General features: G+C 41.5%; 1 protein-coding gene across 3 annotated transcripts; it reads right to left on the reverse strand.

Annotated features, from left to right (window-relative positions):
* Positions 1-40,975: 40,975 nt before the first annotated feature.
* On the reverse strand, positions 40,976-89,001 carry CDH11 (cadherin 11). Of its 3 annotated transcripts, none has more exons than XM_047079231.1 (11): positions 88,749-89,001; positions 83,614-83,908; positions 80,614-80,733; positions 78,237-78,404; positions 73,288-73,475; positions 67,089-67,342; positions 60,765-60,901; positions 60,217-60,350; positions 59,866-59,983; positions 44,238-44,489; positions 40,976-41,734 (listed from the first exon to the last, which is right to left on the reverse strand). In XM_047079231.1, exons 1-11 carry the CDS (start codon positions 88,974-88,976, stop codon positions 41,238-41,240), a joined length of 2,391 nt encoding a protein of 796 aa, XP_046935187.1. In that variant the 5' UTR covers positions 88,977-89,001; the 3' UTR covers positions 40,976-41,237. The 3 variants fall into 3 exon arrangements, with proteins under 3 accessions (XP_046935187.1, XP_046935186.1, XP_046935189.1); XM_047079230.1 differs by having other exon boundaries at positions 60,217-60,385; positions 60,761-60,901; XM_047079233.1 differs by lacking the exons at positions 80,614-80,733; positions 88,749-89,001.
* Positions 89,002-144,179: the final 55,178 nt, after the last annotated feature.

The following is a 144,179-nucleotide window of genomic DNA, read 5'->3' on the forward strand; positions in this document are numbered from 1 at the left end:
ATGGCAAGTTGGCACAAAGAATATGATTCTTTGTCCCTGATTTAATAATGTGGGGGCAACTTTAGAGGCATATTTCCAAAGAGCCGTTTTAATTTGTTCTAATGCATTCGTCAGACCTGGGGAGGCAGTGGACACAATTATCACACTTTTGGGAGATGATATATAGTTCGATGGCTGACACTTCAAAATCAAGGTGGCCCTTTTGAGTAAATTATGATTTCTTAATTTTGTGCTGTTGCATTTTAAGTCACCTTTGAAATTTTATAATAACCTATAATTGATCGGTTTAGTGAACTGCATCTTAATTGAAAAATATGTCTAAAAGCTATTTTAATTAGCCATTATACCAGCATTTAGCAGCCAGGCTGCAGCAGTCGCAGTGAAAATAAATAAATACATGAATACATAAGTACACAAATGATTTGTGTGCACAGCTCTGTCTGATGGCAGCGGTCTGTTTCAGAGCCCAGAGCTGTGAACCAGGGCTCAAGGAGCAATTGTAGAAAGACTAAAATCGGCACCTCTGATCAGACTTGGATCTCGGTCCAGGGAAATGGCTGATTGTGCATCCGAGTTATTACACCCCATCGCATTTCTTCCATCCGTCTGCCCAGCTGCTATTCCAAAACCAGGGTCTTCTGGACAAGGCTTATTTTAGGTTTGGAATCACGGGTTACTTACAAAGAATTAAAGGAGCATGTTTTTCTATAGCATTTGTGGTGAGGAAGTCTGAAAACCTATATAAATAATGCTTCAAAGTCTACTTTTTAAAAATCGGATTTCTCTTAATCTGGATAGCAATTACAGTGGCATATACATGCACCAGAAGTCACTACATTCAACATAAAATGTGTTTTCTCTGTGTAATTTATATCTCAACTAAGAATACACAAGTATTGGGGGGAAAAACTCCAGAAATCCAGTTTACCTACATTCCTGATCTGCTGGGCTATTTTAACGTGGTGTCTACTAAAGAGAGCCACTGATTGCTGGTGAGGAAACCAAAAACCAAAGAGTTTGTTTATTTATTGCCCTTTCGTGTTTAAAAAGCTCATTATCATATAGTACTTCTACAATCACAACATGCATTTTAAAAAGAACCATACAAAAATGTCCCAAATTTGGGGAAAAAAATTGAAAAACGTTTCCAAAAGGGTTTCCCAAAGGAAACCTTTGCAATGACAAAGGACATGAATTGTACAATTTTAAGATAGGGGAACAAGAAAGAAGTAAGAAAAGGAGGAAGGAAGGAAGGAAGGAAGGAAGGAAGGAAGGAAGGAAGGAAGGAAGGAAGGAAAAGAAGGAAGGAAGGAAGGAAGGAAGGAAGGAAGGAAGGAAGGAAGGAAGGAAGGAAAAGAAGGAAGGAAGGGAGGGAGGGAGGAAGGAAAGGAAGAGAGAAAGAAGAGAAAGAAAGAGAAAGGAAGGAAGGAGAGAGATGGAGAGAGAGAGGAAGGAAGCAAAGGAGGGAGGAAGGAAGAGAGAAAGGACAGAGGGAGGGGGAAGGAAGGAAGGAAAAAAAAGAGAAGGGTGGGAGGATTTAAAGCTGAACCTGTTTATAATGTATTTAACCAGCCAATTACACTGTTAGCCCACAATGACAAATTCTCTCCGAATACAGCTAAGCTCTTCCTTGTTCGTGGTACTAATTTTCTTCCAATTTACCACTATTTCATAAAGTTTTGTCAATCATAAGCATTTTTATAGAAGACTGAAATGGCGAGTTAATGGTTTACTCTAAAAGAGACAAACACCGGGGTAAAACAGCTGCAGCATTTAAACATCGATGGAGAATGTCAGTGTAATGAAGGAGCAAGCCGGCAATTAAAGGGAAGGAAATGCTCACGGAATGAAATTCTAGTGTGGGGAGTTCGCTAATTTGTAAATCTATTGAGGATTGTTTAAACATGTTCCTTTTGATCAATAAAAATTCTGGTGGCCGTTTGCATTCCTTCTGAATGTCCCCAAACTGGCATCTGCAAACTTAGCAAAGTCAAGCACAAAGGAAGTCGAGGCGAACCCAGAATGCCTGTATGAGCACTGTTCCTGCAAAACTGGGAACTTAAGAACAGAATTCATGTGGGTCTTAAAGACAGTGAATTGAAAGGATAAAAGAAAGTAAAAACTATCCTAGAAGAATTCTAGTCCAGAATTTACCTGCCCCACACTGTCTTTTTCCCCCCTTTGAATTCTGGAGAAGGATGAAGTAGAATATGAAAGCTGAACACCAATACACCAATAAGGAAGTCTCTGCATTAGGAAGCTTGACATATCCAAAGTAGATTTGGGGACAAGGGTGTGTCTGTCACAAAGCATTTGCAAAAAAAAAGACTTTGCCTGCTTTGAACTCTTTTTGTTTATTCTGAATCCCTTAAGTTATCAAATCTGTTCCTGTCAGCATCTGATAAAAGACCCCCTGTGATGCAAGCTGCACATTTTTTTATTAAACAATTTCTCTTGGCTTAACCCACACAGTATTTCCAAACCTTTCTCATTCTTCCCATCATTTGATGGTGTGTGTGTGTGTGTGTGTGTGTGTGTGTGTGATCTGACTAACAATTTTCTTCTTCATTTTGCTATTTTCTGTTGTGATCTCTTGCTACACTTCTGCACTAAGATTCAAATTCCACTCAGTCCCTCTGCCTTTAGTGCCCCTGTTTGTGCTCATCTACTTGAAGGCACTTTTTTGCTTTGTGAATCAGAGAACAAAACTGCACACAAGGACTAGTGAAAATAAAGTCCCGTCAAATCCTCTTTGGAAGTGAAAGGGAGATGGGTCACAATGAGTGGGTAGGGAAGACGGGCTTAGCAGACAGCTCGGAAAAGATGGAGTTGTGCAGGACAGCAGTGAGCACTGAGAGCTGATGACTGGGGGGGGGGGGGGGGGCGGGGCATGGGGAGGGGCCACAGGAAGCCTCTCATCACCATGGGAAGCAAAGGGAGAATGCCACACTCCTTGCTCCAGAGGGCTGGGACAGCCAAAGCTGGCTTGTGTGTTGCAGTAGTAACCATAAGGCTTATTCTCTGCCTTAGGGGGTAGATGGGATCTCAATACTGTGGTAATTTCTGTAGTTTATCCTTTTTTTTTTTAAGTTTGTTTCTTTTATTTTTGAGAGAGACAGACATTGTGAGTGGGGGAGGTGCAGAGAGCGAGGGAGACAGAGAATCCCAAGCAGGCTCTGCACTGCCAGCACAGAGCCCACTGCAGGGCTTGAACCCACAAAACCGTAAGATCATGACCTGAACTGAAACCAAGAGTCAGAGGCTTAACTGACTGAGCCACCCAGATGCCCTTGTAGTTTATTCTTTTTAAAAAGGAACTTCAAAAGGAAAAGATTATGAAGTGAGCAGAAGTTTGCCACAGACTGCAGACTAGTGAATGAAAAACTCTTTACCTGGCCCTTTACAACTAAAAAAACTGAGGACAGATGAGTGTAAATGACAAGGCTTCTCTTACACATTGCATTATATATGCCCACATCCATTATTAACACAAACATGAGTTCTTTTTCTCTCTCTCTCTTTTGAGGATACAGTCTACACCAGACCTGTGCTGGGTGCTGGGTAAAGTGAGAGAGACATGGCCCCTCACCCTCATGACTTTGTAGGTTACTAGCAGAGACAGTCATTAGAAACTAATATATGAGGGGTTTTCTTTGGTTTGGGCCAGTGTGGAGAAAGGAGTTTATTTTGATTTTCAAATTTAAGTAGTGTAGTTATGTTTTCTGATTATGGAGACAATATGTGGTCCTTCAAAACATGGCATCATACCACACATGATGCTCTCTAAACTGCTCACGTAATTCATCAACAGGCAGAACACAGTTTCCAATGTCAAAATAGGCTTTGTCATTCTTTTTTCAGTGGTTACATGGTAATTCACTGCATGAATGAACCATGTCCCCTGGTTTTTAGCTCTTTATCTCTTTCAATCATAATACCCCTGTTTTTAAATACAGTGCTTTATGATTTTACTCTATGATTTGGAAGCACATTAAACAAAATGTTTGAGAGCAGTTTGTAAGCTATGAACATGTGCAAACTCAATACAAAAAGTACTATTTTTCTTTCTTTCCTATTTCAAAAATAGACTGGCACTTTTACTTCCCATAAACCAGGATCAAATCCTGGCTCTTCTAAAAAGATTTATGTGTTTGTTCTTACTTCTCTGATACATTATCTCCTCACTTTCAGAATAGGGATACCTGAAGCTCAGGGTCCTCCCAAGGTCTATAGGTGTCAATTTAGGTAAAATGCTTAGACATGTACTTGACACAATAAACTGCCAGTACACATAAGGTATTTTCTTGGCTGCTTCTGATGCAGTCTGGGATCTCGTTATCTCTATTGTAATTCACTCCTACCTGGACTCTCCTTGTTGTCCAGTCAGGCTCTCCTCACCATAGATAGGCTTGAAATGTTCATGAGCACTTTGTGTGCATGCATTCAAATGGTCTTCCAACAGCCCTTAAGCAGGTATCATGCTCATCCTACAGGTAAGGAGGCTCAGAGAAGTTAGGCAAATTGTCTAAGATCATTCTGTGTATAGATGCCTGTCTTCTGTGGTGTACAGACTAGGAGAAGGGAAAGTTATAGTTGAGACTAGAGAGGTAGGCAATGGCCATTTAACATAAAGCCATATAACATTTTGCATTGCAGTATGACTTTAAAGAGTTCAGTTCCGGTATAAGAGCAGATAATGGGATCCAAGTAGAGGTAATCTAAGAGGGGCTAGTATGTAAGTCAGATGGAGCATGAAATGGCTGAGACTCATGGCCATACCCCCAAGCCTCAAACTGACCTGACCACAGTGATAATATCTCTTATTATTTACTGAACATATTATATACTGTCACTGTTAGATTTGAAATTAGAGTCAAGATCAAACACCAGGATTGATCAAGATTGCAAAGCTCACTATCTTTCTGAATTATCCCTACACGAATGGGACCACATTTGTGATTCTGAAACAGAAATGTCCAGTGTGGTCTCTTTGATTAGAAATTCCAACAAGAGAAGAGAAACCAAACTCCTGGTCACTCCTGTTAGCCACCTCTAACTTCATAGAGTTGTTCAAAAAACAGGAAAAATATCTTCAAATGTATCATTTGTTTTAGAACTCTGTAAGGGAGGTGAACACTTCTACAACACAGTCACGCTGAGCAGCTTGACGTATAGTAAGGGAAGGACTATATGCTATGACAGATAGCAACATGCGGAGGAAAATTCCTTTGCCACATGATAACTTCTGCTTTGATAATACATTAAAACCCAATGAGAAATCTCTACGGAATGCGGTTTGATGGGTTAGGGTAGAGGAAAGCCCAGAATAATAGCCATTTGTAAATGAGATCATACACCAAAGAGTTGTTTTCACTAAGACTGAAATGACCAACCAGCAGCCCATCAGAGAACAGGATAGAGTAGATCCTCCATAATGCATGTGCGTGAGTAGGTGTGTCTCAAGGGGACCCCCATGATAACTCTCTTGATGTAGTTTCCGAGAAGGGTGATACTACATTATCCTAGAGAGAGCCTGAGTTACAGAAATCCAGTTTCTCCACGTCATCCACACTAATTATCGTCAAGAAATGCCTTCACATTTGATTGTGTTTAAAATGACCAGTTAGAGCTGAGGTAAAACTTTTATAAATTATTCTGATTTTTTTTACGATGTACACCAGTTGGCAGAAGAGCATTCCATTAATCTGAAATTTCTTCCTTGAAAGAAGATCCTAAAACCAAAAATCAAAAGGATCACCTTACCCTGGTATGGAATGATGAACTTTGCAATCCTGTCATTCTTCACCCAGTATGGTCTATGCCTGACACTGAAGCTAATTGTTGCCTAGAAGATCTGAATAGAAAAGTTAAAATTCATTTATAAATCCATTCATTCAGCAATTTGAAGATACCCTTTTGCAAGAACTGTGCTAAGATCGAGGAGTCCGAGGATGCTTAAGACTTTGCTTGTGCTCTCAATAAGTGAAAAGACCCGAAAATCACCAGTTATGATGCAATGTGATTAGTTCTATAGTGTGTGTGTGTGTGTGTGTGTGTGTGTGTGTGTGTACACGTGCATATGCACACATCTGATAAGAATGGCAAAGTTGATCTTAAAAGGCAAAGGATAAAATGAGATAAGATCACAGACTGATGGAATCACTGAGGTTTTGGCTAGAATGAACCAAACTTCAGTACATCAAGACAAGGATGCCCAATGTAAATATTTTTAGAACAGGTAAAAGGAATGCATATGTTTTCTTCCTAGCTAGCAATGTTTAAGAAGATCCTTTGCTCAGGGCACCTGGGTGGCTGAGTCAGATGAGCATCTGACTTCAGCTCAGGTCATGATCTTATGGCTCATGAGTTTGAACCCCACATTGAGCTCACTGCTGTCAGTGCACAGCCTGCTTTGGATCTTCTGTCCCCCTCTCCCTCTACCCCTTCCCCTCTGGTTCTCTCTCTCTCGAAAAAAAATAAATCTTTGAAAAAAAAAGATTCTTTGCTCTAAAATGTGATGCTTCCTGAAAATAGAAAAAGATTCATAAGAATTGCACCTACTTCTTGATTTGGTGTGAAGATAGAAGGAATCATGTGTAAGACCCAAGTCTAATGGATAGCACACAAGCAGTAAGCTTACTTCTCTTTTTCACCCAGAATCCCTCACTGTATCCCAGTATTTGACACACAATGAAACTAAGCCTATGCAGTGGGGTTTTATGCAAAGAGAGCTAAGCTCTGTAGTGTCTTCTAACCCTCCTGTCATTTTAAATACATAAGAATTAAATTATATCAACAATAAATCCCTTTCAACCTTTGTAGCCTAAGCCGAACTACATCACCAGCTGACCATATCCACTGCGGAGAATTACCAACCTCCAAAAACTACTCTTCCTAAAAATGTGATCCCTTTCAACTTCTTCATTATACATCAGCTTCATAAGGTCAGTTCCTACAAAATAGCTCACCTCTCTATCAAATTTGTAAAATCGACATATCCTTTAGTTGGAAAAATATCATGTACACTTGATCTGTTTAACAACATTATTAGAAAGTTCTTGCTTCTATTGAGATGAATTTTTGCCTCTCCCTCACCTAGAATGAGTGTGACCCCTCTTGATCACGACACAAATTCAAAGGAGGCACCCCAGACTATTATATGAAGCGAGGTGGCTGATTCTCAACTGTTTCTGGGAGAAGAGATTCCTGGAGGAGTCTAGGCGAGAGAAGGGGTCAGGAACCACACTGGAGAAGATTTTCCTAGAACAAATCTTAAAGGAAGAGAAAAAGATTACGGGGTTTTTTCAATTGTTTGGATGTAGAAATAACTCAAATACCTAATAGGATTTGTCAACCCCAGAGGGATGTTACATGAAGGTGATTTTCCTTACAGGCATATAGTAATGAGAGGAAAGGACGTTGTTCAGGCAAACCAAGAGTTGACATGGATGATGTTCTTCCAGCAGGGGCATGCACTTAAATCTCTTTCTTCCTGTGCCTTCCTGGTCTTCCACACATAAATGTTTAATTCTCCATTTTGCCATCAATCAGCTCGCTGCTCTGGGACGGGTCTGTGGATAAAAGCAGCACAGTGCGGTCTGCCTAGACCTCCACATGCACTCAAGGCACCCGGAGAGCTTCTAACGAGCTGATGTCAGGATGGGGCCCTTGATTAATGATTCCCTGGGACATTCTGACACCCTCACATGGACGGGAGAGATAAAAGCCTGGCCAAGGCTGTCAGAAAGCCCTGCTTTAGAGGAGTGGGGCCAAGGTCAAAAACATCAGGGAAGTCCTGTGTGAAACACAAGGTTCAGAGTTTCCTCTGGGGCAGCGTGTTGGCCTGATAAGGTCAGGAAGAGAGCAGAAGATCATTCTGTCTACTCAAAGACAAACAAGAGACAAGATAGATGGTGTTAAAGGGGAGACCAGAGACAGGAGGAAGAATCTACAGATAATTGAGGCAGAAGGTGCCTGGGGATTTGTTCTGGAATGCATGATTTCATTTATCAGAGGAAGGACTGTTTTGTGTCACCCAACTTTGGATCTGCTTACTTCGGAGAAGGGTAATCTGCTCAATGCAGAAGGACCTCAAATTACAGAACTTTTTGATAAATTGCAGCTTCAAGTTTTCAAGAGCTGGAAACAATATCCTCCATGGAATGTGTCCTCACCAATGAAGGCCCTTCTGGTCTCTCACTAAAGAGTACACTTCAAGCTGGGGGCAGTGCTGACAAACCTGAGGCACAATCAACTCCCCGAAGTGGGAGCACAAGAATGTTGTCCCCTTGATTTCACCTCTGGAATGCCCTTCCTCCCCACCCCACATCAGAACCCTTCTGGCCATGCTGCTTTAGCCTAGGGCTTTGTCACATGCAGCCTTGAGGACCTTAGTGGGCCTCTGGGTGGTCTCCATGACACCCATCCTAGTATTCTGTCTCTCTAGTGCACCATGTGACTTAGGATGCTTCTTACCATTGTTATTAGACATCTATAAAAAGAAAGGTCCGTATCATAGGATTTCTTAAAGGTCCCTTCTAACTACATCTCAGACCTTTTGTCTGTTTGAGATTCCATATTAGTCAGAGGGAGAAAATGTTCACCTTTACTTTTATTGTCAGAGGACTGGAACTATAAGAAATATCTCTTCATTTATTCATCCATTCATTCATCATTTAATAATTATTTATTTACAGATTAGGTACTGTGTAAGATGGTCGAATTATAATTATTGACACAATTTAGTGTCTGTCTGAGAGACTTGCAGTTTACTGGAAGAGACAGGCAAGTGGATGGACAGATTTCAATACAATGGGGTAATTTTTATAGCAGAGAGGTATGCAAGATATTTACCCACCAAAAAACAAAACAAAACAAAACATATTCTCTTGTATATACCAAATGGGATATTGGAAAGCAGAGAGTGATTTTAGAAGTGGTTTTGCTCAAAGAAAATAGGCACTTAAAAAAAATAAATTGCAACAGCAGCAGATAGTTTAAACCAAACAACTAAGTGTCTCTTGATCTTACTTTTGAATAAAGGAAGAAGAGGAAGCCACTAATGAACTCCTGATGGGGCCCCTAATCTGCTAAGGTTTAGAGACACAGAACAGTCAAAAGCCAGAGGAAATCAGATTCAAGGTAAGAAGAGACGACTGTAACCCCAGTCAGTTTCATGATCTGTAAATGGTGACCGTGATACACACCTCTTGCCACCAGGTGCCAAGGTGAAACGATGACATATATTAAGCCCACCATCACATAGTGCTAAGAATAGAAGTTTCATAACTGGTAGCCCAGCCTTCCTTCTGTGAGGATGATGTCTTACCCTCTCTGTCTGGAATAGTCTTGATGATATATTTTAAATTGGATTGCTTCATTTTTTATTATTGAGTTGTAGGAGTTCTTTATATATTTTGGACATTAACTCCTTAACAGATAGATGGTTTGCCATCACAAAACTATCTTAATATTAATTCTTTAGTTAAGTCCTTCAAAACGCTCGAATATTTTTACAACTCTTGATGTTTTGTGTGTAACAATTCACCAGTTGACCATAAATTCAACAAACCAAATTACTCTATTTTTCTGGGTGTTTTTGGTTGCACAGCAGATGAAAACATTCCATCTTTGTTTATAATTCCATCTTCTTATAATTTGTTCTTCCTCTCTTGAGAGTTTTTCTTTACTAACCTATCTATTATAACCAGGATCATTTTATTAATATCTATCTATCTATTTCTATATCTATAGATATAGATATCTACATATCTATATAGATATATATCTAGATATATCTAGACATCTAGATATATCTATAGATATACATATATAGATATACATATACATATCTATGTAGATATATATCTAGATGTATCTAGACATCTAGATATATATCTAGATATATCTAGACATCTAGATATATCTATAGATATCTATAGATAGATAGATATAGATAGATATGTAGATATCTATATATATATATCTATATATATATATATATATAAATTTTACAAGTATTTTAGATATCATCACTTTCACCAATGATTTTAAGCAGTTTTCTGAATCCGACTTTTCAGTTTTTTGTTTTATATTACTGAAGAGAAAATTTTCATTTTATGGGAGATAAGCTGTTGGATTTTTCCTTTAAGACTTGTCACTTCAAAATTTACAAGTATTTTCTCCTAGAAAGACCTCATAAAGTGTTTATTTTACTTTACTTTTCTATGCTTAGATTATTTTATATAGAATCCTTTTATCCATCAGGAATTTATAATCACATGTCAATGCAAAGGATTTATTGAAATTTATACCTGCTCAAAGATTTGCTAGTTTTACAAACATCATTTATAAAATGGTCCCTTACCTCCAATTACACAATGATAAGCTGAAGTCATATGGGTAAGTTCTCATACACGTTTTCCCTTCTGTCTCATTGATGCATTTGTATGATTTTGTACAAGCACCACGCTGTGTTAATTTTTGCTAGTGTGTAATATATCTTTACATCCGAAAGAGCTAACAGCTCCTAATTCTTTAAACCGTTATTTGACATGTATATGTCCAAATATATTTTATAATAATTTCACATTGTTGCAGGCCATCTCCTTTTGGCGTTTTATTTATGATTATAGGAAATACATGCATTAGCTTGTAAAGATATGTTAAGCAAATGGTTTTGGCTCTTTATAGTGAAATTTAGTAATACTTACAGTGCCCCTTAGGAATCAAAGGAAAAGGTGATTACTTTGTATCTGTATTCAGGACTTAATTTTGATAGTGCTCCCTGAGGACTCAGATTCTTGCCTACCAGAGGTCTATATGTGTTATATGATTTTTATTTCTACTTTCTGACTGTAACATTGAACAAACAGCAATAGCAAATCAATGACTGGCAAGGACTTAGATTTCATGGGCAAACAAAATTGGCAGTGAGATGCTGAGCTTGGGTACATAATCTTGCCTTGAGAACAGGAAAAGGGTGGGATGATGATGCAGGCCAGTCTCACGTTGGGGTGCCAGCCAACTTCTATGCTCAGTTCCAATATTACTGCTTTTTAAATGTCAGCATATCACCACTGTGAGCCTGGGTCCCTATTAGAACTTTTCTTTCCTGAGACATTTCACTTTTTTTTCAATATATGAAATTTATTGTCAAATTGGTTTCCATACAACACCCAGTGCTCATCCCAAAAGGTGCCCTCCTCAATGCCCATCACCCACCCTCCCCTCCCTCCCACCCCCCATCAACCCTCAGTTCTCAGTTTTTAAGAGTCTCCTGAGACATTTCAGATGGACACCTTGAAGCACGTTATATGTTTAAAATTTTAGTCACAACTCCAGGAACAGGGAAGCTTTGGTGAGATCTGGATTGTTTCTCAGAAGAGACCTATCTTTAATTAAGGTATTGCCATAGGCATGACCATGTGTTAGGCACTGTACATACAGGACCACTTTCAATTCTCATGAACTCTGTGAGGAGGGGTCTTTCTAAATCCCCATTTTATGGCTGATGATGTCAAGTTTCAGAGCTGGGAGACTGAAGTGTCCATAACAGACATCCAAGCCACTGTTTCGCCCATTCTTGCTTACTGCCATATCTCAATAACACTGCAAAGAAGTCTTTCTGAACACACATGTCTGAATACTTCTGAGGACAAGGAGCTCTTCCTCTAAATATGGCTCAATCCATTCTGTGTCAACTCTGATCTGACCATTTAAAAAGAATAAAACAAAATGACACTCTTTATATTAAACTAGATCCAGGGGCACCTGGGTGGCTCAGTTGGCTAAGTGTCTGACTTTTGATTTTGGCTCAGGTCATGATCTCATGGTTCATGAGTTCAAGCCCCACGTCTGGCTCTCTGCTGACAGTGCGGCTCCTGCTTGGGATTTTCTCTCTCTCCTTCTCTCTCTGTTCCTCCCCCACTTGGGCTCTCTGTCTCTAAAAATAAATAAACTTAAAAAAATAAAAAATAAAATAAATGATTTCCAGATTCCTTCCCATTTCTGACCTTAGGCTTTGTTTGAGTATTCTGAAGTCAGAACTCAGATACAGCTCAAAGGGATTGGAGGGGCAATCATTCTCACTGAGTGACAAAATCAGCATTTCATGAGACAGAGAAACTGGTACCAGATCTGGTGTGTTCAGTTAGGAGATTTTTCAAAGGACCGCATGCTTCATACTGGAGCTCTCAAAGAAATCGGTTTTCTCCCAGCTGTCAGGGTTTTCACTGAAAAATCCCCAGACCTCCTCCTGATCCCACGGTAAGCTGTGTCCTCAACATCCATTTCTAAGATCTGTGTGTTCAAGAACATCTCATCTTTCCTTTTCCAGAAGTGGAAAGAGCCAGAATTTTAAATCATTGTTCTTTGATCTCCTTTCCAACCTTTTAGGTGATAGCTTTTCAATGTCTTGTTTGATCTATCTTTCAGTCCCTTGGAAAATGGATGGGTGACCTGTCCCTTAGCGTGTCTTCCTGACATCTCATTTCTCTCGGCTCTGCTTCAGAGGAGAGCTAGAGTCCAGGCCATTCAAGGTTATGCCCTCTAATGAGGGTCTGGAGTAACAGGTTCCGGGTATGGAATTTGATGTCAAGAATGATCAGCATCCAAACCGTATGAAATTATTTTCTGACTCCAGCTGACCGTGCACTTTTCTTTGCAGCAACAACTTCATTAAGTGGGGGAGTGAGTTTCCAACAAGAAAAGGTCAACATTTCCATTCAGGCATTCAAACATCTCCAAGATGGGTTTGAGGCTTTAGAGTTCTATTGATTCCACCATCCCCATGCTGAGCACAGAACGTTGCCCAAAATAGATGGGCTAGGTCAATCAAAGCTCACCAGTGGGGCTATTTATTTTCCGTTTGATTCACAAAGCTATCAAATATTGAAGATGAAGGGGACCAAAATAATTCTACTTTAGAATAAATTTATACACGAGACTTTACTTTCACAACTGATACATGACTGAAACTAAAATTCATGAAGAACATTTTGAAACAACAAAGTTTTCTCTGGCATGCATTTGGTTTATGTTTACCAAATACCCACAAAACATAAAAGTTGGGATTTCCAGAGGTGACCCAGAATCCGTCTAAAAGAAATTATCAAGTGGCTTAGAAATATAAGGCACTGTTGGGGGCCCTGGGTGGCTCAGTCATGAGCCAGGTCATGATCTCACAGTTCGTGAGTTCGAGCCACGCATCAGGCTCTGTGCTGACAGTTCAGAGCCTGGCGCCTGCTTCGTATTCTGTGTGCATGTGTGCATGTCACTCTCTCTGCTCCTTCCCTGCTCACATGCTGTCCCTCTCTCAAAAATAAATAAAGATTTAAAAAACTTAAAAAAAAAATAAATATAAGGCAGTGGTGATCAGGGAAGAAGGGTCTTGGTTCTGAACATAACAGATATTTATGGCATTTGCACATGCAAAGATGAAGAATATGCTCCCGAAAGAAGGGATGTCGATCTGGGAACAGCTTACCTAAATTACATTAATAATGATAGCAACTTCTCAAATTAACTGTATACTTTTTGTATACTTGTATGGCAATTAACTGCATCCTGATAATGGTTTTATTTTAAAAATGTATCATATATCACATACATAAGCTTTCTTTTCTCTCAACAGCATAAGCTATACAATAATCATCAATTTTTCATTGAGCCCCATATTTTTGAAGCTTTATTGTTCCTTCCTCTGAGTGGATCTCATCCATACGTCCTCCCCCACACCTAAGAGATATATTGAAAAGCTTTTTTGACATCTTGAAAAGTCTTCGTTTTCCAAGTTGGCCTTTGTCTTTCCATTCCAAGATCACTTGCTTGAATTGTAGACATTTGCAGTGAATATCAAATCAATATTATATAAAATGGCCCAGTCACCTATCATATTACCCTGACCCAAAGGGTATTTACAAAACTTTTAATAAAATCCCTTCATTTTATTTTGCAAATGTCTACAGATCTCCAGAACCTCCATATATCTTGGTATTAATTCAGTTCATAGGTTTTATATTCTCATTTTTTTTTGTTTGTTAAAGAGAGGTCAATTGCTCCAACTGTAAGCTTTCTTGGTCTTCATCTCTTTGAAGTTTTCATTATAGGTGGCCAGATTCTGACTTTCCTGACCCAGAATTTAATACCTATGTTTAATATAAATTGTATGTAAGTCATCTATTTACATGAAAAATATATGAATATCCAGTAGATCCATAAGGTAATTGTGAGAAATTACTAAAACCTACACAGGTGGAAGTCCTGACGGAGGGGGAGGAGAGGAGCCTGAGCAGAGTAGCTCTTCCTGTCCCTGTTGTATTGCTATGTGACATGAGTTAAAGTCGTCACAGCTCCTTCCACCCTTTATGTTTGGAGACTGGTTATGCCCGTGCAGTCATGAATTATTTTTGATAGGTCCCCAAGGTGTTGTTTCAGGTCTGCTCAAGAGCAGGTCCTATGGCCTTTTCTGCACCTGCTTATTTAGCTGACCTCAGCTCTCTCTAGAAGTGGCCCTGACGAAGTCACCATTTGCCTGGGTAATGCTGTGTGTTGATGGTGACTGTATGCATGTCCCCTGTTTGTACTCTACAAGCTTCCTTTCTTCTGGTCCTGGAATAAGCCCCTATTTTGAGATCTGCATAGGGCTTCCCAGACCTGGCTAGCAATGTATGTGAAGGTTGTGCTAAAGGCTTTTTTCTAGGGGAACCAAGTACAGCCTACGTTTTTCCTGCTCAGGACACAGGCCACACTAATTGCCTCTAAAGAAATGAAATTTTCTCATTCTGATTCTTTCCTACTCAAGATGTATGACTTCTTTCCAGAGCCATAGACAACTGGAGAAACCATTCCCTTTGAGAAACACTGTCCCACCCCCATCCCCACCTACAGGAGTGTGGCCTGGCTATGACTGCCATGAGACCCTAACATAATGCACAGACATCAGCACCTTTCTCAAGGTACAAGTTACTCAGTCTTATGTCTCCATACATGAGATGACCTGAGCCCACACTAGTTCCCTTAGTCTTTCCTCCCTAATGGCTTCAGAAAATCTTGATGCCAGTAGTCTCTTCATCATGAACAAATAAAAAGCTAACTTTGCATAATAAATCAAATCACTAACTTCATCCTGTCCCCACATACTTATTGCCAGCTCATCTTTCTTCCTGCTTCCTTTCTGTTCATAGTCCCATGGCCTTTGAACATACAAATTAAATTCAGCAAACACTGTATGCATACCTGTGATGAGCCTTGACTTGAGTAGGTGCTGTGGGTAGAGCTAATGTCAATTAAAGGGGTCAGAAAAAAAATACTGAAGGAATATCCATGAAGAAAAGAGTAACCATTTAGACTGAAGTAATGTGGGGATGTGTCATGGAGGTATCCTAGAAGTTGGTCCTTGAATAAAGGTGGTTATCTGAGAACAAGCATCCTTTATTACTGAAGTGCATTCCAGGAATATTCTCCATTTGTACATCATTGATGTGATTTTATTCCTTTTCATCTCTTGGGTGATACCCAGCAGCTCATTGCATTAATTCTTACCTAGAGACTCTGGCATACTCTCTCTGTGTCTTAATATTTATCTTTCTAAGAACTCCCATACACTGCATGGAAATGTAAATTGATGCGGAAGTCTTGCAAACCAATTTGGCATTAATGGATCAAGAGTCTTAAAAATGTTCATACAGGGTTATTATGAGCCAGCAATTCTACTTCTAGAAATCCATCCAAATGAAATAACCTAAGACATAGGGGAAAATAAATATGCATAAATATATTTGCAGAAATATGTTTATCATACCATAGTTTCCCATCCTGTTGATACAATAATAAAAAAACTAAATAGATAATGAAAAAAATTATTAAATGATAACACATTCATATGATGGACTGTTACGCAGCGATTAAAATGCTGCTTATGGAAAATAGGTAACATAAAAAATACATATGATGTATTGTTAACAGAAAGATGCAAGGTGGAGAAGTGTGCACAGAATATGATCATGACCATGTAAAGCTTGCATATGAAATAGTCTAAAAGCAGAAAGAAGTAGGGTGGGGGAAAGGAAAAGGTGCAGAAATGTTGACAGCCAGATTCTGTGTGGATTGTTTTCACTCGTTTGTTTCACTTTCCTGAAATTCGAAGTGCTTTGAGTGGACAAGCATTATTTTTTTAATGTATAATATTTGCAGTAAATTTGTAAAAGTACCTTTTCATCAAAAAGTTTATCTTCCTCTTTGTCAGGGCTATGTTTTGTGCATAGACACACACAGCCCAGATGTCTCCATTTACTCTCCTTTGTTATCAGAGCAGGTCCCCATAAATTTTACATATGCTTGAGTCTTTTCAGCCCACACACACATGCAACATCAGACGCCAAAGCTAACTCCCTCCCTTCCTGGTCAGGGTCATTTCCATCCAGGCCACCCACAGAGAGTCTGGCTATTTTAATATATAATAAACATACCTATTTCTGTAACATGTCTGGTGATTCTGATTGTAGCATTGTACTAAAGAGATAACCCCAAGTTTTTCAATGCAAACTTTGTCCTGATCCAGCTGTTACTCCTAATTTGCCCCTCTTTCTTGGAACACCCCATGGATTGGTTTCCCACAAGTGCAAACACCAGCTCTTTTTGAAAGGTCTTTGCCGGGCTGCCTGGGTGGCTCCATCGGTTAAGTGTCTAACTCATGGACTCTTGGTTACAGCTCAGGTCATGATCTTACATGTTCCTGAGATCAAGCCCCATGTCAGACTCCATGCTGACAGTGCAGAGCCTGCTTGGGATTCTCTCTCTCCCTCTCTCTCTGTGCCCCTCCCCTGCTCGATCCCTCTCTCTCAAAATAAATAAATAAACTTAAAAAAAATGAAATGTCTTTGCACATTATACTGCAAGCATTTCTGCTACCACAGAAAGTTTTGCAGCAAGATTTCCATAAACTCCTACAATCTGTGTTTAACAATGCCAATGCAATATTCCCACATTTTATGACTATATACTTATTGTTATTAGTCTTCCCGCCTCCACCTCTCATGTACCTCTGATCCTCAAGCATGGAATTTAGTTCAATTAACTAAGTGAGATTGCCCAGTAGCTGCCTCCACAGTTGGATCTTCTTCTAAAACATACATAATCTCATTCTGTCCCCTTTCTTGCCACTTTCTCTCTTCTCCCTCTCTGGAAGAACTCCAGCATGGACACCTTCACTTTGTATAATTTATCAATAAGTAGACATGTATTGAGTGCCTGACACTTGAAAAGTATAGTGACACGTCCATGGGAAATCCAGAGAAAGAAAAATGGGTGCCCTTACCCTCAGAGATCAAATAGTCTAGCAAGAGAGATAAGACAAGTTTGGTTAGCACCTAAATCTAAAGTATAGAAGATAAGAGATGCAGAAGAAGGAGAGAAGGAAGGAAGCAAGGGAGGGAAGAAGGAAGGAAACTAACATTTACCAAACCCCTTACATATGCTAAGCACATAAAAATCTGCTACAGAGAGGGGCACCTGGGTAGCTCAGTTGATTGAACATCCCATTCTTGATCTCAGCTCAAGTCTTGATCTCAGGGTCATGAGTTTAAGCCTCACATTGGGCTCTGTGCTGGGTGTGGAGTCTACTTTAACAAAAATCTGCTACAGAGAAGTAAAGCCAAGGATTTGAAAGAACTCAATAAACACTCTCAACTATATTTTCATGGAAAGAACAAAGATAAATGAAAAGTGAGTGTGTTGGGAGAGGGTTGAATTTGGAATCCAAGCTTAAGACATAGAAGTTTATATAGATGAAATCAAAGTGATAAGGTAAGCAAGTGGAGATCATCCATGTACAAAATGGACAAAAGCATTCACTTATTCCCCAGTTAGGTGTATTACACACTTGTTACGGAAAGAACCTAATTCCAGGACTTCTAAAATGGTGGAGTATTTCAGTGGATTCACTCTCTAGCAAAAGAACAAATTAATTGGTGGAAATTATTTTTTTAAAAAAAGAAAAACAATCATTTAAAGTGTCTAAAAATTGTTCTAAGGACATACTCAAATGAAGAAATATGTATTCAAGAAAATGGACTAAATTTCAACACAAAAAGCAAGTCTGTGGTATTTGAGCCAGGACCTGCTTCCTTTCCTCCTAGCCCCATTTTATAGAAACTCTATCCTGGGTGCTCTACTCTGGACAGATGCCCCAGGATGATAGTCTTTTCCCCAGTTCACAGTGTAGCATTACCAGGCCACCTGGGAGGGGGAGGCTGCTTGTGGTTTTAATCCCCAGCCCCATGTTACAAAGGCTCTGTGCTCTGCTCCAGTTAATAGTGGCTGAGAGGCAGAAAGCCCTTTCCTCTACCTATCCCTTACACCTTGGAGGAAGCTTTATTTCAGGTGGGATGGGTCAAGAATGCTTCCTGTCCACTCCACCCTCCATCAACTACTCCCCATCACCTCTACCCCAGTGCAGTCCTAGAGAGGGAGTTCCATGATGGGAGAGGCAAGTTAAGAATACCATGGGATTTCATTTCCCTGCAGTGCTCACAATTGTAGCATTGGTATCACTCTGGGAAAAGTGGTTCCCATCCCTACTTCCTGTGCAGTGCCCTAAGGGATGGCAGATAATAAGGACAAGAGCCCCACACTCTGCTTCCTTGCCTATGGGTGCTATGGCCTGAATGTTTGTATCTCCCCCAAATTCATATGCTGAAATCCTAGCCCCTAAATGTGATGTCATTAGTTCATGGGAACTTTGTGTGTGTGTGTGGCGAGGCAGGGGGAAGGGGGAGGTGTTACTTAAGTCATAAGGGTGGAGCCCTCTGGAATGTGATTACAGAGATCCAGAGAGATATCTAGCCCCTTCCACCTTGTGAAGACACAGTGAGAGAGTACTGGCTGTGAACTAGGAAGAGGGTCCTTACTCAACCATGCTGGCACCCAGAATCAGACTTCTAGCCTCCAGAACTGTGAGAAATAAATATTTATTGTTTATAGGCTATCTAGTCTGTTGTATTTTGTTATAGCAACCCAAAAGGACTAAGACAATAAGTGTTGTGGAAAACAAAAGAGATGTTGGTGGAAAACAATTTGAAGATGGCTGGTAGCTCCATGATAGAAGCAAAATGGCAGAGCTGTCAGAAGTTTAATAGAGAGAACCAAGGAAACCTACAGAACGGAAGCTCATCGTCAATTCTGGAAGACTCTGCACATGTACTAGGCTAAACCTGATCAGGAGCAAGCAGGAATGAACTTTAAAGAATTTTTCAACCCATGCACTGATGCCTTAACACAAAGCAGAAGCCTCTCTGGCACATGAGGCTTAAACATAACCTCTGACCAAATGCTGGCTACTTTGATGCAGTGGCAACTCCAAGGTGACCAGGCTTACAAATGAAATCATTCTCATCCTTGTTAGTCTGGAAGACTGTGAATGCCCAGGAATGTACCTTCTCAGGAGAGATCAGAGAGGGAATCTCCCATCTACCAGTCCCTGGTTGAATATGGGGCAAAATGGCATAAACACCATAAACTCTGATAGCTGCCCCCAAGCCATACGCACATACAGTGGTAAAGAGTAAAAATATAACTGGCCCAGGAGACTTATCCACAACGTTTGATCAATATATCGTTCATGCTGACCCAGGGGCAAGCACTAGCAACTAGTCTAAAGACTAAAAAAAAAGGCGGGGTAGGGGATCATCTGAGCAGGATATTGGAAGCAACACACTACTGGGGAAAAAGACTTTATGGAAGTATTCAGCCAAGTCACAAAACAAATTCATGACCGAGCAAGTGAACAACCACAAAAACTCCCTGGGGAAGTATAAGTGATACAGCATATTATTTAAACTGTCTAATTTTCAACCAAAAATTACAAGACATACAAGACACAATATATTGCTACAATACATTTTCTAATGGAAAAAATATGAGACATGTAAGAGATAGTCACATAAGACCATATATTGTATGAGTTAACTTATAAGAAATGTTCAGGATAGGACAATCCATGGAGGCAGGAAGTTGATTCGTAGCAAGAGCTGGGGTAGGGCTGTGGGCAATGGATTGTGACTTCTAATGAATACAATGTTGCTTTCAAGGGGGCTGAAAATGTCCTAAATTTAGATTATTCTTCTCATCACATAACCCTGTCAATATATTAAAAATAATTGAGTTGTACACTTTAAATGTGTATCTTATGATATGTAAATTATATTTTAATACACTTGTCTAAAAACGTAGGTTATAATTTGCACTGGTGTCATTCCAAGGTGGCTATATAATTCACTGGGGTGGGGATAAGGACCTATTGTTTTTGGAAAGAGTTGATAAAAAAAAACTCAAGCAGATCTTTTAAATGGCCTTGTCTTATCACTAAGATGTTATTCTGAATCAGGGATTTGAGACAAAGAGAAGCTTATGTATTCATATGATAATGCTCATTTTAGGAGATATTTTTCTAATATTAACTTAGGTCAATGTCCTCTTATATTTATGTCATGGAAGAGAGGGTGGTCAGAAACTTAGAATGCCAAACAAGTACGAAGAGGAGATTCCAGAAAAGAGATGATGCTTTGAAGTGTGAAGGAAAGAGGAGCAAAACTCAGAGGATTAGGTGGACAGAGAAAACATTCCAAGCAAAGGGATCTGCATGCCCAAAGACAGTGAGTTGCAATAAATGGAGCCTGGTCTGATTTGAGGACTTTTGGTAGATCAGCGTTTCTTGCCGCCTGGTGGGAGATGAGGATAGAAGAACTTGGGTTGAAATCACAGCAAATCTCAAATACCTTGCCAGATATCTCAATACCTTGCCAAATCTATCTCATTCCATAAGCTATGTAGACTTTTAAGCAATGGGCAATCATAATCAGATTTGCACTCTAGAAAGATTTTTTTTTTTGTGCCCTCTTGTGGGGAAAGGATTAATGAGGACAGACTAGAGACAGAGAGATGGTTGAGGAGCCTGTTTCAAACGTTTCTTCACATAAAACAATGATGGCAATTGTATGGAGAAGAAGCAAGAAACATTTCTAAGGTACAATCAATATCGCAATGACGAATTATGTTAAGAGTGAGAAATGGGTCTAAGGCACCAGGTCTAAGGCAAAAAGTCCATCATAGTTGCGACCAAAGCTCAGAGAACTGTTAAAATTGAGAGCAGAACAAGAAAAAGAATTGAAAGCAACAAAAGTTGAGTAACCCAAACTAATTGCAAACCAACTCAGATTTTTTTTCCTGCTGTATCTTGAATGTCAATCACAGATTGGAAGCTTAAAGTACTACTTTCTCTTCTGTCCATTTTCTTTACACAGTGTAACTACTCCATCACCTCTCTTCCTCTCCCTGAACAATGTTTCCCCTGGTCCCATCCCAAGAGCCTCATTTGTATTCTGTCTCCCACTCTCCTCCTTACTTTGGACCTCAAAAGCCCTAACAACCAGCTCGACCATGCAGGCTCTGCCTTGGAGGGTGGATGAAGTAAAGAAACAGAGAAGCAAAGAAGACAGAATCAGTGTAGCCAGGATAAGCAGCCTGATAATTTGTTTCATCACACAGCCTTCTGGACTTGAGAGTTGATTGCATCCTTTCCCCCTAGAATTGTTCAGTATTTGTAAGGTTCTAAAAGTTTTGCTTTGGTCACAAAGCAAAGTCCCCAGCCCTACTAAAACAATGTTTTTGTTTGTTTCTTTGTTGTGTTGTTGTTTTTAAGAAAAATAGCAACTGAGATATGAGAGCACAGCTATCAGTTGGAAAACACCCCTTTCTTTTCTTAAAAATTTATTTACTGTTTATTTTTGAGAGGGAGAAGGAGAGAAAAAGTAGGGGAAGGGCAAAGAGAGGAGTCACAGAATCCAAAGCAGGCTCCAGGCTTTGAGCGGTCAGCATAGAGCCCAAGCAGGGCTCAAACCCACAAACTGTGAGAATATGACCTGAACCAGAGTCAGACACTTAACCGAATGAACCACATAGGCGCCCTGAAAACACCCCTTTTCTGTCCACAACAGGAACTGTCCTTCAACAAAGACTGCTTGGGACAAGCCTGTTAGTCTGGAGAGGAACTGCCCAAAGGGACAACGGAAATAGACTTTTATCAGTCATATTAACGTATGCACTTACCTTTCTGCAACACCCCCCCCCCAACACACACACAAATGCCAGATGGGCCTGAGTGACAGATGGATTTATCAGGAAAACGTTCCATCTCACGCTTGGCCTGAAGGGGACCTCCCTGGCTCACGAAAGGTTTGGTACCCGCCTCTTCAATCGCCCATGTCCCCAGTTTGAGCATTTAAGCGAATTCCTCTCTGGGAAGTGTTGGGCTGTCTGTGGCTTAGTCTAAGAAGCAGATGGAGTGCACTTTATAGTTCAATCAGGAATCCAAATTAAAGTCATCGGCTTGTTCTTAATGGGATTAATGGGAGTTGAGGAATCCGTGCTGGCAGCTTGAGAAGCTGCCTGACATTGACAGGAGGCCTGCCCTATGTTAAGTACACATAGGTATGTCAAGTGGCTGGGTCTCCAACTTCCGGGGTACCGGATCTGGACCAGGAGGGTGGCACAGGGTAGAAATGCTCTTGTTTACTAAGGCCAACAAGTTTTGTAACCTGATACTCTTCCCCCCCCCCATTTATCTTTGAGGTGTAAGATATACAGTAAAATTCACACTTTTAAGTGCACAGTTCTGCGAGGCTTGATAACTACAGACAGTCATGTGACCACCACCATAATTAAGACATAGAAGAAAATCCCCCTCCCGCTTTGTAGTTATGTTCTCCCCCAGCCTCCAACCGCTGGCAAACACTGGTCTGCTGACTGTCCCCATAGTTTTGCCTTTGCAAAAATGTTATATAAATGGAAATGTTCAGAATGTAGCCTTTTGAGGCTGGTTTCTTTCACTGAGCACAAATGCTTTGGAAATTCATCCACGTTGTTAAGTGTATCAGTAGTTCGTTCTCATTCCATTGGATGTACCGCAGTTTATTTATTGATTCCCCAGTTTATGGACATTTTAAGCTCTTCCCAGTTTTTAGTGATTATGAATAAAGCCACTGTAGAGATTTGCACACAGGGTTTCCTGTGAACATACGTTTTGTTTCACTTGTTTAAATGCCTCTGGGTGGGGATGTCTAACAATGAGAAAGTGCCTGAAGTTTTTACAAATCAGTTGTACTATTTTGCACATAACCAGCAATGTAGGAGAATTCCGGTTGGCCCATATTCTCACCAACACTTGGTATTTTGCTGTTTTTGTGTGTTTGTTTATGTCAGCTGTTCTTATAGATGTTCAGTAGTGGTTTTCATTGTGGTTTCCATTTGTGTTTCTCTAATGACTAATTCTATTAAGCATCTTGGGTGTGTTTCTTTTTCACCTACACACCTTCTTTAGTGAAGTATCTGTTCAGATCTTTTATTCATTGTAAAAATCTGATTGTTTTACAGTAATTGAATTTTAAGAGATGTTTAAGGGGTGGCTGGGTGGCTCAGTCAGTTAAGTGTCTGACTTTGGCTCAGTCATGGTTTCGCAGTCTGTGGGTTCAAGCCCCGCATCCGGCTCTGTGCTGACAGCTCAGAGCCTCGAGCTTGCTTCAGATTCTGTCTCCCTGTCTCTCTGCCCCTCCCCTGTTTGTGCACGCACTCTCTCTCTTTCTCTCAAAAATAAACATCAAAAAAAAAGATTTTGAAAAAAGAGAGAGATTTAAGTTTTCTAAACACAAGTCCTTTAACAAAATATGTGAATGTGAGTATGTTTTTACCAGTCTGTGACTTGTCCTTTCCTTGAGAGCAGAAGTTCTTAATTTTGCTGAAGTAAAACTTACCCAGTTTTTACTTTATGGATCGGGCTAAACGATCTTTGTCTAACCCAAGGTCTCAAGTATTTTTTCCTCTAGTTTCTTCTTGACACTTTGTCCTTTTGCATTTTAACATTGAGGTCTGTTAACCATTTTGAGTTAATTTCTGTACAAGGTGTGAAGGACAGGCTAAGGGTCTTTTTTCTGCATATGGATGTTTTTGTTACAATTGAGATCCTGGTCATTATTGTTGCTTATATTTTTAATTTGCATATTTGAAAATATTTATCATTTAATTCATTATTTAATTAACATTTAACTTTATTGTTTTTCTTCCCATATTTTTCTTCTTCATTGTCTTTTTCTCCTCTTCCTCCCCCACCTCTTCCTCCTAATTATTTTTATATTGTAATTTCCAATATTTGGCTATTTTGACCTATAAAAGCAGAAACTTTTAAGCTGGTAGGTCCTTTCTTACCAAATTGTTGCTTAACATTTTTTTATATGCTTCTGCAGATAGATTTTTGTTTCTGGTGTCTTGAATTTCTTATTTGCCTCAGAAGTTCTCGTTGTAAACGAGTAATATGATTTTAGCATTTAACAAATGTCAAGACTTAAAGGTACACATTTTTAAAGAATATGTGAGAATTAAGTCCATGAGAAGCCATCATTTAGTTGGACAACACCATCGACTCACTTCTGCCCATAAATCAAGGGGAGATGAAGTCATCGAACAGCTATGGGTCCAGGCCTTATGGAAAAACAATTTGAAATTGCCTTTCAAATGTCTCTTTTTTTGGCAATTTGTCAAAATGAACAATGCCTTCTGAAAATGCAAGTTTGGATATTCAAATATCTTCTGCAAGAAAAACAAAAAAGCAAAGCATTAAATACTTTGATATTAAGGTTCCACAGGGCTCTTTTTTTGCAGAGGAAGAAAAAAGCTGGATTTTCTGAAAATGGGGCTGTGTAGAAATACTCATCTTTACATTGAGGAATGCAGGCATTTAGGCGTTATAATACCCCTGTACTACTCCTGTAATATCCCCACCCAACCCTAACATTCCTGGGTTTGGTAAGAATATTTAGAACTGGAAAAAAAATACAGGACCCTTAGGTTCTGTCCTAATTCTGACAATATGTGTAAGCAAGACTCCTCACCAGTATTCTGCATCATCCCTTTAAATACTCCCAGTAATGAGGAGCTTGTTGTTTTCCAAAGACATAAATTCCATAGTCTTCAGTCAGACGTACTTCACAGAGAATAATTTTATTACTTTACTCCCATCCATTAACCTACCTAGAGGAAGCCCTACCCACCCAATAATCTTTGGGATTACTGTCAGTCCCAAACACATCAAGACATGTCTGTTTTCTAATCTAACAAGACTCTGACCTTTTGCCCTTACCCTTTTGAAATGGTTTTAAAATCTTTTACCACTTAGATAGATGTCAATTTATTAGTGTTTTGTTTTGTTTTCTTTTTGATAACTGGGGTTTTCATACCTAGAAACAATTCTGCAGTGGTAGTATGACCAAGGGCAGACAGAAATTTATTATCACCCCCTTTATTCTTTTGAACAAGTAAAAGTTTGTACTTGGAAAATAAGTGATTATAAAGAGAAGATATTAATGCCATAATGAAAACTCTGTGCAGGTTGGCTAGGATATCTGCAGTAAACTGGAGTCAGAAGTCCTGTCTCCTCAACATGACTACCTTGTCTTCCTACTTCTGGTATCATTTTTCTCCAAAAAATACATTTCATATATAGAGCTGCCTCTTCTGCCCACAGTGATCTGGGCTTCTCCAATCACAGTACCCAGACCTCTCCCCACTGGGATTGGTTCAGGGATTGGTAACTTCTCTAAGCCAGCCTAGCCTTCTCTTGGATTTTGCTGGAACCATCAAGGAAGAGGTGTTTGTTTTTGTTTTCTAGCATTATGGACTTAAAGAATTATGTGTACCTGAAGCTATTGCAGACTGTGATGGTTAATTTTATGTGTCAACTGGGCTAGGTCACCGTGCCCAGATATTTAATCAAACATTATTCTAGACATTTCTGTGAAGATATTTTCAGATGATATTCACATTTAAATCAGTAGACTTTGAGCAAAGCATATTACCCTCCATTATGTGGTGGGCCTAGTCCAATCAGTTGAGGAGCTTAATAGCCAAGTAGTTGAGGGGCTTAATAGAAAAAGACAGATGTTTCTAGAAGAAGAGGGAATTCTACAAGCAGACTGCCTTTGGGTTCAAACTGAGACTCTTCCCTGGATTTCTAGCCTGCCAGCCTGCCCTGCAGATTTTAGACTTGCCAAGCCTCCAGTCATGCAAGCCAATACATCTCTCTCTCCTCTCTCTCTGTGTGTATGTGTGTACGTATGTATGTATCTGTCTATCTACATAGTTTTTCTAAACAACTCTGACTTGTAGAGAAGCCATAATTTCTTTCACACGGAGGAATAATAAAACACATATAAACACAGGAACATGCACACACATGAAAATAGTTTCTTAACTATTTCTTAAACTACAGTCAAGATACACATATGACGCTATATACGGACTCCACTCACCCCCATTTAACATGTTCGCAACCATCTGTCATGTCACCATGTTACTACATCACTTTGAACCATCAGTTTTGATAGTTACATATTACTACATTGAGAGAACATGCCACAGTTACCAATCACATATCATGCTGCTGAACATTTAATTTGCTCTGATAACACTAATCATTCTTGTGAATATACCCATGCATGTATTTTTCCAATATTTGGGTGACACTCTTGGATAGATTTTCTGAGGTAGAATGTCTGCTCGTGACAATTTGGCTCAGGGAGACATTTGCCAAATTAATTTTCCAAGGAAATATACCAATTTACACTTCTGTTGTCAAAACATTAAGGCATTTATTTCTCTGAATTCTTGCCAGCATCACTATTATAATGTTAACATTTTTTGTTTTCATTGAAATAGAGCAGTTTAAATGCTACCTTAGTTTAGTCTGTATTTATTTGATTACTAATTGGTGGGAATATATACATGATTTTTCTATGTTTTGTGGCTTAAAATTACTCTTTTGCGGTTTGTTCCTAATCTTTACTCATGTATCTGTCAGCATCTTACTGATTTATGGGAGCTGTTTGGACGTTAAACATGTGATCCCTTTACTTGCTGCATTTCATATAAATATTCTCCCTTCTCTATTTTTTGCCTTTCTGGGTCAGTTGTCTTTGCTCTTGCTGTTCCCACTGCTTGAAATACTCTTACACCACATGTCTGCGTGATTAGCTGCTCAGACTTTTCAGGGTTTCACTCACATAGCACCTCACTGAGGCCTTTGGCAGCCAGACTGTATAAAATTGGAGGACCTTCTTTTCCACCTGAAAATTTCTTTCCACTTTCCCTAGTTTATGTTTTTCTCTTTACCACTTATCACCATAATAACGCTATGTAATTTTAACTCTCTGTCTCTCTGTCTCTGTCTCTCTCTCTCTGTCTCTCTCTCTCTCTCTCTCTCTCTCTCTATATATATATATATATATATATATTCATATGTATATACACACACATACATATACTGACTTATCATGTTTATTTTCTGCCCCCTCACACCACCAGAATGATAGAATACTTTCGCTAAATATTAACCGGACTTGATTCTCCTTATATTTTCTGTTCCACTCTATTCTATTTTAAAGAGGCTGCCAGCAAAAAATAAAATAAAAAAGGCTGCCAGAATGTTCTGTGCTTCTGGCCTCAAGGATATTTGCCCTAGAGAAGCAGAACATAGCCGGAAGTCGAATAGTGTTTCAAACTCTTGTATAAAAGTTTAAACCCAATGCAGAAATAATAACAGCCAGTGGGGAAACATTCAATGTCTTAACTCCACTCTCAACGAAGATAAGAAGGTGTGATGTGCATCTGACTAAGCTGACCACAAGTTACCTCTTTGCTATGACTCCAAGGAGTCGGACATAAGTCAGAGGAGATGGGGTATACGGTGACTAAGGAAGTGAGACCCTAGACATTAGATACTTTCTGTGCTCTAGAGAGTCGGGACTCTAATTCTTCAGACCAGTGCGGCTTGCACAGGCAAGATGTTTGTTGAGACTCCATGGAGATAGAGATGACAGTTAATTTCTGGATTCCAGTGCAACCCTGAATAGGAAATTTAGGGGCAAATGTGACTGGGGATCAGTTCCTCCCATTCGGTAGAATGAGCACACCGCATGGAGATTAAATACATTTAAAAGGAAAAAGAAGAAGAATACAGTTTGCAGGACTAAGCTTGTGATCTGAGATACTAATCTACACACTTTCCCAATCCAAGTTGGTGGTTGCAGCTCAACGCGCCTTGGGCTGAATAAATCCCACCAAGCAACTGAGTTTGGTTGGATCTTATTCCAGTTGGGATTTTCTGCCTGCTGATAGCTGACCCAAGAGGAGCTTTTTCATCCTGGAGTGGCAGGCTTGTCTGGGGACCTGAAGGAAATATATTAATGGGATATAAAGTAAGGCAGGCAGCCAATGGTATTTCCAAGCAACTGCATTTGGGTCACCTTCTGGCAGGAATGATATCATACCCTGATCAATAGTAATGGCCACAGAAGTGTTGGACAATTAATTGCTGCTTTTCACATCTCAATTTACTTAATGGGGGGAGTCCTGTGGATTATGGAATGATTCACCTCAGATGATTCCTTTGTCCACTTTACCTTTACTTTATGTGGAAGGGGATTGCCTTCAGTGGGGTAGCATTCACTTTGGTTCTGTGTACATGTGACGAATGTTTTATCTTACATCTTTCAGAATAGCTTAGGACCCTGTTACTCCGATGCTGTCTAAAGACCAAAAGCAAAAGCATCACATAGAAGCTTGTTACAAACATATAATCTCAGGGCCCACTCCTGCCCCACTGAGTCAGTTTACAGCAAAATCCCCAATTGATTCACATGAACATTGAAATTTGAGATGTGCTAGCCTAGACCAGTCAGTGGAACAGGTCCGTCAGTCTTTACCATGAGTGCATTAGAATCTCAGCGGGGAGGAGTTGCCTCTGAGGCACTGGCCTGGGGTACAAAATTTAAGGGAGCAACAAAAATGCAATTATCAAGATAAAGAGAAGTTAATGCAATTTTTTTTCAGAAAATCAAAACAAATGCAAAAAAATACATGATGAAGAAAATATCAACTTTTAAAATAAAGGTAGTAGAGATATTAATATTTTTTCCCATTTACTTCTGGCTCCAAAAGAGTTTGGTAAGGCACTGCTTAAAAAATACAGATGTGTAAATACCATCCTTCTCTGAATCAATTGGTCTGGGATAAGGACAAGACATCAACAAGAACGGCAACAATGGTAAAGCCAGTGAACATTTATTAGTTGGAGAAAGCAATCATTTGTCCTACTGAGTTTCCTGTGAAGCTATATGCCTGTGTCAGGACTTAGTTACCACTTGATCATCCCAAGTAGAACTTAATCCATTTGAAGGCAAGGACTTGGTCTATTTTGTTATTGTTGTTTTCCCTGGGCGCTGATAAGTGTCCAGTTATAAGTCATTTAATAAATATTATAATTTAATGAACAAGTAAGTGGTCATTCATCTATACAATGTAATACTGTGCAGCTATTTAAGTGTTTTTTTAAACTCTTTTGCTGATATTGAATATTCCTCCTATAATAAGTGAAACAAGGAACATAAAATGTATAAACAGTATGAAACCAATATTCTTTTTTTTTTTCAGTATTTTTATATCCTAGGAAACAGAGTTAAGTTTATTTTTTTTAAATCAGCCTTAAAATTTAAACCTGCAAAGAGGAGAAGCTGATATGTTAGAGTGTTTCTCTACGATAAATAAGATCACGATTTATGTTCCTTTTCTTTCCTTCCCAGAGTCGCTAATCACCTTTCTGCATTTGTGGGAAAAGTCTCTCTGAGCCATTGAAAACCTATCACACTGTCTACACACTGGGACAAAATTATTGGTAGGGTCACCATAAAGATTATTACCCATAAAGGGTCGTTTTGAAGAAGGAAAGGGAGCACTATTAAAAATTACTGCAGGCGTGCCTGGGTGGCTCATTAGGTTAAGCGTCCAACTTCAGCTCAGGTCATGATCTCACAGTTTGTGAGTTCGAGCCCCATGTCAGGCTCTGTGCTGACAGTTCAGAGCCTGGAGCCTGCTTCACATTCTGTGTCTCCCTCTCTCTCTCTGCCCCTCCCCTGTTCGCACTCTATCTCTCTCTCTTAAAAATAAATAAACATTAAAAAAAATTTTTTTAATTACTGTACAACTACAAATAGTAGGACTGGCTTGGGGAGAACCAGGACATGCGGTCACGAGGGTTATTGATAATACTCCAAATAAGTGCCTGCTTCTACTTGTTTCTAATAAACAAACAAACAAAAGAATAGCTAGGAGACATTTGGATCTTCAGGACTTCAGTTATCTTGCTGGAAATTAAAAAAAAAAAAACCAATAGTCAGTAGTATCTAAGTATATTCTTTTTTTTTTAATTTTTTTTAATGTTTTTTATTTATTTTTGAGACAGAGAGAGACAGAGCATGAACGGGGGAGGGGCAGAGAGAGAGGGAGACACAGAATCGGAAGCAGGCTCCAGGCTCTGAGCCATCAGCCCAGAGCCCGACGCGGGGCTCGAACTCACGGACCGTGAGATCGTGACCTGAGCCAAAGTCGGACTCTTAACCGACTGAGCCACCCAGGCGCCCCTAAGTATATTCTTTATTTGGAGTTTTATCCATAATGTTGAACAACTGAAAGGGAATCACTCTGAATATTAAATGGGTCCATTTCTAGAACATAGTAGGCTGCCAATCTATTGTCCATTTGATCTCTGAGCATGAGAATCATGTGCACATTGCACACCATTACAGGTGAGAGCAGATGTTAAGTGTTTAGCAGAATAACTAGCAACTATTTTAGTTCCCTTTCTGCCAACTAGTCTGGGGTTAATAATCCATCATAGTTAAAACAAAAACCTATCTCGTTAACTAGAAACTCACGTCATGGCAAAGCTCTCCACATCCTTGAGGGTCCCTTGAATGGGATTTTGACGCTTTCTTTCATTTGAACATTGGCGCCCTGAGCAAAAACAGCCAGAAGATCTCTTTGTGCAACTCACATACGGCTGAATTTCCTTCATTTAGAGTCTTTTTCTTAGCACAAAGATGCCCAGCTTTTGGTGCAGGAGCTTTTCAGATGCTGGAAAAGCTAGAGGGAAACCTCCATAAGGGTTTAATGATAGCTGATCAACTACTACCTAGGAGTATCTGAAATCCCTATATTAGAGCAACACATTTATAACCTTTCTGATCCTCATTTGGTTGACATGGTTGCTATTAACAAATAGGACTGAAAGAGGAAGCTGATCTCACTCAAACTTCGAGTTAAAAAGCCTAGTGTTGATAATGTTTATCATTATTTATTGGTTTGTTCCTCAGTTATTTATTGGGCCCCCGTATATGCCAGGCAATATTCTGGATTCTGGGGGTACAGAGGTGAAGAGCACAGAGCCAGTGTCCTCATGGGACTGTCACTATGGTGGGGCAGGGGACACAAACACTAAATGCATACCATAGGCATTCATTATCATATCACATAGTGGTAAATGCAGAGAAAGAAAACAAATGAGGTGAGTAGCTAGAAGGGGACTCAGTAACAAGGACTCGGTGTCCTTTTTTATGTAAGGTGATCAATGAAGAACTTTCTGAGGAGGTGAAATGTAAGAAGAGCAATGGTGTGTGTGCAGGAAGGTTGTTCCTGTACCTGGACACTCAGAAAACCACCCTGAATAAAAAATTACATGGTAGTTGGTAACTCTTTGGAACTGAGTTTTCCTGGAACTCAGAGTTAGATCACCAGCAGGAGAAGTATATTTTCTTTCCAGGTTCTCTTCTCTATCCTCTGATTCTTGAAACAAGTTAACTTATCTTGTAGAACCTCAGTTCTCTCAGCCATTAAATGAGCTGGCTGCACACCATCAGTGCTGTCCAAACCCCCAGGGTACCACTGAATTCAGTATCACCCTTCACCACCCATCCTCTGCCTAGTCAATATACCTGAGTAACAGATGTACTGTTTATGTAATCTGTATTTATGTTAAGTGGTTCGTCTTTTATCTAAATGGATGTATTTTGAAATGTTTCTGCACCCAATTCTAATGTGGGGGACAGAGAGATTACCCCACCAACAATCTGCAGACACCAGCTGGGTGTCCTACTCAATTCTGACACTGTTCTGACTTGGAAATAGTGTTAGATTCCCCAGGTTAAGGGCTCAGTCCAGCAAGACTGTCCCTACCCCACCATGCCAACTTGAGATGCCAGTCACAAATCCAGGTTGTCACATGTGCTTCTGATTGACTATAGATCAGAAGCTCTGGCAACCCTCCTCTTTGTCTTCAATTAATATGCTAGAGGGGCTCACAGAAAGCAGAACAACATTTTATTTACTACAATCCTGATTTATCATAAAAGGATATAACTCAGGAACAGCCAGATGGAAGAGATACACAAGGCAAGGTATGGGGAAAAGGCTCGAGAGTTCCATGCCCTCTCTGAGTGGCCACTCCACCCAAATCTCCATGTGTTCACCGATCCAGAAGCTTTCTGAACACTGTCCTTTTGGTTTTTATGGAGACTTCATTATACAGGCACGACTGATTATGTCATTGGCTATTGGTGACTGATTTCATTTCCAGCCCCTCTTCCCTCCCTGGAGGTCTGGGCAGGGAGCCGTAAAGTTCCCACCCTTTAATCAAGCAGTTGGTTCCCTTGGCAGCTATCCTTCATCCTTAAGTGGGGTCCGAAAGTCATCTCATTAACTGAACAAGGCACCTTAGTTGTTCTCATCACTTAAGAAATTCAAAGGGTTTAGGAGTGCTGCCAGAAAGGGGAAGAAAATTAAACATAACTTTCCTCGTTATAAATCCCAATATCACAATTTTAAAAGGAAACGTTGTGTTATTGCCATGAGTGGAAACCCCCCCATAGTACAGAAGGTAACTGCACATACATACGTGGAAAGAAAACCATTTTGTTAAATTCTAGCTATTAGATTTGCTGCTGAAGACTTTAATCTACTGGTTTTATTTCCCTTTTCAGAAAGGAAATCTACATCAGTTAAACCTACAACTTCAAACTAGCCCTTATTCCATTAGAGCAAGCAATAAAAATTTAGCCAACACCCCCAAGAAGGCAGAAATTGTTTATTTAATTTCTACAACGTAGCATGCTCTGTTCTAGGCTCTGGGGTACACAGTGAAAAAGACAGTCTTTGCTCCCCATGGGGCTTACAGTCTAGAGAGTAAACAGATTTACTTTAAGTAAACAATGCATTGAAAAGATAAAAATATCAGAAAGTGCTATGTGCTCTTGTTAAAGAAAAAATTATTCATGACACTTGTTAAAGATGGCAAGGCACACTTTATTCATGAAGAGCTACTGCAGTGGGGTTTTCTACCAGGGGAGACGACATGGACTCAAGTTCAACTTAAACAAGGACAGCTGGGGATTTACATCCAAGAAGCAGATGGGGGTCCGTGGATGGAAAATTACTAAGAGGAAGTATCAAGGTAGAGGGGCTCTTGCTAGGCTGAATCAACAGGATTCTTGCTGAAGATAGGCTAGGGTGATTAAGGTTGAGAGTAGCCAGAAAGTAAGGGTAGGGAATTTTCACTACACTGACTTCTTCAGGATTCTTGCTGAAATGAGATTCTACAAAGAGAGAAGAAGGGCCAAGTTCAGGCCTAGTGGGACAGAGAACTCAGAAGAGCTTGATTAAAGTTTGGTCAGAGTAGACAATCTTTGTCACTCTGGAGAGAATGACAGAAGGACAATATGGCAGACAGGAATAAAGAGGCTGCTTTAGATTGGGTGGTCATGGAATGAGCCACCCTAAGGGGTAATGGATTCCATACACAGGGAGAATTGTGTGCAGATTATCTACTTAGTAATTTGAAAGGGAACATCTTTCTCCCGTTAAAACGTATTGTTATTCAATGTCATCTTAAAAACCGTTCCTTGTAACCACCAGAAATGCAGAAATGCACATTCCAAACTTGGAAAACAGTGAGCCACTGGGATCAAGATTCCTCATAGCCTGCGTTTAGGAGTCACTATTTCCCTGCTGGGGAGGGGGCTGCTGGACTGGGAGAAGCCCTAGGGCTGCAGTCCCTGCACAACAAGATTCAGTCCCCATTTTAAGGCCTACCCTGGGGCCACTGGGTTAAGTCTTCCCAGGAGAATCCCAAGAGCCCCTTAAATTTGCTTCTGGATCTAAGGTTAACTACTGAATCACTTGTAGATGCTGGAAAGATTCAATTTACCGTAGAAAAAAGCCCAAATAACACCAAGCACAGCAACAATAAAATCATTCATCTGTGCAACAATTTATTTATATATGTAGGTAATTTCCTGTTCTAGGTCATCCATTCCTGGAATTCTTGGATCCATGCCAGACAGAGATTACATATCCCTGTCATATAAGGAAAACGAGACCCGCAGAAATTAAGCAAATTTTTTCAGGACTAGCAAGACAGACACATCATCTGAAGGCCCTTCCATCTGTTCAGTGCATCGGGTCCAATTTGATCTGAGTGTGCGTTGGGTGACTGTCCTGGGAGGAATATCTAGTCACGGAAAATCTCAATTGAAGGGGTGCCTGTGTGGCTCAGTCAGTTAAGTGTCTGACTTCAGCTCCAGTACTGATCTTGCCGTTTGTGGATTTAAGCACCGTGTGGGGCTCTGTCTGTGCAGACGGATCAGAGCCTGCTTCGGATTCTATTCTCCCTCTCTCTCTCTGCCCCGTCCATGCTAATGCGTGCGCACTCTCTCTCTCTCTCTCTCTCTCAAAAATAAGTAAATAAACATTTAAAATAATCTAAATTCAAAGCATTATAATGATGCTATCAAAACATGGGTGTGGGAGCAAAGAAGGTACCCAGATGAATTCTCTTGTCCATTTCTAGGAGTTTAGAATTCTGAAAAACCTAGAATATAAGAATTTATTTCCCTTTACCCATCCATTCCTACAGTCCTACCCTGAGAATTTACTCAGTGCCTTCTCTGTGCTGGAAATCCAAAAGGTAACAAAGGAAAGGTGGGTGCCCCACACGAGGGCTTATCTAGTTTGCTAGGTCAGCATCATCAAACTGACCACCTCTTTACCTACTCATAACAGAATGTTATTTGAAAATTGTACTTCTAAGCACTACTATTTCTTTCACATCCCAGTTAGATGTTTGAAAAAAAATTTAAGGTGAAATTTACTACAGCATCAAATAATTTCCAATTTTTCTGAGTGCTAAGTGAGGTAAAAATTGTGGTTAAATTAAAGTCAGCAGAGTTGTTATGAAAGAAAAATATTCTAATGAAATTATATGTCTGCAAATCTAAACATTTTCAGAGAATTATGTCTACGAAAAAAGGAGCACCGTTGTTTCAGCAAATGAGCAAAAATACATCAAATATGAAATTCCTTATATTAGAAATGTCAGTTTTTGCAGTTCTTGACAAGCTCATCCAAGTTTCAAATACCATATGATACATAGTTTCTATCCAATTAAATACAATTCATAATCATGTAAATTTACTTATTGTCTTCTAATAAGATATTTAAAAGCTGTTTTACATGTTGCTTTGCCAGTTTTATGCTATATATTGTAATCAAACAGAAGTGAATGCACCAATCAGATAATTAGTCTAATTAAAACAAAAAATTCTTTCTGTTGGTAGGAAACTTTTTCTTGTTCTCTGCCTGAACTAAACTACCGCATGCTAAGCTATGTTCTATTGTTGGCTCAGGAGACAGAGGGAGAAAAGGGAAGCATGCGGTGGTAAATTGTTCCCTAACCTTGTCCTGAAACCTGGGACAAGGAAAAGGATATGGACACTAACCATATCATTGCTCCCTTCTATGGAGTGTTTCCCCTCTCCTGGGAACTGGCAGTGGCTCTAGAAATAGGAGCTTATTGATTCTTTACCACCACTGAAACTGTGGAAATTCTTAGTTGCATTGCATGTTTGTGGAAAATGAAGTTCAGAGAGCTCAAGACACCTGTCCAGAGTCACACAGCTAGTGAGTGTTGGAGCCATGTTTTTTACACAGAGGCATGTATCGAATGCCACACCTAAGAAGCAGTTTGTTGCTTTCACTCTTGAGCTGATGATTTGGGCTCTGAGTAGTATGAGGGGCATGTTGCTTTGATAAGCCTGTGAGAGATAGCCAAGTAGTGGCAGTTAGTAGATTAAAGTGACAGAGAACTATAACATCATGTGTAAAATGTATAAAGACGCATGGAATGAAAAAGGCCCTTTTGAGAAAATCATTAAAAATGATTAGTTGAGTTAGTCTGCAAAATAAAAATTCACTTCTCGCTCTGAGGCCATTGGGACCTAACAATCTCCTGACATGGACTTTTTTTTTTTTTTAACACAATTTTAATCATATCAAGAGAATAAACTACCAAACTTCTGTGTGAATCATAATACAAACAGCTATAAAGTGCCTAATTAGTTGTTTTTTTATAGTTGATTTTCAACATCTACATTGTAGAGACATGCAAACTCCAGGAGAAACAATGCACGGTTTTGTCCCATCTATTGGTGTGGACGTGGAAGGCAGGCTAGGCAATCAGAGGTATGACTGGATCCTGTCGTCCCACTCTGTGGTGAATGGCTGTTCAAAATAATAAGCTGAACCCAAGGAGGTGGGGAGTGTCCATCCCTTCTTAACTGCCACTGTCTCAGCTGAATCACTGATGATGAAGAATATCGTTGTTGTCGGCTCTTTTACCTAAAGGATAAGCCCCTGGACCAAGGTGGAAGAAATGGGACCCATTCCCATCCAGCTTTGACAACCACTTCCTGCCGATGCTTGGGAGAGTCGTGTAACCTCTCATTCACCATCTCTGACAGTGTAACCTGGGCAGGGTATCCCATACTTTGCCTTCTCACAGGAACAACATCAATTTTTCACATCTAATACATACTTTCCCACAAAGTGTGAGCTCAAAAAAGCCTCACTAATCGAAGAAAAGAATTAGTGAATTAATTAATATGCTCTTCTAATTTTTCAAAGCATTTGACATACATGGATAAGGTTTATGCTTACTAATTACCCTTATTAATAAAACTAAAGTCAGAATTACTTGTAGTCACCAGAGGGACTTATTTACTTCACCATCAAAATAGTCCTTTAAGTTGGCAGAGAACAGTGAAACCCGGTTAGAAATACAGTCACTCAGTCGACCTAAACTGCCCTCAATGACTTCTACTCTACATGCCCAGCTCCCTCTTCTGTAGCCAGCAAATCCCTACTGCTGATGACCTACTTGGCAGTTCCATCTGACACAAACGTCTCCAGCTTACAAGTCCAATCCAAACTTAATTCAACGATTCAACGCTTTTCCCCATAAACCCACTTCTCCTTTTGGATTCATGACCACAGATATCAAGATCACAGTTCACTCAATTTCTCAGCTGAGGAAGCATAAAATCAGACCGGCATTCTTTACTCAGCCACCAAATCTGGATATTATCTGCTTTATTGATATGCCATCATTCATTCAAGTAATATTGCTTGTGTACCTATTAGGTTTCAGGCACAATGAAAAGAGCTAGGCATACAATAAGAAAACACGATCCTTTCCACCTTGGAGCTTACACTCTGCTGTGTCAGTCAGACCCACACACACAGTAAAGGCCAGTAAGTAAAGTAAGTTCAAAGAATTACAATGGATACAAAGGAAACTGGCAAAGTGTGGTCCACTTTGGATGGAAAAGGGTCCCATTTGGTCTGTGCAAGGAACTGATGGATGGCCAACATGGTTGGAATGTAGTGCCTGGAAGGAAAATGGGGTAAGAGGAAGTTGATAGGTTTGCAGGGTTCTGGTCATGTAAAGCAACAAAATAATGGAATTGGAATGTATTTGAGGACTTTGGGAAGCCAATGAAGAGGTTTGGTTATGGGGTCATGTGATCTGAGTTGTGTGTTAATATCTTTCTGGTTTCTTTGTGGAGAAGAGGTTGGAAGTCAGAGAGAATGGCTGTGGGTTTGCCTCGGTGTTCCAGGTCACAGGTGAGGATGGTCTAGACCCGGCTGATGGCAGCACAGAAGTAGAGTAGCCTTGCCTCTTTCCCATTCCCTATCTACTGACTTATTTGAGGCCCTCATTTTATCTTATTTTGACTTTCATAAATACCCTGTCGTTTATTTAGATGTTCTTAATCTGTCCTCCACACTGCCTGCCAGATACACTTGTGCTCAGAGATCCCAACTCACTTCTGACCTTCCACCCACCATCACTGTCCTGAAGAGGCTCTCAAAAATAAGTGAAGGATACACAACAAAGTAATGGAATTGGAACGACTAAAAATAATGACTTGGTCCCACCTGATGTACAAAGCAATACTCTCTAGGCACCGTGCATGTGTATTTTCAGCAAGTTTCTCCAAGCATTGCAGATCATCTTCTCTCTTATCCTCCCCACCATCCCTGGGAACATTGGCTTCTTAAGATACAATTTAGCTAAACACAAGATCTGTCCAGAACTGCTGCAATTGGCCTACCCTCCTCCATTCACGGTCGACATCTCACCATCTCCTGTGTGTCTTTTATATATGTTGTCCCCTCAAACCTGAAGGAGAGAAAGTATCCTGTTGCACTGTCTGGGGAGGTGGGTAGGCACAGAAATCAACAGGTGGTTACAAGACAACAGGATAGATATGTTGGAACAGGGCTGGGAGGACCAAAAGATGTCAAGGATGATAGCAAGATTCATTGTGCATCCTGATGTCACCAGCAGGGTCTACCAAATAAGATTTTGATGAATGAATGAATGAATGAATGAATGATGATTGTAAACAATGCCCACTATTCAAGTACAAGGAGAACAGAACAGTGTTCCTTCTTTAGCTGAATCGATGTCATAAAGCACTGATTACTTTATATCGAAATAAGGAAGAACCACTTAAACTAAGATTGCTTTTAAGGCAATATGTTCCAAATGAAAGAGGACTCCACTAGTCAGGAAAGACATTTTATTTCCAAGCTTCTAAGAGGGTTCTACAAACAACAGAGGCTTAAAGTAAAAAAGAGAAGATAAAAAGAAAAAAAGAAAAACAAAAACAAGTATTTTAACTATTGAAAATTAGACAGCCTTTTTTTTAAACTTAAACATAAAAATCTAAAAATGTAGTTGTCAAATCTAATCTAAATACATTCCTAGACAAAAAGGATCATCCATGGTGATGGGGTTACTTATAGCTATATTCTTGTTTAAGTGCTATTCATCCTTTTGCATTATTTCTTTATTTCAAATTCAATTGGAGATCTGTGCAAATCTAGCAAAATATTCTTTGGATTACAAAAACTATATAAAAAATGAACAGAACCTGCAATTTATGGAAGTATTGAGAATGTGCAATCCTTCATTGAAATGAAAGATTCCAAAGTGACATTGTCCACAGAATTTATTCCACAATGCAAAGTAAAATGAAAGTGAGCACTTCATATAAACATTTCTCTTTTTATGCATGTTGACTGAGTCATAAAAATAGTATGTAGCAGGATATCAAGAAATGCTTGAAACAAAGTTTCACAATAAAGTAAAAAAAGAAAGATAATCTAAAAATTGTCTGCAACCCAAGAGAAAGCATGTGCCCTGTTTCTAAGGGGAAAGAGGGAGAACACTTGTAGCATGACTTTGTGTGGTCTTTCCCCCGAGTATTGCTACATTTTGACCTTTGGCCCAGCTGAACAGGTGTAATGTCCTCCACGGAAGTCCCAATCCCCAGGCAGCCAGATGGGACTTCCAGAGACAGCAGGCATACTGGCACTGACCCTCAGAATCCACCAGGGTCCCTGCCCTCATTCTGAGCTTGTTGCCAAAGCATATTTTAAGGTTTGGAAATGAATTGCTCTTTCTTTCATCAAAATTTAAAATGCCACATTATTTTAAGAGGACTGAAATTCATAGGAGGGAAATATAAGCAGTTTCAACTGTCAGAGTCATTATGAGAGCCTGGCAAGATCAAAGTAGGGAAAAATAGAATAACATCGGATGTCTGATAACTACATGTAGCATATTTCTATTTTTGACCCTTCCCTCGCCCAACCCCCAAATGCTCAGTATCGGGCATAAAATCTACATCTTGGAACTTTAGAGGTCTGATCATTTCATTTCCTCATGGATTCATCTCTCATAACCATTGAATTACTGATATACAAGATAAATGCCTATTATATAACAAGTATTGCAAAATCAGAGACTGACCTAGATCTTTTGCATCCTTCTTTTTCAGAAGATGTGTGCAAAGAGAAGCCAGGAAGCTAACATTGAAAATGTACAAGAAAGCTTTAAACGATGTTACAGAATCTTGTCTGAAAAAAAAAAAAAAACATTTGCAAAACATACTTGATTTTAAATAAACAATAAAAGCAGCAGACTACAACATCTCATAAATAGGGTTATTAAAAGATCACAATTATCTTAAATTAGAAATATAAATGGGTCATTAGAAATACTTAAACGTTTCAATGTTAAGAATGAAACCCAGAATTAAAAAAGAATCTGTTTTTTATTTCAAAGTTGCTTCTTATATTGAAGCTCATATTAAAGCAACAGTACAATGTTCATAAAATATAAGTGTGATGCCGTAACATTTCTTACATGTCAGAATACTGATATTTGTATGTATACTAAAATAAGAACTTTAAAATTGTACAAATAGATACATTAAAAATGACATAGAAATAGGGCGCCTCTCACTGAAACAAGACAGTTATATCTGGCACGTATTAGTTTAAGATGAAAGTAGAAGGAAAAAGATTTACAAGAATCAGCAGTAACAAGATTGATGCTCAAGAGACATAATTGTACATTGTATTGTACATACATTGTATGGGTTTAAGCTGGCTGAATATTATATATTTCAAGTTTAAAAATGCACTACATATAGAGTGTCCATAGTTTAAGGCGGAATTACAGCTCAGAACTGTTGTCCTTTCTAATTTTCTGGAAGCTTCTTTGACAAATAAAAAAAAAAAAGGAAGAAGAAGAAGAAGAAGGAGAAGAAGAAGAAGAAGAAGAAGAAAAGACTTAGATGTTCATAACACATAAACGATTTCCCTTCATTGTAAGTTCACCATGAGACTTCTCCTTCACTTAAATATTTTGTACGCCAAGTGGTTTTTTTCTCCAGCGAAGTTGATAAACAACTTCAATATTTGCCTTTTTGCGAGAAAAGGTACTTCACAGTATTTACCACTTTGATGTCCTTGCAGTTTTATTAAATGTATCCTCTCTGTAAAACTTTGTTTGTTTTAAATGAGCCTTTCCTTGATTTAAAAAAATACCTGTTTACATATCTTCTAGATTCTTCAGAATGCCAGACACAGTTCTTAAGGCCAAATTTGTACCATTATTGTTAAGAGTCGTCGTCAAAAGTGTCTTTGGAACCGTACAAGTCTGCTAGTTTCTTAAAACGAGGTCCCCAGTTCTGTAGGTAGTCATAGTCCAAGTCTGAATCTGTGGTGGCAGACTCTAAGGAGCTCAGGGACCCGGCCACTGAGCCCCTGCCTTCGTAACCATAGATTTGGATGGAATCATAAGGAGGGGCAGTTGGGTCATTATCTGCCTCCTGTATTCTCGTGTTGATGAAGTCATCGACGTCCACACTGTTGGGTGCTGGCCGGAGTCCAGGCCTAGGCATGTATTGATACTCGGGTTTTATGTCTTTGCGAGGGATAAATCCATTGATCCCATCAGGATTCTGGAGGGTGGCAATATCAAAGGCTTCTGTGTCTTCTTCCCCGCCCCCTTCATCGTCATAGGTAATGATGTTCTCACGGACATCTTCTTCCTCAAAGACTATGAGTGGTTCTTTCTTTTGCCGTCTCAGGGTCACAAACAACACTACAATGACTATGGGGAAAGCACAAGAAAGTAAGCATAGGTCAAGCCCAGTATTTCTGGGTTCTCCCCACCCACCACCAGGAGAACTCTGCTTACTGTAAGACATGGTGTGTACAAGCTTCAGAATAGGAACCAGTCTATCACTGTGTGAAATGAGAGCTTTACCTGGAATCCCCAAAGATGTGTAAAACTGCCCTCCACCTGTCTCTTCCTCTGCAAAATGCCGCCAGGAAAAGATGATACCCAAACAAACTGGCAAGTTGGAACTATTTTGAGCTTTTTACAAATGAATCCAATGCTATTTGGAAGTCATGTTCCTCAGAATTGGGAAGATTCTAAATATATTGGTCTGCAGCCTCTTAAAAATGGCTTATGTCGGTTTCGTTTTCCAACGGAAGACAGCTGTCTCTCCAAAGTTTATGAACGAGGACGTTCAGAGACCTCAGTCCTACCTTTCTGTAAGAGGTGATGCTAGTTCCTGCCCAGAGGGCTGGGGGCTGGGAAGAATGAACAGGAGTCCTACTCTACCTTAATAAGAAATCTTATCATAAATGTGGCAGGGTTCTCTTCAGACCACCGTATGGAAGAGGGGAAGTTTATAATGACCCCCAGAAGACAAATCTCCTCTTTATTTGCATATAAGGAAACAGCATCAGCTGAAGCCCAGAGAAACAGCTCCATCTCCTCCCTGGGAAAGGTGATTCGACTACGCTCAGGCAACCTAGCATCGCTACAAGAGGTTTCTATGATATTCCATGAGAACACTCTGCCTTGGCTAGACTAAAGAAAATGTTTGTGGCTGAATCTGACAGGTGGTCTGGGAGCCCTAGTCGGTGCATCATCACTGGGAGATGCAAGGCTGAGGCTTTGACCTTGTGTGGACTGTGACCGGCTCCCAGCGCTCACCAAGCAGTGTCCCTCCCCTGTGCCTTGTTCTTGACAACACCTACGCCCAGACCACTCCTTTCCACCTCCTGTTTGGCTGACTCTTCTCTCTCATCATGGAAACCTATCTCGGCATCTCCTTCTGACACCAGACACGGCTACTGGCATGCACTCCACCACCCACCTGGCCCCGTTCTTCTATCATCATAACTTACAATTTGGTTTACATATCTGGCTCCCCCTCCCCAGACTCTGAATTTCCTCGAGCTCTTTGGCATTCTGTTCCCTCTGCTTGGAAAATCTATGCATCCCAGTCTCTCTCACCATCTGGAAAATTCTTCAGCATCCATCAAGTATGTCACTTCCTCTAGGAAGATGTCCCTGGCCTTAGTCAATGTGAGGCAATTCCTGCTGTGTGTCCCCATCACCTTTTATTCATGTCCCTATCATGGCACTCACCCCATGCCTCTGATTTATCTGTTCACTCGTATTTTCCCTGATAGACTGTGAACGGTCATGGACAAAGATGATGTCTGATTCTTCTCTTTATCCCCCAGGGCTGAACACAGGACCTGGTACCCAGATAATTCTCAAGAACTCTTTGTTGACCTGAACTCAGGGGCTGTTCACTGTGCAGCTGGGCCGCCTACTCATTCAGTGGAGAATGAAACATCATGGAACAAGCATAAATTTGGTGTCAGACATCCTTGGGTTTGAGTCCTGATTTTTCTCCCACGTGATCTCATCTTGCTGAAGGCCAGCCACGGTAAATGTTCTTAGCATGGGCACACTGCTGTTCTTTCAGAGTAAACCAGAGAGGACATGAGAATGCAGAAGTGGGGCAGCTAACTCAGCCTACAAGTGCAGGAAAAGTCTCCCAGGGGTCTCCCAAAACTGAGGCTTGCTCCCAGATAATCAGAGGAGGAGTCAAGATCCAGCTTGGCCAGGCCAACCTCATCCATTTCCTTAAGTCCTTCAGACGTTGTCTGTGGCCTCATGATTACTCCTTCTGTCCCTAACTCTTCTCTTTCCTCCTATTTTTTTAAATGTTTTTTTTAACGTTTATTTATTATTGAGAGAAAGAGAGAGCCAGAGCGTGAGCAGGGGAGGGGCAGAGAGAGAGAAGGAGACACAGAATCTGAAGCAGGCTCCAGGCTCCGAGCTGTCAGCACAGAGCCTGATGCAGGGCTCGAACTCACGGACCATGAGATCATGACCTGAGCCAATGTCGAACACTTAACTGACTGAGCCACCCAGGTGCCCCTTCTCTTTCATCTTATAAGGCAAACTGCTGCTCATATCCCACACTTCTGCCTGAATTCCTCTTGTGCAAAACCTTCGCAGATGTCCCCCTAGAGCACCCCCGGCTGGTTGCTGCTGTGCTGTCCTGCAGTGCCTGACAATTTGCTCATCAGAACCCTTCCCCGACCCTGCTCAAAATGCTTGTCAAGTTGCCACCCAAATCATAAAATGGACCGGAGCAGACACCACCTCCATCTTGTCTCAAATTGTAGCCACAGTCCTTGGTATAGTTCTGCTAACCAGCCTGCACTCCAGAAGTGTATGTTTCCAGGATGGGCATCTGGTTGCAAAACCCTTCCCGCAGGCCACAGCGGAGTCTGCTTACCCAGCAGAATGACGATGCAGGCGAGGATGGCGATGAGCGCCCCCGTGCTCAGGCCGGCGTTCAGGATGTAGGCCTCAGCATTGCAGGACAGCAGTACACCGTGCACATCACACCCACAGACCTTGATGGTGAGGGTGTTGGTGCTACTCATGGGAGGGACTCCGCCATCGCTGATCACGATGGGCAGGAGGTACAGATCCTGCTTCTGCCGACTGAAGCCTCCACGCCGGGCATACACCCCTGCAGTGTTATCTGTTGGAGGAAAGGAGACCTTTGGAATCACGGCATGAATATTTGTGCATTCAGCTTGGCAGACATGAGGCTGAACTTCTCATCATCAAGGTCAACAGCCAGAATCCTTAATCTAGGTATCTGTAGAAGCTACAGGCATCTGGCCTTGCAGAATAATGTCTCCATATTTTGGAACCAAACTCAGACATTGGCTCTTTTTTTTTAATATGGGGTAGATACAAATGTCCCCACAGGCAAGTTAAGCACACTGTTTTCTGATAAGGTATTGCCCCTTTCATCAGATACCACAAGAAAGTGTGGGCTCAGACCACATACTCTATGGGAGTATAGGAGATAATTAAATATGTAAGTGAGTGTGAGAAGAAACAAACAGAAAAATCTTTTTCATGTTTGTACTTTCCTACTTCATGGCAAGCCTTTGGCCAGTTTCTGTTTGTCTGCTTTTGTTTTTGTGTTGTTTTAAGACATTTCCAGTTCACACGCAAACCTTGCCCATACTGTGAGCCCACTCATAAGTCCTAAAGGAATATATGTTTAAAGAGGAACTTTTTATAAAAACCCAGTAGCAGGTTTATAGTCTCTTTGAAATTCAAGCACCATCCACCAGCTAGTTAAACATGTCATGCCTCCTGCTTAAAATAATTCCAAATTATCTCTGCTGTCCACACAACACAGCCCTACCGAAAAACTAGATTTTTCTCTATTTTTAAGACATTATTTGCTTTCCAGGGTCATACCCTATCCATTCCACATGCCCCAGTTCAGCCTGACATGCAGACATGGCTTCTGTTTCCCAAGCACACCACACCTCCCCCACTGCCTTTTTACCCACTGTTCTGCTGCCCCAGAAAGCTGTTCCTATGAGCATGGGAGGAAAACCCTCAAGCCTCAGAACTGAACCCAAAAGCCACCACTTTGGGCAGCCTTTCTAGACCCCTCCCAACATCTCCTTTGTGATCCAAAACACTATGTATTATTATTTATTAATTTTTTTTTGAGAGAGGGAGAGAGGAGAGAGAGCATGTACACAAATGAGAGAGGGGCAGAGAGAAGGGGGGAGAATCCTAAGCGGACTCCACTCAGCGTGGAGCCTGAGACAGAGCTCCATCTCACGATCCTAGCCAAAATCAAGAGTCAAGCGCTTAATTGACTTATGTGCCCAGGCACCCAGCACTATATATTCTTATAGAAATTGACACCCCACTATTCTGTCTTTATTTCTTGACATAACCACTTTGACCTCACCTAGATTGTGAACTTCTAAGAATAGGGGACTTCATCTCATTCATCTGTCTTTCCAGGGATGGACACACAAGAAACATTCAAGAAATGTTTTTTGAATAAATGGCATAACTGTGTTCTGAGAAAGGTTTAACCAAAATTCCCGATGTTGGCTTCCATATATTTTTCAATCTTTTGTAACCAATGCCCCCAACTACTTCCTCATCATGTTTTCTGCATATCTATACCAGCCAACATTTCTTCCAGACTATATGTTAAAATTTTTTAATGTTTATTTATTTTTGATAGAGAGCATGAGTTGGGGAGGGACAGAGAGAGAAGGAGACACAGAATCCAAAGCAGGCTGTAGGCTCTGAGCTGTCTGCACAGAGCCCGACGTAGGGCTCAAACCTGTAAAGTGTATGATCATGACCTGAGCCCAAGTTGCAGGCTCAACTGACTGAGCCACCCAGGTGCCCCAAACCAACAGCCGGTTGCTTAACTGACTGAGCCACTCAGGTGCCCCTCCAGGCTGTGCGCTCTGGGGGGACAACACTGGTAATTATAAAACAGGTGAAATTTTAAATATGTTCTATCAAATTATGTGTACACACACACACACACACACACACACACACACATCCTCAACAGGGCTTGCCTCTGTATGTCAGTTTAGAATCAGTAACTTATAGCAATATGAATGTATGGGCAACATGATGGCCCAAAAGCTAGTGGGTTTAGAATGGATCGACAGTACCATGAATTAGCTCTTGTTGTAGGAAGAAATACCTTAGAATCTCAAATTTAAATGGGTATATTTTAGGTGAAAGGAAATATAATACATTTTCTGTGAGATAAAATTTATTAAATATAAAAGGCAGATTCAGTCGAGGGATGAGCAGATATTCTGAGTGTTGTTGCAGAAGGTAAGGTGTGTGTATGCATTGGTTTTTAGCGAGCTGTATCGCGACAGATTCTCTGTCCTTTGTTGCCAGCATTTCAAACAAAGCAAGGCAGAACAGCTAGCCCTCATTTCTATATTTTCTGAATTTAGTATGACTGGCATATATTGTTCTTATCACTGGAAAAAAATTCCACATAGTATGGAAAATCATGAAAAAATAAAAACAAACTAGCCCAAAAGGCTGTTAACTGAAAATTCTGCTTCCTGACTGTTCTTTCCTGTTCTAGCCTATACCCTGTTTCTACGCTTAAGAAATACAAACAAATTCACATGTAAATAAATTATTTCAAAATACGTTATTTCTTTCCCTTCTCATACATTTTTTGAGCTCAAATAAGATTTTCACAAATTAAAAGTGACAACATCTACCCCATTTTAATAATCTGAAATGTCACTAATGCCACTATGAATAAAAATAAAAATTAAAAATCTAAGATGGAAAGCAAATTAATTAAATTGTTTGGCCAAATACACTTCTCTGATATAAGCAACATTCCCAAAAGATCATTCACTTAGATTATCTGTTGGGTCGCATCCTGTCACCCAGGGTGTTGTTTTGGAGGGAATGTAAACTGGGTATTTTGCTTTTGGAAACCTGTGGAAGGCAGGATTTAAAATCTGTTCTTCAATGTGCCATCCACCCAAGAGTGTGCCTCCAGGTCACAGCATGCTGGCTTACACATGATAGTGACTGAAAATCAAACACTAATGGAAAACATGGAGCTGAGCAGGACACGGGCATGTGATTGAAAGATGTTTCATATTCTGAACAATGAGTCCCCTAAGACACACTGAAACTGCGACATAAAAGCTCATCAAGGAACCCAGCTGACCAGACCATTCACCATCTCCAAGTGATGGACCAGTAGAATCTTGAGAACTTTTAATGTTTATTTATTTATATTGAGGGGGGAGGGAGTGGGTAGGGGCAGAGAGGGACAGCGTGAGGGAGAATCCCAAGCAGGCTCTGCACTGTCCATGAGGAGCCCGATGTGGGGCCAACTCACAAACGGTGAGATCATGACCTGAGCCAAAATCAAGAGTCAGACACTTAACCGACTGAGCCACACAGGTGACTCAAGAATCTCAAGAACTTTTTAAAAAGTTCTTCTAGCCAAACATGTTACACATAATGGATTTAAGATTAGTTGAAGAGGTGGGAAAGAAATGGACTGAAAGTCTCTTCATGGGCATACACTAATTACATGCTTTAAAATGCATCAGTTTTCCTGTCTAGAGCCTTACTTGTTCATCTTTAAAATGAGGACCCTGGTTGATATCAAGCAAGCCTCACAGGGTTGTTACTGGAGTCAAATAACATAATAAAAGCTATGGTTATTCTATGGCTCAGGGAATCTTTCCACCAGAATATTTAACACCCACTATTGATATCTTCCAGCACTCATGACTGGATCGGGGTAGCTGTGATAGACCAGAAAACTGTGTAAACAGCCTGGCTTGGCACTTAGGTGCTCAGTGTTGTTTGAATGAATAAAATATTTCTCCTGTAGATCCAACTGGACTCTGTACCAATGGGAGAGTGAGCTTTCTTTTGGGATGGCCATTTTAGAGGAGTCAGTGCTGTGTCCCCTGATGGTCTTTCTTGTGGTCCACTCTGATCACTGATCTTTGGCTAAAAAAAGTGCCACCACTATGGGCAGGAATTTCATGAAAACAAATCTAGAAAAACACACTGAAAAAGAAACAAACTAGCCATAATAACACAAACTTGTTATACTGAAAATCAACTTTGCATTCTGTTTGACTATGGATTCTCTTTCATCCAAATCATTTTCATTGGCAGTCACTGCTTATGTATTTTTGAGAGGGTCCCCTCACTTTGGATATACACATTCCTAAGGTTTATGGGTGCCCCATGGATAAAAGAGGCTCCATGAGCCTTTTTTTTTTTTCAGGGAAGTGTCGAATTGGCTCCATGGCTAATAAGATGAGGCAGAAAAAGGCAAATGTTACCAATGTTTAAATTTCCTTCAAGAGATTTCTCAGATCCTTTTCCTTTATAAAGCTTCCAAAGAGCAAATCTCTCAGTAGTTGGGGTCAAACAGGCCTGGTTTTGAATCTTGAATCGTTTACATATTAATTGCCTGACTTCAACTGTAGTAAGTAAATGTCCTGAGTTTCTATATTCTCACCCAGGAAACTAATAATTTTAAATGTTAAAACGATTCCATTCATAAAGGTACTTAGCACAGCGACAGACTGTTGGAGATGCTCAGTAAATATTAATTCTTTCCTGGAAGCGATCCTCTTTGAGCAATAAACTAATGAGGAAGAGAAACTTATTGGCAGAGAGAGGAAAGTGAATTCCTGGAAATGTCATTGCAGCTTGGAACGCAAGGGTCTACACAGAAGAGCTCATCATCCAGAGGGAAGAAAATAGTTCACGCTCCTCAGTCCTGGGCAACATATTTCCCACAGTAAGAAAATGTTTTTCAAGCACTTCACTTTTTCATCCTGACACCCAGGGTTCTCATTCCTGGCCACAGACACGTAACCAGTTTCATTTTCCCCCTACCTAGGCAAAACCTTGCAAATAGGGTCATTAATTACTAGCATATGTCATGCACAAAATGTAGTGTTTCCATTAATGGAAAATAAATTCAGATTTCAAATTTTTATGTCTACAACCTGGACTCCTAATTACATGCTGTTTTTACCTGCACACTTTGTCATTACACTAACAAAATGTAAAGGGACCTGATAATGATCGTCTCCATGGTACCAGTTTGGGATGCAAACATAAGGGTTATGATGATGATGTAGCCCATTGGAGGGATACATACAACTGACATTAAAAGGGGAAACTATGATGGGTAACCAGCCCTCGATCGATAGATCACACTCGGTGTAATCTTGTATTAGCCAAAAAAAAAACAAAACAAAAACAAAAACAAAACACTGAGAGCAGAGCAAATGGGCAGCATAAGGCATAGACTCTGTATGTTTAAAAACTTGAAAAAGAAAAGCGTCTGCAGCGCAGAATTAGTACACCATGGTCTCACCATGATGTCAGGAGAAAGGCTTGAGCTAAGGTGAGAGAATCAGTCACCTCAGCAGCTTCCCTAAAGCTCTTAAGATGCCCTTTCTTGGCCACTCTGTTTCTTCTGTCCTTCTGTCATTGTTCACCTTGATCAGATGAAGGCCTCTCTAGAGACTATTAAGCATCTAGAGGATTGAAGCCAAACCTTGCTCTTACTTTGTTCACTTCTGACCCAAACTACCATCTCTACCTTTGCTCAAACCTGAGACAAAGTAGATCCATCTACCACTTAAAAAGTTCTGACACACTTGAAGACAGTTATGCAGTCGCTAGCAGAATAATCCTCTGGGCCCTCTCCACTATCCCTAGAAATGTGGCCATAGTTCTATCAGGATAATGGAAAAAAATATATAGGTATGTATGTGAAGTATATGTGTGTATATATCTATATCTATATAGATACAGTATGTGTCTCAGAAGTCTTAATGGAGTTTTAAGCTTTAATACTTTTAGAAGAATATATTCTACAAAAGACATCGCTGGAAAGTTTAATTATTTAGATTACAATTTTTTTATTAAATAAACTCTAATCCCAGTGTGGGGCTTGAATTTACAACCCTGAGGTCAAGAGTCACCTGCTCTACCAACTAAGGCATTCAGGAACCCCCACTTATTTAGGTTTTTTATACTCATTTAGATTTGTGATTTTTCAAACCTTAACTGAAATTTTTGATGCCATATATTTGCCATCTTCAATCTGAGGGAATGAAATAATAGAAATTTTAAATAATACTTTTAAAGTTTGGAGCACTTATATTTTTGACTTTACTTATACTCAAAGATGACCTTAATAGCTTGTGTATGCATGTTAATGAAGAAAATTGTTTGACCCAAGACTCTGATGGCTGTAATGTCTTCCAAATGAATTAAAGAGCTACACTCTAGGAGGATATCATCATGATTTTTTAATTAACACCTTTGATACCGAGGGACTGGCAAAATATGAAATACAATAAATAACATTGTAGAGATATCTAAATGTGTGTGTGTGTATCAGACATCTAAATGTGCACTGTTGGCTGGTATCAATAGATTTTTCATTGTTATAATTGACCACTTCCTTTGAAATTAACTCTCCCTCCATTTTTGTATGAGGAGAATTCTCTTCTTGGGAGGGAAAAAGAAACAAATTGCCTAAGTGTTTCTTGATTTAAGACAAGGAAAACTACCACAGAATTCAGTGGGATATAAACATTTTGGGTCCTTTAGTGAGTTGAGAAATCCCAGGAGTTATTTAAGTCAGTGACCAGAGGAAACCCTGAAAGAATAATGTGTCTGTTCCACCAAAATGACCTATCTTTTTGTGTTGGGCTGGGGAAGAAGCGAATTCCCAGATAAGCTGCGTTGTAATGGACAAACTGCTGCAATGAAATTCAGGCGGAAAAGGAACATAATTATTTACACAGAGAAAATGGCAGAGCATTAAAAGACATCTGCCATTTTGATCTGCCAATAGAGCATCTTCCATATTGAAGCAATTATGAGGGAAAAAAGTTCCATAGAAATCTATTTGGCTATCTTTAAATGATGAAAGTAAAAAACCAGAGCCTATTTGGATGCTGTCTGATGCTACTCATAAAAAAAAAGAAATTTTTTAAGCTTAGACAAAAAAAAAAAAGTGCTGGTGGGGGAAGGAAAAAAAAAGATGTTTGCCAGTTGGTCTAATCGGGGTGAATCTGTCTTGGCTATCCCGATTTATTCAGGCAAAACTGCTTCTCATGTACCCTTTCTGTTTTCTTTTGTTTTTTGGTCTTTTTTGCATTTTTTAGCAGATCAGACTTCACTCTGAATGCATCAGGTGTCAGAGCTCATTTGATCTGCAACTTGGCCCATCTTAGATAATATTCCTGCAAAATAAGCACATTTCAATGTCATCTCTTCCTGTATCCAAACTCTGGATGTCCAATATAACTTTGTGGAAAGAAGAGGTGCGCTATGTGGTACTGACTCCTCAGAGCATTCAGCATTAAAAGGTGAGTGTCTTTTTTAGCCTGATGCTTATGTTATAACATAATTATTTTGCCCTAAAAATAACAGATCCCTGAAATTTGTGAGCACGTCACATGTTTCCCAAGCCACTCTTTCATTTTAATCCTTGCATTTGGTCAACCCACTGTTCTTAAGTGCTGGGATGCTGTCCCCACAGAGCTCATGTTCTAGTGGGAGAAGATGGGGAAATGAATGTTTAGAATGCAAGATAAGGAAAATATGAAAAACTACTGCAGTGTTCCTGGAGGACAGAGGAGGAAGCACCCAAGATAGGCTGGGGATATCTGGCAAAGCTTCGCCTCAGTGACTTTATTTATGGGGACACCTGAAAGAGGAGGAATAGGTAGGAGGTGTGTACATTCCAGGCAGAGAAGCTCATTTTCTTGTGATTGTGGAAGATGGAAGGAGATTGTAATTGGGGAACTATGAAATTACCTCGTTTGTTTTTCTTTAATTACAATTTTTTTCTATTTTATTTTAAAGAGAGAGTTGGAGTGGAAGAGAGGGGCAGAGGGAGAGAGAGAGAGAGAGAGAGAGAGAGGGAGAGAGAGAGAGAGAGAGAGAAAGAGAGAGAGAGAGAGAGAGAGAGAGAGAGAGAATCTCATGCAGGCTCCATGCTCAGTGCAGAGCCCGACGTAGGGCTCCATCTTATGACCCTGAGATCATGACCTGAGCTGATATCAGTGGTCAGACACTCAACGAACTGAGCCACCCAGGCGCCCCTTAAATTACCTCATTTTTGTTGGAAGTCACACTGACTTGAAATATGGAAGAAACATTAAAAGGCTGAAGAAGGTCAAATGAAATAGGGAAGGTGCTTCATAATGTCAAAAGGGCTGCTTTTTTCATTTGTTGACTTGAAAATCCTGAGTATTTTTGTTGGTGTTAAAATAGGAACTTATTGCAAGGTCCTAAAACTGTCCTTGGTTGCTCAAATGACTAAGAGATGTTTCAATAGCTAAATAACCCAATGATCTCATAGGCCTCCAACTTTAGTTGAGCTGGCCTACTGGATAGCATGCAACCCTGGGGTTCTTGGAGCCTGAGATGTGTTCCAACTGTGCCCACCTTTTGGTATTTCACTGCTGTCCCCTCTCAAAACACTAATTCCTAGGAATTAGGGGTGATGTAATAATTGACAGTTTCTAAAAATAAAACAGTAATAGGATTAATCATATGGCAAATATTCAGGCATTCATGTTAAGACTGTTCCCATTCTAGCAATAAAGAGTAAAGCCAAGCATTTAATTGCTAACCCTTGCTCTTTCCTCTATATTTTATCACATGATCACTGTTTGGAACAGAAGGTTTGGAAATTAAAAATATGAGGTTCAATATTAGGATATTTCAATTTAATTCCTTTAACAAATCATTAGGTCAAAGGACAAAATCATACTCTTCTCTGGTTAGAATCCAAAAATTATGATAAAAATTGAATATCCACTTTTTCTAAATAAAATAATAATGGAAAGGAAATTTCCTAAAACACACACACACCCAACAACACAAATATTAATTTTAATATTACTACCAATATTATGCTTATTGGTGAAACTCTAAAAACTCTTAAGTAACAAGTAAAGCAAGAATGCCTGTCAACATTGTTGTTATTTAACACATTTTAAAAGTGTAAATCTATGCAAATAGACCAAAAAAAAACCACCAAATCTTAAAAGAAGACAAAACAAATTGCATTATTTAATTTTTATGTAGTTGTCTCTTTAGAAAATCCAGGCAAATCAGCTGAGAAGTTTTATCACCTTAGAACAATGTCCAAATAATAAAAAGTTCATTAAAATGGCTATAGTTTATACTAAAAATATTCACTTAGAAAACAACTTAAAAATCCACTTCACAACAACATCCAAAATATAAAGTATCTAGCCATAAGCTTAATAAGAAATACACAGAAGACGGCTACAAAACATTTCTGATAGCAATACAAAGAGAACTGATTCACTGGAAAGTCAAATCATGCTTCTGGATGGAAAGAATATTTTAAAACTTTTAGTTCTTAAGTGAATCCATAAATTTAAGGTAAACTCAATAAAATTCACAAAAATACTTCTCAGGCACCTGAAAAATAATTATAAAGATTATCTGGAGGAACAAAGAAACCAAAAGTTAAGAGTACTAAGAGTAATAAAATGAAAATAATTTGGAGAAACATATGTCAGATTTTCACATAGATGTGTATGCAATAGTAAAGAAAATTATAATACCAGCACTAGAGTAAATAGAATGGTAAGAATTTAAGGTCCAAAAAAATCTAATACAAGCTGACCCTTGAACAACATGGGAGATAGGGGCACTGACCCCCCACGCAATCGAAAATCCACTTATAACTTTCGACTTCCCCATAACCTAACTACTTATAGCCTACTATTGACCAGAAGCCTTACTGGTAATATAAACAGTCGAGTAACACATATTTTGTATATTATATTATATATTGTATTCCTACAATAAAGGTGGAGAAAAGACAATGTTACTGAGAAAATCATGAAGAAGAAAAAATACATTTACAGTACCGTACTGTATTTATCTAGAAAGAAAATCCATGTGTAAGTGGACCCGTGTCTTTCAAACCCATGTTGTTCGAGGGTCAACTGGATTATGTAACATAGATGATAATAAAGATGGTATGTCAAAGCAGGTGGAAAAGACTGACCATTTCTTAAATGATATTTAGGAAATGTCCAACCATTTGAGGTTATATATGTATTTCACATGGATAAATGGTGGAAATGGGAAGCAAGATGTACAAGAAGGAAAATATAGGTGAATACTGACATCAATTTTGGATAACGAGAGCATTGCTAAAGATAATATTAAGCAGAGAAAACCTGGTATAAGAAGTGCAACGTCTAATTACAAACATAGCACAATCAGAATCGAAAGGACATTGAAACACTGGGAAAATCTATGTAGTAGGTATGCTAGGTCCAAGGTCATTAACATTAAAAGATGAAGACACTTTACAAATCAACTGTAAATAGGTGAATATATATTTCACAAAAATGGGCGTGGGGTGCCTGGGTGACTCAGTTGGTTAAACGTCCAACTTTGGCTCAACTCATGATCTCACAGCCAGTGAGTTTGAGCCCTGCATCGGGCTCTGTGCTGACAGTTCAGAGCCTGGAGCCTGCTTTGGATTCTGTGTGTGTGTCTCTCTCTCTGCCCCTGCCCTTCTCATGCTCTCTCTCTCTCTCTCTCTCTCAAAAATAAATAAACATTAATTTTTTTTAAATGGGAAAAGCACATTTACAAAAGAAAAAGGAAATAAATGATCAATGCTTATTTAAAAAATCCTAGGTTTACTAGTAATCAAAGGCATTGAAATTTTAAAATGTGATTGTATTTCACTTATCAAATTGCCAATGATTTGAAAAAGTAATAAAATCTAGAGTTGGCTTACATGTGTGGAATACCTATTTTGCTAATGGTATTATAAGTATTTCTGTTAGTATACATATGTCTGATGGGTAGTTTGTCAATTAAATACCAAAAGCTTTTGACCCAATAATTCCACTCTAGAAACTTATCCTAAAATAGTAATTAGAGGGGCGCCTGGGTGGCGCAGTCGGTTGGGCGTCCAACTTCAGCCAGGTCACGATCTCGCGGTCCGTGAGTTCGAGCCCCGCGTCAGGCTCTGGGCTGATGGCTCAGAGTCTGGAGCCTGTTTCCGATTCTGTGTCTCCCTCTCTCTCTGCCCCTCCCCCGTTCATGCTCTATCTCTCTGTGTCCCCAAAAAATAAATAAACATTGAAAAAAAAAATTTTAAATAGTAATTAGATATTTGGCAAAGGTGTGTGAAAACAATGTACTTACACAATGGTTAACTGAGATCAGACATCTTTATAGTGGAAGTTAGGGAGACATTTAGAAGAAAATGTTGACATAAGCGTATTGATGCTGATTGTGTGTGTGTGTGTGTGTGTGTGTGTGTGTGTGTACCACATATGTATTATACCATATATATATAGTATATTTATATATATTATATATATGTTATATACATATAACATATTTATATATAATTTATATTTATATAAATTATATATATGTGTGTATATATACATATATATATAATATATAATCCCAAGAAAAAGTCTGGACAGATACAAAAAATAGCAGTGATTATTTCTATATAATATAGTATCAAGTTATTTTATTATTTATAGTAATATTCCTGCTTGTTTGTATTTTCTAACTTTCTTGCAAAGAACATGTGTTAATTATATAGTAGAAGGAAATTATAAAATTCTTGCAAATATATTTTACTAGAAATTATTATGGCTATAATTTAAATTGAACATGAAGTACAGTTTTTCCCCTGTTCACAATTTCCCCTGGAACTTTAGATTATCAATTGAATTCCAGATTTTTCCTCTTCTGAAGACTGTGATTATTTGACTATAGGGTAAACAAAGATTTTTTTTTTTTTTATAAAAATTTTTTTTTCAACGTTTATTTATTTTTGGGACAGAGAGAGACAGAGCATGAACGGGGGAGGGGCAGAGAGAGAGGGAGACACAGAATCAGAAACAGGCTCTGAGCCATCAGCCCAGAGCCTGACGCGGGGCTCGAACTCACGGAGTGCGAGATCGTGACCTGGCTGAAGTCGGACGCTTAACCGACTGCGCCACCCAGGCGCCCCAAAGATTTTTTTTTTTAAAGAATTAACTAGAAAAGACATAAGCTTTCTACTCATAGTATAGTGTGTACACTTGATGGAGCCCTTCAAATACCCAAACTTGTTCGCTGTTGCACTAATGTGCCTTGGGAAAATATCTGAAGCTCCTCATGTCTCATTCTCCTTCCTTATCTAGAAAATGGGGATAAAAATGCTGTTGAGTAACCTTGTGGGGCTGTTTGAGGAATTAAGTTTAATAATGGCCATGACAAAGTTGTATAAATTAACGAAGAGCTAGATAGATGGGAAGGGTTATTCTCAGTATTTTTTTCTTTGCACTATTCTCATTCATTACACATTTCTTGTGTTTTAAGAGAAGCCATAAGTCTGATATTTTCAAAGTAAATGCATCTCAAAACTGCAGGCAGATCAGCCTCCATCTGGCCAAACAGCACCGTTTTTGAAATTAACAGCCCAAGATGGACTTAAATGTTGAAGAGTCATCCAGTGTTGTACTCTCTGGCTGCCTGCTGAGTCACCTGTGAAGCTTGGCTACAGACTGGAGTAAGGGAAAATGAAATAAAAGGCTTGGGTGTATTAAGATGGCTTCTCTTCTCCTATTTCTAAAGATGTGTAATGCTTATGCCAGTTTAGGCAAACACAATCCTGATTATTTACATGGCATAATGGAAGCAAACACTCAAGGAGAAAGAAACCTGATGCTTTTACTCAGCGTGATCTAAACCATTATCTCATGTTTTCTATGGAAAACAGTTTCAGCTGAGAAATTTGGTAACTCAGTAGGCTATTAATAGGATGTGGAATGTGATTACTCCTTTTGGATTACTTCAATATGTAATTACTTTTAGGAGCTAGCAAAGAGACTCTATTAAATGATAATTATAGGACTGTATTTGCTTTAAGGTTTTGTAATAGCTCTAAACATAGGAGTTTTCATTAAGTGTTTGCCATAGTTAATAAAGTCATTTTTCTTAAAAAGTAGCAATTCACTCAAAAGTGGTAGCTCTGCATAGTATTAGTTTTTTACAGGAAAGGGCAGAGGAAACAGACTGTGTACTGGGTTGGCTCATCTTTTTGAAAATACCGATGGCATTCCTGAAGTACTGTGACAAAGTAAAATACTTACAACTCCCTAGAGAACACTCCATCTTAGTATCATGTTTTCAGAGGGTTAACAGCAACTAAATATTACCACACGCATAAAAGAGAAAGAAGACAAGGCAGGTGATGGAGGTGACGTTGGCACAGTGAGAAAAGCCTAGAAACACCTGCTGGGTCAGGAGGTGTCCAACCATACAGGGATGTTGCTGGGCATCCATCCAGGAGTTAGGCTTCAAATGTTAGTTGGGGATTATAAGAAAACACAGAAAAAAGTATGCCCACAAATATTTGAGTAAACAGATCATAAGAGGGGGATGGCATAAGACACATGTTAGAACAGTGGAGTTTTCCAAACAACTGAGTCGATCACCTCACTTTTCATAAAACTAAATGTACACTGAAATGTTTTATAAGTATCTCCTTCACCACAACACTGATAAAAGCTTAGGCTCGTGGCAATGTGGCAATCAACCTATCACAAAATAGTTTCGGAATTAGGAGAAATCCAAGAGTGGAAGCAGGGATTCCCATAAACTCAAACGAAGTATACCCATATCTTAGAAAGTGTTATGGGAACACTATGTGTGCTACCTTGTTCAGTTCAGCTGAGTAAGCATTTCCTGAATGCCCACTACATGTGAGGTCTTCCTTCTTTGGAGGAATGCATATTTACAAAAGGAAATTCTTAGATTATACACATGTACCCCTGGAGGTACGTGAGCTCCCAGTCAAGAACTACTCCTCTATCTCAGTGGCCTGCAGACTTAACTCTCAAAGGGGCTTAAGGCACTCACATGTGCCCATAAACCAAAGATAACAAGTAAAAGAAAACTCTTAGATGAAATATAAAATTAAAGCATTCCAAGTACCATTTCTATTTTGAAATTATAGGAATCATTTAGTGACAGGTTGTTTCATAGGGTTCCTTTAAAACACAGGTCTGTCGTATTACTTTCTTCACACCCAGGCTCTCAAGAGCATGTCCACTGCAGAAAGCAAAGCATCAGGAGAGAAAATCTGTCAGCACCTAGGACATTTTATCCCACAGTCCCTTTTGATATGTGCTTGATTTTACAAGGCCATAATTAAAGGCTCAAATCACTTCCAGAAATAAAAATGCAGTATGCTAGATCATATCCCCTCAACTCCAAGCAGGATGGGGAACTTCTTTCCTCTAATAATCAACCCAGTAGGGACAATGCTTAGGGTTGTAACGTCTTGCCTCTGAAAACCTGGGTTTAAAACCTAGGTCTAACTCCTATGTGGCTCATTGACTTTGAACAAGTTACTTGATGGTTATGTGCCTCATTTTCTTCATCTTCAAATGGGAATGATAATAATGACATTTACCTATAGTGTGTTGAGGGAAAGAAACGGATGGAGTGTGGGAAGGGTCTTGGCATGTTGTTTGGAACACAGCTACCAAACATAGTTTGGTATTTATGATTCTGATGAGTGATAACAGAGATGGGGAAAGCAAAAATACTTATTAGGTTAATGTAAGCTCCTATACGCCTGATCTCAGTCACTGGGAAAGCAGTCAATCTATAACCTAGTACTGTGTGGCTAATGAAAGCATGTGTGCTCAGGAGGACTACCTTCTAGTCCTATGTCGAACGATGGCATTTGTCTTCCTGCTTCTACAAACTGCATTGTCACGGGTTTCTAGGGACAGCTGTAGACCAACATAGCCTGCCCAGAAGTCAAGAAACTTATTTTCTGATCCTGGCTTGGTACCAACTTTATCAAGGGACTGTATCAGTTTGGGCCTATATGGAAGAACAGCTACTTCAAATAATTTGTAAGTCTAGAACCTCTTTGATGAAATGAGAAGCAGGCATGATATTGAATTTCACCATGTCTACAGTGGCCAAACAATGCTCTGTTCATGCCCTTCAGGCAATAATTCTGCAACCATCTTTAGGTAACAAGCTATGAACCCAACCATACTGCATTAAAACCATGCTTGGGAGGGAAGGCCAGCTGAAAGATTACATTGCCTTACAAAGTTGAACTAATCTCTTATAATGCTTTATTTGATATCAATATTCATAAAGCCATGCTTCCCCCAAGGGTTTATCAACCTCTTAAAAAAGATAAATGAGGTTGTTTGCATATTGACCCTGTAAGCTTCCCCACTTGGTTTCCCCACTGCTTCTTGAATATCAAAGCCAATAAAAAAGTAAAACAAAATTACACTCACTTATTCATATGCACCAAATGAGCCCACACGTCTCAAAATAAAGGTGGCATTATTACTTCTTGTTTGTTCTTCAACAGACAGGCATTATTAAGATTAGGGAAAACACTTGTGTTCTGCAATATAAAAGCCATTCATTCTCCATTTCTACTTCTCTGAATGCATAGGAACTTTGGTACGAACCTCTGTTGTCTCTGACTGTGAAATTTGGATTGTGAATGATTTCAGGGGGTAGACTGAAGATAAATCTTGGTCCATTGGCTGTGTCATCCTTGTCATCTGCACTAATTGTAACAATTGGCTGAAAGAGAAAGGTGGCCCATAAATAAATCATGCTGACATTGGCACATCATTTATTCAAAAATTCCGAGCTGGCTGAGAAGCCTGGGTTTAACAAGAGCACAGCTACAGAGCTTAAACTAGGGCTCTGAAGACCTCTTGGGCAGCGGCAGGTGTCTCCAGGTGAAGCTCTCAAGATCAAACTCTGTTTCCAAATTGCTTGTACAAAGCCAGAAAAAGGGAAGGCATCATTACCTGGTTAGAAAGTGGCTTGGTCTGATCACTCTCACAGATGAAGCCTTCATAAGGGGCGGCAAACTTGGGGGCATTATCGTTGACATCAAGGACCCTAATGGCCACTGGCACTTTGGCTTCCTGATGCCGGTTGTCTGAAAGAAGAGAATTCAGACAGTAAATACAAGCCCTCCAGGATATTCCAATGTGTGATCAAGTTTGAGAACCACTGGTCTATAGGTACACAAGCATCCACAAATCTAGGCTCTAAGGATTTAAACCATACTGAGTGGCAACCTAAAGTGGGGAGTCCCCCAGTGATGGCTATAGTGTCAAGATCTCACTTGCCAAATCTATACCCAGTTCTGCCAGAGAAAATGAAAATATCTCTACGTGTTTATATGTCCTCTTCGATACATGACCAAGAATAAATTTTAAACACTGAAAAATATGCTTAAGACTAAAAAATGTATTCTATCTCAGCTGTCTGTCATTTTCCAGAATATATATAGAGTCTGATGGAATAAAATTTGGTAAAGTAGAATCAAAACCCTTAGGAGAATACTTACGGATTTCTGCTGCAAAAACGGATATGTTGAGCCAGGCAGTTTCCTCTCTGTCCAAAGGTTTTGTGGTTTTAATAAAACCATCCTCTGGATTAATAGTGAAAAACCTGTCGAGGTCAGTATGACGATCGATGGAATACCTAAGCGGAATGCAAATAAGGCAATTAGACAGAGACATTCTGAGCAGCTTAATATTTGAATATTTTCTCCATGCTATATTTAAAATAACTTTTTCAATGGATTGCTTCAACTAGGTTTCCTTTTTAATCAAATTTACTTTTTAAACTTCATACATGAATCTTTTATAGAAATCATTCTGCTGCATTGGGCTTCTTTATTCAGTACAATGAATGAAAGAGCTGTTTAGCATATTTGATTGAGAAACGTAATGACATGTTGCATATTTCTTCGTATTTACTACAATCCCCCACCCTCTGAATATTTATGAAACTGCATTTGGGAAGTGGGATTGCCCAAACTACTCAGAAGTCATAAATGCATCAAACTGTTGCCAGATTTTTGCATACAAAATATTAAATAGTTTCAACTTTACCTAAATTTATCATAAAGGAGCATTTATGGTACTAAAAAATCAGTTTTCTCCTTATTTAAAGAAAAATGCTAACTCTAGTTTGAGTGAATTTATTTAGTTTATTTATTTGGTTTTAGGGGTTCTCAGGTAGCCTGGGTCTGAATTCCATGATGAAATATGCAAAGCAGTCTTGGTCATTCATCTGTAGAGTGTTCTCCTCATACTTTTATGATGGGCTGTGCCTAATAGCCTAGCCGGAAGGTTTTTAACTACTCCTTTCCACTTAGAAAGCTTGCTTGTTTTTCTAAGAAAAGAGAAAATAATTTCCAGAATATTACTGGACCATGTTTATGGCCCAGTGAGGAGGGAGACGGAGCAAGAAGAATGACCTTTATTGAGGTGTAGTGAGGTAAAATAGCTTGTCCGGGATACCCAGAGTTGTAAAGACCAAAGTGCTGGCTTTAATGTGTCTGTTCAACACCAAAGCCCCTTTCCTTTTCACTCCACCACACTGTCTCCAAAACGAGGAGCAAAGGTGGTTATATTAACTCGGGTAGCATACTGGGTTCATAATTGGGTGGTTTCCTGCTGTTGGAGGGCTTAGCTGCAGTTTCCTAAAGTTTACAGAATATATATGTCTGAAGGTATTCATCGAAGGTCATAAAAGTCAAGATATATTAAAGGTGGCAAAGACCATGGGTGTCAGAGTTTAATCTCTTCCATTTACAAATGATGGGATTTCCAAATGGCCTATTATCTCGTTTCTGGGGGAGCCAACATGAGAACTCAAATCTTCCAATTCTAGATCATGTTGCTTCCAAGAAAGAGGGTTCCACTCATGGAGCAGCACTTCACGGTATAAAAGACAAGAGTTCGTCTGTGATGTCATTAGACTGTGAAGCTCCATATGGGAATGGAATGATGAGTCCCCTTCCCCAGGGAGGAAGCTGAAGAGAAACCAGGTACACATGCCTCGCAAATGTCAGGAGCGGCTCAGTAACAGAGCCTTCAGCGGGTAGCCTTCTGTGAAAAGGAGGCAAAAATAATAGATTTTTTCCCCTGCCACCAGGGAGTTTACTATCTAGTGGACATGACAAGACACAGTAACTGGGAGAAAGATAATTAACAATTCAAAGCATTATTCTCTAGAAGCAAAGGGCATGAATTTTGGTTTTATAAAGTCCCAGATTCAAGTTCATGCTCCAGTACATCTAAGCTTGGTGATATTGGAAAAGTCCTTAGGTTCTATGAATCTTAGCTTACTTATCTTTTAAAGTGGATTATTAACAGTACCTAAGTTTTAGTTTATCTGTAAGAATTCCATGAAATTATAGATGTTAAGATATATAACCTAGTGCCTTGCATACTGTAAGCAGTACAACAAATAATAGTTGCTTTTCTTTTTTTTTTAAGTTTCTTTGAGAGAGAGAGAGGAACTAGTGGGGGAGGGGCAGAGAGAGAAGGAGAGAGAGAGTCCCAAGCAGGCTCTGTGCTGTCAGCGCAGAGCCCAATGAGGGGATCAAACTCACAAACTGCAAGATCGTGACCTGAGCTCAAACCAAGTTGGAAGTTTAACCGACTGAGCTACCTAGGCGCCCCTGCTCTTCTTTTGTTGTTGCTGTCACACACTGTGGACAGATCATGGAAGTTCTTCAATGTCAGTCTACAGAATATGACCTTTATCCTATAGCCAGTGAAGAATCATAGAGGGCTTTTGATCAGAGGAACAATACATGGAATCAGGCTGTCAGGGTGATTAATAAGGTAGGGTGGGCAAGATGGTCTGAGCAAGAGAGAATGGAGGAAGTGCAGAGAGACTTAGCATCTGAATGAGGTGTTGGGGACACAGGCACTGGTATAGGAGTGAGAGGGATCACAACATTGTGTGATGAAGATAGCACCATTAGGACTCAGCTGATACTTGGAAGGCTGGGAGAGTCCCAGAGAGTTTCTAGCTTGAATGTCATGTCAGAGAGAGGGAGACATTGAGAAACACAAAAAGTCAGCTTAGCAGAAAGGAGAGAGATTAGAATTCCACCAGAGATATGCTGCCATGTTAGGAGAGTAACAAGTCAGCTCTCCCTCAAGTTTCACAGAATCAGACTTTAAGTATGTCACAATAAGTATGAGCTCAAAAATAAGTTTAAATAAATGAGCGAGCCAGGGAAGGAAAAGGCAAGTGTGTGAAAAGTCACAGCAGAGAGCAGAATAGGTGCAGAGCAGAATCGGGGAGAAAGATCAGCCCTAAGGCAGAGAATCTGGAGCCTTAACTCAATTCAGCCATGCCTGGGTAGGAATGCTTTTAATGAGAGGACAGAGAGAGAAAGATCCAGGTCAAAAGCATGCATCTCAGGGAGCTCCCACTACCTGGACAGGGATCAAACATCAGTGAAGACCCCAGGGTGGTGCTGTCGGAGGCAGGAACAGACTACTGCCAAGGAAGGTGAGAAGAGAGACTGTCTCAAAAAGGCAGCAGTGAAGAAAAGTTGTCTAATGCTACAGAGTCTGCAAAGCCAGATCTGCAAAATTTCCATGCAGCTAAGAGTCTGTTGGACACTATAGTGTCCTACCCACAAGTCCAAGGACACAAGTTCCCATACAGGTGAAGATAAACAATCAGGAAAATAGGTAGTGCGCATAGTGCATAAAAAGCTTTGAATGTTCTATAAATTCTTTGAGGAACAGGGACTGAGCGGGTAAGGTGGGGGGTTGGTTCAAGGGCCGTACTGAGCATCTTTGGATAATTATAGACACGGAAATTGCCTACTTGCACAGAACAGCCACCATTGAAAACATGACCCAAATAACCAATCGCAGATGTGGATCCTGGAGACATGAGGCGCAGAGGAAATGAGCAATTGTTCCAAGCATTTTTACGTCATCGCTCTTCCAAAACGTTGCTAATGCGCCTAGCCAAGCCTAACTCATTTAAAACCCACACCGCAAACATTTTTGAGTAGTTTAAAAGTGTTGTTACACTGACCCTCAGTCATGACATAATGGATCTTTCTGCATAGAGAAAAGACCGCACTCAAACCTTCTTGGGAAATCTTCCCATTGGTGGCTGTTTGGCTAGAGTAAGAAGCTCAAAATGGACCGAAGGCAGATCGGAACTAAAATCCAGCCTCCAGTACCCACTGGCTATGGGACCGAAGAACTCACATCATCCCTTTGAGCCTCAGTACTTCCATCTGTTGCATCCCAAAGTAGTCAGGGCTTCAGAGGATGTCTGAGGATTAGTTTAAATAACTTAGTGCAACACGTTGTCTGGGGCTGAGAAGATGTTCATTAAAGGATAATTCTCTTCCTTTCTCCTAAAAGGGATATTCAAGGATTTAAAGGCAACTAACATTTTCATTTGGGATTTCCTCCTGCCCTTTCAGCATTTTCTTTGGTGTCAATAGAAAAACTCCATTGTCCGTGGTAATTGTTTTCATGTTCATATTTGTTTCCTATTTTCCCTCTACTTTACTGAGATTTGATTGACAAATAATATGTAATGTGGGCAATGTGGCATTTTGATATAAGTATACCTTGTGTAATGATTACCATAGTCAAGGTAATTAACATATTTATCACCTCTCATGGTTACCATTTTGTGTCGTGTGTGATGAGAACACTTAAAATGGACTCTTAGAAAACTTCAAGTATACGTTATTAACTGTAATCACCAGGCTGTACATTAGATGTCTGGAGCTTATTTATTTTATAACTGTGAGTTGTACCGTATGACCAATATTTCCCCATTTTCCCATCCCCAGTCTTTAGAAACCACCATTCTACACTCTGTTTCTCAAAGTCTGACTTTTTTAGATTCCACTTACAAGTAATATCATGCGATGTTTGACTTTCTATGTCTGACTTATGTCTTTTAGCATAATGTCCTCCAAAGTCCTCCAAATTATCAGAAATGATGGGATTCCCTTTTCTTTTTAAGTCTAATTTTCTTTATTCATTCATGCATTGACAAATACTGCGGTTGTTTCCATGTCTGGGTTATTGTGAATAATGCAGCAGTGAACATGGGAGTGAAAATATCTCTTCAAGACAGAGCCATTATGGAAAACAGTATAGAGGCTCTGCAAAATGCAGATGGCAGCTGGATCTTTTCTAAGGGCTACGGTTTACCAACCCCAGAACCAGGCAGACAGTCCCCCTTTGAGTGTGCCAAGGACAGCACACAGCATAAGGTGTCGCTGTGATTTTGCACAGTGAGCACTGTGAGGTGGAAACTGCATCTGATCCGTGAGTCAGATGTCCCAGAAGAATTTCTAGAACAGGTGACACTGAAGTGGAAGTGGGAAAAATGAGTGCTGTGTAGCAAGTTTGAAAGAAGGAGGGGCAGAGCTCCCACCTGAAGGGAGAACATGTAAAGGTGGGAAGCAGGAACATGTAAAGAGCAAGTTCTGCCTCAGGAATGGGAAGTGACCCAGTCCAGCTGCAATGGAGAGTCTTATGCCAAGAGGGAATAGATGGAAAATGAAAGAGATGAATAGGACACGGCAGCCACCGGGGTGGAGGGGTGCAAAGAAGAGCCTGCCACTAAATAAGAGAGTTGGGATTATTCTCATGGGAGCAGCAAGGGGGAAACAATTTGATCACTGATAACTCAAGTGTGGAGTATGATGTGATATTTAGATGTGCTGTTACAAATGCTCAATCTGCGGGCGCCTGGTGGCTCACTCGGGTAAGCATCTGACTTTGGCTGAGGCCAAGATCTCGCAGTTCATGAGTTCAAGTCCCACAATGGGCTCACTGCTGACCGCAGGGAGCCCACTTCGGATCCTCTGTCCCCTTCTCTGTGCCCTTCCCTCACTCATGCGCATGCCCTCTCTTTCTCTCAAAACTGAAAATAAAATATTTTTTTTAAAATGCTCAATCTGGCTAGAGAACAAAAGAAGGGTGGGTGAGAAACTGGAGGCAGGGAGACCAGGCTGAAGCAGGGAAAAAGTCCAGGTAATACAGGAAGTAGCAGAGGGGCCATGGATGAATAAACACCTGCTAGGATCTGACACCTAGGCAGGTTTCAGGCAGCTGCGCCCTTCTGCCCCGTACATAGCCTGGATCTGTGACAAGCCTTCTTCTCTGACAATTTTCCTCACCTCCTCATGTCCTTCATCATCTTCATCAGCCTCACTGGTCACTAACACAGGTTGAGGAAAGGGGAAGGCAGGCTTCTGAATCATTTTTCTAGCTAGTTTTTCTAAGTCACAAAGAGATCATAATAAGAAAAGCACCCCAAATTTGTGTGGCCCTCTGTTATCTCTTCCAAGTGCCCTGTAGCCATTAGATAGAGCTTGCTCTCCTGGCCTCCTGTTCACTGGCTGTGTCGCTCTGGGCAAGTCACTTTGCCTTGACCATGTCCCCTCAATTTAAGTGAAAATTCCTATAGAATAAAATTGAGAGGATACATTAGAGTATCTGCCTAACATACCTAATGGAGTAACTGGAGCATGGAAAGGTGTTCCATAAATTGTAATGACTATAATTAGTTAACAGTCCTTATCCATACTTCACTACGGTTCCCCGAGACAAGCCTTGCTACGCATTGCACCACCGTGTACACTGGGAAGTCTGCTGCAGACAGAAATTATGTAGTTTGAACAAACTCATCCAAAAAGTAGCAGAGGGGAAGTAGAATTCACATCTTCCAAATCGTAGTCTTGTTAACACTGCATTGAACCTGATCGTCTTGGATCCTTTTTGAAACTGAAGGATGTGCTTCCCTCAGGACTTTCCTGAAACGTCTTTCCTCTAAAATTCCTCATCCCGGGCTCTTAAATAAATGTCTGTACCTTATCGGGCTGTTGGCAGCATCGGGGTCTTTGGCGTGCACTCTCCCAACCACAGTGCCAGCCGCTGCATTTTCTTGGACTTCGTGGATATAACTTGGGGCCAAGAACATGGGGGGCTCATCAGCATCTTCCACTGCAATCTTGACCGTCACAGTGTCCTTGAAAGGCCCGTTGCTGATGAACTTTGGGTCGATGTGCACATTGGCTGCCTCTACCTTCAAGCTGTATGCTCTTTTGGTTTCAAAATCTACAGGCTGGCAAGAAAGAAGACATGATTGGCAACCGGTTCCTTGAAAGAATCATGGAGGAAAAAGACCGGATTGTTTTACAGGGCAGAGTGAATAGTTCCTCAAAGGGAGAAAAATCAGTGTCTATTCAATATCCAATTACCTGAGCCATTTGGTCAGAAAATCAGACAAATCAACTGCTGAAATCTGGAATGTGCTTAATGGGTAATTCCAGGAGCACAATAGACACAGAAGGACCACATCATCGAAAATGAACTTCATTCTACATAACAACAATAAGGCTGTCCAAATCATTCACCAAAATCATCTAAGGAAAGAAATTAAAACACTACAAAAGCAAATATTGTAGCCCATTCTGTAAAGTTCTAAGAATCTTCATAATAAAAATACCCACTGAATTTCAGCAAAAGTATGTCTTGTTAGATGGCTGTTGTCCTCTAAACGTGCGCGCACACACACACACACACACACACACACACACACAGCTGGGTTAATCATATTGATAGCTTAATTTTTAATTTTCTGACCCTTTCCCAAAGTCTGTGATCCTTACCAACACTGGCCCTTAAAATGACTTCAAGTGGTTTATGGGTAATTTCGGTGGATTGATTTGTCGAATGACATTAACTTACTTATTAAGTTACTCATTGATACTATTATTCCTTTTCTAATTCTTCCATTACTAAAAACATCAGGGATACATCAGTATACCTCAGTATATGCTACTTTTTAACATATATGATATGCTTCCTAATCTCCTTTTGAGAGGCACTGATTCAACTGTTGAGCTAGAATGCAACAGCATCATTTTGTTTTGCTTGCGTTCATTTCTAGGTTATCTTCCATTTGTGGCAAGTCATATAGGCCAATGAGAATAACACTTCCTTGTTAAAAAAATGCATATATGTTTAAAAGGAGCCCCCTCAAGGGCAAAAATTATCAACAGTATAGATTTTACACAGATTCAAAAAAAAATTAAGAAGTAGTATTCGAACGACTACAGTTCTGGAGAAATTGACGGTAAACACTCCCAGGGTCTGAATGAGATGAGACACAGTGAATCAGTCAGCAAAAGGTGAAAAGTAAAATAGTGGTCCAGCAACAAGTTCTGATGCCTCCGAAATAGAACTTTCTAATTAGCACTCCAGATGATGCTGAACGACCAAATGTTTGGAAAAGGTTGGGTCTTTTAAGGTTAGCATCTGCCTGCCATGCTGTTGTCAACTGCCTGGCAAACACTTATTGTGAATGGGCACATAGTCACAGGGTTTAGTCCTGACCTAATTCTACAAAGTTCAAAACTAAGGATGATTTCACTTTTGGGAAGGAGAAACACATTCAAAGTTTTCCCATCATCTGCCCACCCGGCTCAGTGAACACTCTTTTTCCTGAAGTAGCATCACATACAGCTGATGCACCATTCTGGGACTCAGCAGCTCCCCTGTAACCCTTCTTTGGGTTACTGAGCAGCAGAAAGGGATGTTCTTTATGGGCTCCAGATATGAGATTGCTGCAATTTCTCAAACATCTCTGCAATTTTTAGACAACAACAACAACAACAACAACAACAAAACTAGAATATGATAGTTCTGAGGCCAGGTAAGGAGAAATTTTCTAATGTCGGGTAGCTTCTTGATGCTCTTAGAGCAGACCTTTTTTGAACTTGATTTAGGCATATGGGTAGGGACCCAGAGCCCTGAGCCATGTTCCCAGTGGAAAGCACTGATGACGTTGAGGCTAATAGAGTCACACTGCAGTCTGACCGATCTTTTCAGATTCCGAGCAAAACTCCCCCAACTCCTTGCCAACATTTGTCTGGAATGCCCTTTCCTAGTTGGGTGAGATTTGACCGAGTCTTCTGGCAATCCTCATTGCCTTGGGAAATCCTCAACTTTTCTCAGCTGCCTTTCTGAAGTCCCTCATCTCTCGCCCCTGCTAAGTGGGGAGCTCTCCAAAGGACTCTGCTGAGTCTTGTTGACTTTTGATTCCGCACTCCCAGGGACAAGTGATCATCTACACCAGTTGTTTTGTCAGAATGGGGAGCAGGTCCGATGGATGAATAACCTTTAAGCATTTACCTACAATTTATACCTTGACTCCTTCCAAAAAAGATTTAAGGTAGTTTCCCCTGTGAACATTTATACCCATGCGATGAGTAGTTGAAATAAAGCTAAATGAGGCAACACACTACATAAACCATAAAAATCTTAATACCCCTCAGTTTACTAATCCGACCTCTGAGAATTCTCCCTGAGGGATTAATTCAACAGAAAACCCAAACAAACAACATTCAAAAATGCCTGGTGTTTGTCAGAAATAATAAAGGGTTATATCTAATCAGGGAAACATACACACAAAACACCAAATCCAACTGTGAGATTTTATTAAGGAAATAATGGTCCATCAATAGGATGAGATGTTATGTAGTCATTAAAAATGATTATGTATATTATATAACAGCATGTAAAATGTTTATGATGTGACATTAAATTAGCAAATCAGATCACTCTATGATTGCAACTGTGTCAAATGTTATATATCCATATGTATATACATGTGGACAAAAAATATAAAAAATAATCAGACATAAAAATAGTTTTATTAAAATAGGGGATATTTAAAATGCCTTCCAATGCTGCTCTCACACTGCTTTATGAGGAGTTTACTTGGTTAAGAGGGAATAGCTCAGAAACCGTGCCAGGTTCTGCGATAAATGGGTGCCCACTTGATCAACGGCATTGCGATGAACAGATTGGATTTTCCTCCCAGTCCACCAAGCCACTGACATGTTTCATTTTTATTTTGCACTGATTCTTCCGTTAGCCACCCAGAGACTGTCTGAATATCCTGAGGGCAGATTCTCTCTTATGCACCATTACACCTCTGCCGCTTACTGTGTCTGACACAGTCAATACTCAAGAAGTATTTATTGCTTCCCAAGCTGTCCAATACGTGAAGGATTCTACCTCCTAAACATCTCTTGAAACCTTCACCTTCACCTCTTCTGCCTTCTTCAGTTCTTTGTAACTTCCCCCTTGGATTCTAACAACACTCTTGCAACTGGTGCCACAGCATCCATCTCAAAACGCTCAAGACTGACTTATCCAAGTTTCTTAAATGTGCCCTGTTCCCATAATCCAAGCCCTCAGCCCTTCCTCTCCTTATCTATCAGGTAAATTCCTACTTCTCTAGAAGTAAACTTTTACTCCTGCAAGAAGTCATTCATGACCCATATTCATAGATTTTATCACACTTTATTACAGTTCATTCTCAACTGGGGAGTGATTTTGCTCGACCTCATCCTGGGGATATGAGGCAATGTCTAGAGCTATTTTTAAATCATCACAACAGGTGGGGTAGGGTAGTGTGTGTGCTTACATCTAGCAAGGAGAGGCCAGGGGTGCTACTCAACACCGTACAGTGCACAGAACAGCCCCAGACAACAAAGAAGCATCTGTCCTGAAATGTTGATAGTGCCCAGGCTGAGAAAACAAAACCCGCTCTATTTTCATTGTCTTTTCAGTTAAATGTCCTGTTAAACGGTGACCTCCTTATAGCCAAGACTCTGTCTCTTCAACTTTAGATCCCCAGCCTCTCACAAGGGGCCTGCTGGCAAATGGTAAGAACGCAGTAACTCTTGGCAGAAAAATGGGTGAATGAATTAAGAAGTGCATGAAAATGCTACATTTAAGAATATTTTAAGAGACAAATATGCCCATGATCTCTCCATACTCTCTTATATTATTAAAACATATACAGTGACTTCCATAGGATCCATCATTTATTCTATTAAATTGACCACCTCCCAGATTCTCTTCTTTCCTGGTGGACATTTAGAACTCTGAACTACGAGTTCAAGCAAACATTCTTTTACAAATGAAATAACATCTTACCGTGTTCTAAGCCTAAATTTCAGGGATTTGTAGAAGATTGTTTCTTTGCCTGGAATAAACACATTGAATTGGGGGGAAATGTGCAAATTAATCATATGCAGAGAGCTCATTTGCGATGTGTGAGTTCCATGGGGTGATTTAAATGTTTCAGGATCTTACAGACACAGTATGTGTTTATACCCTGAATACATTGAAAACAGGTGACAACCTTAGCGTAACCAACTACCCAATTACTTGAACAGCAGAGGGTGGGAGGCAGGGATTGCTGATGCCAAAGCTCATATGTCCGTGTCAAGCAGAAAAGATAGTAATATTAATTAACAAGGTAAGTTGACAGCTCTATGCTAACACACAAGTCACTCAGCTATTTCTTTAAATTGTTTAATGTTTATTTTTGAGAGAGAGAGAGACAGTGTGAGTGGGGAGGGGCAGAGAGAAAGGGAGGCACAGAATCCGAAGCAGGCTCCAGGCTCTGTGCTGTCAGCACAGAGCCCAATGTGGGGCTCAAAGTCGCAAACCACAAGATCATGACCTGAGCTGAAGTCGGACACTTAACCAACTGAGCCACCCAGGCATCCCACTCAGCTATTTTTCTAGAGGAAAACCAGAGGGAGTGCTTACCCCAGCCCTTCATGGCTAATGATTAGGCTGCGATGGCCACTAATTCATTGTACTAATGTTGGCTTTTCCTACTATCCAAAGTTCATCCCAACTTCCGTACTCTCTAGTGAAAGAGTCACCCCCTACCCTCTCTTTGTTTTGTGTCCCCTAATATATCTCCCAAATCCAACAATGTTTCCAAGTATTATGAAAAGTCTGCTTCCTACAGCACATATCTCCCTGCTTCCCTAACTAAAAGATTCCTCCCAGGAATTTCCCCCACCCCACCCCTGCCTGCTCTCCAGCTACTGGCCTCTTTATTGATTCTTCAAATTAATTTTTTATCAGTGTTACAGTCCAATCTTTTCCATCACACCAAGGAGCTTAATATTCATGCTACAAAACGAAGTTGAAAATGAATGCTTGATTAAAACCAAGGTAATCCCATCATCCAATTCAGATTTAATGCTCCATACACTTTGATGATGGAGAGGTGTTGATTTCTCAAGTGGTAAATCGGGGGAGGGGGTGCGTTTCAGAAAATACTGTAACTGTTTCTTTACTTGAAAGTGAATCCTTTCTGGATACCTTCAGAATATCTTTCTGGCCCAAATGTCCCCAAAACATCTTGAATAGGAAGCTGTTCCAGAATACCCAGGTTTGAATTTCACGTCTGTGAATTGCTACCTGTGTGATTATGACGGGGTCAAATTATTTAATCTGTCTGAGTCCCAATCTCTTCATAATTAAATTGAGGTACTATTGCCTATTGGGATAATACTATCTACTTTGTATGATTTTTCTGAAAAATAAATGTTTGTAAGAGGCTCAGGCTTCATCTAGCCTATATTTAGTATTGAGTACATTTTAGATTTTCAGAACAAAACAAGGACAAACAATAAACTCTTTGCTATGAGTTAATTCTGGGACACATTTTTAGAGACAGTTCACCTGACTATGAGGAGAAGGTCCATTGTGGTTGTTTCTTAGGCTCAATTTTGAGAGAAAATCAAGGAGAGGATTGGCTCAAGTTTCCCAGAAGGCCCAGCAATGTGGTGGCCCTTGGATACTTTCACATAGGAAACGTTCTGAACAGCCTGTATTAACAGTTAGCTTGGAAGAGCCAAAGGAGGAACCCCTTCCATGCTCGGGGCTGTTTCTCTAAAACCTAGATTTATCCAGCTATCTACCTTCCATGTGGAAAGTGTGCCAAATCACACAAAAACTAACAGGCAGTCGGCCAACATCCCCCCCAGCCCCTTTGCTAGCTCTCTCTGCAGTAACTGAAAGGGATACAGTTCTGTTACCTCCCCAGAGCTGGGAGCTCAACTGCAAAGTCAGATCAGCCCCCCTTGCCCATATTCTCCTTTCCTAACCTCCTGCTCTCCATCCCCTACAGTGTTGCCCTGGCAGAGCTGGCCACACCGCTAACACCCCTGATTCCTCACCGGAACTCACCTTTTTCAGTTTGACCACACCCTCCTGTGTCTCATAGTCCGTGGTGATTTCAAACAATTCCATACCGTCTCCATCAACAATATTGTAGGTGACTAAACCATTTTCTCCAATGTCTGGGTCTTTTGCCTTTACTCTTCCTACTTCCTCCCCGGGGACAGCTGCTTCTGACACAGACATCTGGTATACGCCTAGAAGAAGAAGACATCTATTTTTATTTTCCCTTTTATTTGGCAGCTGTAAGACTTTAGATTTCATTGAATCCCAATAAATTTCTCAAAGGGTTTGAAATTGAACTTTCTATTGATTGAAAACATGAAAGAAGTGAATGGCTGAGAAAGAAGATCCCACGTGGCCTGCTTGTCAAAGAAATGTGTTCTACAAAGGATGATAAAACAGTATCGGGGTCCAGGGTCATGTGGTGGGGTCACCTGCCACAAGTAAGAAAGGAAAACAATGCTCAGTTACATTTCCCATCAGGAAGTGATGGAGGACCATGTATATATCTTTATACATTCAAAGAGCAAAGTCTTCTTTTCGTGTCTTCAGGATGGTCCACGAATTAATTCCAAGGCACTGCCAGGTACCCAGAAAAACCTCCTTCTCTGTTTGAGAACCTCCCACGGCTCCGTATTTTTTTTTAAAAAATCAAATGCAAATTTAATCCTTATCAAGGTCATGAGCCTACTAACTCTATATGTGACTCTCCTCTTACTTTGCCTCCTTCACCATTTGATCAAGCACTACCTTATCTGGAAAGGTTTCTCACAGTATGGTCTGTCCATATATATTTATTTTATATGTACTTGGAACCTAATATATGCCAGGTGCTGCTCTAGGCCCTGGAGACTCAGTAGTAAATGGACTCGTCAAGTTTCTTCCCTTAATGAGGCACACTGAATAGGAACAAGAAAGCAAATGACATACTCTGATGTCATTGCTAGAAAGAAGGAAAATAAAGTAGGATAAGTGGTAGAGGGTAACGAGACAGTGAGTATGTGTGACTGTGTGTATGAGTGTGTGATGGAGTGTGAAGGAGGTCACACCATCACTCATGTGTGAATGTGTGTCTGGGAGTGGGTATGTGGTTGTGTGGTACACATATGCATGGATGAGTGAGAGTGTCTATATGAATATGTCGTGTGTGTGTGTGTGAATGTATACACTTGTGTTACATGTGCTGTGTGAGAACAAGAAAGAGGGAGAACTGAGAATGATTTGGAATTGGTTGGTCAGAGAAGGCATCCCTCAGAAGAAGGCATCAGAAGGGACTGAACAATCAATCACATGAATCTCTGGGGATAAAAATTACAGACAAAGCAAAGACGAAATGGCAAAAACCCTGGAGTAGGTACATGTTGAAGACATACAGAAGCCAGAAGACAAGTGTGGCTGGAGCCTTCTGGAAGAGGTGAGGGTACATAGGTAGGTTGGGGCCCATCTATGTAAAAAGGCCATTGTGGAATGGTTCTATTTGAACTTAAAGGAAGCCACTGGAAGCTTTTCAGTAGGGAAGCCAGATTTGAAATGATCTTATCTGTATTTCCACATTTTAAAAATATTCTACGGGAAACAATATGGAGAAACAAGGGCTGGGAACTTTGTCTCTTCCACTTCAAAGCTGAGTGGTTTGGGGCAAGTTACTTAAACTCTTGTAAGTTTTAGCTTCCCCTTTCTATGGATTCCATCAGTTCCAGTATGCTGTCTGTGTTTATCTGTATTATGTGGCTTTGAATGTTTTCAGGTTGGACCCATATTCAACTGTATCACGCCAGAACCTGCACAGTCAAGGACAACTGGGTGGTGTAGTCTCTGTAGATAAGCTCTGTAAATAATTACCAATTTACAGGCAGGCTTAGGGAAACCTGCTCTGAGTTGGTTTTCTCCAAATCTCATTGGAGTTCATGGCAGTGAAACTAGCATCTGCAGTATAGCAATATAACTTTACTGTATGACTGCATGTGAGCAAAGGCATTAATGGATGCATGCTAATAATCCTGTTCGGCCTTTTCCTTCTAGCATACCGAACAATTCTGCAGTGTGGATAATGGAGCATGTAGTTTCTTAGAATGCTATATGAGCCTTAAGCTTATTGGAGATGCTGAAATTTGTGCCTGATCAGGCAAAGCAGTCTTTCTTCACCTCTTTTGGGACTCCATGAGAACTGGTTACTGCCTTGTAATCCTATCTCAGTGTGTTCCTTGCATAGATTGCTGTCTTTGGATTCTTCTGAATGACTGGTTTGCCTTCCTGGGGCCATGTTTGTGTGCCTTCCTTGTTCCCTCATTTGCAAAAATTGCCATCCCTCTGACAATAAACTCCCAGGTTCCACCAGCTACTCTCCTAATCTAGTGAAGATGACATTTTTGTGGTGAAACATCCCCCCACACACCCATGGATTAGTGGCACCAGCATCTTTATGATCACAATACCTTTGTCTATATTCTATGTATCTATATAAACAGATGTATGTTCAAGCTCTGGCTTTGCTACATTCTTTTTTATTTATTTATTTATTTTTTTAATTTTAATTCCAGTATAGTTAACATACAGTGTTAGTTTCACATGTACAATATAGTGATTCAACAATTCCATATATCACCCAGTGCTCATCACAAGTGCACTCCTTAATCTCCATCACCTTAATCTCCATCTCCCATCTACCCCCCCCAACCCCACCCGATAACCATCAGTTTGTTCTCTATAGTTAAGAGTCTGTTTCTTGGTTTGTCTCTCTCTCTCTTTTTTCCCCTTTGTCTTTCTCTGACTGACTTATCTGAACTCCAATATGCTATATTGTGTAGCATTATACTCTCTAGCTCCATCCATGTCATTGCAAATGGCAAAGTTTCATTCTTTTTTTTTTTAATTTTTGATGTTTATTTATTTTTTGAGAGAGACAGACAGAACATGAGCAGGGTAGAGGCAAAGAGAGAGGAAGTCACAGAATCCAAAGCGGGCTCCAGGCTCTGAGCTGTCAGCACAGAGCCTGATATGGGGCCACGAGATCATGACCTGAGCTGACATCGAAGGCTTAACTGACTGAGCCACCCAGGTGTGCCCCTTTTTCATTCTTTTTTTATGGCTGAATAATATTGCCTTGTATATATATAATATACATACCACATTTCCTTTATCCATTCATCAATCCATGGACACTTGGGCTGCTTCCATAATTTGGCTCTTATAAATAATACTCCTATAAACATAGGGGTGTATTTATCCCTTTGAATTAGTGTTTTGTATTTTTGGGGTAACTACCCAGGAGTGTGATTACTGGATTGTAGGATAGTTCTATTTTTAACTTTTTGAGGAACCTCCATACTCTTTTCCAGTTAACTTCACCAGTTTGCATTCCTATCAACAGTGCATGAGGGTTCCTTTTCCTCCACATCCTCACCAACACTTTTTCTTTCTTGTATTTTTTACTTTTCCTATTATGGCCAGTATCAAGTGATAACTCATTATAGTTTTAATGTGCATTTCCTTAATGATAAATGATATTGAGCAATTTTCATCTGTAGGTCTTCTTTGGAGAAATGTCTTTTCCTGTCTTCTGCCCACTTTTTTAAAGTTTATTTATTTGTTTTGAGAGAGAGAGAGAGAGAGAGAGTCAGGGAGGGGCAGAGAGAGAGGGAGAGAGAGAATCCCAAGCAGTCTCTGTGGTATCAGCACAGAGCCCAACTCGGGGCTAGATCTCACAAACCATGAGATCATGACCTGAGCTGAAATCCAGTCAGAAGCTTAACTGAATGGACCACCCAGGCACCCCAGCTTCTGCCCATTTTTAACTGGATTATTATTTTGGGGGGTGGCTTTACTACATTCTATGTGCACTAACTGCACCTTTTATGAAACCTAGTTTTATCTAAAATGTAGGCTCTTGTCAAGATATCCAGTAGTAATTACTATTCATTAAATGATGGAAGTTGTTGTAATTATGATGATTAATAACCTTTCAAAATCATCTTCTTTTATTTCCTTCAGTAACCTTACGAATTTTGTAGAAGGACTACAATCCCTCATATAATAATAATGGCTAACATTTGTGACAAATTATGCCAGGTATTATAAGATTTTATACTAGCTGATTTAGTTATAACAACATTCCAATAAGACCTGTGGAAGACTGTATTCTCCAAAAGTGGCCCAAGCCATATCTCCCATCCCACATGCATTTCCTTCAACATGACTTTGACAGTCTTTCCATTGAAAGATGGGGTCTACAAGAACTCTACTTAAATTTGGACGGTCTTATGGAAATGATGCCACGTGATTTTTGAAGTTAGGTCACAATAGACAATACAGTTTCTGCTTGGTATCCCTGGGGCTCCCACTTTCAGAACCTATCCAAGCCATTCCTTGGCAAGACCCACATGGATAGAAACCAACAGCCAACATGAGCTCATCAGACATTTGAGTGAACATTCTTGGAAGTGGATCTTCTGACCTCAGTCAAGCCATCCTTACTTGAAGCTATGGAAACAAAGAAAAAGCAGTCTCCTCCAAGTTTTGCCCAAATGACTGATTCATGAAAAAAATAAATTATTATTATTGTTTTAAATCACAGAGGTTTGGGGCACTCTATTTTAAAGCAACAGGTAACTTATTCAGTACTATTACATCCAGATTAGAAATTAGAACACTGACACAGAGAGAGGTTAATTAATTACTAGATCGCAGAGCCAGTATCTAGTGAAATACCTAGCAAAATAGATTTTCTCTTTCCAGAGTTGTGGAACTTTTTACATCTCCTTTCCCTCCTCCTACCTTTACTGCACCTACAATTTTTATGTTGCTGTTGTATTCTTTATGTTTTCATTTTTTGCATGAATGATAAAGAGACTTCATTCTTCTAGATTTCTTCGTGAAAGCTGAGCAAAGCAGAAATGGGTCGGAGAAGGGCTAGCCATGGCACCATTAAAACGTGAAAGCCAAGCCCACCTACTTACTCTGTGGAAACTTTGGTGGGTTGTCATTGACATCAGTCAGTGTGATCGTCACTTTGGTTGTCCCTGAGAGTCCACCCATGTGTCCACCCATGTCCTTGGCCTGGATCACCACGTGGTACTCCTCCTTCGCTTCCCTGTCCATGTTGGGGAGGGCTGTTCTGATGATACCTGGATCCGTGAGTGGGAAACACCACACGTATTCATTGGTAACAACATTAAAACATAAAAAGTTCTAGGCACAGGGGAAGCAGAGAGGAATAAAAAAGCTCCTGCCCTCGCAGAAGAGTCACTTTGACATGAAAATTAGAATGACAAGTAGCCATACCTGGAGCACCATATAGTGGTCTTTCTCAGCAAATTGTCATCATTATTCATATAGCATCATAATCATATATGCTTTATATGTTGCATTGTAAACGCAAGTAATAAGCTCATTATTCTCAGGCATAACATTTCAAGATCCTAAAGGCTGAAATATTTGAGGGCCCATTGCATGGATACCCATGACTAAACCCCCACTTTTGAATTACCAGTGGAATCTTTTGAAAGTCTATCCCAGCATTCAACTCTTGGAAATGTTTTTATGATCTATATTAGGTTAAATGTAGGTGGCATACATTCCAAGCAATACATTAAAATGTAATTATTAAATTTTAAAGGAGTAAGCCAAACAAGTCAAAAACACACACAATGCATACACAAACATTGTTGTACTATCACCCGTCACTGACCACAGGGGTAAATTAATGATTGAATTCTACATGATCCCTGGAGATTAGCACATAATTTGTATGAAAACCATGCTTGCTTAAATCTCTTGGGAACATGTGCAAGCTTTTCCTCTCTGTAGATATAGTAACATTTATACTGGAAATATAAAGAAAGCACCCTTGTCCCTCTCTTAGTCTGTATTTCCCAACAGCACCCTTGAACTCACTGAGTCTTGTTTTCCTTATCTGTTAAACACTTTGGTATGTTCAAAGTGGTGGTTCCTAACCATGAGTCCTTGAGAAAAAATAAGGTTATAATTGGAGTTCCTCCGCAGTTTTTAACATCTCAAAAATCTAGATGAAATCCCACATTTATCCTTGGTTAATGTGGAAAGGCAAATGGCTTCTGTGAAATCATAGCCACACAGCCCCATAGACTGTGTTCTGAAGCAAAGTGGCTACAAATAGATAATTACGTAGGTCAGTGGAAGTGATATTTAGTAAATGGGCAACTTATCTGATTGGCAGACCCTGTGTATACATATTAATATATATTTGTATTTCATACAATTTAGCTATAATAACAGATGTGGATTATTTGCAAATGTCTTTGCAAAGGCAAAGGAAAAGGCAGCAGTTTGGGGGGTGATATTATAGAATGGAACTTTCACAGTATTTCAGTGTTTATTCTAATGGAAGGACCCTAGAATAAAGTTTGGTGTAAGGGAAGTGGACCATTGTGGTTTTGGTGGCTACATGTTTTCACTTTTTGGGTTTGCTGTTTGTTTTCTGTAAGAACTGTGAAGTCTTCTTTTTGGGTGACACCAATTGGGAATCTGTAAGTGCAGTGGAGGGAATGTGCCACGTCCCAAACACACCTGAGCATTATTTTTTTTTTAACATTTATTTATTTTTTGAGAGACAGAGAGAGAGTGTGAGCAGGAGTGGGGCAGAGAGGGAGGGAGACACACAATCCAAAGCAGGCTCCATCCAGGCTCTGAGCTGTTGGCACAGAGCTTGACGTGGGGCTCGAACTCAGGAGCTGTGAGATCATGACCTGAGCCAAAGTCAGATGCTTAACTGACTGAGCCACCCATATGCCCCTTAAAATCATATCTTAAAATTCAACTTAAATTACATGTTCAACTTAAATGCATGTTTCTCAAGAATTTATCTTGATGGCCTGCCTGGGTGTCTCAGTTGGTTAACCGTCTGACTTCGGCTCAGGTCATGATCTTGCAGTTTGTGGGTTCAGGCCCCGCATAGGGCTCTGTGCTGACAGCTCAGAGCCTGGAGCCTGCTTTTGATTCTGTGTCTCCCTCTCTCTCTGCCCGCCCCCGCCCCCGCTCACGCTCTTTCTTTCTCTCAAAAATAAACAAACATTAACAACAAAAAAATGTAAGATATGACTTTAAGATAAAAGTTGTATTTTAAGATTATATTTATTATTGTGACATGGTCACATAGAGGCAGAAACAATAATAAATAAGGTTCATTGGATGCTAACCATATCCAGGCACATGCAGGCACAGTGTCTAATCCTCTCAACAATCCTGTAAGGTGGCCTTTCCTGTATTTGGGAAAACTAAGACTCAAATAGGTTTACTGAGCACGCCTGGACTTCTTATTCACAATGTGTCATAGATCCCAACAACACTGCACAGTACCTGTCTGTGCTTCTACTGAAAAGTAGGGTTGTCCTTCTAGGATGCTGTATACTAACTTCGCGCTGTTTCCATAGGTGGGATCATCTGCATCTGAAGCTGTCACCTGGATTACCGATGTCCCTTAAAAATGAAATAAATCCATTAGCAACACCCCTTCAGCTTTTTGAATTATATTCCAGTTTACAAAGTTCCATCTTAACTTTAAAAATGGAGAAAAGCCCCATAATTGTTTAACATGCTCTCAGTTTTCAGGGGTTCAGATGTAAAGTAATCTTCCTTCCTCTCTTCCTCTTCTTCCTTCCCTCTTTCCTTCCTTAAAAAAAATTTCCATAGCTTAAAAATGAACTTTCTATATTCATAGTACATCATGCTCTGCTTAGTAGTTAAAATAACAATATGAACATTAATGCAAAAACATTCTAAGACCCATGCAACTGAAATGTTCAGTATATCAAATAATTAAATAACAATCTTCCCAAAGAGTAAAATAAAAGATAATTAGTGATGAATTGCTTTTTGTGTAAGGACAGAGTATGTAGCCTTCCATCTGTAGCAGCGCAATAAATACATAATTTTATTGTTGCTTTGCATGTAATAAAATAGCTTCTAATACTGCATTTTAATGAATTTATGGCTATAAATATTGTGCAGAATGTTGTTCCCTGATGACATGAGAATTGCATCTTCCCACCTCTAACGGGTCTGGTAGTTATTTAATAGAAGCCACCCTTAAGACATCTGTGGGTCTGAAGGAAAGGAAACCAGGGAAATGAAGGAAGACGGGATTCCGTTTCTCCTAGAAAAGCCTCTGTTCTTTGGTGGTCACCAGGATTTGAGGGCACAAAGCACTGAACTAGAGAATGGGGGGAGATGCCTGGGAAGGGAAACGGCAATTAGAGCCTCCCTGCACCAGGTATTTTCGGGGCACGTTCCTTGTGTTCCACCAGCATCCATCCCCTCTGCTCCTCATTTTGACAGCAATTGTATTTTGAGAAACTGGGTGTGAGAGGTAGGAATTTTACAATCCTATTTTGCAAAGTAGATTATTGCCAGAGTCATTAGCCTAACCCCCATCGAGCAACCAACCAAACCCAGGATCTTTCCTTGACATTTCCAGCAGAGGGGCAAGGTCCTGGGTGGGAGGTGAGGGAGCCCGTTGACACAGCTTCTGACAACCCTTTAATTTACAACTGTCAGTGATTTTTACATGGTATAAAAGGAAATCTTGCTTTTTTTTTTCTCATTACATTTCTGTAACTCATTATTTCGTGCAAACAACTTTTCTCAAGCTCTTCCCATAGGACCAGGCACTATTCTAGGCAGTGGACATTTATGAAGGAGAATAGGCCTAGCCTGCATCATTGTGACTGAGCTAGGGAAAGTATTACATTGTTATGCTTCATTTGTTTCTAGAACTTCACTCAGTCCGTTATGACTCTTTTGTATTTTACTTAACCCTCGTCACAGTTTACATTATCCTCACTTTACAGATGACAAAATGAGAACTATGTGACAGTTCACCTGGCTCGTCAGGGCCACCACCATTTGGCTCGTCAGGGCCACTGCCATAAACAGCAGCCCGGTACTGTGACACCAGGTTCGACTCTCGGAAGCCGTGATGGAAAGCCTGGGTGTTAGTCCCAAGCATCAAGGAGCTCCCAGAGGTGAGAACAATGTGAATTCTCTGGAGTGTTCTTTTTGATGGCAGGCTTTGCCTTCTGGCTCAGTTGCTCATGCTACAGTCCCCTATTTAATGCTTCATTTCTGTTGGATTTTTCTCATTAAAATCCCTAGGCAATTACCAAGAAACTAAGGGACCGGTCACGGCCAGGGGAGACAGGCAAGAAGTGACTCAGCCCCACCTTCATAAAGTATGAGAAAAGCCCAACTTTATCTGGAGGAGGGAAAAAAAGTGGGGGGTGGTGCTTAAAAAAATCCACATCCCAGGTTCTACATGCAAAGTGGAAAGAGCTTAGGGCCCTAGGGTACTTTCTGCATCTAAGTGTTTTGAACAGGTTGTTTCCCATTCTTGGTGCTTGGTTTTCTCATCTGTAAAATGGGCAGTTTGGCCCTGATGATTCTTAAGTTCATTTGCACTCTAAAATCTCTGATTCATATAATCAGACTCATTCCCTGACCAGAACAGCCATGATCACTGTCTGAAAGACAACCCCTTTTTAATATGAGGCATATTTCTCAAAAGACCACAAATGAATGCATTCTATAAAGCCAGACAAAAGTTGCTGCCAGGAAAAGGTGGCTTGTTGAAGAAATCCTTGAGAGAAGTATCCTTTGACAATGGAGAGTGTCTTCAGGCATGATGGAAGGACATATCCGCTTCTAAATTATCCTAACAGATGGTGGCATAGTGTCCTGATTAAGTGTGTATTCTGGAGCCACTTAATAGCTCAGATGACTTTCGATAAATTAGTCATCCTGTTCCTGGCTTGGGCTTTCCATCTGCAAAGTATGTCAAAAGGACCTACCTCACTACAAAGATGGATTATCACAAAAAAATAAATGCAATAATGTCATGTAAGTCAATTAGTATGATGTCTACATGCAACAAATATTACGATTACTGTTCCTCATTAGACATCAGTGCACACTAGTGACTGAACTGCATTGCCTCTAATCCTGCAAGACTAGAAACTATGACTCCATTTTACAGAAGGGGACAGTAAGGCGAAAATGGACAGAGCTGGATCCAAGTCGCATAGCTAATGAGCGCCAGAACCAGGATTGCCTGCAGCCCGTCAGGTTCTTGCCATTCTGCCACACTTCTTGTGTTTTCGAAGACTAGATATTAAAATCTCAGATCTATTTTAAATATTTGAAACTTCAACTACACAAATAACACTTTTTTGGGTCGTATGCCGTTGAAGATGCGGTATAAATTCTGCTTCTTGATTTGGGAGAATATGGGCAGCAGCCCCCCACCCCACCCCCAACAGGGACACGAGGCCTGTAGATGGAGCGGGTCTCCCCTCATGTACGCACCCACGTTGGACCTCTCAGGCACGTTGGCATGATAGGTCTCATGCAGGAACTCGGGCGGGTTGTCATTAATGTCCTGGACTTTGACGATGAACTCCGACGGTGGCTCCAGCGGCCGGTTGGTGTCCCTGTCCACCGCCTGTGCCATGAGCGTGTACTGGGCTCTCTCTTCCCGGTCCAATGTCTTGGTGGCGTGAATGTTCCCTGATTTGTCATCAATCACAAAAATGGTTCCGGCTCCTTCACCTGAGAGAATGTATTTAATGTTCCCATCACCAGAGTCAATATCGGAATGAAGCTAGGAAAAGAGAAACCAAGATTTGTAATTCCATGAGGGATGCCGTGGGGAAACAGAGTCTCATTCATACACCGTTTGCCACAGCACGCTGTCCACCCACACCCACACAGACGCCCACACACACACATACACCATTGAGAGGGAGATGCTCTGCCCCCATTTTACAAATGAAGAAATGGAATCTTAGAGAAGACAATTGCCTTGGCCAAAGTCACACCGCTGGGGGAGGTGAAGCCAACATTCAGACCTGAATCCTGAGTTTTTTAAATTCTATGAGTCATACTTTCCCTCATAAATATACACACATACAAAATATACGCACATATTCACATGGGTATGCACACAAGCAAAATATATACACATATGCACATATATTAAGTTATTTTGAAAGAAACATAGATGACATAAAAATATAAAAAACAAACATTTATGCCATAAGTAAGTCTTCTCAGTTCTGATTCCCACCCCTTCAGTTTCTCTGCTCAGACACAACAGTTGTTACCAGTTTCCTGTGAATCTAAGATACGGTTTATGCATATGCTAGAATATCTGTACAGATACATAAATGCCCACATTTGTTTTTATGCAGTGAAGTGCCATAGTGCACAAATGGCACTCTGCACCTCTGTTTTCCTATAACAGTAAATTCAGGTGACCTTTTGGACTGCTACATCCACTGGATGCATGCTATCATCTCATTTTAGCTGTCTTCTTCCAAAGGACACTGAGGTTGTTTCTAGGCTTTGATTACGATAAGCAATTCATTGATCAGAACTTTCCGTAAGACACTCTGTGAGGCACATGAGGGTCTGGGGATGTGGCCTGTCAGGAAGAAGCTCTCATTCTGATCATAGGCATAAGGTGGGTAGGACGGGTTGATAAATATGAAGCTTCTTAGACTATTGAAAGAACCTTACATATGTTCAGGTTTTCCCCCTCCTTTCACAGAGCCCAGAGAAATGACGGTACTTGCCTAACTCCACACTTCACAGGGCCAGGGCATTGTCCAGTTCTCCTGACTACCCATCCTGTGCCTGGTCTCTGCTCTGTGTTTCATAACATGGGACTCACCCAAAGACCACGTTTGATTTTCGTGTAGCAATGAATTCCTTACCTACCCTTGATGTCATCTCAATGTCTGAAGCTTTCGTCTTAATTTAAGTACCTCTGCCCTCATTATGCCCTTTGTGAGAAGAGAGAAGCATTGCTTTTGCCATTCTCGTAGGCTTCAAGGCTAGCCAAGTGGCTAAAAAGCCCTTGGTTCTGCCTACTATGTGAGAAAACCCAGTATACACCAAAAAGCTTTATTCAAATGGCATTGATAATAATATTGATTGATTAGCAATGACATTTTCATACTGATATTATTAATAATGTCATTTAAATATTATTGTTAACACCAATTTGATTATTGTTAGGAAACCAAAGCCTGGGGAGCTTGTTCAGAATCACAAAGCAAGATAGAACACAGTGCTTTTTAAAGATGTTTGTATTGGTTTCAGTTTCCCAGAAAGTATCTAATTGATTTGCAGCACCTCAGTGAAACACCAAATATTTCGGCTCAGGGGGTACCTGTAGGTACAAATCAGGAAGACCATTTTGATTTTAGTTCACAGTGTTTCTCAGGAAAATTTGAAAAAATATACCTGCCTTCAGAACTTGTTATTCATAACAAGCTACGTGTTGTCATGAAATGATGGTTAATACATTTCTCATGAATAAGGCAGTTTGTGAGTAAAATATGAAGCTATTTTGTGGCTTCTAAAGGATGAACAGAATTGCTCTGATCTTCATACAATTTCCACAGTGAGGGCGGGATCCCTGCCGCCATGCGGCTGGCTTTCTCCCCAACCCCCCAAACAGTTTGCATTTGTTCGTTTTCTCTGCCTGAGACCTGGCAAAAATTAGGGGCTCAGTCTTGTGAATGAAAAACAAGGAAATAAATGCTTATTTTAACAGGAGTGGCTAGAAGGGAAGTTTCTCTGGGCTTTCATGAATTCCACGTGAGCTTGGCAAGTTTCTTATGAATTAAACAGATTCTAGTTCATGATCAACCAAATCACTGCAAAAGTGTAAACTTACAGCACTCCTTATCTTTCTCTACTTTGTTTTCGGATTTGAAAGTTAGATATAAATTCCTTCTTTTTCTCTCTCCCACAAAGATGACCTGTACAACTGACAACACTATTTATTAGGTTCTACACAAAAAGCAGTTTGGGAAACCATTCCTTCCTATCAGGGGACCCAGTTGCTGAGGCATACACAGCCAATTCCTAATGCCAAAGACTGCTGGCTTCCCCCTCTGCAGGGCACAGCACGACACAGACTGTGCTTCCTGCAAGAAATCTGAAAGTCCATCGCTTGCCAAATTCTACTTTTTCAGAGCATCATAAAGCACTCAACCTTGAATGCTGCCAAATCAAAGGTCATCTAGTCTATTCCCTCTATTCATGGGGAACTATATATATAGATATCAATATCTATATCTATATCATCTATATCTATATCTAATCTATATCATCTATATCTATATCTATCTATAGTTATATATATAGTTATATATAGTTATATATATAGTTATATATAGTTATATATATATAGTTATATATAGTTATATATATATAGTTATATATATACAGTTATATATATGTAGTTATATATATATACTTATATATATATAGTTATATATATAGTTATATATATATGTGTGTATATATATATGTGTGTATATATATAACTATATATATATATATATATATATATATCTCCACATTATCTCAAAAGGAAGATCCATAGGATCCAGCCCCCCTTTTTTTTTCTTCTTCCCCTCTCCAATCGGACATCTCACACTCAATCTCAGGTACCAGGATTTCAAAGCCCATTCACTGCTTCCTCTTCTCCATGTTTTGTCCTATGATCCCTTTTAGTGGGCTTGCCAACTGCTTGTTCCACAGAGATAAGGAAATGGCTCTCCAGGTCCTGTCTCTCCTACAATCTTCCACCCTAACGAACACACCATTCTCCACTGAGAAAGTCCTTAAGGCAAAGGTTCTATATTCTCAGAAAAATTTACGCACAGCTCTCCATGGTGTTCAAGCTGCACAGCCCCTGCCATGACTGAAGTCTTGTCTTCCTCTCTGGGCACAGAGCCCATCTCCTCACGTAGGGAATTCACATGCCAATCATTTCCCCGGGTTCCCATTTCCCAAGACTACTTCTATTTTGGGTATAATCTTTCCATTTTGGGGTATACATGAATGAAACTCCTTTGGTACATCTGTTTGAAAAGGCATTTCCCCAACCCTGAACGTTACTCAGATGCTACTGTGAACCTCTTCCAAATAAGTCAATTACATAAATATGGATTACTGCTCTCATGTTAAAGAACAACTGAAATAACTCAATGGAATATACAAGACTCAGAAATTAGCACCCTCCAGATCTACTCTTGTACTTTTCCCCCTTCACTGGATAACTCCTACTCATTCATCTCTCAGGTTACAAGTTATTATCATGTTTTTTATAAAACCTTCCTTCATCCCTCCCAAACATTACCAGGTAAAAGTATCATCACTTCTGTTGAATTTCTTCATTATTTTAGTTTTAGGTGGGGTTTTTTTTTTGTTTGTTTGTTTTTGTTTTTTGTTAGATAAGTTTGCCTTTCTACTAGCCTCTGAACCCTTTGAGGTCAGGGACTATTTTATGCTAGTCGACCGTTTGCTTAGCTCTTTCCCTGAGCATAGTAGGTGTTCATTCTTGTGTAGATGACCACTCATCTCCTTGTAGTTAATGTCACTCTCTTCTCTGAAAGATGGTTGCATACTTTATCATAAATGATAATGGACAATAATTTTTTTAATGTATTGTGGACTTTCTACTCTTGCACTTTTTTGGAGGGATTACACAGAGAATGCAGGGTCTGAGTACTGCTAGAACTCAATTCATCCAACTGGGTTTTGCCATCCCTAAGCTCAAGTGGATAAAATCTCATCCATTCTGAAGACACATCCATTTGTCTCATCAGATATTTACAAAGGCTTCCCCAAAACTAGGCTTAGTACCAGGACCTCAGGACACAGGACATTGGGCCAGTCCAGTGAGGGAGACTGATGAATAAATAAACATGTGTAATGCAAAAAGGCAAGCTTTCATAAAGAGTGGAGAAGGGCACCAGAGTTGGAGATAGGGTGTAGGCAGGGACATGCCTTCCGTTGGAGAATGGGCCAATAAATGATGGCTAATTAGTAGACTATTGTGCAGCTATTAAAAATGGAGTTCCATGGTATAACATTCAGTGGAAAATGTAAGTGTTCTTAACATGGATGACTATGAATTGAAAAATTAAAAAGTCTTAAAGGCTGTTTATTTTTTTTTAATGTTTAGTTTTGAGAGAGAGAGGACAGAGCATGAGCAAGGGAGGGACAGAGAGAGAGGAAGACACAGAATCCAAAGCAGGCTACAGGCTCTGAGCTGTCAGCACAGAGCCCGACATGGGGCTTGAATCCAGGAACAGTGAGATCATGACCTGAGCTGAAGTCGGATGTCCAACCGACCGAGCCACCCAGGCTCCCCAAGAGGCAGGCTTCAGGCTCTGAGCTGTCAGCACATAGCCCGATGTGGGGCTCAAACTCGTGAACCATGAGATCATGACCTTAGCTGAAGTCAGATGCTTAACCGACTGAGCCACCCAGGTGCCCATGAAAGGCTGTTTAAACATTGATTTTATGGTTTTTACTGAAGCGCCATCAGTGTTTTCCCACCTAGAAATTTTCTTTTTTGGCCATACCCTACTATTGGAATGGTGGCAAGAGAGACAAACGCTGCCTAGCAGCAGCCTTACCCTGCCCACGAGCACGGGGTCAGGCCCGGTGTACTCCTCGATCACGAAGAACTGGTTCCAGACCCAGCCTCTCTTGGAGCGCTGCAGCACCTGCCCCTCCTTGCCTTTCTCGTGGTGCCCGTGGAACGAGGGTCGCAAGTGGCTCCGTCGCTCAGTGGTGAAGGCCTGGCTGTGGCACAGCACGCCCAGGCACACCAGGGCGGCTTGTAAACAGTAGTGCTCCTTCATTTTTGGTTATGTGGTAGGCACAGGAGAATGCGGCTGTCACCCCTTTCACCAACCCTGTGGCGGCCTGGCTGATGGTGGCCTCCCAGACGTGTCAGGCAGACCTCTCTTGGAATGGAATGTCTCTGTTGGCTGAGCACATCACGGTCAGGGCTGCCCACTTCCCCAGTCGGCTTCTGCGGGCAGAGAGAAAGGTCAGATTAGCTGCAGGCTCCATCCCCAATTCATTTCAGTCCCATCCCATAAACGCTGGACCACAGGAGCGCTTCCTTCTGGGTAGTGAGGGGGCAGGCTGAGTAAGAAACAGTCCCTGCTCTCTCTTGCAGCTTGTCACATGGCGGGTGGGATAAACACACAAGGAAATCCCTCAAGGTCTTTATGAGGATGAACACGTGTGCTGTGGAATCCAGCTGCCAGGGTCTCGGTGGCAGTTTTGCCACCTACAAACCAGCTCCAGGTTTGGGGTAAACCCCAGCTCTTTGAGCTCTGCTTGCTCATTTATGAAATGGGGATGCTAATCGTACTCACTGCAAGGTTGACACGGGGATTAAATGACTAGTGCCTCTAAATCCCTTAGCACAATGTCTGGTACAAAGCAAGCATTCCATATTTATTAATTATTATTATTGATCACAGTTACGCTAGGGTATGTTTTCATAATTGGGAAACTTGGGGCATTATGGGAGTCCAGGAGAGGAACATCTAATCCATGGGGATTGAGGGTGGAGACGGCAGAGAGTAGAGGCAGTTGTGGGAGACTCCTGGAGTGCAGGCTGGCTGTGCTCCACCCTCAAGTGAGTTACTATGATCAGAACGGAGTGGATGGGTTGGCCATGCAGGAGAAACAGTGTGACCCAAAGCCCAGAGCTCTTCATAAGCACAGCATGTCCCAGCACTGGTCAGCATGACTGTGTGGTGTAAGGAAGGAGAAAGGCAGCAATGGAACCTGCCAGAGAAAGGAGGTTGGGGCAGATGCCGAGAAACCACTCATGGTCACTGAAACACTTGCCAATTAAATAATCAATCAAGTTCCAGGGGCGCCTGGGTGGCTCGGTCGGTTAAGCGTCCGACTTCGGCTCAGGTCATGATCTCACGGTCCGTGAGTTCGAGCCCCGCGTCGGGCTCTGTGCTGACAGCTCAGAGCCTGGAGCCTGTTTCAGATTCTGTGTCTCCCTCTCTCTCTGCCCCTCCCCTGTTCATGCTCTGTCTCTCTCTGTCTCAAAAATAAATAAATGTTAAAAAAAAATTTAAAAAAAATAAATAAATAAATAAATAATCAATCAAGTTCTTATTGGTGGATCGGTGAATGCTACAGAGTCAATTTAATGAACAAGATTTGCTTTTGTTTGATCAAAGGTCTACCCAAGAAGCTGAAGATCCTTAACCTGGCAGTCTTAAAAAGGATACTTTACAAGCTTTTTCCAACCAGGAGATGCAAAATACAAGAGCATACCCCACTGACTGATCAAAAGGTCTTGTTCCTGGCACTCAGCAATGGCTCAGCTACTCATGAGTAGAAAGATGAGCCTTCCATCCCTCTTGTGGGTTTCTGACCTATAGTTACTCTGGTCCTTAATTCCTGCCTCGAGTTCCTGGACTTCTTCAGTAGACTTAGTCTTGCTGGTGCTGGAAAGTTAATTATTCCCTATGCAACTCCCCTTGCTTGTTCCCCTCCCTAGCGCCCTGCATTTTCTTCTGGACAATCAACCTCTTCCCTTGGTACACCACCCACACTCCAGCTGAAACCCTAGCTCCCAGAACCAGGCAATCAATCCCCATTACCACACCCACCACTGAAGGAGGTGAATCACTAAAGATTGTTGGACATTGAGGGTAACACACTGATACTGAGGATGACACTTCATTTCAGCACTGGTGGGTCTAAATGACACTGGTGAGCTTGTTGAGCAGTGTCGAAAAAAAATCATTTAATTCTTAGCTATCCAGTATGAATGTAGTGGTAGTAGTGGGGAGGGGGGAGGGGAAGAGAACAGAAAGGAAGCATCCTGAATCTTGGCATAGTGGAATGTACCTAGATTTGAAGATCAGATAGACCTGGATTGGAATACCACTTCTATATCTTATAATATAGAAGGCCTTGGGCATTTCATTCAGGCACTCTGAGGCTCTGGAGTGGTCTCGTCTTGACAATGTTGATGACAAGAACTGCTGCACACATATGGGGCTGCATACAGAGCAGGGCACACACCGGGTCTCTTCCTCTCCTCCTAGAGTGCCACAATCCAAGCCCACAGGTCTTACTCAGTATAAGGAGGTGTTCTTGCCTTACAGATTGAGATGCCCAGAAAAGGATGGTGAGGTGCTTTCTCTAAGAGACGAATTGAGGAATAAGAGTTACATGGGGGATACCACATGGTATCCGTCTGGTCTTAGTAGTCTAGAAAACAAAGGAATTGGTGGAATTCTAATTTGTTGGAGCAGAACATTGTCCCTTATGATGGTCTTTGACTTTACCAACCCAAGCTTCTCTGCCTCCTTTGTAATATGGGAAAACATATCTAGGTTTTCAGAAGTCCGTCACTGCCCCCAGTACACGGTATGATGTATTCTGTTAGTCTCTTTTCAAGGAATATGGAGTCCAATATTTGTTGTAGACAGACATTTCAGGGTATGCAAAAGGCTGTGTGGAAGAGAGAGAAAGACTGAAAAGGCAGTGTCATCATTTAACAGCTTCATCCTCAGACTTGGGCATATTAATAATACATCAAATGCTGTTTCTTGCAATCCAAACTGACTGTGTGGAAAAAGCACAGATAGGGACCTCGGAGCAGTTAGATCACAAAATGAGTCAATGTGAAGCAATACAAAGATCCTCGGGCTTAAGTCAGGAAGCCAGATATATCGTCAAGGATCTGCCAGTAGCTTGTCATGGGACCTCATCATTCCCGCATTGGTACATTCTCTCTAAAATGAAGCTGTTGGGTGACATTTTCTACAAATGGCTTCCAGTTTCAGATTCATGGTTGGAGCTCCAGTGAGAGATTGTTGGGGATTTCTTCTGATTCATACACCATCTCCTTACTAAACTGGATGCATCTTCATGGTTGGGATTATACTTTATACATGATTATAGGTCCAGTGCCTGCACTTTCGAAAGCAAACCATTAATAAAAGCTGAATGTATGATTTGAGCCACATACTTCAAGTAAACTTAATACTGCCACCGTAGAATCTTAAGAAGAAGCAAGAGAAAAGACCATATGGTGCAACAAGATCCCTGCCCATTTTACACCATGCCAAGTATTAAGTGTTCATTCACATGGTGATAAATTATTCTTGCATATAAACTGTGAAGTATATTTGAAAGAAAGGGTTTAATTAAAGTTCATATTTCTGCACCTCTTTCTTCTGGCTGCCATTTTGCTGTAAACCACAATTATTTCTGACACCAGAAGTGTTAAAACTAGATGACAACTTTTTTCCCTTGATAAAAAAAAATTCTAGCTAATGAATTTAAGAGTTTCCACATGACCAATAAACAACAAACCCACTATTGAAAAGATGAAATTATCGATTTTCTTTTCTTGGAAAGAATAGCAAAAACAACTTGCTTTTAAAAGTAACTCATTGACAGGCACCTGGGTGGCTCAGTTGACTTTGGCTCAGGTCACGATCTTGCAGCCCCACGTTGGGCTCTGTGGCAATAGCTCAGAGGCTGGAGCCTGCTTTGGATTCTGTGTCTCCCTCCCTCTCTGCCCCTTCCCCACTCGTGCTCTGTCTGTCTCTGTCTCTCAAAAATAACTGAACATTAAAGAAAATAATAAAAGACATAAAAGTAACTCATTGAGGGGCGCCTGGGTGGCTCAGTCAGTTGAGTGTCTGACTTCAGCTCAGGTCAGGATCTCATGCCTCGTGGGTCTGAGCCCCGCATTGGGCTCTCTACTGTCAGCGCAGAGCCCACATGGGATCCTCTGTCTCCCTCTCTCTCTGCCCCTCTCCCGCTTGTGGATATGTGTCCTCTCTCTCTAAAATAAATAAATATTTTTTAATTAAAATAAGTAAAAGTAACTCATTAAACCCATTATTTCAAAGTGCTTCTTCAATAAGTAAATGTAATATGTAAAAGTTATTTTAATTATTAGCCTCAGGCATGTATAAGATGAATTTTAAGACAATTTAAAAAATACATATTCATTTTCAGAATGAAAATTCACTCAGTGAAAGCTTTTTCTAGCTATTGTTCTAAAAACTTTACAAATAGTAATTCAGCCATTTATTTCTACAACAAACTTCTGAGTAGGTACTATGAATATTCTTATTATAAAGGATGAGGAAGCTGGGGCCTGGATAAATGAAGCAATTTGTGCGAGGCTACACTTCTGGGAAAGAGCAGAGCTGGGATTTGAACACATGCCATCTGGCTCTGGCGTCTGTGTTCGTAACCAGTGAACAATACTAACTCATGCCATTTGTTTGTGTCTGAATTCATAAAGAACTGATGTGGCTCCTGTGATATAGATACTGTAAGCTAGCGGGCACCTGAAGTAAACCAACATTAGAACGTGGTATATACTAATAATACGACTCTGATGAAAATAGTAATAAAAGTTAGTATTTGTACCGGATTATTTTCTGGCTGACACTCTTCTAAGTGCTTTCCACGAGTTGAGTCATGAAATTTTCACAATAACCCTACAAAATAGTACTATCGCAAGTCCCATTTTATAGGTAAGCAGTCTGAGGCATAGCAAGATTTAGCAACTTGCCCATGGTTACAGAACCAGTAAGTAGAGGGACTGGGACACGAACCCTAGGTATTTGGCTCCAAGGTCTGCATCCTTGTCCCCTATAATCCTGTGCCCCATACTGTCCTTCGGAGAAGAGAAGACTGCAGGTCATACATAGACATGCATCCTGATACACACATAATAGTCTTACAACGAGAACAGTTTAAGTTTTGGTGGCCCTGGGGGTGACTAAAATACTAAAACCAAACCCAGAAGAGGAAGATAAAGCATTTTATAGCAGTGACCAAAGTGAAGACGAACAGGAAGTAATTACATCAGTCCATCAACAACACAGTACAACCAGGTCCTTAACACATTACACAAAACTTAATCGTTGCTTTTTATTTTTAAATGCTCTGTTTCAGAATTTCTAAGTATATACGTTTAAAAAGTGTGTTCAAGGAGATTCATTTTTCTTCTTTAAAGAAACACTTCTAAAATCTAGAAATCTGATTGATATATTCAATGGTAGAGAGTTTGCAGGAATCACACATGAAAATTAATAGAAGGCTGCCCTCCTAAGAAGGTCTTGACATTGGTAATAATCAGGGAAATATATCAGTGTTCTAATTGGTTTTAATAAAGACCCCCAAGGCGATTCTCAAACAATCCTTCCATTAAAGCACTTTTTAGCAGTGTGCCAGGATGTCTAAGCATTGGGGTTCCACTAAAACATATAGGAGGACTTTACTTTATGGTGGGAGCATATTGCTCGGAAGGAAAACTAAATGTTGTTGAAAGTCACAGGAGTAATAACATGACAGGAAAATGGATTTGCAAAACCACCAGCTCTAAGTGGAAGTCTCGCCCCTCTATCTTGAGAGCAGATAGCCCGTCATAAGCTATTGCGCCTTGAGCATAAAACCCTCTTGCTGTGCCTGCTTTTGTCTCCGTAAAAGAAAATGACATATACGGGTGTTTAAGTATATTTGGACTCCTGCTGGAAATTGTTATCGGGTAGAGAAAGAAAGACGGAAGCGCTTAGCAGAAAGCAAGCAGCTTTGGTTTTTCAGCTTTCTCTTCCCCACAGAGCTGGAAGGATCAGACAGGCTGACCTGTTCTTTTCATTTCCAGGGAGCTAATTTACAGTTAAAGACAGGTTATCATTACATTAAGAATATTATCGAGGCCCTCACCAGAACTCAAAACTCCATTCTGCATGTGCAGTGTCCCCTTGCGGGGGAGCTCCGGGGCTCTGCTCCCCACTTCAACAAACACAGCTTTGTAACCAATCGGGTTCTATTATGCAAATTAATTCAAGCATATTTTATTCCCCGTTCAGATCTCATCACTCAGCACTGAGCTGGTCTCTAGTTTCAAATCACAGCACAGGAATTATGCCATGTCTGTGGAACTCACAGAGAATGGCGAGAGGAAATATCGTAAGAACTATCGAATCATATTTCTTCTTCCCTGATTTCTACACTTGGAGGCAAGCATAAGCTTAAGATAATAATCACTTCTGCTCAGGTGCAAAACACACAGCAAAGACTGCGAAAGGGTCATTTGCTCCATGCTTTAATACCGAATTCACATGTCAAAGTATGCAGCAAATAGGGCCCCTTATCCATGACCTAACGTTCTCTGGGGCGAGTGGAAATTTTAAAACTGCTGCAATGTTTAATTCTGATCCTCCGCTTCTAGAGAAATAGAGAACCACATGAGTGTCAGCTTTGAAAGCGCAAAGATCGCTTACTGCCTGGTGTTGGGCAGACCTGGGTCCAAATCCTGGTTGCATCACTTACGGGCCCCATAAAATTAGATAATGATAGTAGGGATTATCCTTGACCAGGTGCTTGATTTTCCTCGTGCTGGCTGGGCAAGATACTCAGGGCTTGGTACAGACCATTTAATTGTATATTTGTAATTGTATATTTACCACAACTTGTATGTAAGTATCACCCAAATTTTACCCATAAGGAAAGTCAGGCTCAGAGGGGTTGAGTAAACTCTCAATCACTAGCAAGGCCACAATTGAAATTCAAGTTTACGTGAGAGCAAAACCCATGCTTTGACTTTACCTGACTCCCAAACTCTGGAGATAACTCGTTATCTTAGTATAACGAGACTGCCTGATGCATCTTCAAGGATCATCTTAGCTCCAAAATTGTATTTGATATTGAAAATAATCTGTTACATATGAATTTCATTTATTTTTAAAGTATGTACAATCAGCCTTTGTATTTTCAGGCTTTCATGGCCACAAAGAATCATCGGAATCCAGCTTAAGTTCCCAGACCCCAAACACGTAGAATCATTGTGATTATTTACTTTTATCTCTTCAAATAATTAAGTAAACTTCCATTAATAAGATGATTAAATACACTGTATGCAATGAAGGACTTATTATTTGTGCTCTACTCAATCCTTAAGACACTCTTTTTCTCACTGTGATATTTTAAAATGTTAATCATTAAGATGAATAAAATACATCAACACATACAGGAAGTCATGTCAGCTGTGACATCTCAGACTGTGAATAAACACTGTATATGAATGTGTGGAAAGAGAAAGATCTTATTTTAATTTTTTTTTTTTTTTTTGCATGAGCTAAAATACCTGAGGGAAAATTAGGGCAAAAATGGCAATGATAAACAGATGCTCAACATAATGTAACAAAGGCCTGTATGTAAATTTCCCTTTTGTCTCAGAGCAGTAAATATCTATAAAGCTTTCTTATTTGTCAGTTCCTTCATTCAGCAGTAACGTGTCACAGTGCCAGGCCTGGGTTGGACATGAGGGATCCGTAGACTGCTTATGTGTCCCTGATCTGTAGACAGTACCCGAACAACAGTGAGACAGTCGTCTAAGGAGATGGATAATGGTGTAATGGGATCAGTGCAAACAGGACTTGTGTTCACAAGCACCAAGGAATTGGGAAGCACATGTCTGCTGATGATCATTCCATCATTATTGTCCACTCCATATCATTCCAGTCTTCTGGTGCTTATCCCTTCTAGCTTCTTCCAAGTAAACACCTATCTCTACAGCCTCTAACATCTGAAGTCTCCATGCCCATCTTGAGTCATGGCTGATTGAAATGCTTCTAGTTTGGTGATAACCAACCAGTGAGTGGTCTTAAATTGACCACTGATTGTTTTAACCTGTGTAATCTGGCTCAAAAGGACAAGCTGGGTGAATCAGATTCACTTGGGAACTTGAATGAAAGAAAACAGGAACCATGTTTCAGTTAGTAAGAGAACTGAAACAGGAAGGTGATGGGCTGCTGGGGGCGAGGGGGGTGGGGCAGATGGACTAGCTTTCGTCTGTGGCCAAAGTTTTGGTGAAATCAAAGTTATGAGAAAGCCAGTTAGTAACCAAATAGAAACAAACATGGTCTCTGGTCCCCACACCATGTAAATGACACAAGCATGGCCCCGTTCTCTGAAAATCTAGCAATTAAGGACTGCTGCTGTCCTTAATAAAAAGTTAGGTGGTTCTTCTGATAAAGGGTGAAGTACTGTAGCTGTGGAGATAATCTGTTCCTACATAGAAATGCCTTCTTCATTTCTGAATATCCAAAAAACAGTGGGGCCAGAGGGAGACCTTTACAACAAAAGTCAAGACAACTGTGTTCTGGCAAAGGTTCTGCCACTGAAAAATTGTGTAACCTTACCAAAAAAAATTCTTCTTCATCTGAGACTAACTTTCTCTTTTCCATAAAATAGGAGGCTGGCAATAGCCTATAAAGGTCTTCCATGCCTACTGGGGCCTGTGAGTCTGTGCTGTGCTGAGACACAGCAACCTTCCCTGGATGGAGGTTTCACCTCTTTTAGAAAGTCTGGGTCCTAGCTGGCAGGACTGCTTCATGCACATCCGCAGGAGGCTGCACTTACATCAGATAGAAGCAGTGGCATCCTCTGGGACTAGGCAGTGCACACCCCTGTTAATGTGACTGGCTCTGAGTTCCAGCATTAGGAATCAAAACTTCTCCTGATGGGCAATGGGAGTCCATTAAAAACTCTGATCCAGAGATTGATGGAATCCAAGCTGTCAGAGGTATATGGAAGAAACTGACCATGAGAACCGGGAGTTCTAACACAGTTGTTAAGAGCAGGGGCTCAGGAGTCAGATGGGGTTAGAGGGCTAGAGCTCAAGAGTTACTGCTTGTTCACTAGGTGTATGATCCAGCCTCCATGAGTCACCATGCCGCCATTTTGAAAATGTGAAAACACGACGATGGATCTCAGTGGGAGAGTTAAAAATGAAAGGAGCGAATCTTGTATGAACTTGACATAGCCTGGCCCACTGCAGGTGATCAAGAGGATAAATTAGGGGGCGCCTGGGTGGCTCAGGTGGTTGAGCGTCCGACTTCGGCTCAGGTCATGATCTCACACTCCGTGAGTTCGAGCCCCGCGTTGGGCTCTGTGCTGACAGCTCGGAGCCTGGAGCCTGCTTCGGATTCTGTGTCTCCCTCTCTCTCTGACCCTCCCCCATTCATGCTCTGTCTCTCTCTGTCTCAAAAATAAATAAACATTAAAAAAAAAGAGGATAAATTAGGAGTTTTGTTCCTTCAAGAACTCCTAAATATGTAATTTACGACATGGATACAGTGATGTGACATACAATATACATACAACATGCAAGAAGGTGCAAGTCCTACAAAAGGCTCTAAGAGGCTGTCCATTAAGGGGAGATAAACAAAATCATACTTATAACAGGAATTGTTAAATGTAATGATACAAATAAATGAGAGAAATGAGACAAAGAAGACCAGTGTTGTCCAATAGGAATATAATATGAATCACATGTATAATTTTAAATGTTCTATATGCTACTTTTTAAATGTTTATCTCTTTTGAGAGATTGAGAGAAAGGCAGTACGAGCAGGAGAGGGGCAGAAAGAGAGGGAGAGAAAGAATACCAAGCAGGCTCCACACTGTCAGGACAGAGTCCAGCCTGGGGCTTGAAGAACATGACCTGAGCCGAAATCAAGAGTTGGATACTTAACCAACTGAGTTACCCAGGTGTCCCTAGATGCTACATTTTAAAAGTTGAAAAAAAAATGGGGTCATTAATTTTAACACTGTATTTTATTTAATCCAGTATTCCCCAAATGGTATCATTTCAATACATAAGAAATAGATGATTTATTGAGATATTTTGTACACACCACCCCTGGTGTGTGCTAGGATTCTAGCATATCTGGAGAGAGAAGGACATGTGGTCAACAGAGACTTCCTGGATTTATTGCAGTGGTTCAGGTGAGAAGTAACAAGGCTCCAGATTGGAAATATCAGCCTGGTTAGAGGAAAGGGTACCTTTCTAGAAACATGCTCATGTGGAGGGCCTTAGGAATTGGGCAAACTGAAAAGGCCAGAGGCTGAGGCTATAGTGGAGGTGCTGCTCCTGTCCTCACTAGGGGAGGGGCCAGTTTGGGGAAAAAGAGCATACATTCGGTTTTAAATGTGTTAAATTTATGAAGCCTAGGGACTGATGTTTACATGGGAAGTTTCCGAGTAGTGAGGTTTCCCAGTTCTTCCAAGGGTGGGTATTACAATGTTACCATTTGTTTCCAGTCTGGGCATTCTGCTGTATTATTCAATGCTAGACTCTCAGAGCTGGAGGAAACCTCCCTTAGACCTTCCACTCTTAGTCTTCCTTCAGCGGAAAATAGGAAAAGGGAGATACAGAAATACCAGGCAACTTGTGCAAAAAACAAAACAAAACAACAACAACAAAAACAAACTGAACAAAACCTAAAGTCCTCACTGTGGAGGAAAAACAAAAGGGAAAGCACGGAGTGGAAGATAATTTATTCAGCATCTACCTTCCCCTCTTGCCTCCCCCAAACCCAGCTTAAAAGCATCCTCCCATGCAAACTACTACTTGGAAGCAAACAGTCTGCATTCTATAAGGGTAAAGACGTTCATAAATAAGGACCCAGGAGATCTCTTCAAGGACTGTCAGTGGAGAACAGGAAGAGGGAAAACAGTGTGCATATTATCGCTGGAATCTGCAGGGAAACACTTTCCACAAAGACTGGTTTTGTTTTTTTGTTTTTTTGTTTTTTTTTTCTTTTGAGTATAAACAGTAAGAGGAGGAATTATCCCAAGGTGGTCTTAATAACTGACAAGGGCTTGATGTGGGTTTTTTTTTGGAAATAATTACTAAAACAAGGGGAGAGAGTGCCTCAAATCACCACTGCCTGGAGTCTTCAGAATTCTGCAACATCCAGCCTGTGACCCCAATCCACTGTGGTCCACACGCATGGGTCCAGCGTAATCAGCCTCGGAACAGAAGTGCAGAATGCAGAATGTTAAGCTGCTTCCAATTATCAGAAGCTTGATTCTTACCAGAGTGCGGGTGGGCGTTCTGGAGGTCTCTTTCTAACGTGCCTTCCCAAACCATGCTATCACGCTAAGGGTAGAATAAACTCTGCCACATTTTTTACTGGCTTTTTTTTTTTTTTTTTTTTTTGGTATCTCTACATATACCACAGAAGGTTTTCTCCCCCCTTATTTTTAGAAAGCAGACACCAACAATAGCCTCATAATGATCTCATTGTAGTTTGAAATAATCCAATCTTTGAAGCCCAATTCTTTCTTTTCAGATGTATTAATGTCATTTATCAAAAGTAATGGGATTTTTTAAAAAGTTAAGCATAAAAGAAAAGTAATGGGATACAGCAAACCAGTCAAGTGCCTTGTACATGTGCAGAGCATTTTCTGAAGCATATGCCTAACACTTTCAGACAGGCAGGACTTTCAAAGGCAACATTAAGTGTCTTTTGTGGGTCTCAGATAATATGGTTCACTTAATTAGATTTTCCATAATCCCAGGTTAATCCTATTGTGAATTACAGACATGAGTTTTGACTTGCCTGGCAGAAACATCTATTGCTACAAATGCATTTCTGGGGAAAAAATGTATTTTATTTATAATTCATTACCAGAATCATTACCATAGAGACTGTCTCTTCTAACTTCCTCAGGTAGGAGTGACCATTTCCACTCCTTTGGACTACACTGTCCTTTCAGACAATAAGGGCACTTCTGATAGTTTTTGTCCGCGGTTATGTCTTCTTCTTCCCCAAGATATACAGGGTTCTTTAAGATTTGGGGTCACCGAATTCCTTGCACCTGAGCAGTGATGTGTACACCTGGCCTGGCCTCTGTACTTTATGGAACTTAACGTTTAGATCAGTGCCCCTAGAACTTGATTGCTCATTAGAATTCACTGGAGAGTCTTAAAAATCCCCTTGACCAGGCTTTACTCAACACCAATCAAAATCCATGAAAATCAGGAGTCGGTATTTTTGAGGCTCCCCAGGTGGTTCTGGAGTATATTTGAGGTGAGAACCACTGTTCTACAGCTCCCCTATCCAATATGGTGGCAACTTAGACACATGTGGCTTTTTTAAGTTTACATTAATTTAAATTAAATAAAATTAAAAATTCACTTCCTCAATGGCCTAGCGCCATTTCCAGTGCTCAGTGGTCATCTTTATCATTGAAAAAAGTTCTATTAATGAGTGTTGGCCTTAGGCTTTAAAACACCTTCATCCGAACCATAAAGGGTCTGTTGAATGAAGTTATACAAAGAACACTGTACCAGGAAAGCAGTCAAAGGTCTGCCACCAATTCATGGTGCAATGTCCAATGGTCTAGACCTCTGTTTTCTTATCTGTGAAATTATGGACTAGGTAGGATCAATGGCTCTCCAAAGGTGACCAGCAGAGTTCCCCAAGAAATTAAGAGATAAGGGGTTGCGAATGGGTGGGGACAGTCTGTTGCCCTACAGAAAACAGAAGTACAGCCAGAGTCGGCAAGATGATCCTTGAAAAGCAGTTTGGCTGCCTTAAAAAAAAAATAAGAAAGGAAGAAAAGAAACCACTTCTGAGATCTTGACACCTAGCAGACTCACTGTCTCAGCCCATGCACGGGCGAGTCAATTCCTGCTTTAGCACCCATGATCTCCTGGGTTAGGGAGGAGGCCCCAGCTCAGGGAACTGTGAGGCCACAGACAGCTGACAACTCACTTCACCTCCCTGAGTGTGTTTCTCTTATGACAAGAAAAGGACAAATGATGTCTGACCTCCCTGGCCTCCGAGTTAATTCGAGGCTGGAATGAGATAATAGGTAGAGAGTCTCTTTGGAAAAGCATCATGTCCACTGCCTAGGTGAGAAGGGGGATGACGAAATGCTGGAAGGAGTGGCAACTTCCATTTCTTTAGGTCCTCTTTAAAGTTTTGGCTTTTTGTCTTTGTAGGTTGTAGATAAACAAATGCCAAGGACCTGTTACCGTTACAGGAAGGAGATGTGATTGCACTCTTCTCTGATAGAGATATAAAATCTGTCAGATGCTGCATATGGATTCCTTTCATGTACCTGGCACCCTTTTTGTTTGCTACTGGACTCAAAAGGACCCGGTAAGGCTGACTTGTGGGGACGCTGACCCCTGTGTACAGCTTCTCGGCTGGGGGATGGGGGGTGTAGTGGCAAGAGAAGGGATGGCTGATTCCAACAAGAAAAGCTATGAAAATATGTGAGAGCCCTAGACTTAATAGGGATACAGGCCAGAAGGACCTCTGAAGAGACCATGGGTCTTTCAATTATCCTCAATAGTGGATGGAAATGGATCACTCGTGGGGAGTCTGGACAAAGCTGTCAGGTACTTGTCACATGAGATGTCATGGGCTTTCCCAGATGGAGAAGTTCCAGGAGGCCATCCTAGTAAAGTCTTCATTCACCATTCAGCCTCTGCTTGATCGGGGTAGGGGCGGGGTGGGGGTTGGGGGAAGAGAAAGACAGAGCACAAGCAAGGGAGGGGCAGAGAGAGAGGGAGACACAGAATCCGAAGCAGGCTCCAGGCTCTGAGTTGCCAGCACAGAGCCTGATGAGGTGCCTGAACTCACAAACTGTGAGATCATGACCTGAGCCAAAGTTGGACACTTAACCGACTGAGCCACCCAGGAGCCCTGCTTTACATACATTCTTGATTACCTCTTTCTCCACAGCATCCTCCAGAGTTCTGTGTTAAGGCATTCACTGTCCAGATAAGGAAACGAGGGCTTGGGGCACTTTGCTTTCAGGGCACTGACTTTCGTTCATGTGACTGATTAGTACCCAAAATGGAATTTGACCGTTCGAAAGCTCTTGCCTATCTACCTTTTGTGTTGAACTCCTCTGTAATTCTCCTATGGAGGTCTTAATTTTAATTCCTGGGCATGGTCAGAATTCAGCTAAATTTCATTCCACATGGCAACCAATTAAATATTTGTGGAGACTAGGATTCTGCACTAGTTAAACGCTATGAATTTGGTGAAACATGTTCTTTGCCCTCAAGAAACGCATGCATTACTAGGAGTTTTAGAAAGTGGATATTCCACCCAAGGGTCAACCATCACCAGCTCCTTCGATGTTTCCTTGGAGGAATCGCCCCACCCCCAGAGGTTCTTCAGCCTGCTCCACTCTTCCAAATAGTCCTTGAATGAATGAACCATGATTTTTAAACCTCTCCTTCATAATGTTTTCCACATTAGAACAAAATTTTGCTCTACATCCTTCACTGCCTCAGCCTCCAAAGGAGGTGCTAATGATGAATAAAAGGCAAGCGGTGCAGGGAACCGTAGGAGGGCAGCCAGACAATAAATATCTTCTAACAAAGGAGCCAGCTCAACATGAAGTGGCTCTGTGAGATCTCATGAGCTAATCGTTGTTAAAAAGAGTGACTACGTCGCTCAGGGAAGGAAGAGTTACATGGTGGTAGAGGCAAGTCCCGCACATCAATATTTCATCTGAGGGCATGAAGGTGAGGCCTGGAATTATTCTCTGACAGGAAGAGTGGCTGTTATCCAACCACTGCTCACACCGCTGGTTAATTCAATACCCACACTGCAAAGGAGATTCAGCCATGTCTTCGATCCTGTTTTCAACAGGAAAGGAGGTGACACTAGCTTCAGTTCTTTATTAAATTGCATAAACAAGAAAATAATATAAAACTTGAATCAGTTCATAGAGCGCCAGTGTGACAAAATCCAACTGGTTGTTTCCCCAGGTCTCCCTAGGAGGTGCACGTGCAACCAGGAATAAGTTTTGCCATTGCTCTCAGGCATCTTACACTGATCGACTAAGTACCTCTTTCCAAAAACATTTTACTGGAAGGGCAGATTTGCAATCCATGGTACCATTGGTAAGGCAGAAAAGGCTCTCTAGAATCACTCAGTAAGAGAAAGCCCTTTTAAAGTTCATTTATTTTGAGAGAGAGAGAGAGAGAGAGAGCGCGCGCACAAGCAGAGGTGGGGCAGAGAAAGAAGGAGAGAGAGAATTCCGAGCAGGTTCCACACTGTCAGCACAGAGCCTGACGAGGGGCTTGATCTCACAAACCATAACGTCATGACCTGAGCAGAAATCAAGAGTCAGATGACGCTTAACTGACTGAGACACCAGGAACCCCAAGGAAAAGTCCTTTTAGATCACATTTGACTCAATCAACCAAGGAGCAGATCAATAAGGAACAACAAACTATTGCTCTGTGTCATTAACTATGCCATCAAGGAATTACTGCCTTCCTGGCAAGACATCTGTGATGGAAATACCCACTCTTGCATCTCAAGGATGTCTGCCCACGAGGTCACAGAAATATATCTGGGTCTCGTGGTTCATAGCCTGTTTCTGGTTCGTAATCTAATCATGGCACTGGGTGTCCCAGGCATGGGCCCTCTGCACCTCCAAGGTCTTAGTTCCACTCCTCCATCTTTTCCACACCTACACATGTTCAGATCTCAAGGTCAGCATTCTAACCAAGTCCACCCAGAACTCACAAGTAGAGGTCGTGGGGGGATTCAGAACTAGCTGATCTGACAAATGTACACACTCAGAAAATAACTAACAGCTCCAGATCGAATCAGCTCCTTAAAATCACTATAAATATTAAACATCAGGAGAGGTCAAGATATATTCAGAATGGCATGGCCACTTCATGAAGCAAGGACCTAGATCTGGGTAGAAAATGGGTAGAATTCTGCCTGGTAGAAATGGGAGGAAGGCTCCACGGCCTCCTCCTCAGCCCTCCCCTGAAGCCAGGCTTATACCTCATTTCATAGGAAACTCCCTGTCTCGTCCTCCCCACGACTGTTGTGCTGAGAAGCCCAGCTGCATTGCTGAGGCCGTGCCAGGTTTTTCTCCCTGGGGTCTGCCCTGCCTCTGGCATCTTTACCTACTGCTTGTACCTGGACAGAGGAGACAGTAAAGGATGCTGCCTCCTGCCTATATCTGTGTATCTCTGGCACTGACTGCACTCTTCCCCCACAAGGACCCTCTGTGTACAAGCCCAGATTGAGGACTCTGGGGTCTTAGTAGTTTCTACTGCAGTAGAGCTGTTCAAGCTACCCACCCCCCAAGACACTCACACATGCTGACACCTCGCCTCCCTTCGCTTCCTCACTCTGCAGCTGAGATATTCCGACAGACTTTAGGGCTGAGTCTTTGTAAGGTGCTGCTGAATCCTGCTTTGTCCTGTTCAGAGTGAACTGAGCCAGCCTTTGGTTGATACATGATTTATATCCTTTTCTTATGTCAGTATTTTACTAGTGTGCACATGGGCTCCAACAGATACCCGACCCTCAGTGTTTGGGTAAACATCAAGGTCTTGCTGCTGAGGAACAAAAGCTTAAGTGGCACACATGGATGTGTCCAGGTGACTATTTTTCACACGCAAAAAAGGAAATGACTTTTCTTTTTTTGTTTTTTATTTATTTTTTTAATTTTAACTTGTTTTATTTTTTATTTATTTTAGTTTACATCCAAATTAGTTAGCACATAGTGCAACAATGATTTCAGTAGATTCCTTAGTGCCCCGTACCCATTTAGCCCATCCCACCTCCCACCACCCCTCCCATATCCCAAACTCCAAATATGGAGTTTGTTCTCCATATTTATTAGTCTCTTCTGTTTTGTCCCCCTCCCTGTTTTTATATTATTTTAGTTTTTTATAGCAGCATTATCTTTGTTTTTTTAAATATGAAATTCATTGTCAAACTGGTTTCCATACAACACCTTGTGCTCATCCCAGCAGGTGCCGTCCTCAATACCCATCACCCACCTAATGACTTTTCAAATCAAGAAAAGTGATGCTAGCATAAAGTAAGCAGAGCATAGGTTTTTCGACATGAGGAGGGGATGGAGGTATCACTTTGGGAAAATTCAGACTGAAATACCAATGGTACCCAAATGAGAAGCCAGAAAAAATGTTCCCCAGGTCATAAGGAAAAAAACAAAAGGATATTTTGTTGACGTATTTTGTTGAAGCAAAGTCTTCTAATAATTACAAATCACAAACCTGGCACGGAGATCGAAATGTGAGCATACAAAGATACATTTTTTTCTGCAAAGTGTAATAAACATGTGATTTTTTTTTCTGGTGTAGCCATCTTAGAAAAGAAAATCATGAGAAAAAGGAGGGATTCAGATTATAGCAGAATAGTGGCAATTCTTTCACTCATAACTGGCCAAAAAATTTTGTATCATTTCTCTTTAATAAGCATGGGGAATTGAAATTTTATATTGAAGATAAGTGGAAATGATGTACGCTAGCTAAATGGATACTTTAAATTGTATGCCTTTATTCCATTGTGTGGCTTCGTTCTCCTCAAAACAATCCCTTTGTCATTCTTCTCAATATCCTATACAACAAAAAAATTCTGCATTTTTAAAGAGAGGACGTAGCCTTAATGGGAACTCACCTGGGATTTGCAGCCAGGCTTCCGGTGTGCCAAAGTGACAAAATTATTACAAGTTCTCTTAAAGCTGTCTTAATACGGCTCATTTCTCTTGAGTTGTATCCTGTGTTAAACCAACTCTTGCTTTGCTGAGATGAGATGGATTTCTAGGAATAATCATCACAAGCTTGCAAAAAGCACTTTGTGCTAAAGTAGAAAAATTTCCATTCCTGATCATATGACTTAGAACTGAATACTCATTTGAGACTCAGAAAGTCTGTGTGTTTCAAACCCTACCACTCCCATGACGTCAAGCCTATTAGATCATAATGGCCGTGTCATTTACTTTTGGGGGAACTAGGGGTGTCAGATCTAGCAAATAAAAATACAGGACACCCAATGAAATTTGAATTAAAAAAAAACATTTATTCTGAGAAAAAGTACATCCCATGCAATTTGGAGGGACAGATTTAAAATGATTATTTGTTTTTTTATCTTTCACATTTAACTGGATATTAAAACGATTAATTTGTTTTTTATCTGACTTTCACATTTGACTGGAAGTCCTGTATGTTTGTCTGACAAAGTGGAAACTCATCTATTAAAAAAAAAAAAAAAAAAAAAAAAAACAAAAACTGGACTAGGCAAGTCAATCTCCAAGCCTCAAGTTATTTCTATCTAAATCCCAGAATCATTTCCAAGCAGCTTCTTTGCAAACTCATAATGCTGTTGCCTAGTCCTCAGGGAAGCAGCACCACTGGGCAGAAGAGATCACATCTGGGGAAATGTTGACAGTTTGGGACCTTTAACATCAGTGTAACCGAGGTCAGAGAAAACCAAGGAAGGATCTTGGATTTCCCTAGAGAAGATAGAATAGACCTTTGGATATTGACAGGTAACCTACAATGTAAAAGGCCCAAGGATGAAAGGATTATCTACAGTGATAATTGATTGAGGAATTAGGAATAATGTTCTCTTTCATCCTCTGAGTTGACCTCAGTTCTCAGAAAACAACCAATACCTAAGTCTTAGAGTCAGGATCATTTATATTAGGAGCACACACCATGCCTGATTAGTAGGCAACTTTCAAGAATGCAGCACTCCTCGATGTTTGTTCACATACACACAAAAAATTGATAAAGATACATGCATAAAACATGCCCAGAGCATGCACTGAGAACCTGGAGCTGAGCTAAGCAGAGACAGTCACCAAAGAGATGCTGCCATGGTCCTCAAGTCACCGAGAGTGTAATGGTGGTGGTGGCAGCCTGCAAGGCAGCCCAGAAAATGGTAAACATGTCATGAAACGTGCTTTGATGGGGGCGTTGGTTGTGAGAGAGCTGAGCGGAGACGCACCATAAACCAGGGTACAATGGTACAATGATGTGGTTGCTCAGGGAGGATCTACCTGATACACCTGAATGAAGTCTTGAAGTGATATATAGGAATGGATGAGATGTTTAAGGGTAGGAAAAGCAATCTAGGCAGTGGGAACAACAGGAGCCAATATCTAAGACGTGAAATGAGAGTCTGTGTTCAGATAATGATAGGAATCTGGGGCTGTAAAAGCACAAATGCTGCTCAAGAAAGAGGAAAGGGTGGGGCAGGAAATGTAGGCAGATGGTAAACCACACATACACTAATGACCAACAGCAATTATAATACTAACATTTGTGCTTTGGCCAGTGCTTGCATTTATACCTGTCCTGCAGCATGCAAAGTTGGAAAGTCATGCAGAAATAGCCATGCAGAAATGTCCCGAATTTTGGGGTCCTGCAGTTAAACTAAATGGGTATATGCTTCCATTATTCATTTTCCATCAGGAAGTGTCAAACCTTAGAACTTAGCAGCAGCCTACGACTCAGATTTAGAATAGGTGCCTGACTGCTGGCTGGGAGGGGGCCGGGAACATCCAAAACAACACCCTGTGTCGCATCTTCAAGGGCTGGTGGGGGGGGGTGGGGAGGGGCAGGGAATAGAGAGAAAGGAAAAAATACTCACTACGCTCCTATAACGTGAGCCCTTGATCTAGAATGATACTGTTTACAGTCTTATGACATAGGGACAATTATTCCTACTTGACAAATGAAACAAAATCAGACAAAACTTAAGTTCTGATGTCAGATGAAATGACATAACCTAAACTTTACCCTGGCTATAAGAAATACGCCCAAGTACATGTGCCAAGCCTTCTTTAAATCCCCAGCAAATGTTGGGGCGCCTGGATGGCACAGTCGGTTAAGCGTCCGACTTCAGCCAGGTCACGATCTCGTGGTCTGTGAGTTTGAGCCCCGTGTCGGGCTCTGGGCTGATGGCTCAGAGCCTGGAGCCTGCTTCCGACTCTGTGTCTCCCTCTCTCTCTGCCCCTCCCCCGTTCATGCTCTGTCTCTCTCTGTCCCAAAAATAAATAAACGTTGAAAAAAAAAATTAAAAAAAAAATCCCCAGCAAAAACAGCCAAGGCAAAGTGGCTCATGATATAACCAAGGTGGTGCCTCTGCAAAGAAGGAAATTAATTTCATTCTGATTTCCCCTGATCTGCACTGTATGTACCAAATCACGGCCATCTTTACAAAATTAAGGGCATTAGTTATCTCCCCATTCAGTCGGAGTGGCATTACACTTGCACGAAGACGTTCCTAGCTAAGCTGAGGCATATCAAGTTTTTACAGAATCATTCATCAAGAGGTGAGACCTAACCCTGATTAGCGTTTCAATAAGAAGCCTAGGACTAAATAGAGAAGAAGTGCACCATCACAGAGGCAATTAGGCACCTTCCAGACAGCCACATTTTTCCTTAGACCAATCGAGTTTGAGCAAATGAGAATTTTTTTTCCTTTCTCTCTTTTTCCCCCCCCGATGTGAAGTGAACTGCCTTAAATAACTGAAGAGGTGACAGCAAGCTTGTTAAAGAAAACGTTTGCCCATTAAGTGAGGCTTAATTAAACAGAACAAAGGCTAATCATTCTTCCATCTAAGAAGTGGTACATCCCACTACCATAAAACTACCAAGTGTTTGCAGCACTTGGTCTGGGAGGCCTATGATGACACCCACCAGTAAACTAGGGGGAAATGTCCAACAAAACACTTACAGACTTCAAGAAATCACATGTCACCGCGCAAAGCAGTGGATGAATTGGAGATGTGCGCATGCAAATAAAGTTAAACAAATACTAATTTTTGTCTCCAATTATGCTGTCTTTAGGTTTTCTCAGAGTGACGAAGCTACATTCACTTGTCCCCTTCGATGAGCCATTTGGAATTGCTGATAAGAGGTTTAGCAGCAGTACCGAGAGGGTCTAGTGATAGAAATTCTCCAGGACAGCATCATCAGTGCTCCATGACAAGGGGGATCATGTAAGTTCCGTTCATCACCTTATCTCCAGCAGGAGGCATGATATTGAGCACAGCGGAAGCAGAGCTTGGATGGAATTGTGGTCAAATGATGCCTCCCAAAAAGATGTCGAAGTCCGACCCCAGCAGCTGTGAAGGTGACCTTATTTAGAAAGATATTTTTTTGCAAATGATGAAGTTAAAATGAAGTCATTCAGGTGGACTCTAATCGAGTATCATTGGTGTTCTTATAAACAGGGGAAATTTGAACACGGGGTGGGGGATACCATTTATAAGGCAAGGAATGCCTGAGGATACCAGAAGCTAGGAGGAATCTATGACAGAGAGTCTCTCTCACAGCCCTCAGAAGAAGTCAACTCTGCCCAACACCTTGATGTTGGACTTCTGGCCTCCAGAACTGTGATCCGATAAATTTCTGTTGTTTAAGCCACCCCGCTTGTGATATTTTGTTACTATGGCAGCTTCAGGACACTAACACAGGTGGGGAAGGGCAGAGTGCAGTCATCCAGTGGACTGGATGATTTCTCAGTTCGTCTTTGCCACCCTTCTTCCAGGGCATTTGTCCCATGCAGTGTCCCCACTGCCACCTTCAAGAGCACTGGATTTAAAGCTGACCTCCACTCTTCCTCGTCTCATGGCCTCATATGAAAAATGGGGGTACCGGTATAGCACATCTCTCCTTGCCTTGTTGTGAAGATTAAATAAGATAATTCTTGGGGCGCTGAATGGCTCAGTTGGTTAAGCATCTGTCCCTTGATTTGAGCTCAGGTGATAATGTCGCGGTTAAGGAGTTTGAGCCCTGCATAGGGCTCCACACAGAGCCTGCTTGGGATTCTCCCTCTTTCTCTGCCCCTCCCCCACTTGTGCTCTCTAGAAATAAGTAGGTAAATAAGTAATTCTTGTGATGTGCTGGACACTGTGTGTGGCATATAGTAAGTGCTCAATAAATACTACCTATTACTATTACCGGTATGAACAGCTTGGCCCCCAGAACTTAATAGTGTTAAGGTCAATTTTACATTTGTTTGGTTGTCAGTGAAACAATGTGGACCTGACTGTAACTGGACTGTCCAAATAGAGGTGGCTGGTAACATCAGGTCCTTGGACTCCAGGTAGGCCCCTCACCATTGGACAGACATGACCAGGAGTTCAGGCCGCTTACACTGCCTTTAACAGGTTGCCTTCCACTCCATCCACCCCCACCCCCCACCCCACCACCCACAATACAGATTTATCAACAGAAGGCATTGGAATCTGCCAAGACCTGGCCATGCCGGAACTGACCTTGGGAGCCTGAAGGTGAGCAGGACCAGTTAGCTGCTGGGAGGTGGGATGCTGAGCTGAGGTGGCAGTGACCTCAGTGAGGCTGCTGGGAGCCCAACAGCAGGCAAGGGCTAGAACCCTGATTAGCATTTCAGTTAGGGACTTAAGGAAAAGAGAGAACATCTGTCATTCAGAGGGGCAAGGGGGCTGCAATGAGGAGGCTCCAGGTCCCCTGCGCTAGGTGACACATCCAGGGCTTTGTGATCATCACCTTACTTACCCTTCACCACAACTCAGTGAGGTGGGTATTACTGCCTCTATTTTACAAGAGAGGGAAGTGAAGTGAGGTTCAGAAGACCTTTGGTAACTCACAGCAAAGTCACCAAGTACATCACTTGCTGGTATGCACTGGGTGGAACCAGGGCTGTCTCCACTAACCATTATGCCCCACTGCCTGCTGGCATCTGCTGCGTTGTCCCTGCTAGAAAGTCGCGCTCAGTGGGTGGTTACTAATATTTAAATCAGATTGAAGACTGTATTGTCAAACCCATCTGCTGATGGTTTATAGCTATATACTTAAAAAGGCATAAATGCTTTTTGAATGTCAGTAGTATGCATCCTTAATTTTCTGCATTGTTTATGAATTGCCTGGAATAGAGCAATCACAATAATAATTCATACTTTATCACACTTTGTAATTTACAAAGGGCTTTCACCAACATTAGCTCATTTTACACATCAGCTGACAAAGGTAAGGGTTATTATTACCCTCATTTTATTGATGGGGAATAAAAGAATAAGTCATATGCTCTAATGTTCTGAGATGTTAGTGAGCATTCAGGCTGCAATCATGAGAGTAGGGCTTAGGCTGAAAATCCTACCCCAAGAATGGAAAAAATCTTCCCTGAGGGGGAGCATAGTTTCCATTTGGGAGTGGACAGCTCCAAAATCAACCTCAATTCAGTCTGCAGTGGAAGCTTCGCCTCCAGAAGGACACAGCTGATTAATAGCAGCCTGTGATGCGGATGGCTCACAACTCCTGGGTGCTTATTCCATGCTCAGCACTGTGCTGAACACTTTGCATGCTTTATTTAGTTAATCAGCACACGGCTCTATGGGGTTAGAGATGAAGAAACTGAAGGTTGGAAAGGTAACTCACTCAAGGTCAAACTAGTGACACCCCCTGACCATCAGATCTTAGAGGTTTAACTTTTAGCAATTTGACTTTAAGGTGGACAGCCTGATGGGTACAGCCTTTCTCAGAGAGAAGAAAAATTCTATGGTGTTTTGTTTTGTTTTGTTTCTCCAGTCCTGGAGCCTCTTGACTTCCACTGTGGCTTGCAGCAGGTTAGAAATGTGATATGTACTTGAATCAAGGCTTGGCTTCCCTTCTGCTCAGGACTCTTGGTGGCACTGCATCTAATACTACACCTGCGGGGAAGGTGTCTCTGTTCCCCCTTCATAGGAACTGTTGCTTGCCATTAAAGAGATTGATTCTGTGCAAACATTTGAAACCATCCATCCAAAAGTCCTTATGGAGAAGCTTCTGAGTTACAAAAGAACTACAGAGCCAACTCATTAGACCACAAACCCCTGTTCGGTGGCAATCTTCTCACACCCATCTTGTCTCTGCATAAATCTGATGGGCTTCAATATTCTTCCCAGACATACTCTTGCCATTTCTAAAATGATTCAAAACAGACCCCCAGAACAGCTCCAGAAGCATCAGAGGTGAAGGCAGCACCACAGGCAGGGTCCGGCGCCCAGAGGGAGGTTAACTCTGAAAGCAAGAGGGATCATGGGAATACTAAAGTCTCACTCTGTTTGCCAATATCCATCACTCAACTCTGTGCCTGAAATAACTAGGAAAAGATTGAATTTGAGATGGGAAGACAGGGCTGAAAAGAAGATGACTGGGCAGACAGAGATGCTTTTTGCAAACATTACAGGTGAAAGAGAAAATGCTGAAACACAATATTCTGTGGCCTTAGCTTTCTGTCCATTAGGGTGAGTGGGGGGGGGTGCTCACGGGGGCGACCGAATGGCCTGCAACGTGCACCATCACAGGGAGAGCAGACCCTATCACTCTGGCGGCTACAGGACCCTGCTGTTTCAGCCAAGAAGCTCCGTTTTAGATTTGAAGTATTAATTCAGTTTCCCTCTTCTCGTGCCACTTACCAGCTGTGAGGCATCATGCAAATTATTCAGTCTTTCTCAGCCTCTGTTTTCTCATTTGAAAAATGGAGATAAAATGCTCGGTGCACAAGGCAAAGTGGTAGAATTAAATGATAGGAAGCCATGTCTGACACATAGTAGGCTTCTTCCTCTTTCCACGTTTCCCCTCTTCAGTCCTTGATCCATGAACAATGGCGCTTTTACAGAGAAGAATTCAGCCCCCACCTTCATCTTGGAAGCCAGAGCTCAAATCTTCACTTGCCACTCATTACAGAAAGTGCCCAGTCCCAGCCTCCCAGATACGTCATTGCATAGTCCAGCCTGAGCCAGAAGCACCCACAGTTAGGAACCCTCGTACAGAGGCTCCTGGATGGCTGGAGAGGGCCATCGTTTCCACTGCTGCTGTTTTGCAATGGGCAATTTTCTCTGAGAAGCCAGTAAATATACCTTAACACCAACTTGCACATTTTTTGGATTCACCTGTGATCAATTATTGTAGCTCATAGATTTTCTTTCCCTTCCTTCCTTCCTTCCTTCCTTCCTTCCTTCCTTCCTTCCTTCCTTCTTCCCTCCCTCCCTCCCTCCCTCTCTCTCTCTTTCTCTTTCTTTCTTTCTTTCTTTCTTTCTTTCTTTCTTTCTTTCTTCCTCTCCCTCTCTCTCTCTCTCTCTCTTTCTTTCTTTCCTTTTGTAGTTCATAGATTCTCAATGGAAGTAAGAACCCCAGAGTCAAGCCCTTCACCCTGACCTCAGTTTTCAAATAAGAAAGCTCAGGCTTAGAAAGGAGGCTTACCTTGGGGAGCTAGCCCTGCTGGAGGGCGTGTAATGCAGACAAAATTATATTCACAGACCAGCTTCCAGGCTAAGATAAGAGGAAGCCTCCAGCCACTGCCAAAGAGGGACCTGCCCCTGCCAGAGAGCAGAGCTGTGGCACTTAGAGGTGTGGTAATGCCCAGTTATCTCCCAGAGGTATTCGAGCATAGGTCAGTATCAGTACTTCTAAGGAGAAGAAACATTTGTCGAGTTAGGGAACTGGGCTAGGTATTTTAGATGCATTATCTCATTTGACTTTTGCAATAGTCCTATGAGCAAGAATACTATCCCCTCCCCATAGATGCCCACATATTAATTTTCGACATGCCCGGGTCAACTTGTCTGGCAAAGAGGACTCTGCAGATGTGGTCAAATTAAGGGCCTTGAGGGCCTTGAGGTGGGCAGATGAGCCTGGGCTCCAGATAATCACAAGATCCTTATAAGAGGGAGGCAGGAGGGACAGAGAAAGAAGCAGCCGTGAGGGAAGCAGAGGATGGCGTGTGAGCTTTGAAGATGGAGGAAGAAGCCATTAGCCAAGGGATGCAGGAGGCCTGAGACTCTGAAACAGACAAGAAATAAGATTCTCCCCTAGGACCTCCGGAAGGAAACTAGCCTTGACAACAACCTGGTTTCAGCCCATATGACTCATTTTGAACTTCTCATCTCCAAAACTCTCCAATAATGAAACTGTGTTGTTTTCAGCCACCGAGTTTACGGTAGTTTGTTACAATACCAATAGCAAACTAATATACCCATTTAACAGATGAGCAAACTGAAGCTTCTTGGGGTCAAATCACCTGGCTTCAGTCACACGGAACCAGCTCACAGGAAGCAGAAATGATGCACGCAGGGTGAGTCCTTGGCCCGTGCTCCTAGCTGGGCGACATGGCACTGGGGATGGAGGCAGACGAGTGCAATTTCACAACTTAAAACAATGCAAGACCTTCCTCAAGCCATGAGACAGTCAAGATAGTCACTATCCCCAGTTCCATGAAAACAACAATAAAAACATTAGCAAGAGAGAGTAGCTGTTCCGCTCAGGGCACAGTTAGAGGCAGAACTGAAATTCCAACCCAGTTTCCATGACACCACTCCTGCCCCATATACTGTGCTGCCTCTGTAGCCTGTGGGGCATTTTTGCAGGTTGGTGCCCTTTTGCAGAGACAAGCACCTGCCCATGGTAACCAGCGTGCAGGGCCGCCAAACCCAGGGAGACTGACTGCCACCTTGACAAGCAGATACTCAGGCCAGTTCAACAGGAAGCCAGCTCTCCACCATAAGACTGCGCACACACACTGGGAAAAAAGTACCTGGCTGTCGCCTGGATTCCGTCGATGGCTGAGAACCTCTGCCTATACAGCCCCACATTTGGAAACACCTGTATATCTGGAATGGTATAGACTCGTGCATTGCCATCACCACCAGCCTGAGTCCTGTTTAGGGAGCCTTTCTAGGCGACATGCATGGGTGCAAGTGCATTAGAGGTAATACCACCTTCAGCTGTCACAAAATCCCTATACAGTAGACACTGATTATCGGGTGATTATTATAATCACCCCACAGTTGACATATGAGCCAAGAGAGACACAGAGCAGTCTCCTTCCCGGCAAGCAGCAGGCTGAAACAAGACCACAATCCGGCCATTCCTACTTCTGAGTCAACCTTCAATGAGGGTTAAAAAGGAAAATACTCTGAAATAGGCAAGGATATATTTCAGGAAGTATTAACCTTTAATTAGTATGATTGTTATTATTATTACTATTATTATTTTATTGTTCCTTTCACCTCTTAAGAGCTAAAAAGAAAAGTCAATGAAATGGGAAAAGAGAATGTTGGCTGCTTAAGCCTTCCGTTTGGTAAACCCCAGTTCCTCCTTACCCCACGAGGATCTAATTTTATTTACGCTTCCTGAATGCAGCCAACCAGCAGGGACAGCCGGGATTTGGGCTCTGGTGGGAGATGGCAAACAGAGCTTTTGTTTTGATCTCACTGCTTAGGTTAATGCATCCTGATTCCTACACAGGCTGTTTCCCAGGATGCTGTGATTCCCCTGTCTGCTGGGGAAGCAAATATCCCCGTGAAAATGAATTAAATGCAGCAGTATTTACAAATGTTGAGTCAGATTTCCATCCTGTCCAACAGGATGGGAATTTGACCCAGTATTTACACTCGAAAGCTGAGAATGACATCAGAAGCTCCCTTATGAACTGCAGGGGAGATAATGACTTAAGTGGCTTTAATCTAGACGCGTGCTTTACAATAGAAAAGTGCATCTGCTCCTTCTACAGAGGAGAGAAGAAACAGCATTTACTTCTATACTTAACGGACAGGATACCTAATTCCAAGCCTTGTTTCTAAATGTCCGTGGATCCCACATCTCTATGGTTTCACTCAGACATTCCGCTTGCGTTGGAGAAAAAGAATGCACGCACAAGTCCAGGGAGAGACAGAGACCTAAGTGGAGGCAGGAACACCTCGAATGTCTGGAAGAGGCTGCAGAGCTCTTTATGCAGCCTGGGAAAACCGACTCGACCTCCGTTCTCTCCATCCCCCTTTTCTCCTGAGACCTACCCCACCTCCACCTCCGGTAGGCACACTCATACCTGCTCATCCCTCACAGGGATGCTGTAAGAACTGCTGAGAGAGACAGAGAGAGAGACAGAGAGACAGAGAGAGGGAGAGAGAGAGAGAGACAGAGAGAGAGAGAGAGAATGGTAAGGATGATTTGCTGAGGTGAATCATGATCTTTGCTGTCTTTCATGTTATTACTGCATTCCAGGATCTGTTTTTCTGGGTACCAGCAAAGTGGGGTGGGAAGCATCCGAGCTCTGGAGCCAGAAAGGCTGGAGGCGAAGTCCCAGTCCCATTACTTGCCAGGTCTGTGGCTTCATGGGCAAGACATGAACTGATCTTATTCTTCATGTCCTCGTCTGTAAAATGGGTATATGCCTCCTTTCTGTCGATGCAAGTCTGCCCCATCCCTTTTTTTCTATTTGAACTAAACTCAATCCTCTGAGCATGTAACAAATTTACTATAATTTAGCTATGTAGAATTTGTAGAATACTTTAGAAAAATAACAGTTTTCTTGAAACAAAATTCAGATATCATCAAGTCTATCCTTTGGAAGTGCACAGTTCAGTGGGTTTTTTGTTTGTTTGTTTGTTTGTTTGTTTTGTTTGTTTATTTAGTGTATCTGCAAAGTTGTGCATCAATCTACCACTGTCTTGTTCTAGAACATTCTCATCACCACCCAAAAGCAAACTCTTAGCCATTAGCAGCTACTATATTTAGTTCATAGTTTGCTAATGAACATCTTGCTATTCTTCAAGGTCTAAGAAATCTCTGAGGTCCACAGTGAATTACTCCTGGACTTATATTCAGCACCAAAGTGTCAGGCGTTTGATATATATCCCTCTGGGGGTCCCAGATTGACAGCTGAAATCTCCCCAGCCTTTCCAAATAGATGGTTATATTGTTGGAGTTCAAAGGCCATGTTTCCTGCATTTTCTTTCCCCCAGCACCTCAGCTCAGGGCTGAGCACACAAGTAGGGTCTCAGTAAACTCATGGCTTCTGACGGATTGGCTAATCGCCACTTCTACCGAAGACCAGCACGTTTGTCTTGCTTCTGAGTGCCGATGCCTCCGCAAGCTGTCATGTTCCATGATTATTCTCCCCAAAGCATGTGCTGTTAATTTTTCATCTTAATGAACTGTCCAGTCGAGTTTAGCAACGGGAATAGTGATAGAAGCACACTAAAAATGGCTTATGCCTTGCTATTGTCAGAAAGCCTCTCCCTACAACTCCGGCACATAATTGAAATAAAATATCACAATGGCTACAAACACCATTTGTCAAGAATGAAGTGGAGTAAGTGCTATTTCAAAAATTTGTACTAACGAGCTTTATAAACATGGATTATTGGAATGTTTCTCTGATTGATACCTGCTCAAGCATTTAAGTGCACGGCTATTATTCTCCGCGTTTGCTTCAGTGAAACCACTTCGGGTACCAAACTGCATGTCAGCCTTAATTTTCCAGAGTATTACAGATGCACGTTCTTTCCTGATGGGAGATGGGTCAGGCAAGCCAGAGCAGGCCCGAAAGGCCTGTGTTAATGTGGAGACGCACAGGCAGAGAAGCCATTATGCAGCTGTTGGCATCCCAAGAGTGGAGAGCTCCAGGAACTGATGCTACTCAAATCTGACTGACGGCCCAGGAGGAACTGAGAGAGGGAGAGGGACAGAGAGAGAGGATGAGAATGAGGGGTAGAGAGAGAGGTCTGAAAATTCTACTCCACTCAGCAGCATGGAGGAGCCCATGCTCTGGCATATTCCTGTTGACCCATCGGGGAAACATTCGAAATGTAGGTACTGGCTCAGTCATTCGCTCAAGAAATGTTTACTGAGCCGCTACTAATGGGAACAGCATTGCTTTTGATGTTGAAGATATAAGGTGGGCAAGGCAGACCTTGTCTCTGAGCCTCAGGGACTTAGAATACCACTGAGGAAATGGACAATGAAACACGGAAGCCATGAAAGAATACAGACGTGGGCTTCACAGATTGAGATAGCTGTTGCGAAGGATTAATGAGAACAATGAAATGTGGAATACCTGGGTACCTGGGCGCAGGGGGGCGGGGAGTGGCAGGTGAGGCTGTGATGTCAGGAATGGCCTCAGGTGTGGCATTTAAGCTGAACCCTGAATGATGACAAGCCCCCAGGCATGTGAGGTGACCCAGATGGAGGGAGCACAGAATGCCAAGCCCCTGAGGCTAGAAAGGGCTGGGTCTGTTCAAGGAAGAGCAATGTCCAGTATGGCTGAGGGAGCCAGGCAAGGGCAGAGGTGTGGGGAGTGATCATGTCTAGATGGCACTGTCAGCACAGGGTCTGTGTTTTATTCTGATTAAGACGGATGTCATGACGTATTTTTCAGGAAGGACTACGGGCAACGGCAGTCACTCCAATCCCTGCCCCCACTTGGCTGCTGATTAAACCTCTACCTGTATCCCCTCCACCTCATCTTCTCAGTTTAAACTTCTGACCCTGACCTTGCTTCCTGCAGGCCTGGTCATCTGCACCTCTGTCTTCCCTCTCACTCTGGGCAGTCACTGCACCCCCAGTTCTCCTGCTCCAGCTCTTGCCCCTCCTAACCTAGACCTCACTCTGGCCTCACTCTGGGCAAAGAAGGGAGCGAAGGAGTCTTCTCATGGATCAGGAGAAAGCTGTTCATACACGCTTGGAAGCAGCATTTATTTTGCAAAGCAATCAGCAGGACTCAATGGGAAACCTCTCTTGCCCACCCCCCCCCCCCAACCTAAGTGCAGGGGCAGCCAGCTTCTGGGAGAAGCACGGATTAAACAGGATTAAAAACTGCCTTCAGAGTAGAAGTGATTTAAGCTCCATGTGACCAGAGGTCGTGTCTTGTATTGCTCCTCACAGTATCTTGGTACTTAGCACAGTGCAAAGCATCCAATGAATACACATTCAATGAAAACAATGAAGGTACAAATGAATCTGGTGTATTCATGCAGACACAAGGAGGCTTGTTGCACAATAGAGTTTTGTGGCAGGTTGGGTTCTCTGGGAAGACAACTCTGAGATGGAGTTTCCCATGCGGATGTTTATTACGGGGTGCCCTTGAGAATGATGTATGTGTGAGGGAAAGGAAGCAGGAGCACACAGAGAGAGAAAGTGAGATATGCTGGAGGCCGACAACAGGCTCAGGTAACCCTGTGCAGTGCTCTGGGCGAGGATGGCCCTTCCAAATGATCTCAGGTACAGCCGAGAGGGCCAAAGCCCTGTTGATCCAGACATCAGATGTTGGCTTCCCCCAGGAGGGGCCATGACCTTGGCTGGAGATGCAACTGAGGCAAGTCCTGAAGGGTTGGAGAGCTGCAGGTTCTCTCCCAAAAGCACTCCCGCTGGCTGGGGACACCAGTCCTCTGGTGAAGGCAAAACAGGGGAGCATATGGCAGTGTGGAGTTTAGAAGCAGTTCTGCCTACGCTGAGATCTACTGTTTCTTACAGATCTTGGTATGGAAAATGAAGGGTTGGCGATTTGGAGCGGTAGATCTGTGGTGCCATAGAGCACTGGCAGGAGTCTTAGAAGAAAAAAGGGACTTAGAATCTTGGCTCCACGGGGGTTGCCTGGGTGGCTCAGTCCATTGGGTGTCTGACTCTTGATCTGGCTTAGGTCATGATCTCACAGTCCATGGGTTCGAGCCCCACATTGAGCTCTGTAGTCATAGTGCAGAGCCTGTTTGCGCTTCTCTTTCTCTTTCTTTCTTTCTTTCTCTCTCTCTCTGTGCCCCTCCCCTGCTTGCTCTCTCTCTCTCTCTCTCTCTCTGTCTCTCTCTGTCTCTCTCTCTCTCTGTCTTTAAATCAATCAATCATGGCTCCATATACTACGTGTGACTCTGAACAGGAGACAACTGTTTTCTAGACTGCTTAACCTCTCTCAGGTTGATTCAGTTTATTCAGTTTATTCTTCCAGAGATTGAGATGGAAAATATCCAAGTGCAGGGATCAAAGCGGGTGACGCAGAAGGAAGGGCTGTACAGGTAGTGGGAAAGGAGGAGGTTGTCCCTTCTGAAAATGGACTTGGAGCAGTAAGCACTGCCTTATCTGGGAGTGCCAGCCAAAATCCTCAGCAGTGGATCAGACAATGTCTCATTCCTATGAAGGCCCATTCACCAAGTGTGCACATATACCCCCTGCGCTGTGACAGAAGACACAGCATGAAGCAGCCAACTTCCATCCTCAAAGATCCTGCAGACGTGTAGACAAATAAATGGCAATAAGGTCACAAAGGAATGCCATGGACATCTCCATCAGGCACAGTGCCGGGGGCCCATAATACTTTAGGGGCTCACAGGAATGTTTTTTTTTGTCTTTTTTGGTTTTTTTGAATTGAGATATAATAGACGTATACCATTATATAGTTTCAGGTGTACAATATGATGATTTGATATTTGTATATATTGCAAAATGATCACCACAATAGATCTGGTTAACATCTGTCACTACACATAGCTATAGTTCTTTTTTTTTTTTTTCTTGTGATGAAAACTTTTAGGATCTACTTTCTTAGCAACTTTCAAATATCCAATACAGTATTACCAATATACAATCCAATATCCAATTTCAAATGTCCAATACATGTATACCATGCTATACATTATATCCCCAGGACTTATTTATTTTCTAATCAGAACTTTGTACCTTTTGATCACCCTCACCTATTTTGCCCACTCCCCACCCCCAGCCTCTGGCAACCACAAACCTGTTCTCTGTACCTATGAATTCAGTTTTATTTATTTACTTTTTTTAGATTCTACATAAAAGTGAGATCATACAGTATTTGTCTTTCTCTATCTGACATATTTCTCTTAGCATACTGCCCTCAAGGTCCATCCATGTTGCTGTAAATGGCAACATCTCCTTCTCTTTTATTGTTGAATAATATTCCAGTGTGTGTGTGTGTGTGTGTGTGTGTGTGCGCGCGCGCCTGCGCACCACATTGTCTTTATCCATTCATCTGTCTATGGACACTTGGGTTGCTTCTATGTCTTGGCTACTGGAAATAACTCTCCAACAAATATGGGGGTGTATATATCTTTTTGACTTAGTTTTTTTTGGCCCCTGTGGGTAAATACGCAGAGGTGGAATTACTGGATCATACGGTAGTTCTATTTTTAGTTAGGTTTTTTGGTTTTTTGTTTGTGTTTTTGAGGATCTTCCATACTGTTTTCCATAGTGGCTGCACCAGTTTGCATTCCTACCAACAGTGCACAGGGTTCCTTTTTCTCCACATCCTCACACAGCTTCTTTGAATGTCAGAAGAAAATTTGGGCTTTTAGGGTAGAAGATTATATTCATCTTTATACGAAAACAATCATAAAATATATTATTTTTACGGCAAAAGGAGCTCTTGAAGGTGAACTTCAACTGCCTAGGGCCCATGGAAGGCATGTTGAGACCCCCCAAGAAACCAAAGGACTAGGGGGAAAGAAGTGGCAAGCTCTGTCTCACGGGGTCAGGGCACTCCATCTAGAGGAGATTCCTCTCTGCATATCCAGAGAAATGGGGACAGAGAAGGAAAACTCGTGCAAGGGAATCTGAAGGGAAGCATCACAGTGAGTTCCAAGACTACTGGCAGTAAGATGCGGATGCAGAGTAAATGCGGGATGACATGGGAGCTTCAGAAGATGAGAGGGAGTGGAGGTTGGATCTTGTCAGTCTTACAAGCGGAGCGCCCTGTAGTTGTTTAAGAGAAACCTGCAGCAGCTTGGAGGGGAAGAAGCACTGGGGAAGCGGGCACCGAGCTGGACGTGCTCCCAGGAGCCCAAGCGCCAGCCCCCCCAGCCGTTCCCGTGTGAGCACAGGCTGCTCACTGCCATTGCGGGTTCTGCTCCAACCCTTGACAAGAGTGAAACTACATAAGCGATAAAGGCTTTTTCTTTCTTTGCCCAAAGCCTGACGTAAACGGGTTAGGGGCAACGAATAACAATCCTCCTGGGTCCATTTTTCAAGTGGAAATTCTAAGTGAAACTGGAAGTGTTGAGAGGTCCAAAATAGTATTTGTTATGGACAGAAACATAGTACTTCAGGAAACTTACCAGACATTCATTTAGAGAGGCACCTTCTCACTTGCCCTTGCAAGTGTGTGGCCAAATTTTTTTTTAATTCATTTTCTTAAAAAAAAAAAAGGGTATAAGAACTGTTGCTGTGGCAACCTAACAGCATTTGGAATGGTGCTTAGATTCTAAAATTCAGAGCCTCTTGAAAAGATGAACTCACTGGCCTCTCCACAATTTTTCTAAAGCTTCCAAATAGAGGCATCTGGCAGGTGTCAGGCTGCAGCCTTCTAGATCCTCAGCAGACACAATTAATTGGTGGCAGATTTCAGTATGGCTTGTTACCTTTCCTTCTCTGCTCTTTCAAACTTCCTTGAGCTTGAGTCCCCCACAGGGCACAGGGTAATTTGGGTTAGTAGCCTCCGGAGGAAATGGTGATTCTGTGGCTTAGGAATCACATGAAGCCAGGGAGGGCTGACAGGTAATGGCCTGATTTTTGTCCTGAAACAGTGGGAGCAGCTGAACCTTCCTAATGGAACCAACATAAGGAACAGGTAGACTAGGGGGAGTGCAGGAGACATGCCCTCACTGGCATGTGAGTTCCACGAAAATAGGACCGACATAGGCATATTCACAGGTGCACGTGTGGAATCAGGAGGGAGCAAGCAGTCAGTAAATATGTGTTTACTGCATGAAGGAATGGATAGATGGCTAGGAAGTCATTCCTTAAAAGATTCTACCCCTGCACTCTCAGTTTCACCTGTTCTTCAGCTGAGAGGTGTCTGTATGCCTGCCACCCCACAGATCACCATCACACAGTCTGCAAAGAGCACGTACATGTCTTGACACAAAACATGAAAGAGTGCCACAGAAGATTTCAGTAATTATTTGATGAGTGAATGAACGAATGAATGGATGGATGAATACCTGAAAACAATACTCCTAGACCCTGAGCACTTGACTACAAAGCCATATCACACTGTCTCCTTGGGTTACTTCCTGCCTGTCACATTATTCAAAGTCCCTCTCACATAGAATACAAACTGTCCCTGGCCATGAAATGCACGGAGGAAGTACACAGATAACTTGAGCAGTCAGGAGCTTTGATCTTGAAAAGGAGGGAATTCTACACCAGGCTCTGAGGTTTGCCTCTCTGGAGTTGACAAGCAGAAAAGGAGAGTCACACTATCTACACGGCCGGTTGTCGGAAATGAAGTGATTAGATTTTAACTGGACTGTGTGTTCCTGCCCTGGACCAATGGGCCCAGGAAAGTAAGTGCAGAGAGCATGCTCACCTGTCTGAGACACTCACTTCTTGCTGAGTGAGCACTTGACCAGACAGGGCAAAACCCCTTCCCGAAGATGACCACAAGGTAGATAACCGGTGGCCCAAAGAATGGCCCTTCCTGATGTCTCCATCCTGGACCTGGATTTGCTGCTTAGGGCATCTCAGAGCAACTGACATGAAGTGGAACATGTTCTAGATTTCAGGTATACCTGGGTTGTCTCAGGAAGTAAGTGCTGGGGAGAGGAAGCTCACGCAGGTCTCTGGGTAACTGACATCCAAGCTGTATCTTCATTAGGGATTAAATCCATACAATCATTGCATGCAACGTGACAAAATGATTTTCAAAAATCAGTGATTCTAGATGAAGGGTTCGTAAGAATTCATTGTATTATTTTTGCAACTTTCTGCAGGCTTGTTATTTTTCTTAATTTTAAAAAGTTTAAAATCAAAGGAAAGCACGTAAAGCAAACAAGGAGAAAAATTTCATCAAGTTTTCTTTTTCTGGAACAGTGTGCATAACAGTGTCTATAGCTAGATACGATCTATAGGTACAGATGAGGAGAGTGTACAGATAGGTACAGAAAGGTAGTCATAGGTACAGATGAGTGACCATGTGGATATGTGTGGTTCTAACTGTCCAGAAAATCTCTGGACAGTCACATATGAATCCAAAAGTAGCAGCTGCCTCCAGGAAAGGACAGGCATTGAAGGAGACTTAATTGTCTGTAGACCTGTTACCACCTTTTGAATTTCAAACCATCTTCATCTATTTAACAGTCTTATCTACTTAAGGATAATAAAGACGAAAATAGCCCACCTCATCATGATAAACACTGGCTCAAGAACTGCTGTACTGCTCTCTGTCTCTACAGAACTTCTATACTGCAAAATTCTTCCTGATCTTTTCCTGGTAAACTCTTAGTCAGGCTTCACGTCTAAAGGTCACCTCTCTACTGGAGCTTCCCGATTTCCTCTTTTTTCTACTATTTCCACAGTCCCTCTGTGCACCTTGTGCGACCCTGGACCTGTCTAGAAGGAGCTATGCACCATGGTTATTTGTCTGCCAGCTTGGCTCCATCACAAGAAGGGAGGTTCTTCGAGGCATGACTTTAGTTTCATTGTTGTATCCCCCGATGCATGTGCACTTGTCCCATTGTTTTATTTCCAGTACCTAGTCCAAAGGCTACAACAAGAACAGTTCTCAAGAGATGGCTGATAAGTTAACACATTCAGGGTTCTCTTTGCCTCTCCCAATGTGTTACCTCTCACAGAGCGCATACATTCAGCTGCATACTAATGCATTAGCCAGAGGCCTGAGTCTCCTTTATAACCAAGTGGAGATTTAGGACATGGCCATACCGAAAGAATTGTAACACAATTGCCCTCCAAGTTCATTGAGGCTGCAAAAGAACTGGAAGAGTCAGTGCTCAGGAGAAGAGACCCTAGCTCTACCCACTGTTAATCAGATGTCCCTTGGCAAGTTCATGTTAACCTCTCTGGACCTCAAGGTCCTCATCTACAAAAGAATTGTGATGACTGCACATACCACTCAAAGTTCTGGTGATATCCAACAAGATCGTGAATGTAAAGCACGTAGCACAGTGGCCGCACGTGGGCCCACTCATTAAACATCAGCTCTTACTGTTATTATCAGGAGTGGTCTCTGCATTTTGTTCATTGTTAGTTAAATAAAGCAAGATCAAAGAACCACAACTTTGGTTGAAGTTGCCCAGCACACAAAAGCTTCCTGTAATTCTTGGTTGATTGTGGTACTGGCAGTCACATTGCACAGACTGAAGATCGGCAAAGAAGTCAGCAAGTGGACTGTCTGTTTTTTATTCAGGTGACACCAGCTATAGACAGATACTTGGCCTCTTTCTCCACAATGGCCTACATCCCAAAATAGGAAATGTGCATTCACAGACAGACCCAGCAGGCACAGGGGGTTAGAAGGCAGGCTGCCAACATTTCAGACTGTCAGGGACAAAGCAGGGCCTGGTGGATACTTCAGCACAGGTGAGCCGCCCCCCCAGCGGCTTTTTGGGATTGATTTTTATGCAAATGAAAGATAATTGGGTGACCTGTGACCACTGGCCCCTGCTGATTATCATTCAGGAGAATCTCAATGCATGTAAGCTTTTCATGAACAGAAGGGCAAATACTTTTCACTTCAAGGCATTCCTATCTGCCCCAGTGCCCTACTATACAAGCCCAGCCAGGTAGCAGGGCTGAGAAGCACTATCCTGTAGCTAACCTAGGTCATTCCTCCCTTGCTCTGAGGAGACACCTAAGTAAAATGTGTGCCAGGAATGAGGCTCAAGTGGATCTCCCTGGAGGTCAGCCTCAGAGCTGATCCTATAAGCCCGAACCCTGTGACCACCATTTGTTACAAGTCTTTCTCTCTACCCCATCTCACTCTTTTTTCTTCCTACTTGGATTCTGAGCACTTCATACAGAACAACTTGATTGGAAGCTCCTCCAGGAAAAGGGAAGTGCCCTTTCATCTCTGCCTTCAAAAAACATACCTTCAAGAAATGCTGGCGTTGTGAACTGATCATGGACCAAGAATCTGAGTCCTCAGCCTAAGTTGTTGGCTAATTTTGTTTTGTTCTTCCAAAACCTTATAGTATAATCATGAACAAGTCTTTCCTTTCTTCTAGGTAAATAAAGTAAAGTAAAGTAAATAAAATAAAATAAAATAAAATCCTTTCTGTAAACAAGAATCTTAGCCTGAAAGATCAAGTGGCCATTCTGTCTATACCATGCTGTGGTTTTTTGTCAAGGGTTTTATGAACATTAGAATAGTTTACCTTCCTCTCCTTAGAAAGAGGCTACGCAGAACTTTTCAAACTAGGCTGTTCTTAATTTCTAAATAGAAAAAAACAAAAACAAAAACAAAGACAAGTGGCAGATTTCCTAAAAGAGAAATTAAATTCAAGTACTTTCTATTTAACTTCTGACTCTGCTTCATTGATACCTCATTCTAATTGTCCCTATTGTGTAGAAAAATAGGAAATGTCAGTTGCATGTTCTATTGAATAATTCACAGGGTCAATGAAACCAAGAGACCCATTTGGCTTGTCAGAAATGAGATGATCATCATTCCCAGACATTTCTACAGGAGGGATGCATCTCGTCTGCTGAGCCAGGCTTTGGAGCAAATGAGTGCAAAATATGCTAATTTGAGGGGAGCCAGTCATACACAGCAGATCATACTGGTGCCTTCACAGGGAAGGGCCACTCTGCTCCTTGAAGAGAGTTTTCATTCATTGGTTTATTCCCACAATAAACATCGCTCAGAGCAGGGGAGAAAGATTTGGGGGGCCTCCTCAAATTGGAATTTTGTCCTCAGACAGACTCACATTAAAATATGAGTGTACGAACACCCGGAAAATCACCAAAGATTTACAGGTCTAGTCACAGGGGATGACCATCTATGTAACAAAAGCTTGTGTGGACTGTAAGAAAAGAGTCCTGCCTCATGTGGAGGAAATTTTTTTTTGTCCTTACAGAGCAGATTCATTCACGGATAAGAGAAAATAAGGGAGTGGTAAAATACATAAGCTCTAGCTAAAGTCACGCATCTCAAGGATAAAAATTTCCAAGGATAAAAATTATGGCAATATGGTCATACACCAGCTGCTTATCTTCTCCAAGACTCATTTTTATCATTTAGAAAATCTTGGATATTTATAGTACCTACCACATTAGGTTTTTGGAAGGATTATGGGGGGGTGATGCCTTTAAAGATCTTATCTGCCCGATGTGTACTAAGCAATCAATACCTGTTAGCTGCCATTATTCTGACTTTTCTCTCTGTGGTAACATGAGCTGCCCTTCCTCATCTTCTATTCAAAATATACTTAAGTTCCTATTCATATGTTTGATTAATATTTATTGAGAACCTACTTGAGGCCAGATACAGTGGTTGCAACTAGGAACACAGCAGTCCCCAAGTAAGTCCTGCCCTCGAGAATCTCCAGGTATAGCTGGGAAGATAGACAATTAAATAGATAATTACAGCCCAATGTTGAAGTCATAGTAAATGGTGTAATCTTGGACTACTAAAGTGTTGCCTAGGAGACACCTATTACTCAGTCTACAGGGATCAGAGAGAATTCCTTAGAGATAGCGAGTTGCAAGCCAAGATATAAAGTGAGTGAGAGTTAGCTTGTAAGGAAAGAGAAATTATGGGACTTTGTGTAAATACAGTTGTACCCTATAGTAGATCGTACAGTAGACGCGTATAGTAAGGGCTGGGTGTACAGAGAGAATGGCCAAGAGATGAATCTAGACAGCAAAACAGTGGCCTTGTCATGGAAGAAGTTTATTAAGGAATTCATATCTCTGATATTGAAAAGATTAAGCAGGAAAATAAAATAATATCCAGATGTAGGGACATTGTTTAGGATTTGTATGAAAGATACAACATGCTGGAGTTGAAGTAACCCCAGAGGCAAAATGACCTGTCAGGTGGCAACAACTGTAATCCTGGAGAAACAGGATCATGTTTGGATGATGGCAGTGGGGATAAAGAGAAAAAAAAAAAAAAAAAAAAAAAAAAATATATATATATATATATATATATATATATATCAGAGATAATCAGAATAGCACCAGTAAGAAGCAATAGGAATAAACTGCTGTTGGAGGTAAGGGATTGAGAGGCATATGGTACCCTTCCCATGTTTCTGATCTGGGTTAATTGTGATGCTACCCTGAAATGTGACACATAGGACAAAGTGAAGGTTTAGAGGAGAAAAGCATGACTTATATTTGGCCTCTGCATTTAAGGCACTTGGTGGACATCTACATGGAGATGAGCCATAGACATATGGATAGATGGGTCTAGACCCCTAAAATGTAGGGAATTATGCTGGTAGAATTAATTATTAAATTTCTACCTGGATATTAGAATGTCTTACAAAAATAGCTTCAGTTACCACTGAAAAAATAGAGGAGATAATTGGATTCATAGAATCCTAAAACTTAAAAACTGTTAAAGACCCTAGGTCCAACCACCCTGTGGCCCGAAAAAGAGCTCATTAACCTAAGGGCACATGGAAAGTGAATGGAAAAGCTGGGCCTGGCAGTTGAAATCAGCCTTTTGGCTTATGATCTTATGTTCTGTCTTTCAAGGTCTAAAAGGTTCAGCCTCCTGGCCATGGGATGTAAGCCACCTTGTTCACATTTATAGAATTATCTTCAAAGAAGAAAAGGTGGGAAAAAGCAACATGGCAATTTTTCTAGTCTATCCAGCTGAGTTTTTGCTGAAGAATCTCTTTTAGTTCTTTCTTCCTCCTCTGAATCTTCTATAGTCACCTCTCTTACCCCCCCCAAAAACAAACAAAAAACTATCACCTTTGTACTAATACATAACAGATGTTCAATAAAGAGAACCCAAGAACAACAGTGAATAATCACATTTCTCAAATCCCAAGAAAGTAGGCCAGCTTTCATCTCAGGTACTTCTTTAGATTTGGTGAAGGTTCAAACAAAGGCAGGTTGCAGGGAGGGGCCCACTGGGCATCATTTCCACCTCCACATCCATAGTATAGTAAAGTGGGTCCATCTTACCTTCTTCACCCATTGGATACTTGCTGCCAATTTCTATAACACACTCCACCCATCTGATTGGTCACTCAACAAATGACAACAGGAACGAGTGTCACGGGTCCACTGAGCCGAAAATACAGTGATTTCTGCAAAAAGTGAAAGGACCATTATTAATCTAAAGGTGACATGAATCGATAAAATGACATACTACTCAACACTGGGGATACACAGTTGCATAGATAGACTTTTCTTGGAGGAAAACAGCCCAGGTGTGGAGAGATGTAAACAAATGATCACAGTTGTGTAGGAAATGGGAAAAACCTACCATGGGTTTAAAGGTATCAAAAGATGGTGTGACTGTGTGTGTATTTGGTACTTGGACAAAAAGATAAAGGGAGCCATTCATCCAACTTCTTACAACACACTACATACGTCACATACATTTGCTCCAGCAAACCTGTAGGGGGATATGAAGTCTTGGAGCCAGTTTCTGAGACAACCCACATTGTGTCTGAGTCCAAAGTAGGTACCTTCCCTCTGCGAGGGAGAAGCACTATTGTGGTGCTGCCAGATCCTTACAGAATGACAGTCTCCAGGGCAAAAGAGTGACGGTGGTGGCAGCGGTGATAGGAGATGTCATCCCTACACCAGCGGAGCTGAGCAGACAGAGCTGCAATTCTTTATCAAGATTACATTCCTCTCCACCCCCTCCCGCACTACAGCATACTCTGGATTTCTGTGTGGGGGCTGTGTTCTGCCCAAATTCTGGTCTGATTCATCTTCATATCTCCCAAAGTGTCTAACACATTTCCTAGCCCAGAGCAGCTGCTCACTGTATATCTGTTCGGTGAATGAAGAGACGAATACAGAGTGTCTGAACAGCTGTCGTGTTCAAAAACTGAGGCACTGAACCAAGGAAGGTGGCGGCTGGCATAGCTTTAACACAATGACAGAGAGGATTTCTTGAACGTCCTTCATCTCTAAGGCTTCTACCTTCTAGGATTAACCTGGTCTGCGTTAAGAACTGAAACAGGTTCTTAGTTGACTTTCTTTATTATGCTTCCTTTCTGCTTCCGAATCCACTTTTCCTTGTCTCATCTTGGTTCCATCCAACAGCTCCTCACACATTATCCCTTCTGCTAAACAACAACAACAACAGCAGCAACAGCAGCAGCAGCAACGACAACAGTCAAAAACCCTTCTTGGTGAATGGCTGAAGATGAATTATAAATCTAAAATGTGTCCATAGCATCTTGATTCGGTGACTGTAGCAAGAATAATAAAATTGTCCTACTGTGTGCTACTCCCAGGATGTCGAGGACAAAGTAGCACTGGGATTATTCCCAGATGGACATGGTGTCTGGTCATAGAGAAAAAGCCGCATGGACAGTGCACACAACCCATAACTGATGAAGGACCCTACTTTGCAATCACCTTGCATGTTGAGCTAGTCTCCAAAAATGTTCCCCTCCCAAAGGAACCCTACCCGCAAATATTCATGCCCCAGTTCCCCTTCTATGTGAATCTGAGCTGTCCTTGAGTCACCCATGAGACAGAGCAAAGTGACACTCTACACTTTCAGACGATGAGTCATAAGAAATCTTGTAGCCTATCTTGTGCTCTTGGAAGCTTCATCTGGGAGAAGTCAGTTGTCATGTCAGAAGTCTGAATACTCTAGACCTGCATGCTTGGAGGAAGCACTAGCTAGCCATGTGGAGAAGCTGCATGGATAGAGAGAGAGATGCCCAGCCATACCTAGCTATTCTAAGCATCCAAGCTGAGGTGCCAGATGGTGGACAAAGATGCCATCTTGGACTTCCAACTCAGTCAAACTTTCATGTGACTCCAGCCATCTGACTACACAGCATGAGAGACCCCAAGTAAAAACCACCCAGATGACTTCACTAAACTCAACTATAAAAGGTAATAGTGAATTGTTATAAGTCGCTAAATTGGGGACAGTATGTTACTCAGCAATGGATAACTAGTACACCATAAATGGAACAGACATCTGCCACAAGCCTCACCAATGTATTCTCTTTAAGTACATATCACCACTCTGGCTGTCATGAGCCCATCTGGGTATCTCACCCGACCACTCAAAGGATTAGACTCTTTGCCCAAGATGTGCAGCCAATAACACCCAAGGTGGGACCAGCGTCCCACAAGGGCAGACATGATAGCCTATGCTCCTTCTGTTTGCCTGCCCCAGTATGCAGTCAGCGAATCATGCAGCTGCATCTGTTGCCAGTGTGCTTCTCAGAGTTTACTTCTCAAATCTATAACAACTAATTGAACTCCCCCTTTGCCTCATACTGTTTACCTCTCTGCAAACTATTCCCTATAAAACTCCTTTCACCAAAAACCTGCACAGACAATTAAGAGCTTTGGAAGGAAAACAAAAATAGCCGGGTGAAATGTCTATGAATTCCAATCCCTGCAAACATTCAAGAAAGAGGAGATGTAGGTTGTGTGGGAAATGTTGGTATACAACTGCACCATGCTTCTTAGAAAAGAAAACAATGACAGAAGAAATCCTGGCTGTTTTTGTGCTTTCAGCAGACTCAATTCGGTGTGAGAGGGCCATGTGTGTATGCTCCCCCATCTTCTCTTTCTGCACTGCTTTTCCTGCTTGGAATTTTCATTTTCCCTCCTCCCGCCGCATCTCATGATTCCCCAGGACTTGCAATCATGCGTTCCCTTCTGAGCCAGGGAAATCCAACCCAGCACTGTGGCATCCATCCCTACCTACTGTCCAAGTGACTCCCCTTCCTTTCTCAAAGACTGTGTGCTGTTACGGGCCCTCTCCCAGGACAGAGTCACCGCCTGCTTCCAGCTCTGTCCAGTGCTGCGCGCAGAGGTCCCGCAGCACTGAGCCTCTAGGGGCAGAGACGCAACATGCCATAGATTACTGCAGAGAGATGGAGAAATCAGGAAAAAGAACACTGAAGCCAAGAGTGTCAAGCAGGATGGAGAAGACCCTTAGTGAGCATACAAAAAGCAAGGAGAAAAGCCAGGGAAGGATGGGGATATGATTGCGGCAGATTTCTCTTGCTGAGCTCTGAGTGTTTAGAAGGCTCAGTACATGCAAGTCCATAGTCTTTCTTTTGACCCACGGGTCATACTGCTGTCTCTCTCTGAGGATCTCTGCTCCAAATCACACGCTTTGACTGACAGATCTACATGTATGGATCCTCCACAAGATGCGGACGCAGGCAGCTCAGACAGGGGCCAGGATCATTGTTAACACTACAAGGACAACAAAAACAACAATATGTGGTGCTGTGGTCGGGGGAGGGTAAGGACTGAAAGCATATGTGAATTAAAATAGTCCGCATCCCACTAACTCCATCAACACATGCTTCAGGGTCCCGGGCCACTATGTATGCAGTGCTGATGCAGGTATGGCGGGGGGGGGGGGGTGACGGGTGAAAGGGGAAAGTGTTGTTACTGAAGGGAACAAGGGAGCACAAGGAGACAGTGACAGCTCCATTTTACAGATGAAGAAACTGAGGCTAAGCAGGAAGTGCCCAAGTGCTTAGAGCAAGGATACAGGGTAGCTGGACTGGATCACCAACAACCCACTCCTTTCCTGCCAGATTTAAGAACCCACAATGAGACCTTCTTTCTGGGGTGACTGTACCTCTGGTATGTCAGCCCAGAAAACTACTTTTTGGTCTAACAGCACAAGGGATTTCAGGTATCTTGGTAGGGAGCTGAGACAAACTATGATTAAATATGTTACTATTAAATAAACAAATGAAATATCAGGTTTCTGAAACTGCCAGTTTTTTTTTGTTTTTGGTTTGTTTGTTTTTTTTTTGTTTTTTTTTTTTGTTTTTGTTTTTTTTTTTGGCCAAGAAGTCAAGCAAAGGCCATATGCTTTTGCTTTAATGGAAAGATCAAGTGGTTTTGCAGATTCTGCTGTGTCTTTTTCTTGTTCTGTCCAGGCAGCACACAGGCAGTGGACTCTGGGCACCCTGTGAGCAGGGGTTTCTTCCTTTTATAGGAGTCACATGTTCCTGACATTGTTGAAAAGATGAATAAACCCAGTTAATAATCATCACTGAGTGTTTTTCTTTCCTGTAAAGAAATTATTGCCAAAGTTCCAAAACCATATGGTGAAACATATTTTGTAAGAAAGGTTTATAGATTCTGAATTTTTTTAAAAAATGGGGGGAAGCAGTGAGGATACATTCAATTTAATGCTTTGGGGTGCCTGGGTGGCTCAGTCGGTTGAGCGGCTGACTCTTGATTTTGCCTCAGGTCATGATCTCATGGTTCGTAGGATCGAGCCCTGCATCTGGCTCTGCACTGATGGCGTGGAGCCTGCTGGGGATTCTCTGTCTCCCTCTCTTTCTGCCCCTTCCCTGCTGACATGTGTGCTCATTCTGTATCTCTCTCTCTGAAAAAAAAAAAAAATCCAGGCTTTACCTTTTCCAAGCTAGTCTGACTTCGAGAAAACAAGACCTCTCTAAGCTTCAGTTTTCTCAGTATAAAATGGGGATAATAACTATTTTGTAGGATTACATTAAGAATAGTGATAGTAATTGTATTACCTCACCCAGGATAGGCACTCAATAATCAGTACCTGTGATTATGAAAAGATATAGATTGTGCTTTTTCCATTGTGCACGATGTAAAAAGTAGTTTTGCCTTTTGTCGTAGATTTGCTATTCATAAAGCTCTCTGGTACATGTATAAGCGTCTATAGAGAAGTAATATTCACGTATTTTGCATGCATCGTATATAACATATACTGAACATTTATCTGCAAGCGCTTCCCACACCATTCTTTTGCAGCTGAGGAAAGGGAGTCTCAAAGAAGTTCCGGGATCCCTCCAAGTTCCCCGCCTCAGCTTAGACTTCTGCTCTCACCCAATGTTAAGGGCTGCCAGCTGCCCACAGCTCACGCCTTCCTGCAAAACCTCCAAGGCCGGCCCCTCACCGCCTGGACAGGGATGACGCCCAATGTCTGACCGTAATTACAAGAAAACATCCATAAAGAGGTCCTGGGCTCCAAATGGATTTGACACAGTGGCCCTTTAAATCAAACTCTTAACACGATTTTCTTTATTTCCCTTTAGCAGTTTTTCTAAGTAAGCCATGCCTTTAGAGGCACCTAATACAAAGTGACAACCTTCACCGTTTTCCAAAGCGCCGATGGACGGCCGTGGAGAGAGTCCATTGTCACCATGGTAATTACCGCACAATACCTGGCGGCCAATGGACAGTCAGGAGGCTCAGGCAGCGGCTGAATCCGGCATTGTCCGGGCCCGATAAAAAGATTAGAAGCCCTGAAAAGCCGGGGAGCAGGATCTCACAGCTCTTTCGCTGGGCCCTGAAAGGACCATTGTGCTTGCACCATAAATTCTGGGTTCTCCGGGCACTTGACAACTGAAGCCGGGGACAATAGAATTCTTGTGTCCAACAAAACACTCCTTGTCCAATGCCAGTCTTATCAGCCGCATTTACAAATGTCTTTCGTTGTACCCAAATAATTCCCTATTAGAAGGACTATTGGGAGCAGAACTAAATAAATATTCACAGCCTTTGTAATATCGTTGGGAAATGAATAAACAAACAGTCATCTAGCATATGAGCAAGCCTCCTGCTACTCTACATTTTATCCCCATGTCTTGCCCAAATGATGTCGTTTTGATTTCTCTCTGTTAACATATCAACAATTGTGATCCTGGCAGCTCCAGTTTTATTTGCCACCTACTACATACCCCTGATCTACACTGCCTCGGTGCTTCTACGTGCATTTTTTCTTTTAACTGATCTTGCCAACAGCACTGCAGGGGGCTTGTTTTATTCGGTTGCTACCTCCTAAAAGAGAAGGAATTTAACCTCAGAGTGTTAAATTGACTTAGCCAACATAACATAGCTAATTAATAGTAGTAGAATAAGAATTCCAACCTAGATTTCCCTTGCTCCTAAGGCTTTGCCTTCCCACTCTGCCATGATGATTTCTCTATTGAATAAAAAAGGAATGAAATGTCAGAATAAGGGGAAAATCTAAGCACATCCACCGTAAAAGTCGCAAATATACATGGAGTCTGTTTATATACTGTTATTGAACCTGAGAGGAACACTTACAATAGAAGGAAAATAAAAAGAGTATATTTTATTTTTGCCCTAGAATGCCAGCCACTTTATATTTTAACCTTTTAGGGAGACGGAGAGGTGGCAAGCAAACCCAGCTTCAGGAAGGTTTCAGGGATGTCCATACATCCTTCCCTTACAGGATGGTTTCAGGGATGTCCATACGGTGCACTGGTCAAGTTTTAGAAAGAGTCACTGGGGTAAACAAAGCAGTCAGGGCACATACAGTCACAAACTCCCAGAACAACACTAACGCCTCCTTCTGCAGTTTGTTGTATTTTGCCTACTTGTCTCGGTGTTGTGAATGAACAAACATCTCAGCATTTGACAGTAAAGCAGCACACAGCAAAACAGAAACTCCTTTCTTGATGGAAGCATTTACGAGAGGACAATGATCTTTTTTATATTTTTACATAAAAGAAAAATCTGACAATATTAAAACTCGAAATGTTTCCCTATCAGGTCGGGAGATGGCCACCCTGGTTGATACAGCTTATGTGCCTCTTCCCAGTCTGCCCCCAGCCTCACGTCCTCCTGTCCTGCCCAGGTAAGTAAGGCCTGCTGTGCACCTCTGTTCCTCTAGATTTCTCTGCCAGGAAAAGCTCTTTTATTATGTCTGTCTGCCCCTTCCGATGTTGCATCCAAGGAAACTCTGAGCTTCTGGAAGACAGAAGCTACATCTTATAGTCAGTTTGTCCGGCCTGGGTCAGTACACGGCTAACCCTTAACAGAGCCTCGCTTATTGGAGAAATAGATGAGTGGTATTAAACGGACAACAACCATAAAACTGTATTTAAAAATTTTTTTAAACATAAAAATGTATCCTTTTTATCCACCTGATGTCAAAGTACAGGCATAATTTGTAAAAATTTTTAAGGACTGTCACATGTCCTCACTTGGCCCAAATTACACAGCCTTGATAAAAGCAATGTTGAACTGTTTTGGTTCATTTTCTAAAAGAGTTAAAATCTATAGTTAAAAATAGGCTATCTTTTTGCAAACAATTGGCTATTAACAAGACTGGGTAACCAATAGGTACCTCCTGACTGACTGACGGTAAATCTGTGTGTTTGTGTAAGAACTGAGTTTGAAAAATGTGATCCATATTTCCCAAATACTTCAGATGCCAAGTGAAGCATTTAATCATCTTTGAGGATTTAAGGGCATGGTTATAGACATGTACACCTGATGCGAACTATATCATCTCTTCTTTACTCCCAGGAGCCACGTGTTATGTAGACACAACTTAATGCAAACAGGCAAAGAAAACATTAATTGAGAGTTTGTAATGTGCTAGGTCCCATGCTAAGTACTTTCACATAATACATGATGTAATGTTATAACAATCTTATACGTCAGATGCTATCATTTTCTTTATTTAATAACTAGGAAATTGAGGCTAAGAAAGATGGAATAAAGTTGCTCTCATTCACAGAGCTACAAAGCAGTGAAGCCAGGATTTGGACACAGGGAGTCTGAACCCAAGCGATTCATCCAACAGCCATACTCAACATTTCTGCAGACATAAATCAGGGCACTAATTTAGGGAAGTAGTCCAATGATTTTTTTAAGTGACCAGTGACTCAACCACTTTACCAGACTACTGAACTATCTAGAGAGAAAGAGAAAAAGAGAGAGAGAGAGAGAGAGAAGCTGCTGATGAGGTACCTCCAAAGAAGTGACGAACAGCATATAACCCAAGACCTGAGACTTTATATTTAACAGTTTATCAAATCTGGGGAACGTTCATACAACCAAGAAATCAACTTACTTGCAAAACGCCATGTTCATAAAGCCAAAGAAGTATTCACACACACACACACACACACACACACACACACACAGCAGAGTTTTTTGCTGCTTGCTGGTAATACTCAGAGTCTGCTATTACCTCTCAAAGTAAGAAAAGCTAGCTGCACTCTCTGTAGCAATGTGACTGATTTATGATATCATAGGAGTGCATTCTCTCTTGGGGCCATTATGCTTGGAAAGAAACCAAACAAGGTTTCTCAAAATTAAGTGGGACTATCCTTTTGCAATGTAAAATTAATTAAGTTAAGGAAAAGTGCCGTTTTGTCATATACCTCTTCCTGGATACTGATTCTGAAGATACAAACTATACAAATTCATATTGTTCATAAGCATCACAAAGGCAAAAGCATGTGTGTTTTCTCGCCGATTGTATATCCATTGGACAAAGTCACAAACTAAATGCTTCCAGATAGCTTTGGAACAATTAAGCTAGTAAATAAAGAACTGAGTCCCCAACACGGAGGTGCAAGTACCTCTGAAGGCCCACAGTGGGTGGTGACTTCTAAGTTTCTCCAGGCACAAGTGTGAATTTGGCCACAGAGGGGCTGACACGAGCCAGCCCAGCGAGCGAGTCTAGCGGGGACTCTGCATGCTCATCACACCTCGTTAAGTACACAGGATTCATTCGGGATCAGCAGGGGAAGCGGGCCAGTGAAATGTTTCAGTTATAGTTTGCTGCACTTTATTGGTGGAATTACATTCTTCACTTGTATGCACAAATTTTGACATTCTCGAAGATCTAGGGAAAGCTCACATGCCAATATCAAGAATCTAATATCCCCATAGAAAGCTTTATTCAGGCTATTCTCCCAGGACCGCCCAGATTCACACATACACACATACCCTCAAAGTTCTATTTATTTTGTTTTCATCATTTTTTATTTATGTTTTTAAAAGTTTATTTATTTTTGAGAGAGAGAGAGAGAGAAGGGGAGAGGCAGAGAGAGAGAGAAAGAGAGAGAGAGAGAGAGAGAGAGAGAATCCCAAGCAGACTCCACGCTGACAGCAGGTTAGGACCTAGGAACCATGAGATCATGACTTGAGCCGATACCAAGAGTTGGACGCTTAACTGATTGAGCCACTTAGGTGCCCCTTCATCTGTTTTTAAATACTCAAATGATTACAAATAAAGTCTGTTTTAACTGCTTTCATTGATAAGAACTGAGAATAAAGACAAAAATATCATTATCAGAAGCTGTGTACAGTTGGGTCATCTTCCTAGATTGGGCTTGGATCAATGGTGTCAAAGTGACAGGCAAACGTCCTATTAGAACTCAAACAATAGCTCTGTGACATCTTCCATTACAATGTCCACTTATTAAATCTCTATCCTATGATGTCATCTAAGAAAACCAGGCTTGATTTTGAAATAGGTTTTCTTTATGCCTTCTTGGTTTTGATATCTGCAGCTGTCTGATACTTTAAGTGTGTAAAGTTATACACACACACATATACACATGCACACAAACATACTATTCACTTGTCGGTTGCTCATCTCTGGAAATATTTAAACCACATTCCTTATCCAGCAACTTATAAAATAAATTTTGACATTGGGTACTGGGGTGGTCAATACGTTTCTTTCCTGTCCTGAGTCTCTGGAATTCTGTAATTGGAATAATCAGTTCCCTTGCTGAAAGTACCCAGCCACCCTCCAGAAGAGCTTGGACCATACCTGGGGGAACACTGAGCTAGGCGGATCTCTAGGACCCATTCCCTCTCTAATGGTCTTTCGCGGGCCCAACCTGGTGCCATTATAAAGACAATCTTTATGAGGATACTTCATGCACAGAAGACCATGAAGACATTGGGTGGCAGGGGTGGGGGGAGGTCTCCTTTAGCTATAGTGGTGGTGATAAGTAGACACAGCTAGGTTTCATAGTCCCTGACAAGATGGTCTGGTCACCTTGGAGAAAGCCAGAGGACCCTGTCCAGGGACCGAACCAAGTGGTATGTCAGCCAGCAAACAGAAGAAGAGTGAAGCAAGAGAGCCAGACAAATGGCAGGCAGCACAGTCCCTGCTGGGGGATGGAATTCAGGTCTGGCAGGCCCGTTCCCATTTGGGGTTCTACTGTTCACCAGTTCCATAAGTTAGGACTCTTCTTCTTTACCTATAAAATGGACATTCTTTGACAAATGAAAGAATGCACACACATTACCCTATTGTTTCTGGTACAAATTTACTGTTCACTAAATATTATTAGTCAGCATCATCATGATCAAAAATTTATCAGTTTTCTGCTACAAAGACTCTATATAAAGAAATTAGTGCAATGCCTGACACACTAGGAGTCCCATAAATTACTATTATTATTTTTGGCATTAAGTGACAATGAGTCAGATGTAGGAAAGTACCTTTCAATTCTCTTTCAATCCAGATCTCAACAAAGAGAAAGTCTCCATTTGTAACAATTCCTGAACAGATCTCTCTTTTTAGAGACGGTAGTCTCAGGCTCAGAATAGATTATATTGTTTGTTTTAATTATATCTATTTGGGGGATACTTTCTACTTATCACAAGAGATACTGGTTTATGATCAATGGTAGTGATACAATTTTTAAAAAATTTTTCATGTTTACTTATTCTTGACTGAAAGACAGAGCATGAGTAGGGGAGGGTCAGAGAGAGAGGAAAACACAGAATCCAAAGCAGGCTCCAGGCTCTGAGCTGTCAGCACAGAGCCTGACACAGGGCTTGAACCCATGAACCGTGAGATCATGACATGAGCCAAGTCGGACGTTTAACCCACTGAGCCCCCAGGTGCCCCATAATATAATTTGCTTCAAAAATATTTAAGAAAAACAGAATGAGTTCAAAAGAAAATATTAAGTAACAGCATATTTTGAAGATAAGCATGAATGACAGACGTGGGGGGTAAGCGATGATGACCTCACACATGGAGACACCGAGGCTCTGAGGAGGAAACGGGTGAAGAGGAGACTCCTGCATGGACCCACGTCTCTCTGCAGCATCCTCATCAATACCACGTGCTGGGTCAGGTGCAGCAGGGGCCCGTGAGGAACGACTGTGGTCCTCTTCCAAGGTCAGGAATGAAATTTAAATGAAGTGACGAATGTCAGTGCAGACCTGGTGACGGTCTGCAGTGAGGCAGGAGCAGAGTCTGGTAGCTCTCCAGGAATCTAGGTCTTCATGGAGAAGAAACTAGGTTGAAAACACACAGGGCACAGAATCCACCTTGTACGTCTCCCTATCATTCATGGCACACATTTACAAATACCTGGTTTTATTCCACAGGAAGTTTAAGGCCGCCTGCAAGGATGTATGAGGTGCAGAAACATATAGTGCTGCTTTACATGATAAAAGTGAGAAAAGGAGAAATAGCACGAAACAGCAGTCTGAATGAAGGCTCATACGCAAAGCTCAGGCAGAGAAGTCATATCCCTGTTGGGGCTGCGGCACACAAAGGGACAAGGACACGCAACCAGGCACAGGAGTTCCGAGCCCATGAAGTTAAAGCTGGTCTTCAGTTCCATCACAGCCATCCCAGAGACGATGCCACAGGGTTATTTATCCCACTGCTCGCAGCCAGACGACCCTGCCTTCGGCATTGAGCAACATCCTTAGTGTGAACATAATAGGACTAGAATACTTGCCAGATTATAGCAGCCCCAGCAAGGGGCTGGTGGGGGGCCGGGGGGGTGCTCAGAGTCTCCAGCAGGTGAGGAAAGGAGGCAGGGAGGTTGCAGGCAGCATCTGCCTCCCAGGAGCACTTGTGAGCTGGCCCATCCCCCACATGCTACTCGCTGCTTACTCTAAACCACGCGTCTGCTTGGCCTGCTCCTGGTTTCAAAGCACTGAAGGGCTCCTTGGTCTGGCGTCCTCTGCTTTTAGCAATAACCAAACCTTGCTTTGTTCTAGGTCCTGTGCTCAAACTGTTACATCCATCGCCTCTATTTGCAAGTGGAGGAATCTGAGACACAGAGGATGGGTAAGGTACCCCAGTCACCCAGCTTGTGGGGGTGCAAACCCAGGCCCCCCAGACTACATTCTGACTTCAGTGCCTCATCATCACCTGCTTTTCCCCAAGGGCAGGCCCTTCGTCAGGGAGCCAGCTGGCCTTCAGCCTCACCTGGGGCAGCTCCTTCCCAGAAATGACTGTTTTTGTTAAACTTAACCACATTGCCCCACTCTTCCCTACTTTAGCCTTTGCATAGAAAGCATATTCTTTGGGGCGCCTGGGTGGCTTAGTCGGTTAAGCGTCCGACTATGGCATAGGTCATGAACCCACAGTTCGTGAGTTTGAGCCCCGTGTCGGGCCCTGTGCCGACAGCTTGGAGCCTGGAACCTGCTTCGGATTCTGTGTCTCCCTCTCTCTCTGCCCCTCACCCACTCATGCTCTGTCTCTTTCTCTCTCTCTCAAAAGTATAAACATTAAAAAAAAAAATAAAGTACATTCTTCTTCTTCTTCATAAACATTCCTGTCCTTTAAGGCCCTGGCTAAGTTGCTTCCTCCTGGTAACCCATCTTCCTTTTCAGCTTCACACACACACACACACACACACACACACACACTCAACTCACTATGGCATCATCTTTACCAACCATTCATCCTGTAAACCAACGTCTCCTGAGGTGCCAGATCCTGGCCAAGATACTAGAGTACCAGGCAGACAGGGCTGCTACTCTTGCAGACCTTTCTTCCAGTGGTAGAGTTAGAAAGCGAGCAGAAAAATAAACAGTAAACAATTAGTGACGAAGGACACAGCAAACTTAAACAGGTTAATAAAACAGACTGGATCATGACTTTTTCTTAGGACCCCTCCCGATTGGCACGTGCGTGCCTAGCTCAGAGCCGACGCTCAGTGTTTGACAGGATGAGGCAACATCTACAGCGTATAGTCTCCATCAGCCATTCGGGTCTCAAGTCCTCAGACACGTTGTTCTAGGAAATCACTCTGGCAACCATTTGCTTGCCACTCCCTATCCCTATAAACTGGTAAAAAGCAGAAACCCTGTCGTCCATGTCACCACCTAGTGTAGCATAATCATCTGCATTTGCTGCCGGCCAGAAACAGAGACCAGAACTGACATTGGAGGGACTTCACAAATCCTAAGACTGGGTATTTCTGGGTACCCCCAAAGGCTACCACAGGGGCTGTGGTAGGTGTGGGTGGTATGGGGAGGTTGTGGGATCACTGCTTCTTCCTGCTTTTTTCTATTTAATCCATGGCTATGTTTTAACCACTTTCTATATATTAGGGGTTGGGGTCGGATTTTATCTGGATGAAATCCATGGTATCAAGAGGGAAAAAATAGAAATAATGAATCTAGGAGTTAAATGGCTCCTTTGAATTTTTGTAGAACTTCATTCTGAATATCAGATGTGCATGTTAAGATATGGACAGATGTGTACAAGTACAGACAGACAACTAGACAGCAACAGAACACATAGGTGAAGTGAAGAGATTACATATGAGGGGGTGGGGGTTATAAGTGTGTGCAAAGAGGAGGATATAAAACAGTAGTGGTCTATGCCTTCAAGGGGGGCAGAGGTCTTCCCAGCCCCACTGATCTCTCAGTAGAACACCGCTTTCTTGGAGATCTGACAGTTCATTCATTCATTCATTCGTTCGTTCCTCCTCTCACTTATTCAGATGTTGCATATAGAGCATCTTCTACATGCCAGTCTCTTTGCAGAGATAAATGTGTAGAATTAGGGATCATGTTAAGGTGAAAAAGAAGGGAGGGAGGGAAAAGGAAGGAAGGAAGGAGGGAGGGACAGAAGGAAGGAAGGAAGGAGGGAGGGAAGGAAGGAAGGAGGGAGGGAAGGAAGGAAGGAGGGAGGGAAGAAAGGAGGGAGGGAAGGAAGGAAGGAAGGAAGGAAGGAAGGAAGGAAGGAAGGTGGATAGAAGTGCAAGGGAAAGCAGTCAGGTGAGCACAAGTTACTGAAACCACCTGCCTTCACTATCATCCCAGCGCTCGGGGTCCGGCAGCAGATCTGAAGCAAATGCAGAGTTACAAAGGAGGCAGGTGGGTGAGGAGAATGAAGAGAGCTACCCAAATAAGATGTGACTAAAAAGCAGACAAGGAGAGATGACAGCACAGTTGGATCTAGGAGACTGTCTATTTTTAGTGTCCTAAAGATTGTCTCTGTGACCTTGCCAAATTATGATGCAAGCAAAGTTAATGAAAGCTCTCTCAACCTCCTCTTCCAAGTCGGCTCATTACCAGAACCTTTCTGTAGATGCACCCCTAAAACACAGTGACCTCATTAAAGGACTAATCCTAACAGGTTTGACCTGCAAGGGAACACACAGATTTACTTCAACAGTTTTCTGCCTTTCCTGTTGTTTTTTTTCTAAAGAAGCTGCTAAGACCAGGTTTGCTTTCTTGAGTGGTCACAATTTTATCTCCTTTGTTGTTCTGCCTTCCGGATAATCGCCTCCCACTTTCAGAAATGAGGAAAATGCTTCTCGAAAATTAGGTAAGATGCTTGCTTCATAAGTCATCTTAATTATTTAAATTCTAAAGAATAGTGGGGCACCTGGATGGTTCAGTCAGTTAAGTGCCTGACTCTTGGTTTCGGCTCAGGTCATGATCGCACGGTTAGTGAGTTCAAGCCCTGTATCAGGCTCTACACTGACAGCATGGAACCTGCTTGGGATTCTGTGTGTGTGTGTGCGTGTGTGTGTGTGTGTGTGTGTGTTCCTCCCCTGCTTAGTCTCTCTCTCTCCCTCTGTCTCTCTCTGTCTCTCTCTCTCTCTCTCTCTCAAAAAACAAACTTCAAAAATTCCAAAAAATAGAAAACTAACCAAAAAATTATGGTACTGACTAATTCTAGGTTTCTCTACATGCATGTTTCAAGTGTTCTTTTTTCATCAGAGAAATAGGGCGT

The sequence above is a fragment of the Lynx rufus genome, unplaced genomic scaffold (assembly GCF_022079265.1).
Source record: "Lynx rufus isolate CCGP_SWC_20201006 ecotype Redwood Valley unplaced genomic scaffold, mLynRuf1.p SCAF_16, whole genome shotgun sequence".
NCBI classification, from domain to species: Eukaryota; Metazoa; Chordata; class Mammalia; order Carnivora; family Felidae; genus Lynx; species Lynx rufus.

Excerpts from the sequence above, each read along its gene's own strand:
- CDH11 (XM_047079230.1), bottom strand. The coding sequence starts at position 88,976 with ATGAAGGAGCACTACTGTTTACAAGCCGCCCTGGTGTGCCTGGGCGTG. Across the intron at positions 73,476-78,236 it reads CCCACCAAAGTTTCCACAGA|GCGTATACCAGATGTCTGTG; the intron begins GTAAGTAGGTGG and ends TTCTTCTTCTAG. Across the intron at positions 60,386-60,760 it reads TTTGCAGCAGAAATCCGTAA|GGCTTGTATTTACTGTCTGA; the intron begins GTATTCTCCTAA and ends AATATCCTGGAG.